The sequence below is a fragment of the Pseudophryne corroboree genome, chromosome 8 (assembly GCF_028390025.1).
Source record: "Pseudophryne corroboree isolate aPseCor3 chromosome 8, aPseCor3.hap2, whole genome shotgun sequence".
NCBI classification, from domain to species: domain Eukaryota; kingdom Metazoa; phylum Chordata; class Amphibia; order Anura; family Myobatrachidae; genus Pseudophryne; species Pseudophryne corroboree.
In genome coordinates, this window is record NC_086451.1 from 428,201,056 (window position 1) to 428,345,234 (window position 144,179).

Here is a 144,179-nt window from a genome sequence, read left to right on the forward strand (position 1 = left end):
AAGCTCCCCCTCCCCCAGACCTAGAGCTGATAGAGGTGATAATATTCCCCCAACCCCCCCCCCCCCCCCATCACTACCACCTCTTATGGGCTGTTCTGTTCAGTCACTGCTACCTGCCAATCACTTCCATAAAGTCACGGTACTGAATCCTGGCATCGGTCAGTACTCACAATGTCTCCCTGAAGTGACAATCAGCCTCCGCAGCTCCCTGCTTCACCACCACTACCCCCGTGTTCACAGCAGTGCCGGCTCCTGCTCAAGCAATGCTCAGCTTCAGCCGCCTGTGTCAGTGCCACCTTGTTGTCATGCTCCTTAGTCTCCTACAATACATTTTCCATGTTTTAGAAGCATAGACCACAAGCAAGGGCGTAGCTACCATAGGTGCAGGCAGTGCAGCTGCTATGGGGCCCAGAGATGAGAGGGGCCACCTTCCCTGTCAAAGTTACGTGTTATATACATTTTCGTGATTGGGTGGTACATAGGGGTCCTTTCAATCTTCTTCCTTGGGGCCTGCAATATATCTAGGTATGCCCCTGGACTTGCTCATTGTAGTGTGGTATAATATGAACTGGAGGGCATTTTTGTAATTTTATAATATATAAACCGGGGCACTCTATATCATAATGTGCGTTGGGGGTACTGTGCGGCATAATGTGTACTGGCAGCTCTGAAATGTGACATAGGGTGAACTTAAGCACTACTACGATTCATAAAAGAAACTAGGGCACTACTATGGGGCATAACATTAAATAAGGCTCTACCATGGTTCAGAAAATGAACTAGGGCACTATTATAGGGCATAAAATTAACAACTGCTACAGAGAAGTGTCTCTCTAGAAGCATTGGGACGGGGGCCACTTCAAAATGTTGCTATGGGGCCCACAAAGTTCTGGCTACGCCCCTGACCACAAGGTGTTACAGTATATAGATGAAGTTTTTCACATTCCTGACAGGTTCTCTTTATTAAATAACCAGGTACAGTATGCATCCAAAAGCCTGTCACAGTCCTCCGATATCACCAACAGCTGCATGATAATAATAATAATAATAAAAAATAATAATAATAATAATAATGTTTCATATTCAGATAGCTTGATTGATAAAGCATGTTCTAAATCTCTCACTTTATTCTTCCATTATCCGCTCTCAGATTGCATGAGTCACATAGACATTTAGAGATCGCTCAATCATGCAGCACAGTTTATGCCTGTAATTTATGACTGCATGCCTCTGCCCTAATGCACGTCACCCCACCTAAAAGCATATATAGAGCAGTCAATAAAAATAAAAATATGTTGGTGATTCCATTCTGACTTCACAATGTCAACAAATGTTTTATAGTCCTTAGTGACTGGGTTATGTAGGAACTCTGCAACAGAATTATAAATAACATATTTATAGGTGCGTGCAAGTGTATGTAATACGATCAGATTGATTTATATGAAGAGGCAGTTCTATTTGTAGAGGGCAAATCTGTATTATTGCAATAAGTATTATCATTATCATTATATTTAGGGACAGTATATTCCAAAGCACCGCCAGCCCTATTTATTGTACTTCAGGATGCTGGGTACACACTTGGCTGACAGATCCGCAGTCTGGCCAACCCGCCGACCAATAATGATTGGTAAAGTTAACGCAAAAACAATCTAGTAAATACTAGAGATGAGCGCCTGAAATTTTTCGGGTTTTGTGTTTTGGTTTTGGGTTCGGTTCCGCGGCCGTGTTTTGGGTTCGAACGCGTTTTGGCAAAACCTCACCGAATTTTTTTTGTCGGATTCGGGTGTGTTTTGGATTCGGGTGTTTTTTTCAAAAAACACTAAAAAACAGCTTAAATCATAGAATTTGGGGGTCATTTTGATCCCAAAGTATTATTAACCTCAAAAACCATAATTTACACTCATTTTCAGTCTATTCTGAATACCTCACACCTCACAATATTATTTTTAGTCCTAAAATTTGCACCGAGGTCGCTGTGTGAGTAAGATAAGCGACCCTAGTGGCCGACACAAACACCGGGCCCATCTAGGAGTGGCACTGCAGTGTCACGCAGGATGTCCCTTCCAAAAAACCCTCCCCAAACAGCACATGACGCAAAGAAAAAAAGAGGCGCAATGAGGTAGCTGTGTGAGTAAGATTAGCGACCCTAGTGGCCGACACAAACACCGGGCCCATCTAGGAGTGGCACTGCAGTGTCACGCAGGATGTCCCTTCCAAAAAACCCTCCCCAAACAGCACATGACGCAAAGAAAAAAAGAGGCGCAATGAGGTAGCTGTGTGAGTAAGATTAGCGACCCTAGTGGCCGACACAAACACCGGGCCCATCTAGGAGTGGCACTGCAGTGTCACGCAGGATGTCCCTTCCAAAAAACCCTCCCCAAACAGCACATGACGCAAAGAAAAAAAGAGGCGCAATGAGGTAGCTGACTGTGTGAGTAAGATTAGCGACCCTAGTGGCCGACACAAACACCGGGCCCATTTAGGAGTGGCACTGCAGTGTCACGCAGGATGTCCCTTCCAAAAAACCCTCCCCAATCAGCACATGATGCAAAGAAAAAGAAAAGAAAAAAGAGGTGCAAGATGGAATTGTCCTTGGGCCCTCCCACCCACCCTTATGTTGTATAAACAAAACAGGACATGCACACTTTAACCAACCCATCATTTCAGTGACAGGGTCTGCCACACGACTGTGACTGATATGACGGGTTGGTTTGGACCCCCCCCAAAAAAGAAGCAATTAATCTCTCCTTGCACAAACTGGCTCTACAGAGGCAAGATGTCCACCTCATCTTCACCCTCCGATATATCACCGTGTACATCCCCCTCCTCACAGATTATCAATTCGTCCCCACTGGAATCCACCATCTCAGCTCCCTGTGTACTTTGTGGAGGCAATTGCTGCTGGTCAATGTCTCCGCGGAGGAATTGATTATAATTCATTTTAATGAACATCATCTTCTCCACATTTTCTGGATGTAACCTCGTACGCCGATTGCTGACAAGGTGAGCGGCGGCACTAAACACTCTTTCGGAGTACACACTTGTGGGAGGGCAACTTAGGTAGAATAAAGCCAGTTTGTGCAAGGGCCTCCAAATTGCCTCTTTTTCCTGCCAGTATAAGTACGGACTGTGTGACGTGCCTACTTGGATGCGGTCACTCATATAATCCTCCACCATTCTATCAATGTTGAGAGAATCATATGCAGTGACAGTAGACGACATGTCCGTAATCGTTGTCAGGTCCTTCAGTCCGGACCAGATGTCAGCATCAGCAGTCGCTCCAGACTGCCCTGCATCACCGCCAGCGGGTGGGCTCGGAATTCTGAGCCTTTTCCTCGCACCCCCAGTTGCGGGAGAATGTGAAGGAGGAGATGTTGACAGGTCGCGTTCCGCTTGACTTGACAATTTTGTCACCAGCAGGTCTTTCAACCCCAGCAGACTTGTGTCTGCCGGAAAGAGAGATCCAAGGTAGGCTTTAAATATAGGATCGAGCACGGTGGCCAAAATGTAGTGCTCTGATTTCAACAGATTGACCACCCGTGAATCCTTGTTAAGCGAATTAAGGGCTGCATCCACAAGTCCCACATGCCTAGCGGAATCGCTCCCTTTTAGCTCCTTCTTCAATGCCTCCAGCTTCTTCTGCAAAAGCCTGATGAGGGGAATGACCTGACTCAGGCTGGCAGTGTCTGAACTGACTTCACGTGTGGCAAGTTCAAAGGGCATCAGAACCTTGCACAACGTTGAAATCATTCTCCACTGCACTTGAGACAGGTGCATTCCACCTCCTATATCGTGCTCAATTGTATAGGCTTGAATGGCCTTTTGCTGCTCCTCCAACCTCTGAAGCATATAGAGGGTTGAATTCCACCTCGTTACCACTTCTTGCTTCAGATGATGGCAGGGCAGGTTCAGTAGTTTTTGGTGGTGCTCCAGTCTTCTGTACGTGGTGCCTGTACGCCGAAAGTGTCCCGCAATTCTTCTGGCCACCGACAGCATCTCTTGCACGCCCCTGTCGTTTTTTTAAAAATTCTGCACCACCAAATTCAAGGTATGTGCAAAACATGGGACGTGCTGGAATTTGCCCATATTTAATGCACACACAATATTGCTGGCGTTGTCCGATGCCACAAATCCACAGGAGAGTCCAATTGGGGTAAGCCATTCCGCGATGATCTTCCTCAGTTGCCGTAAGAGGTTTTCAGCTGTGTGCGTATTCTGGAAAGCGGTGATACAAAGCGTAGCCTGCCTAGGAAAGAGTTGGCGTTTGCGAGATGCTGCTACTGGTGCCGCCGCTGCTGTTCTTGCGGCGGGAGTCCATACATCTACCCAGTGGGCTGTCACAGTCATATAGTCCTGACCCTGCCCTGCTCCACTTGTCCACATGTCCGTGGTTAAGTGGACATTGGGTACAACTGCATTTTTTAGGACACTGGTGAGTCTTTATCTGACGTCTGTGTACATTCTTGGTATCGCCTGCCTAGAGAAGTGGAACCTAGATGGTATTTGGTAACGGGGGCACACTGCCTCAATAAATTGTCTAGTTCCCTGTGAACTAACGGCGGATACCGGACGCACGTCTAACACCAACATAGTTGTCAAGGCCTCAGTTATCCGCTTTGCAGCAGGATGACTGCTGTGATATTTCATCTTCCTCGCAAAGGACTGTTGAACAGTCAATTGCTTACTGGAAGTAGTACAAGTGGGCTTACGACTTCCCCTCTGGGATGACCATCGACTCCCAGCAGCAACAACAGCAGCGCCAGCAGCAGTAGGCGTTACACGCAAGGATGCATCGGAGGAATCCCAGGCAGGAGAGGAATCGTCAGAATTGCCAGTGACATGGCCTGCAGGACTATTGGCATTCCTGGGGAAGGAGGAAATTGACACTGAGGGAGTTGGTGGGGTGGTTTGCGTGAGCTTGGTTACAAGAGGAAGGGATTTACTGGTCAGTGGACTGCTTCCGCTGTCACCCAAAGTTTTTGAACTTGTCACTGACTTATTATGAATGCGCTGCAGGTGACGTATAAGGGAGGATGTTCCGAGGTGGTTAACGTCCTTACCCCTACTTATTACAGCTTGACAAAGGGAACACACGGCTTGACACCTGTTGTCCGCATTTCTGGTGAAATACCTCCACACCGAAGAGCTGATTTTTTTGGTATTTTCACCTGGCATGTCAACGGCCATATTCCTCCCACGGACAACAGGTGTCTCCCCGGGTGCCTGACTTAAACAAACCACCTCACCATCAGAATCCTCCTGGTCAATTTCCTCCCCAGCGCCAGCAACACCCATATCCTCCTCATCCTGGTGTACTTCAACACTGACATCTTCAATCTGACTATCAGGAACTGGACTGCGGGTGCTCCTTCCAGCACTTGCAGGGGGCGTGCAAATGGTGGAAGGCGCATGCTCTTCACGTCCAGTGTTGGGAAGGTCAGGCATCGCAACCGACACAATTGGACTCTCCTTGTGGATTTGGGATTTCGAAGAATGCACAGTTCTTTGCTGTGCTGCTTTTGCCAGCTTGAGTCTTTTCATTTTTCTAGCGAGAGGCTGAGTGCTTCCATCCTCATGTGAAGCTGAACCACTAGCCATGAACATAGGCCAGGGCCTCAGCCGTTCCTTGCCACTCCGTGTCGTAAATGGCATATTGGCAAGTTTACGCTTCTCCTCCGACAATTTTATTTTAGGTTTTGGAGTCCTTTTTTTTCTGATATTTGGTGTTTTGGATTTGACATGCTCTGTACTATGACATTGGGCATCGGCCTTGGCAGACGACGTTGCTGGCATTTCATCGTCTCGGCCATGACTAGTGGCAGCAGCTTCAGCACGAGGTGGAAGTGGATCTTGATCTTTCCCTAATTTTGGAACCTCAACATTTTTGTTCTCCATATTTTAATAGGCACAACTAAAAGGCACCTCAGGTAAACAATGGAGATGGATACTAGTATACAATTATGGACTGCCTGCCGAGTGCAGACACAGAGGTAGCCACAGCCGTGAACTACCGCACTGTACTGTGTCTGCTGCTAATATATAGACTGGTTGATAAAGAGATAGTATACTCGTAACTAGTATGTATGTATAAAGAAAGAAAAAAAAACCACGGTTAGGTGGTATATACAATTATGGACGGGCTGCCGAGTGCCGACACAGAGGTAGCCACAGCCGTGAACTACCGCACTGTACTGTGTCTGCTGCTAATATAGACTGGTTGATAAAGAGATAGTATACTCGTAACTAGTATGTATGTATAAAGAAAGAAAAAAAAACCACGGTTAGGTGGTATATACAATTATGGACGGGCTGCCGAGTGCCGACACAGAGGTAGCCACAGCCGTGAACTACCGCACTGTACTGTGTCTGCTGCTAATATATAGACTGGTTGATAAAGAGATAGTATACTCGTAACTAGTATGTATGTATAAAGAAAGAAAAAAAAACCACGGTTAGGTGGTATATACAATTATGGACGGGCTGCCGAGTGCCGACACAGAGGTAGCCACAGCCGTGAACTACCGCACTGTACTGTGTCTGCTGCTAATATATAGACTGGTTGATAAAGAGATAGTATACTCGTAACTAGTATGTATGTATAAAGAAAGAAAAAAAAACCACGGTTAGGTGGTATATACAATTATGGACGGGCTGCCGAGTGCCGACACAGAGGTAGCCACAGCCGTGAACTACCGCACTGTACTGTGTCTGCTGCTAATATATAGACTGGTTGATAAAGAGATAGTATACTCGTAACTAGTATGTATGTATAAAGAAAGAAAGAAAAACCACGGTTAGGTGGTATATACAATTATGGACGGGCTGCCGAGTGCCGACACAGAGGTAGCCACAGCCGTGAACTACCGCACTGTACTGTGTCTGCTGCTAATATAGACTGGTTGATAAAGAGATAGTATACTCGTAACTAGTATGTATGTATAAAGAAAGAAAAAAAAACCACGGTTAGGTGGTATATACAATTATGGACGGGCTGCCGAGTGCCGACACAGAGGTAGCCACAGCCGTGAACTACCGCACTGTACTGTGTCTGCTGCTAATATATAGACTGGTTGATAAAGAGATAGTATACTCGTAACTAGTATGTATGTATAAAGAAAGAAAGAAAAACCACGGTTAGGTGGTATATACAATTATGGACGGGCTGCCGAGTGCCGACACAGAGGTAGCCACAGCCGTGAACTACCGCACTGTACTGTGTCTGCTGCTAATATATAGACTGGTTGATAAAGAGATAGTATACTCGTAACTAGTATGTATGTATAAAGAAAGAAAGAAAAACCACGGTTAGGTGGTATATACAATTATGGACGGGCTGCCGAGTGCCGACACAGAGGTAGCCACAGCCGTGAACTACCGCACTGTACTGTGTCTGCTGCTAATATAGACTGGTTGATAAAGAGATAGTATACTCGTAACTAGTATGTATGTATAAAGAAAGAAAAAAAAACCACGGTTAGGTGGTATATACAATTATGGACGGGCTGCCGAGTGCCGACACAGAGGTAGCCACAGCCGTGAACTACCGCACTGTACTGTGTCTGCTGCTAATATAGACTGGTTGATAAAGAGATAGTATACTCGTAACTAGTATGTATGTATAAAGAAAGAAAAAAAAACCACGGTTAGGTGGTATATACAATTATGGACGGGCTGCCGAGTGCCGACACAGAGGTAGCCACAGCCGTGAACTACCGCACTGTACTGTGTCTGCTGCTAATATAGACTGGTTGATAAAGAGATAGTATACTCGTAACTAGTATGACTATAAAGAAAGAAAAAAAAACCACGGTTAGGTGGTATATACAATTATGGACGGGCTGCCGAGTGCCGACACAGAGGTAACCACAGCCGTGAACTACCGCACTGTACTGTGTCTGCTGCTAATATAGACTGGTTGATAAAGAGATAGTATACTACTAATATTATATATACTGGTGGTCAGGTCACTGGTCACTAGTCACACTGGCAGTGGCACTCCTGCAGCAAAAGTGTGCACTGTTTAATTTTAATATAATATTATGTACTCCTGGCTCCTGCTATAACCTATAACTGGCACTGCAGTGCTCCCCAGTCTCCCCCACAATTATAAGCTGTGTGAGCTGAGCACAGTCAGATATATATATACATTGATGCAGCACACTGGGCTGAGCAGTGCACACAGATATGGTATGTGACTGAGTCACTGTGTGTATCGTTTTTTTCAGGCAGAGAACGGATACAAACAACTGCACTGTCTGGTGGTCACTGTGGTCGTCAGTCACTAAACTCTGCACTCTCTTCTACAGTATCACAGCCTCAGGTCAATCTCTCTCTCTCTCTCTCAACCCTAATCTAAATGGAGAGGACGCCAGCCACGTCCTCTCCCTATCAATCTCAATGCATGTGTGAAAATGGCGGCGACGCGCGGCTCCTTATATAGAATCCGAGTCTCGCGAGAATCCGACAGCGTCATGATGACGTTCGGGCGCGCTCGGGTTAACCGAGCAAGGCGGGAGGATCCGAGTCTGCTCGGACCCGTGAAAAAAACATGAAGTTCGTGCGGGTTCGGATTCAGAGAAACCGAACCCGCTCATCTCTAGTAAATACACACTTACCAATCACCCACCCGATATGTCTGGCCAGCAGACTCATTTGAATATGCCCTCCCATTTGTGATGTCATATCCAATGGATTCTGCTGCTAATATGTCATTCAGTAGGTGTGTCGCCTGTGCACACAGGCAGATGTACCGATATATCTGCATGATATATCGTCATCACCCATGCTACAGGATGTACAGGTTGTACACACCAGCAAATGGTCCAGTCGATATATCGGAGGGCAGGTTGGGAGAGCCTGTGATCACTGAATAGATGCAGTGCGCATGTTCATCTAACAGTGCGAGGAGGTGAGCTGGGGGCTGTCCAGCTGCTCAGAGAGCGCTGAGCATGCTCCCTAAATGATGAAAACGGGAGTCAGGCAGCGAGTCCCCGCCCCTCCACCCAAGGCCCCACCCCCACCACTTGAGGCCCAACACCCTTTTCGGTAGCGGAAGCGCCTCCACAGCGCCAGGTCCCGACTTCACAGCTTCAGAAGTTGGGAGATATGTGGCTGTACAAACAATATATCGACAAGTGTGTACCCAGCTTTAGGGTCACACAACAAGCCTCTGGCACCTCAGTATATTGCACACTCCAAACTTCCAATGTCAATCTGGCTTGTTTTGTTGCTCCCTGTTTCTGGGGCTAGTCTCAGTTTTGTCCTTGTGGCATATCTCTTATCTCTGTGTGCCAGCCAACCGGCTGCAGCGAAGACCAAACTTACGTCTGGGGATAATCGTTGTAATCAATTAGATTCTGTGCCCGTTACTGGTTGCACAATTCTCAGTTAACAGATCAGGAATCCAATATTCACAGTGATCTATGACAGAATGTAGAGAACAGCGGATAAGCATGTACAGTAAAGGGGATTGAGCACACTGCCTAAGTGACAGTGTCTGTATCCTTCGTATACAAGCTTTTATGATTTTAATATTGGCTTCAAGCAAATACAGATGGGCAGTACGGATGGTGTAATGGTTAGCATTACTGCCTCTCAGCACTGAGGTCATGAGTTTGATTCCCACATTGGCCCTAACTGTGCGGAGTTTGTATATTCTCCCCGTACTTGCGTGGGTTTCCTCTGGGTACTCCGGTTTCCTCCCACAATCCCAAAAATATACTGGTAGGTCAATTGGCTCCCAACAAAAAATTAACCCTAGTGTGAATGTGTCTGTGTGTACATGAGGTAGGGAATATAGATTGTAAGCTCCACTGGGGCAGGGACTGATGTGAATGGGCAAATACTGTATTCTCTGTAAAGCGCTGCGGAATATGTGTGCGCTATATAAATAACTGGTAATAAATAAATAATAATAATAATAATAATAATAATAATAAATATATACAATGTAACAAAATATATATTTTATCCAAATAGTTAAATGCTGAACAGTTGATAAAAGTATTTTATGAAAACTAATATTTTTAGATATAAATGGACCATTCAATGGATGCTGTTTGGATTTATGAACTGAAATGTTATCTCTAGTCAAATATACAGAAAGTTTACTAAGGGGTGTAGTATGTGTTGCCGGCGGTCGGGCTCCCGGCGACCAGCATACCGGCTCCAGAATCCCAACCGCCGGCATACCGACAGCTGGGCGAGCACAAATGAGCCCCTTGCAGGCTCAATGTGCTCACCACACTGCGGGCACGGTGGCGCTGTCTATTCTCTCTCCAGGGGGGTCGTGGACCCCCAAGAGGGAGAAAATCTGTCGGTATGGCAGCGGTCGGGATTCCGGCGCCGGTATGGTGGTCGTCGATAGCCTGGCCGCCGGCAACCTGAAGACCACCCTTACTAAGTTCCTTTTTCTAGAAAAAAAAGAATTTTTTTTGTGTAAATACAAAATAAAACCTTGACTTTTCAATTATTATCATAACGCCGCCATGAATTAATAAAATGATGGTTGAAGTTTTGTTTAAAGACATCATTATGTTCAAATTTTACTAATTGATACTGAAATAATTCATTTAAGTAAGAAACTGAAATTTTAACCATGATAGTCTCAAAGTACAGTATATCCCCCTTTCAGCTTTCCATCTGTGACTTCCGCATGTCGATGACTGAATTTGATAAGATCCAAAAGTTCTGATTGTCTGTATAAATGAACTCGTTGTAAAAGGAAATGTTCTTCCTGTATAGAAATAGACTCAAGCGTTAACCTTGGGAATCAGAAAAAGTCTTGTTTGCAACCTGTAGAAAAATTGGGTGAGGATCATTAGATCTACACTAAAAAGGGCTACAGTCGGAATACATATGATATCCCGGCAGACGGGATGCCTGCTGTTACTATACTAACAGCGGCATCGCATCTGTCGGAGTCCCGGCAGCGAGTCCCCTCGCGGGCTCATTGCGCTCACCATGCATTGAGCTTGGTGGCTCGCTTTGCTTGTCACAGGTTCCATTCTCAGTCGGTTGGTGGCATGGACCCACCAAACAAGTGAGAATACTGAGTGTTTGTCAGTATTCCAGGCGTCTGTATATTACCGGTTGTTGGGATTCTGGCGTTGGTCTCCTGAACGCCAGGGTCCTGATACTGTATCTGGTAAATTAACTGTATCCCCTACAGTCAATGGGTGAACCATTAATGGTAGACATGCATTAGGTCAACAGTATCAAAAGGTCAACATGAAACTTGCCGACACAAAAAAGTTTTGTGTGTGTGTGTTTTGTCACTTTTTTGGCCCAACCCCCCCATACACTGTAAGTGTACCGCGCCCCCTCTCATGGCGAGCGAATGTGCCTCACGTTACTATTCCCAATCTTAGTCCACATGGATGGTAAAGTATGAAAAAGGCGAGAACAACAAACAAAAACAAAACAACTTGTGTCGATCATTTGTGTGTCGACCATTGCAATGTCGACCCTTTGAACCTGTCTACCTTTTGAACTTTCTAACTTTTACATGTCGACCTTTTGACCCTGTCTACCTAATGTATGTCGACCATTAGTGGTTGACCTATTGACTGTAGACTTTTTTAGTATCGATCTATAGACCGGATATCAGAAAAATAACTCTGTATGACTGTCTTTATCCTACTGTACCTGCAAAAATGGCTCACTTGTATTGCTCTGTGATCTTTTTCTGTCTACCTCTGTGATCCTTCTAAATAAAAAAAGAAAAAGAAAATGACTCTGTATGCTGGAGAAGATTGATATTATTCATAAATACAGAAGTTAAATAGTCAAAACCAAGTAGGGCCAGAATGACGTCAAAATTATAAAGATAAATAACTGAATGGGATGAAAAATACTTGTAAAACTATTTCATGTGTATTTATAACCACACCTTCAAAGACCTGTTGTACAAAGGTGATGACACATTATACATGATGCAGGAACATTATTATAACAGGAATTATACCTAGTGTGATTTTGGACTATTTTTGATTATTATACCTAGTGTGAGTATGTACTGTAGTATAATATGTACTCATTTATTTTAAGAATATCCCCCTTATAAAAGCCTTCACTGATAAAATGTTTCCTTATCAGATTTTATTTTACTGGCCTTATAATATGATTTCCTTCATGTAATCTATGATATAAACCAATTGTTTCTCAACGACAATCTGCCGGAAATTCTATGATTTTTAAAGAAAAGTTGTAGTTTCTGATCTCTAAAGTCAATGGGGTATATTTACTAAGATTCTCATTTCTGCCAATTTCAGCCTAAATCAATCTCAGCTGACATCGGCAGTGTGAGAATGCAACTTTTTGAGAAAAACACATGGTAATTTACTAAACTACTGTGTTTCTTCAATTTGAATTCACCAATGTCAGTGTAATTTGTATTGCCGGCAGTGAGATCTGTGCAGGGCTTCATTGTGTACAGTATAGAAAGAGTTAAAAAAAAAATAAAAAAATTGCTTAGGGTCCCCCTCCTAAGCATAACCAGCCCCGGGCTTTTTGAGTGGTTCTGGTTGTTTAAATACTGGGAAAAAAATTGATTAGGGCTCCCTGTATTTAGACAACCAGCACCGGCTCTTGGGCTGGTCCTGGTTCCAAAAATATGGGGGACAAAAGACATAGGGGTCCCCCATTGTTTTAAAACCAGCACCGGGCTCCACTAGCCAGGGAGGTGATGCCGCAGCCGGGGGACACTTTTATATAGGTCCCTTTGGCCAAAGCATCACTCCCCCAACTAGTCACCACTGGCAGGGTTCCCTGGGGTAGTGGGGACCCTTTAAATCAAGGGGTCCCCCCCTCCAGGCACCCAAGGGCCAGGGGTGAAGCCAGAGTCTGTCCACCCCATCCCTGGGCAGTGGATGGGGGGGATGATAGCCAAAATTGTGTAAAAATAAAGAAATATTGTCTTTTGTTGTGGAACTACAAGTCCCAGCAAGCCTCTCCTGCTTGCTGATACTTGGAGAACCACAAGTACCAGCATGCGGGGAAATAATGGGCCTGCTGGGACCTGTAGTGCCACAACAAAATAAATACCCAAATAAAAATAAAACACACACACCGTGAAAGTAGAAGTTTAATTTCACATACATGCACACTTACACACTCACATATACTTACCTAGTGTCCCACGGAGCCCATTGGTCAAATTGTCACCGTAGAATCCCTAGGGGTACCTGTAGAAAACCCCCTAAATACTCACTTATTATCCAGTGAAGATCAGTCCTCTTCAGTCCAAGTAGGCATCCACACGGTTAAAAAAAAATAAAAAAACAAAAAACTCCGTCCACGCCACTAAAGAGGTTCAATCTTTACACAGGGAACCTCTTTTCCTGAATGTTGGGACCCCCCGTGACTCCTGTCACTAGAGGACCCAGCAGCCAATCAGGGAGCACCATGTCATAGCACTCACCTGTCAGTCAGGCACACTGGCTATAATGGAGGATCGCGGTCCTCCATTATAGTCAGTGGTGGGAAAATTGCGGTCTGCGCTAACTGTGAGGTTAATTGACGCCACCCACAAGAGTGACCTCAATTAACCTCAGATTCTACTTCTCATTTTTTCTAGCACCTTCTAGAAGATAATACCTGGAATCTGATTGGTTACTATGAGCAAAATCCCATCTTAAATAGAACTCCCATGTTAGTAAATTTACCCCACATCTCAAGACTGATTTCCATCCACCCCCCTCCCATTCTCTCTTTCCTGCGAACGACCACAGCCCCATTTGCCATCTAATTGGCTCTTCTCACTCCCATCTCCAAGACTTCGCTTTTGAAATCACTTCCATGCCCAATCAGACCATCCATCAGCAACCACAGCTTCAAAAAAATTCACCCTTTCATAAAAGCCTACAAATCTCTTCCTAACCCACTACCACCATCTCAACAGTACTCTCCCGAGTCTTACCCAATGACAACCTCTCTGTTGAACCTTGCTCTACTTTTGGTTGTTTGCACTCACAAGCAAGGTTCTCGTCCCTTGTGACCTCCTCTACTAACTATTCATGTCACCAGTACAACCATGTCCACAATTTTTTCCCTGGGCTAAGCCCCTGGTCTTTTAAGCTCCTTGGTCTCCTGTCCTCCATTAATGGCTCTGGTCTTACTTGCTTCACCCAAGTTCCTGGGCCCAGGTTTAACTTACACTGATTCTCTCCCTGCTGTTTCCATTCACTTCTCCTGCTTGTCTCTTGAAGTTATAATAAGATGCTCTGCTCAGTATTGCACCCTATTTATCTTTCTTGTGCTACTGTACAGATGTAGCCATGCTAATTTTTGCTGTGATGCTGCATGCTGAAACTCGGCTTGCTGCAAGGCATGCCGGGCTGCGACTTTTCGCAGCCGGCAATCACTCCATTAGTTCCTAATAGATCACAAAGATAATCACAATCGACCATTTGCTCCCAATCACCAGAACACAGACAAAAATGGTGTTTTGGATAAATTGGTTTAATCAACTGGATTTAACCAATTTGTCGGAATTACCATTTTTGTCTGTTTTCCAGTGTTTGGGTGCAAATTGTTGATTGTCATTTGCTCCATAAACATTACCATAGTTTTGTTCCCACCAGCCAGATTGGACAGATAATTTTAAGGTGTGTACCCACCTATAGGCAAGAGTCAATATTGGACTCCAAAAATTACAAGACCCATGTACTTTATGGGCGGTTGTCAATTCTTTTCATCCCCTTCCACACCCATTCTGTTTCTGCTGACGTGTGTGGTATCATCATTTCAGCTTGCTATCCCCGGGAGTAGCGTTGCGCCCAACCCTTTATGCAGCTAAACCTGATTACTATGGGTGCAAAATGCGCGATAATAGGGATTACTTTAGAAAGGAGATTGGGCGTGATATATCATTTGAATACCACCCTATGTGGATGTGTTCAGGCACGTAGGCATATTCCCTATGGATTGTAAGCGTGCAAGAAGGGCCTTCCTACATTTATGTCTGTCTGTTATTATCCAGTTTTGTCCTGTTACTGTTGTTCCAATTGTAAAGTGCAACGGAATATGCTGCACTATAAAAGAAACTGATAATAAATAATAAAATATTAGTTTCTGTCATCAATCCATCAGAGCAGAAGGAAAAAAAATCAATTGGTTTCTGACTACTTCCTGGACCTTGTAGCAAAAGAATCAGAGTTCTAATAACCGGAACGGTGTGCTCTTCATTGTCTATATAGACCAACATAGACTGTTATTATTGTTTATTTATAATGTACCAAAGTTATTATTATTATTATTATTATTATCCTTTATTTATATGGCGCCACAAGGGTTCCGCAGCACCCAATTACAGAGTACATAAACAAATAATCAAGCAGGAAAACAGCAACTTACAGTTGACAATATTGGACAAGTACAGTGTAAATAAACATTGCTACATCAGCAGATGACACTGGAATAAGTATCAGCTGGCAGAAGACTGCTGGATTTGGTGCAGTTGAATATTATTAAAGTAAGAAAAGGATAAGCACATGAGGGAAGAGAGCCCTGCTCGTGAGAGCTTACATTCTAATGGGGATGGTAGACAGACAGGGGTGAGACAGATGGGGTACATAGAGAGCGTGGAACAGAAGTTTAGGATGAGATTTGGCTGGGTTTGGTGAAGAAGTGGGTCTTGAGAGCCCGTTTGAAGTTTTGTAGAGAGGTGGAGAGTCTGAGGGGGAGAGGTAGGGAATTCCAGAGAAGTGGTGCAGCACGTGAGAAATCTTGGAGGTAGGAGTGGGAGAAGTAATCCGTAGGCAGGAGAGTCGACGTGCATTAGCAGAGCGAAGAGGACGGGTGGGAGTGTAAAGGGAGATAAGGTCAGAGATGTAGATGGGAGAGGAGTGGGTGAGGGCTTTGTAAGCAAGTGTGAGAAGCTTGAAATTGATTCTGAAAGGGAAGGGGAGCCAGTGAAGGTCTAGTAAGAGAGGAGATGTGGACGTAGTGCGTTTGGTGAAGAAGATGATCCGGGCAGCAGCATTGAGTATAGATTGGAGTGGAGAGAGGTATTTGTCAGGAATGCCAGTTAGGAGGAGATTACAGTAGTCCAGTCTGGAGATGACCAGTGAGTGGATAAGAGTCTTAGTAGCATCCTGGGTCAGAAAGGGTCTGATCCTGGAAATATTTTTTTGATGAAAACGGCAGGTTTGTGAGAGGTGCTGAATGTGGGGTTTGAAGGAGAGGGAGGAGTCAAGGATTACTCCAAGACAGCGCACTTGGGGGCTAGAGGAGATAGTAGTGCCATCAATAGATAATGAGATTGTAGGAGGTGAGGTTATGCAGGAGGGAAGATGATCAGCTCGGTCTTAGACATGTTAAGTTTAAGAAAGCGCTGGGACATCCAGGAAGAGGTATCAGAGAGACAGTTGGAGATACGAGTGAGGAGAGCAGGGGGGAGGTCTGGAGAGGAAAGATAGATTTGAGTGTCATCAGCATAGAGATGATATTGGAAACCAAAAGAACTAATGAGCTTACCTAGTGAGGACGTGTAGAGAGAGAAGATAAAAGGACCAAGGACAGAACTTTGGGGTACCCCTACAGTTAGTGGAAGTGAGGGGGAGGTAGAGTCATAAGAGGAGACAGAGAATGAACGGTCAGAAAGGTAGGAGGACAGCCAAGAAAGGGCAGTGTCACGCAGACCAATGGAGTGAAGGATTTGCAGTAGGAGAGGATGGTCCACAGTGTCAAAAGCAGCAGAGATATCCAGTAGAATAAGTAGAGAGTAGTGTCCCTTAGATTTAGCAGCATGGAGGTCATTGCGTACTTTTGTAAGGGCAGTTTCAGTGGAGTGGAGAGGACAGAAGCCAGACTGGAATGTGTCAAGCAGTGAGTGTGAGGAAAGAAAGGAAGTAAGGCGGTTGTAGACAATACGCTCAAGGAGTTTGGAGGCAAAAGGGAGGAGAGAGATGGGTCGGTAGTTGGAGAGAGTGTTTGGATCAAGGGTAGGTTTTTTAAGAATAGGAGAGATGAGTACATGCTTGAAGGCAGAGGGCACAGTGCCTGATGAGAGGGAGAGATTGAGAAGGTGGGAAAGATGGGAACAAGCAGAAGGAGAGAGGTAGCGGAGGAGGCGGGAGGGGATAGGGTCAAATGGGGAGGTGGTGAGGGGACAGGAACGAATGAGGGCCATGACTTCCTCTCCAGATGCATGGGAGAAAGATGTCAGAGTTGGTGCGATGGGGAGGGTTGGTAAGGGATGGGAGAAGGCTGGTTACTGATGGTCTGGTGTGATGTGATGTCCTGACGTATGGAGTCAATTTTGGATGTGAAGTAAGTGGCAAAGTCAAGAGCATAGAGTGAGAAAGGGAGACGAGGTGGAGGTGGGAAGAGGAGTGAGTTGAGAGTGGTAAAGAGGCGTCGGGGGTTGGAAGACTGGGAGATGAGGTTCTTGAAGTATGACTGTTTAGCAAGAGAAAGGGCAGCACTGAAGGATGAGAGCATAAGTTTGAAATGGAGAAAGTCTGCCTTAGAGCGTGGTTTCCTCCAGTGTCGCTCAGCAGTACGTGAGCATTTTTGCAGATATCTGGTGCATTTGGTGTTCCAGGGTTAAGGTGTTAATTTGCGAGGGTGAATAGTGGTTGGTGGAGCAACAGAGTCAAGAGCAGAAGTAAGGGATGCATTGTATGTGGAAGTGGCTTGTTCAGGGCACGAGAGAGAGAGAGAGAATAGTAGAGAGAAGTGAGTCAAACAAGGAGGAAAGGAATGTGGTGTCAATAGCTTCAATGTTACGCTTAGTGATGGTAGCCTTAGGAGGTTGAGATGGGGAAGTCGAGAGAGATAGGTTAAAGGAGAGCAAGTGGTGGTCAGAGAGGGGAAATGGGGGAGTTGGAAAAATCAGAAATATCACAGCGGTGAGTGAAGACTAGATCCAGTGAGCTCCCATTCACATGGGCGGGTGAGGAGGTACACTGGGAGAGACCAAGTGAAGAGGTGAGGTTTAAGTTCTCCACAATACAAGAGAAAACAGGACATACATAAAACAGAGATATGAAAGATAGAATAAATGTAGAAAACAAAGAGTAGAGAGGGCCCTGCTTATAAGAGAACTTACATTTTAATTGTAAGGGGGGCTCAGCTGAAATAAAGGGGGTGAGCGTAGTTCAGAGTTGAGCTTGAGAAAGATGTTAGGATACATTAGAGTGGTTAATATAAGTAGGAGTAGGGAAAGCTCTAATAAAGAGATACGTTTTTCAGAAACCATTTAAAGATTTGAATTATGTGGGACAGTCTGATCTGGCATGGTACAAAATTCCATAAGTGGATGGCCTCACAAGAGAAGTATTGTAGGCAGGAGTTGGAGTTCAGTAACTGAGAGAATGGACAAGTCAGAAATACATCTGAGAGAGCAAGTTCAAGAGTATTTATCAATGAGATATATATGACGTGATGATGTTGAAGGATTTGTAGCTGAGTACAGTAAGTTGTTGCTTTATTTGAATTTGATTCCAAAGAGGGAAGCCAGTGGAGTGATTTGAAGAGTGGTGCAACTAGATAGTGTTAAGTAGAATCTGATTGATTGCTTTGATTGCTATGAGCAACATCATCAGTTCTAAAAAAAAACTCCCACCTTAGTAAGTTTATCCCTAAGGATCATTGTACTCATGTAACAATGCACATACATGGACTACAGTACGTGAAAGCCACATACTGTATGGCAGATTGCAATTTAGTCCATTATGTTCCATTTTCATATAAATAATGAATAGACTATGTTTATGTTCCATTTAAATATGCATAATAAATAGACCATCGGCGGAATGTAATGGAGTCCAAGATCACCGGCTGTGCGGGATGCCGGCCAATCTCGGACATTATTTTAAAGGGTCAATCACTTACAAGGCAAAACCATGTCTTGTAAGTAATTGCGCCTTTAAAAAAAAGTCAGAGATCAGCAGACAAACCACACCTCCGGCGATCTCGGACTCCATTACAATCCGCCGCATGTTTCTGATCTGTAACTACCATATATACTCGAGTATAAGTCGACTTTTTCAGCACTTTTTTTTGTGCTGAAAAAGCCCCCTCGGCTTCTACTCGAGTCAGTGTGAAGGAGGGACATGGAGGGCACAGCGCGCGCCTCTCCTGTGTCCCTCCTGCATCTCCGGCGGCAGCGGTGGGTCTATTAAATGAAGTACCCATTCGTGAGCTCTGATTGGCTCACGAACCGACACTTCATTTAACAGACCCGCCGCGGCCACCGGAGACGCAGGAGGGACACAGGAGAGGCGCGCGCCGTGCCCTCCGTGTCCCTCCTTCACAAGACAGCGCGGTAGCGGCGGAGGGTAAGTAATACCTGGCACTGGGGGAGCATATTTGGCACTTGGGGGTGGATATGTGGCACTGAGGGGGCATATCTGGCACTATGAGGGCATATCTGGCACTGTGGGGGCATATCTGGCACTATGAGGGCATATCTGGCACTGTGGGGGAATATCTGGCAGTATGAGGGCATATCTGGCACTGTGGGGGCATATCTGGCAGTGTGAGGGCATATCTGGCCCTGTGGGGGCATATCTGGCACTATGAGGGCATATCTGGCACTGTGGGGGCATATCTGGCAGTGTGAGGGCATATCTGGCACTGTGGGGGCATATCTGGCACTATGAGAGCATATCTGGCACTATGAGGGCATATCTGGCACTGTGGGGGCATATCTGGCAGTATGAGGGCATATCTGGCACTGTGGGGGAATATCTGGCAGTATGAGGGCATATCTGGCACTGTGGGGCATATCTGGCAGTGTGAGGGCATATCTGGCACTGTGGGGCATATCTGGCACTATGAGGGCATATCTGGCACTGTGGGGGCATATCTGGCAGTGTGAGGGCATATCTGGCACTGTGGGGGCATATCTGGCACTATGAGGGCATATCTGGCACTGTGGGGGCATATATGGCACTATGAGGGATATCTGGCACTGTGGGGGCATATCTGGCAGTGTGAGGGCATATTTGGCACTGTGGGGGCATATCTGGCACTATGAGGGCATATCTGGCACTGTGGGGGCATATCTGGCAGTATGAGGGCATATCTGGCACTGTGGGGGCATATCTGGCAGTGTGAGGACATATCTGGCACTGTGGGGGCATATATGGCACTGTGGGGGAATATCTGGCAGTATGAGGGCATATCTGGCACTGTGGGGGCATATCTGGCACTGTGGGGGCATATCTGGCACTGTGGGGGCATATCTGGCACTATGAGGGCATATCTGGCACTGTGGGGACATATCTGGCTTTATGAGGGCATATCTGGCAGTATAAGGGCTGTGTACGGCTAGAGCTGCATTTCCCACCCTAGGCTTATACTCGAGTCAATACGTTTTCCCAGGTTTTTGTGGTAAAATTAGGTGCCTCAGCTTATATTCGGGTCGACTTATACTCGAGTATATACGGTAATTACGGTTTGATACTAATTATTTACATACTATAAATGGTTAACCATGCTCCTTATGTTCACATTTAATTAATACGGCTGAAAATGTATGTTTTTATTTATAACATCTGGACTGAAATTATTGATAAATGGGCCATATGTGCTCGATGAAAAACGGGTTTGCACAAGGGAAGGACTATGTAGCAGTATTTGCATCAAGTCACAGATGGGCAATCACCAAAAGATGCAGAAGTGGGCAGGGTCGGACTGGCCCACAGGGGAACAGGGGAAACCACCGTTGGGCCCCACTGCTGTGGGCCCTCCTCCTCCTCCTCTGGGGATCAGGTTCCAGACTTTATCCAGGTGCACTTGAGTTATGCATTATACATATGTTACATTGTACTTCACAAGAATATGGTTTATTATATATTTATCAAGGGACACAGAACATGTACCCTGTAATGGTTAGCCAAACCTCTGTGGTGGCTGGCCACACCCCCACTGGAGCCTGGCCACACCCTTAAGTATGGGCCTCTACAACAGCATTCCCCGGTGGGCCCTTTATGCCCCAGTCCGACACTGGAAGTGGGTGTGGCTCAGTCCACCCATAGATTAGGCCCAAAGAGTGAGAACTACAAACATGCTCCCATTTTGGTTATCTCATTTGCTTTTTTTTACATTCTGAATTCAAATCAGTTCATGTTTCATTGGAACAATAATTAAGGGGAACACAGAAATTCAATGGCACTCACATGAATACCATGCCTTACGCACAGTCCCTGCGGGATCATAATCACTCTAAAGAATAATGGGGGTAATTCCAAGTTGATCGCAGCAGGAATTTTTTTAGCAATTGGGCAAAACCATGGCCCTCATTCCGAGTTGATCGGTCGCAAGGCGAATTTAGCAGAGTTACACACGCTAAGCCTACGCCTACTGGGAGTGTATCTTAGCATCTTAAAATTGCGACCGATGTATTCGCAATATTGCGATCACAAACTACTTAGCAGTTTTAGAGTAGCTCCACACTTACTCTGCCAGTGCGATCAGTTCAGTGCTTGTCGTTCCTGGTTTGACGTCACAAACACACCCAGCGTTCGCCCAACCACTCCCCCGTTTCTCCGGCCACTCCTGCGTTTTTTCCGGAAACGGTAGCGTTTTCAGCCACACGCCCATAAAACGCCGTGTTTCCGCCCAGTAACACCCATTTCCTGTCAATCACATTACGATCGCCGGAGCGAGGAAAAAGCCGTGAGTAAAAATACTATCTTCATAGCAAAGATACTTGGCGCAGTCGCAGTGCGAATATTGCGCATGCGCACTATGCGGAATTTCACTGCGATGCGATGAAAAATACCGAGCGAACGACTCGGAATGAGGGCCTATGTGCACTGCAGGGGAAGCAGATATAATATGTGCAGAAAGAGTTAGATTTGGGTGGGTTATTTTATTTCTGTGCAGGGTAAATACTGGCTGCTTTATTTTTACACTGCAATTTAGATTTCAGATTGAACACACCACACCCAAATCTAACTCTCTCTGCACATGTTATATCTGCCTAAACTGCAGTGCACATGGTTTTGCCCAACTGCTAAAAAAATTCCTGCTGCGATCAACTTGGAATTACCCCCAATGTCTGGTCTTTGCTTATCACCACTGATCAAAGAGTGGGGCAGATGTATTAAGCCCAGAGAAGTGATAAAGCAGTGACGAAGAAGTGATAAGTGGAAGGTGATAATGCACCAGCCAATCATTACAGGTTTGACAAATGACAGGAGCTGATTGGTGCGTTTTCACCGTACACTTATCACTTCTATATGACTGCTTTATCACTTCTCCAGGCTTAATACATTTGCCCCAGTGTTTTTGATGAATTACTATCTGGATGAATGTCACCATTATGCAATTTCTGACTTTAGATCAAGGTGGTCATTCCGAGTTGTTCGCTCGCAAGCTGCTTTTAGCAGCATTGCACACGCTAAGCCGCCGCCTACTGGGAGTGAATCTTAGCTTATCAAAATTGCGAACGAAAGATTAGCAGAATTGCGAATAGACACTTCTTAGCAGTTTCTGAGTAGCTCCACACTTACTCGGCAACTGCGATCAGTTCAGTCAGTTTTGTTCCTGGTTTGACGTCACAAACACACCCAGCGTTCGCCCAGACACTCCCCCGGTTTCTTCAGACACTCCCGCATTTTTCCCAGAAACGGCAGCGTTTTTTCACACACACCCATAAAACGGCCAGTTTCCGCCCAGAAACACCCACTTCCTGTCAATCACATTCCGATCACCAGAACGAAGAAAAAACCTCGTAATGCCGTGAGTAAAATACCAAACTTCTTAGCAAATTTACTTGGCGCAGTCGCACTGCGGACATTGCGCATGCGCATTAGCGACTAATCGCTCCGTTGCGAAAAAAAAATAACGAGCGAACAACTCGGAATGACCACCCAAGACGGCTGATACGGGTATGGGTCATTAGGTTGAACACACTTAGGTCGACAGTCATTTGGTCGAGCACTATCGGTCAACAGTGATTATGTCGACACAGTCATTAGGTCGACATGAACGGGGTCGACATGGAAAAAGGTCGACGTGAGGGTGTGTTTTTTTGTGTCGTTTTCTTCGTACAGTGACGGGGAACCCCAATTTGTGCACCATGTTCCCTCGCATTGCTCGCTTCACTCACCATGCTTTGGGCAAGGTTACTATTCCCAATCGTAGTCCACGTAGATCATAGAGTATATTGACATACTATGTGTCAACCTAGTGACCACGTCGACCTAATGCATGTCGACCAACAGTGGTCGACCTAATGACCGTGTCCTGCTGATGCTGTAACATTTCCACCGCAACTCATTGCCAATGTAAATCTTTTCTTAAACAATTTTAAAAAAGAGTTTAAATAACTTTTGAAGCAAGATTATTTATTTTCAAACATATGCTATGGAAAATAAGGTGTGGTTCATCAAATCGACAGTGTCTAGGTCGACAATGTTTAGGTCGACCACCATAGGTCGACAGTCACTAGGTCGACATGGATGGAAGGTCGACAGGGTTTCTAGGTTGACATGTGCTAGGTCGACAGGTCTAAAGGTCGACATGATGATTTTTTTTTTTTGTCGTTTTCTTCGTAGAGTGACCGGGATCCCAAATTAGTGCACCGCGTCCCCTCGCTTCGCTCGCCATTCTTCGGGCATGGTGCCTTCGCTCCGCTACCGCTTCACTCGGCACACTTTACCATTCCAATCGTAGTCCACGTGGATCGTTAAGTATGAAAAAAATTTTAAAAAGAAAAAAAATTTGAAAAACTCATGTCGACCTTTAGACCTGTCGACCTAGCACATGTCAACCTAGAAACCCTGTCGACCTTCCATCCATGTCGACCTAGTGACTGTCGACCTATAGTGGTCGACCTAAACATTGTCGACCTAGACACTGTCGATCTTCAGACCGGATCCCGGAAAATAAACCCTAGCATAGGAAATAATGGTAGAAAATAAATCTAGGTGTGAAGTTTGTGTTGAAAGCATTACACGTAAACAGCATACAGTACAGAAGCGTAGAAAAATCTTTCAAACCATTAAAATCAGTCACACGTCTGTATAATTATTTTTAATCCAGCAAATCCCTACAGTCATAGGCCTGAGACTGGTAACGTAATGGTCATACAGGTTTGGGTGTCTCATCTTTTTTACAAAGCGTAGTGACTGTCCTGTCGTCAGGCCGTATATAAAGGCTTCGGTTTACAGTGGATGCATTATCAAAGCTTCCAGAATCCTCCTGACATTCACAGATCCAACTGGACTTAGCTCCCTCTCTCTGAACATGGCTGGGGAACATATCCTGTGCAAAGCTGGACTCTGCATGCTTGCAGTCTGTATGATGATGAATCTGCAAGTTACAGGTAAGAGAGGAGTATATGGGGGGCATGTACTAAGCCTTGAAAAGTGATACATTTAACGGTGATAAAGGACCAGCCAATCAGCTCCTAACTGCCATGTCACAGGCTGGGTTTGAAAAATGACAGTTAGGAGCTGGTTGGTTGGTACTTTATCACCGTGCTATTTATTACTCTCCGTGGCTTGGTAGATCTGGCCCTATATCTATTATTACAGCTTTCTATGTATACATGGTAGGCCCCTTTACCTTCTTACCATTAATTCTTTATACCTATAGCCATAAAATGAGGTTTACTTGTCAAAAAATAACATGTTACTATATATTGTACTTTACTAAATGTCCTTCATAGTTACATAGTAACATAGTTAATAAGGTTGAAAAAAGACAAGTTTCCATCGAGTTCAACCTTTACAATCTTTTTAAATGCTACATCCTTGGATATTTTTTTCAGCTAGAAATTTATCCAACCCATTCTTAAATGTAATGGCTGAGACTGCCATTATGACATTCCCTGGTAAAGAATTCCAGATCCGTACTGCCCTTACTGTGAAGAACCCCTTCCATCTTTGACCAGTTTTCTAAACTAGGGTCACTTCCCGTGTGTCACTTCCCATTGCCCTCCAGTATGAAATCCAACAATATTGCTACTGTATCTGAATAGACTCAGTTTAATAGAATTCACATGCCTGGTATACTGTACCTTCATCAGAGTACCTAGTGGGAATCCACGCCTACCATATAACATTGTGCTGCATGGTACAGTATACCTTCATCAGAGTGCCTAGTGGGAATCCACACCTACCATATAACATTGTGCTGCATGGTACAGTATACCTTCATCAGAGTGCCTAGTGGGAATCCACACCTACCATATAACATTGTGCTGCATGGTACAGTATACCTTCATCAGAGTACCTAGTGGGAATCCACACCTACCATATAACATTGTGCTGCATGGTACAGTATACCTTCATCAGAGTGCCTAGTGGGAATCCACACCTACCATATAACATTGTGCTGCATGGTACAGTATACCTTCATCAGAGTGCCTAGTGGGAATCCACACCTACCATATAACATTGTGCTGCATGGTACAGTATACATTCATCAGAGTGCCTAGTGGGAATCCACACCTACCATATAACATTGTGCTGCATGGTACAGTATACCTTCATCAGAGTGCCTAGTGGGAATCCACACCTAACATATAACATTGTGCTGCATGGTACAGTATACCTTCATCAGAGTGCCTAGTGGGAATCCACACCTACCATATAACATTGTGCTGCATGGTACAGTATACCTTCATCAGAGTGCCTAGTGGGAATCCACACCTACCATATAACATTGTGCTGCATGGTACAGTATACCTTAATCAGAGTACCTAGTGGGAATCCACACCTGCCATATAACATTGTGCTGCATGGTACAGTATACCTTAATCAGAGTACCTAGTGGGAATCCACACCTGCCATATAACATTGTGCTGCATGGTACAGTATACCTTAATCAGAGTACCTAGTGGGAATCCACACCTGCCATATAACATTGTGCTGCATGGTACAGTATACCTTAATCAGAGTACCTAGTGGGAATTCACACCTACAATAAAACATTGTGCTGCACATGACTTCCAAAAGGAAAGGATTGGATTACTTTTATGCGCTGAGCACAATTAGGGGATATTTGATTGATCTGTAGGCACCTCATTCCTACACTATCATTGCTGTATTCTTTTCTTCTATATCTGCTCTCTGCTTGTGTTTTTTTATGTGTCGTTCTCTATTACCAATTACCTATTTCATTCTTTCTGAGCCACCCATGCTTTCTTTATGATGAATTATAATGATCCCCTGGATGTTATCCTATGATATTTATAATATTGTGTCTATCATTCTATTTATTATTCTGCAAAGATATATATTATTTTTAAAATACAATATGAAAAGGGGAGGCTATACACTACTCCTGCTGCGGTAGTGATCTGAGATGTGACCTAGAACACAGCACCGGATCACTCACTCACCATCGGGCAGCTTGCAGCACCCATGCAGAGGCCAGGGAATGTACATTCAACCACGGAGATCCCTGGCCTCTTCCCTCCACCTGAAACAGCCCCGTACTCGCCCCCCCAAATGGCAGCAGCAGACTGCCATTCACTGCTGATCACCATCCACGTCGCAGGACACATTCGCGCACAGCAAAATGGGTCCTACGCATGTGCAAAGTACCGATAATAGGTACTTTGCGCATCAGGAAGCAACTGGAACGACATTGGACTAAGCCTGTATTTGCGGAGAATAATCTGAAACCTTCAAAAGAGCTGGGATGGAATTTGCCACATTTTTAAGGTAGTATTTTTGATCTGTATAACATCGATTTCCTTTAGAGGAGATTAACTTCTCTGAAGCAGCTATAAAATACATTTCAGCAGTATATTTTAAGATCATGGGGTTGATATATCTAGGTGTGGAAGGAGTGAAATTGTGCACCAGTGGAGAAGTTGCCCATAGCAACCAATCAGCTTCTACCTATTATTTTATAGACTGTACTTGATAAATGCTACCTCAAAGCTGATTGGTTGCTACTATATGGCCCACTTCTCCACTCTTCAAAATCAAACTACCACCTGCAGAGGATTCGTTTTTTTCAATACATGATCACTGATATCACAGGGGAGCACCCCATGTGATTATTGTAATTAAACATTTTCTATTCCTTTGTTTCACTTTTCTTTTAATATTTCAGTCATCCACAAAAATAGAAAATGCATTGCAGAAATAAAACCAGACTACAGTATAGTTTTAAAATGTAACTAGTAAATAAAAGTACTTTGTAGTCATATGTAGACACTAGGTTGAAACTATTAACCATTATCATTATTTATCACCCATTACAGCTTATCCCCTGTAGAGATGCATCTGAACTGTGAATTAATATGCATTTGTGTATGTATTTCTCTCTTCTAATATAACCTATATTATCTCGTACCCACAGAGGCTCAGACAAACTATACTGGAGGTAAGTATGAAACAGACTGGCTGCTAACACACAAAATGAAATAAATATTGTTAGATAAAATAGAAGGGTGGTGATTGTACCTCATGTAAGCGCTAGGTTTTCTCCTGGTGAGGCTAAATAGTGACACAGAAATCAGGGTCTATGAGTAGGCCCCTCCCATTGCAGGGTAACATAGTGGCACAGAGTAACAGGAACTGTGGATATGCCCCTCCCACTATAGGGTGACATAGTGACACAGGCAGATGTGAACTATGAATATGCATCTGCCACTGCAGGGTGGTGACAGTGACATAGACAGAGGAGAACTACGAATATGCCCCTCCCACTAGTGGGTGATATAGTAACACAGGCAGATGACAACTATGAATATGCCACTCCCACTGCAGGGTGACATAGTGGCACAGACAGCTGGGAAATATGAAGGATCCTCTCCCACTTCAGGGTGACACAGTGAGTAGGCTTAGACTGGCCCAGAGGGGTACGGGGGAAACCACCGGTGGGCACCACTGCCTGGGGGCCCACCTCCTGCTCTAAGGATCAGTTCCCAGACTGTGCACTTAAATTATACATTATACATATTACCTTATACTGGACTATGGTGTATTTTCTACAGTGCATTGCTGTTACTAATCTGTTATTAATCTGGTACATTATCATGCATGCAGCAGCTGAATTTACTGTATATATTTATGAAGTGGCCTATATGTTTCACTCTCTAATGGTTTGTCAAACCAATGAGGTGGCAGGCCACACCCCTTCTGCAGACTGGCCACACCCCTAACATGGGCCCCTACCACTGCATTCACCCAGTGGGGCCCTGCATACCCCAGTCCGAGACTGACAGGGAGAGTAACTAAGCTGCACTCTGGGGGAAAGATCGTACTGTTTATTGCTTTCAAGGTAGAACAGTGACACAAACAGCTCATTGGCCCATGTAATACAACAACACAGTAATGACTAATATGTAATAATGTGCTTAATACTTTTACACATATGTAATGATACAACTTACAGCCAGACTAGGACCCCCCACCCTTACTCAAGCCTGTAGACTGACACCTTATCCTCTCCTTACAGGTGTGCCCGGTTGGGCTGTTGCACTGTTGGTGTTAACGTCTCTGATCCTGGCCTCACTGCTGTGTAGCTTGTGCTGTGTGGTGAGTCTATGACTATGCAGAGCTGCTTATTTGGATTTTATAGCAGCTTTGATGCTGTTTATGCGACAGGACAATTATAGGTTCCAAGTTGCTATTATCTGCAGGATTGGGAGTAATGTAGAGAAGTGCCCTGGATTTTTAAGAACATTACTGGATTCATCATCTATGAATTGCAGGAACTGAGATTTACAACTTACAGAAAAATTGTTAAGCACTTTCCTGTCAACTTTATATATGTATAATGCCTAGGAAATATTACTGTTTTAAACTTTTGATTATTTTCTTTAATTAAGCCAAGCTAGGACAAGAGTCATTAACACATATATAGCTATTAAATATGGCTTATCCAGCATTTAAAAATGTCCTCTTATACCTGGTGCAAAATGTTTTTCTCCAGATCATTCTAATTAATGTACTATTACAGTTATCTGTGCTGAATAAATTCAGTGATGGGAAGGGTGATGTAATAAAAAAATATCTAAATATATTTATAGTATACTGTATTACAAAACTTTCGCCATGAACATTTTTTGAAAATGTATTATTATTATTATTATTATTATTATTATTAATAATACTAATAATAATACTAATAATAGAAGTAGTAGGAAAAGGAGGAGGAAAGAAGAAGAAGGAGGAGGAGGAGTTTTAAATGCAAAACATAGTTTATCAATATTAGCAATTAATATATTTATTGTTCCGTTTGCAGCCTTTGTTATGTAAGAGTCACGGAGGAGACAGCCACTGTGGATTTTCACTTGGAAAATAACCCTGGAAACGAGAACATGACAGTATTATCTTCTATTCCTGACCTTGTATTGCAGCCGATGACTTATAAAAAGTCTTCATAGCGCTTAATCTGTCTGTAGCCTGTTACTTGGAACATCAATATGTTCCAACCTGACTTCCAAATGTTCCCTGAAGCTGAACATGGAATCTATGTTTCCTCCTCTGATCTCTAATCTTAATTTATTTGCTGTAAAAGATTTTTTTTTTTAAACAGAATCCAATTCTGGCTCATGTACCGTTAATTTCAAGGTGAATGCTATGAATTGTTGTAATGTGTAAAGATATATATATAAAAAAAAGAATAAAAAATGTGTTTAACTCCATCTGTTAGCATGTGTGGCTTTATAAAGTGATGTTCTAAAACTACAGTAAACTGAACAAATATTCTAATACAGTCGTCCAATTCCACTGTGTCAGCACTAGGCAATACCAAAGCCAATACTGCCGGTTATATATGGTTGACGTCATTAACTACCTCTTACAGCTAGGTTTAATCTTTTTATGTCTTTTTAACCACTTAACTGGTTAATTTTTCACCAAAAAAACACTCTGAAATTGTAATTTTTTGAAAATTTACTTACACTTAGCATGCATTTAAAAAAAAATCTCTACAAGGCTTAGTACATAAATACCAAAGTACCAGCCAATCATCCCCTAACTGTCATGTTACAGGCTGTGTTTGAAAAATGACAGTTGATAGTTTGGTACTTTATCTCCATCCATTTTATCTCTCTCCAAGGCATAGTACATAGACCCCTTAATCTCTCTCCAAGCTTTGATAAATGTCCCTATACTGTATGTTACTAATCTTACTTAAGGCGGGATGTACTAAGCATCGCATTCGCAATGTGGTACATCCCGCCAAACATCCCGTACATACCTTACAGGTATGTACTTACAAATGGGATGTAATTCATAAAGGACGGCCCTTCCGATGAAAGCTGTCCTTTCCAATAGAAGGACTTCTGGGTTTAGGACCCGGGAGCCCTTCTCAGCATGTGCATAGAGAACCTGCAGCCGTAAGGGGTGCTGGGAGGGATCCAATTGCATGCCTTTCAGGGCAGAATTGTGAAAGAAGCTCATAGACTTCTATGGGATCCCCAGAATGCATCAGATTCCGGAACGTGGTACATGCTGGCCAAAGTAAAATAAAAAATTAAGTTTCAAATTTTAGCCCAGATTTTCCCTTCAGTAAATCCTGGCCATAGAATGCTATACATTACTATAAGGGACTGATCAGTACTAGAGTTCATTAGATCATTCACAGGCAGTATAGACGGGTGTGGTATTGGAAGTCGACAGTAACTAGGTCGACAATGTCTAGGTCGACCACTATTGGTCGACAGTAACTAGGTCGACAGGGTCTTTAGGTCGCCATGTTCTAGGTGGACAGGTCAAAAGGTCGACATGAGTTTTTAATGTTATTTTGGTGTCGTTTTCTTCGTAGAGTGACCGGGAACCCCAATTAGTGCACCGCGTCTCCTCGCATGGCTCGCTTCGCTCGCCATGCTTCGGGCATGGTGCCTTCGCTCAGCTACCGCTTCGCTCGGCACAGATTACCGTTCCAATCGTAGTCCACGTGGATCGTTAAGTATCAAAAAGTTCAAAAAAAGACTAAAATTGTGAAAAACTCATGTCGACCTTTTGACCTATCAACCTAGAACATGTCAACCTAAAGACCCTGTCGACCTAGACACCCTGTCGACCTAGTTACTGTCGACCAATAGTGGTCGACCTAGACATTGTCGACCTAGTTACTGTCGACTTTCAGTCCGGATCCCGTATAGACAATGGTAGACAAACCAAAAGTGAGGAACAATTGATACTTGGGGAACTGCTATTTTTAGAGGTAACCGCTGATGACTACAATAATTAAAATAAAATAAAAATTATACTGTGTACAGATATCATAATATTTCCCTTTTGTTTACATGAGCTCCATATAACTTTGTATGCCTTAGGCCTAGATTTATCAAGCTTTGCACAGTGATAAATTGCACTGTGATAAAATACCAGCCAACCAGCTCCTGTCATTTTTCAAACACAGCCTGTAACATGGCAGTTAGGAGCTGATCGGTTGCTACTGTATCACTGTGCTACTTATCACTCTCCAAGGCTTGATAAATAGGGGCCTTATTTGTTTATCTGAACATTCTACTGTAAACACACTTCCTCCCAGCATCAGAAGATATCCAGTTCTAGTATCCAGTATATTTATATAAACATAACCTTGTGGTACATTTTCATTTCACTTCTCACCATAAGGAATGCTGTTAATAGATAAAACCACATGCATGATTCTCTAGGTAGGAGCTGAAGTGGGTGAGTCACAAAGACTTATGAATATCCTCATGAAAACGACAATTAAAAAGCTTAATAAAATGTTGCAAAGCTAAACTATATGTATATTACGAAGCAAGAGCTGTCATCAAGAGTTGTCATCAAGAGCTGTCGTCAGGCAATTACCAACACACGTATCTCTCTGTCTTTCATAAAAAACTCCCATAATGCATTGCTCATAGAGCTATTAAATGTTAATGTATGAGGCACTGTAGAAATCTATTATAATGGACCAGACACAGGTGGTCATTCCGAGTTGTTTGCTCGCTAGCTGCTTTTAGCAGCCGTGCAAACGCTAGGCCGCTAGTACCTTAGCTTAGCAGAAGTGCGGACGAAAGGATCGCAGAGCGACTGCAAAATAATTTTGAGCAGTTTCAGAGTAGCTCCAAACCTACTCCCAGCTTGCGATCACTTCAGACTGTTCAGTTCCTGTTTTGACGTCACAAAAACGCCCTGCGTTCGGCCAGCCACGCCTGCTTTTTTCCTGGCACGCCTGCGTTGAAAACAGTCAGTTGACACCCAGAAATGCCCACTTCATGTCAATCCCTCTGCGGCCAGCAGTGCGACTGAAAAGCTTCACTAGACCCTGTGTGAAACTACTTTGGCTGTTGTGAAAGCACGTGTGCATTGCGCCGCATACGCATGCGCAGAAGTGCCGCTTTTTTGCCTGAATGCTGCGCTGTAACCAAAAACAGCTAGCAAACAACTTGGAATGACCCCCACAGATCCTTCTACCTCTAGATATTGATCCATGCTAGTACATTATAAGAATCAAGTAAACGTTCTCTTGAATCAATTCAGAAAATGTTTGAAGAAACATTTTAAAGATTTAAAAAGTTTAAAAAAAAGAATAATCATCCAATTGGTTAATTGTGTTTGACTTCGCATGTTTATAAAATTTGCTGGCCAAAAATGTAAGCATAACATTTTTTTTTTCTCCAAATTATCATTTTAAAGACAATTTTTTTCAGCCCTGTAGTTTAGCATCTTCAAACATTATTCTACCATGTCCTTGTTTACACTTTAATATTAATGAGAACTTTGTGGTCTATTCAGACCTGAACACAGCCGCATGTTCCTACGGCACGCACTACGGCAAGTGCTTGTCCGCAGATGGCCCGAATGCAGCCACTGTGGGGCACGTGCGCAACCCTTTACACTAGGGCTGCATCCTTGAAGGATGAGGCTGCAGTATGATTGACAGTTCAGGCCGTTTGGGGGGGCGGGTGGGAGAGGTAACCAAGCGTTGCCTGAGAGGTCCGCACAAAACTGGGGCGAGTCGGGACCATTTTTTGGGTGGCTGCATGTCATCACATGCAGCCCCTCCCCAAAAACTGGCTGCTGACCGCCTGGCTGAGCTGCCAGGGGTCAACCCTAGTTCCGATGCATCAGGACGCATCGGGAGGCAGCCCCACACATGTTGGGTGGCCTTGCCCTGTGCTATGTGGCCCTCAGCATGTTCAGAGATGAACGCAGAGCTGGCTGCGTTCTCATTGATCTGCGTTCATCTCTGAATAACTCCCATTTTCTGGTAATAGAGTCACTCAGCAGTTTCAATTATAAAATAATAATTATTATTATTATTATAATATACAATATATTTATTGTCCTTTTGTTATCATCATCAACAGCCCAAAAATACAGGAGAGGACCAGTTTACAGAAGATACAGTAGTGTAGAGCGTTCCAGTTGGTACCTTGTCTACGAATGCCCACTCATACCGTACTTAGTAGAGGGAGTAGGAGGTGGTGGTAAAATTGACTTAGAGGCAACATGACTCCAAATTATGAGTCCCCATCTCCTAACTCCCCCGCCCCATTAACACCATCCTGCACTTGGTTGTATAATGTTGTTATAGTCATTATACTAATATATTAGTGTTCAATTTGACTGATAATGCCTACACAGTGCTGTGGATACCTTCTGGAACCATATACAAAAAAGATAATAAGATATTCTAGAGATTACCACTACTATCATCTCCAATTTGGAACAAAGACAGTGGTGGTAAACTGGATATGAAAGTGATGTTAGTTTTATAGACAATGGTGGTCCTTCCGAGTTGTTTGCTCATTGCTGATTTTCGCTATGCTGCAATTTGTTGCTAAATGTGCATGTGCATGGTACGCAGAGCACATGCGCTAAGTTATTTTACACAAAGCTTAGTAGATTTGCAGGTGTTCGTGCCGCGCTTTTCAGTCGCACTGCTGATCGGTGAATGATTGACAGGAAAGGGGTGTTTCTGGGTGGTAACTGAGCATTTTCCGGGAGTGTGCTAAAAAATGCAGGCGTGTCAGGGAAAAACGCAGGAGGGTCTGGAGAAACGGGGAAGTGGCTGACCGAACGCAGGGCGTGTTTGTGACGTCAAACCAGCAAGTAAACGGACAGAGCTGATCGCAATCTGTGAGTAGGTCTGGAGTTACTCAGAAACTGCAAGGAATTATTTATTATTATTATTATTATTATTATCCTTTATTTATATGGCGCCACAAGGGTTCCGCAGCACCCAATTACAGAGTACATAAATAATCAAACAGGAAAACAGCAACTTACAGTTGATGACAGTATAGGACAAGTACAGGGTAAATAAACATAGTTACATCAGCAGATGACACTGGAATAAGTATCAGGTGGCAGAAGACTGCTGGATGTGGTACAGCTGAAGATTATTAAAGTAAGACAAAGGATAAGCACATGAGGGAAAAGGGCCCTGCTCATGAGAGCCTACATTCTAAAGGGGAGGGGTAGACAGACAGGGGTGACACAGATGGGGTACATAGAGAATGTGGAACAGAGGCTTAGGATGAGATTTGGCTGGGTTTGGTGAAGAAGTGGGTCTTAAGAGCCCGTTTGAAGTTTTGTAGAGAGGTGGAGAGTCTGAGGGGGAGAGGTAGGGAATTCCAGAGAAGTGGTGCAGCACGTGAAAAATCTTGGAGGTAGGAGTGGGAGGAAGTAATCCGTAGGCAGGAGAGTCGTCGTACATTAGTAGAACGAAGAGGACGGGTGGGAGTGTAAAGGGAGATAAGGTCAGAGGTGTAGGTGGGAGAGGAGTGGGTGAGGGCTTTGTAAGCGAGTGTGAGAAGCTTGAAATGGATTCTGAAAGGGAAGGGGAGCCAGTGAAGGTCTAGTAGGAGAGGAGAGGTAGACGTAGTGTGTTTGGTGAGGAAAATGAGCCGGGCAGCAGCATTGAGGATAGATTGGAGTGGAGAGAGGTGTTTGTCAGGAATGCCAGTCAGGAGGAGATTACAGTAGTCCAGTCTGGAGATGACCAGTGAGTGGATAAGAGTCTTAGTAGCATCCTGGGTCAGAAAGGGTCTGATCCAGGAAATATTTTTTACATGAAAATGGCAGGCTTGTGAGAGGTGCTAAATGTGTGGTTTGAAGGAGAGGGAGGAGTCAAGCATTACTCCAAGACAGCGCACTTGGGGGCTAGAGGAGATAGTAGTGCCATTAACAGATAATGAGATTGAAGGAGGTGAGGTTATCCGGGAGGGAGGAAAAATGATCAGCTCTGTCTTAGACATGTTAAGTTTAAGAAAGCGCTGGGACATCCAGGAAGAGATAGCAGAGAGACAGTTGGAGATACGAGTGAGGAGAGCAGGTGAGAGGTCTGGATAGGAAAGATAGATCTGGGTGTCATCAGCATAGAGATGATATTGGAAGCCAAAAGAACTAATGAGCTTACCTAGTGAGGATGTATAGAGAGAGAAGAGAAGAGGACCAAGGACAGAACCATGGGGTACACCTACAGTTAGGGGCAGTGAGGCGAAGGTGGAGTTATGAGAGGAGACAGAGAATGAACAGTTCTGCTAATCTTTCGTCTGCTATTCTCCTAAGCTAAGATACACTCCCAGAGGACGGCGGCCTAGCATGTGCAATGCTGCTAAAAGCAGCTAACGAGCGAACAACTCGGAATGAGGGCCAATACGAGAGTAACTTATTTATAAAGGCAGTTTACATCCAGCTTTTTCATTATCCCTGTGTACAGTATGTAGAATTTCAAGTATTGCAGTTTGTGAATAAAAGAGCTAGTTGAATCTTGTATTTTTAGCACCATCCATCTTAAAAGATCAGCTCTTAGTAGTCAAATGGCAATAACTCTACATAATAATGACAACCCCAGGCATGAGAGATGTCTTAATAAATATACTTTAACTTGTACATGTGGCATGCTTTTATTTCTCTACATTCTCCTTTACACAAAGTTTTTCAATAAGTCTGGGTTGGTGGCAGCCGGTGTCGGACTGGGGCATGAAGGGCCCACCGGGGGAATGCAGTTATTGGTGCCCATACATAGGGGTGTGGCCTTCCTACAAAGGGGCTGGCCTCCACAGAGGCTTAAAATACACAGTTATCTTGTGCAGTGTATTGCAACATATCTACCATCAGGGCCGGTGCTAGGGTGATCGGCGCCCCCCTGCAAACTATAAATTTGTGCCCTCCCATATTCCTTTGGCGCGCACTGGGAAAAGGGGTGTGGTCTCACAAGTAAGGGGCATGGCCACACAGTAGTACCCCCATTTAAAATTACGCCACAATGTAGCACAATCTTATTCATCTTATACGTAATGCCCCACCTGTAGTAGTAGCGTTCCTTATACGTAATGCCTCACCCGTAGTAGTAGCGTCCTTATACATAATGCCCCCCCCAGTAGTAGTAGCATCCTTATACATAATGCCCCCCCAGTAGTAGTAGCATCCTTATACATAATGCCCCCCCAGTAGTAGTAGCATCCTTATACATAATGCCCCCCCAGTAGTAGTAGCATCCTTATACATAATGCCCCCCCAATAGTAGTAGTGTCCTTATACATAATGCCCCCCCAGTAGTAGTAGTGTCCTTATACATAATGCCCCCCCAGTAGTAGTAGCATCCTTATACATAATGCCCCTCAGTAGTAGTAGCGTCCTTATACATAATGCCCCCCCAGTAGTAGTAGTGTCCTTATACATAATGCCACCCCAGTAGTAGTAGTAGCATCCTTATACATAATGCACCCCCCCAGTAGTAGTAGCGTCCTTATACGTAATACCCCCCAGTAGTAGTAGCGTCCTTATGCACAGTGCACCCCCAGTAGTATTAGCATCCTTATACATAATGCCCCCCCAGTAGTAGTAGCGTCCTTATACGTAGTGCACCCCCAGTAGTAGAAGCGTCCTTATACGTAATGCCCCCCCCAGTAGTAGTAGCGTCCTTATACACAGTGCACCCCCAGTAGTATTAGCATCATTATACGTAATGCCCCCCCCAGTAGTAGTAGCGTCCTTATACGTAGTGCACCTCAGTAGTTGTATCGTCCTTATACGTAATGCCGCCCAGTAGTAGTAGCGTCCTTATACATAGTGCACCCCCCAGTAGTAGTATCGTCCTTATACGTAATGCCCCCCAGTAGTAGCGTCCTTATACGTAATGCCCCCCAGTAGTAGTAGCGTCCTTATACGTAGTGCACCCCCCAATAGTAGTATCGTCCTTATACGTAATGCCCCCCAGTAGTAGTAGCGTTCTTATACGTAGTGCACCCCAGTAGTAGTATCGTCCTTATACGTAATGCCCCCCCAGTAGTGGTAGCGTCCTTATACGTAGTGCACCCCAGTACTAGTATCGTTCTTATACATAATGCACCCACATTAGTAGTAGCGTCCTTATACGTAGTGCACCCCCCAGTAGTAGTAGCGTCCTTATACGTAATGCCCCCCGGTAGTAGTATCGTCCTTATAAGTAATGCGCCCCAGTAGTAGTAGCGTCCTTATACGTAATGGCCCCCAGTAGTAGTAGCGTCCTTATACATAATGCCCCCCAGTAGTAGTAGCGTTCTTATACGTAATGCCCCCCAGTAGTAATAACGTCCTTATACGTAATGCCCCCCAGTAGTAGTAGCGTTCTTATACGTAGTGCACCCCAGTAGTAGTATCGTCCTTATACGTAATGCCCCCCCAGTATTAGTAGCGTCCTTACACGTAATGGCCCCCCCAATAGTAGCGTTGTTACACGTAATGCCCCTCTGTAGTAATAGCGTCCTTATACGTAATGCCCCCCCAGTAGTGGCGTCCATAGAGCGCGCACACAGACATACATCACACACACACACACACACACACACACACACACACACACACACACACACACACACACACACATATATACACACATATATACACACATATACACACCCACCATACACACACACACACACACACACACACACTTCTCTCTCACCCTCCACTTACCTAATCCAGTCTCCTTCTGTACAGCAGCCAGGTCCGTGTAGCTCCGCCCCCTTATGGCCCGATTAGCCACGCCCCTTCCATCCCGTGTAGCTCCGCCTCCTTCTATCCCGTACTCGGCGCTCTCACAGTCACAGATGAGATGAGGTGAGGGAGGAGGCGTTTCATGCTGCAGGTGCCCGCTGCCAGTGACAGACACAGCAGTGGCAGCAGCAGCAGGGGGGACAGGACGGCGCAGCAGGGAAGGAATGCAGAGCAGGGGAAGCGCCTCTCCGTCCCAGCGCCTCCCTGCACTGCATCCCTTCGCTGAGCGGGTAGCGCCGGGCCTGTCTACCATGTATAATACAAGTGCACAGTCTGGAACCTGATCCCTAGAGGAAGGAGTGGACCCTCAGGCAGTGAGGCCTACTGGTGGTTTCCACTGTACTCCTGGAGGCCAGTCCAACTTTGGTGGCAGTTATAAAGGGGTCTATTAGGAAGATGTACAAAGCAGTGATAAGAGTGGAGAAGTGAGCAAGTAGAGAAGTTGCCCATGGCAACAAATCAGCATTGACGTAACATTTATAATTTGAATACTATAAAAGTATAAAGAGCAGCCGATTGGTTGCCATGAGTAACTTCTCCGCTGGCTCACTTCTCCATTTTTATCACTGCTTAGTACATCACCCCCTAATTACTAAGCCTTGGAGAGAGATAAAGTACCAACTAACCAGCTCCTAACTGACATTTTTCAAACACAGCCTGTAACTCGGTAGTTAGGAGGGATTGTCTGGTTCTTTATCTCTCTCCATTTTATCTCTCTATAAGGCTTGAGGGCGGTAACCAGATTGCTTAGAAGTTAAGCACGGATCTCTCCGTGTGTATACCCCACAGCGATAGCGATGCGCGGCCCTGCGCGTCGCTATCACTGACTGTGTATAGATCTGGCCAAATCTAGTAGATCACTCACTTCACTGCTGTGTGCTGAGCGGGGGGAGAGATGTGTGCTGAGCGGTCTGTGCTAGATCACTCAGCACACATCTCCCCCGTGTGTACAGGGCTTTAGTAAATAGACCCCATAGTTGTTTAAACTCACATTTAAAAATCTATTATCAGTGGTTATCTGTGTTGCTGTGTCACAAAGGAGTACCTGTTCCAGCAAGTTTTATGCCACAGCCTGGAGCTTTAATATTCAGCTAGAACCAAAGAAATTTAGTGAAATAAATAAAATGTGCATTATAATACTACTGCTACTACTACTAATATTATTATTATTATTATTATTGTTATTATTGCTATTATTTATTTTTATTTATAGGGAACCACAAGTGATATACAATAATAACAAAATAATAAACTATTTTCAAAAATACAAAGAATAACTACAGTATTATAACAAATAAACCAACCATGGTAGGGGTGCAGAGGGAAGATGGAGGGACTCATTAAGGATTGAAAAATCAAGCAGTGATGGGTCACACAATTGAGTAATAGGCCTTACACACTGGCCGATTTGTTTGAAAGATATGAACGATCTCGTTCATAAATGAACGAGAACTTGTTCATATCTTTCAGTGTGGAGGCTCCAGCGATGAACGATGTGCGGCCCCGCGCTCGTTCATCGCTGGTCCCCCGTCAGCTGTGCATGCAGGCCAATATGGACGATCTCGTCCATATTTGCCTGCACTTCAATGGAGCCGCGTGACGGGGGGAGAGAAGAAACTTCACTCCCCCCGTCACTGCCCCCCCCCCCGCCGTATCGGCCGTTGGGCACCTCGGTGGCGGATCGGCATGTCTGTAGGGCCCATAAGGAGCAAAGAGCAATCAATGAGCCGGTACTTACAAAGTGGGTGTACAGAATCAGAGGGAAGATTGAAGACATGGGAACAGATGAGCACTGTAGAAATCTTGTATGAGGGAATGAGAAGAGGTGAAGAGCAATTGATAACCTACTGTATTGTTATTTATTATTCTCTATAGAGTTTACTTCTCCTAATTAAATGTTATATTTATTTGAACCACTTGAGCCATAGACAATTGATTGTTCCTTCATGGCCTATAATAAGTGACAGCTGTCTTCTCATTTTCTTAGCAAATAGTGTAATTTGTGATAACAATTAAATTAAATTCTGCTGCATCCTGGCTGCAGTAAGTCATGCAATCCCCAGCCATAGTATCACTATATGCCATTTAGAGACCAAGGGGTATATATTATTTACTAAACTCCCGATTTTGACCGAGATGGTGTTTTTTCTTCAAAGTGTCATCTCGGGAATTTACTAAACTGAAATCACGGCAGTGATGAGGGCATTCGTATTTTTTTGGACGTCCAATAAAAAAAATACGAATGAATACACCATCGGTCAAACGCGGCTGTTAAGGTATGGAACACCCTCATTTACTAAACATTCTTATTTGAAATCTCTACCGTGAAAATGCATGTGCGGCCATGAAAAAATACTAATCGTACAAAAAGCTGACCGCGGGTGACCTCACCGCTAACCGCAAAGCTCCCACCATTGAATATAATGGAGGGAGCTGTGCTATGCGCTGTCTGAGCTCAGACGCGCATAGCCAATCAGCAGAGTGCAAGGACGTTGCACTCGCTGATTGGCTGAAGAGACCTTTCTGTGACAGCTGTCATGGAGAGGTCTCTGCATTCGGGGAAAGGGGTCCCATGTGTAAACATGGGACCCCTTTCAGTCCGTGGTTCGGGTTAATGCGGTTTGTTTTTTTGCCAAGTACGTGGATTATAATCTGGACACTGGATCAGATGAGTATAATTTTTTCACAGGTACCCCGGATTCTTCAGTGACGAGGGAGACGTGGCTGTCAACAGGACAACATATGTAAGTATGTGTGTGTCGGCAGGTGTGAAATAAAGTTTTACTGTCACGGTGTGTGTCTCCTGTTTTTATTTGGGTATTTTTTTCCCAGTAGTACTACAGGTACCAGCTGGCCCGTTTTTCACCCGCATGCTGGTACTTGTGGTTCTCCAAGTACCAGCTTGCGGGGGAGGATTGCTGGGACTTGTAGTACTACAGGAAAAAACAATATTCTGGACATTTTCACAAGGCTATCAGCCCCCCATCCGCAGCCCTTGGATGGGGAGGACAGCCTCGGGCTTCACCCCTGGCCCTTGGGTGGCTGGGGAGGGGAACCCCTTGATTGAAGGGGTCCCCACTCCCCCAGGGTACCCCGGCCAGGGGTGACTAGTTGGATATTTAATGCCACGGCCGCAGGGCGCTGTATAAAAGTGACCCCCGGCTGTGGCATTATCTGTCCAGCTAGTGAAGCCCGATGCTGGTGTAAAAAATACGGGGGACCCCTACTCTTTTTGTCCCCCGTATTTTTTGCACCAGCACCAGGCGCAGAGCCCGGTGCTGGTTTTAAAATACGGTGGATCCCCTGTCCATTTTCCCCCCGGATTTTTAGAACCAGGACCGGCTCGAAGAGCCCGAGGCTGGTTATGCTTTGGAGGGGGGACCCCACGCCATTTTTTCCTGGGATTTTACCATTCCATCTTAAAAAAAAAAATCTATATATATATATTTTTAAAAATATATAAATAATACTTGTGCCTCCAAAAAAGACAAACCAAGTACCTAATCCCTTCTAATATAAATAGATATGCTATTACCAATAAAAAAAACACCAAAAAAAACATGTTTTAAAATGTTTTTATTAGTTTCACCCACCAAAGTGTGGCAGATTGAAAATGACGAATTTACTGTCTAAAAGCACTGTTGTCGAATTTCCAAACTTCAATTGAATATACTTTTGTGGAATTGTCGCATTTGTATCATTGCAGAAAAGTCGAATTTGACAAAAGTCGGATTTCAAAAAGTCGAATTTCGAAATTCCGTTTTTTTGACGGAAAGTACTGAATTGCATTGTCGATTTTTTTTTTTGGGCGAAAAAGTCCAGTTTTTCGACAATTTCGGGAATTCAACCGCAATTGCATATACCCCATAGTGTTCTAAAATATACACATTAACAATGGTAGAAAAAGTATTACGGTGCACTATGTTTAGAAGTGGTGTTGTTGGCCATGCAAAACAATTGAATGAGGCTTAACATTTATATTGTTTTTTAACGCCAAAAATTCTGTGTGAAAAATGTGTTGATATGGCCAACATCACATCTGACAATTATCCATCTAAAAATACCTTCACACCATCTGATTGTTGTTGTTCATTATTGCAAGGATGACTGGTCATTAGTTTTATTATATTTTCTATGTACTAACAGTGAGCCAGATGTCTAAACATGGAGAAGGCATAAGGAAGTGAAAAAGCAGTGATATGTGCAAAGTGATAAAGGCACAAGGCAAACAGATCCAATATGTACATTAACAGTTGTGTTTATTTTGTACTGCTGCCTTTATCACCTTGCACATATCAGTTTTTTTCCAAATCCTTATGCCTTCTCCAGGTTAATAAATTGACAACACTGTTTGTTTACTTATTTACACGTAATTGTTATGTTTACTCACCAGACAACTGAGGGGATTGTGGATCCTCACTTTGGGGGCTGGCCAATAGAACTAGTGGTAGCACGGCCAACACTGTGGAGATGCAGTGTTGGGGTGGTGATGCTGGTGCCGAAGCCTCAAGACGGCGTCTCTTGGGTGGCCTTGTTGCCACACTAACCGAGCCCTGTGATGGGCGCCTTAGTGTAGGTGGATTTGCCGAAGAAGAACCTGTGTAATAAGATAATCATTAACATTTTGTGTTTCTATGTGTTTGCAGAATATGTGTATACAGTTAAATCTTACCGGCATTGCCACCATCTGCATCTCTCTGCAGTGTTGGCTGTGGCCTGGCTGTGCTGCTTCTCTGGAGTACTGTAGAAATATGAAGAATGTCCTTATGAACATACTATTTTGGTGAAATTTTTTCCCAAATTCCTTAATGTGATGTTAACATATGTGGTACCTGATGAGAATTAAACTAAACGAAGCTTATGCTTTTCTGCCTGACGTCATTGGGTGCGTATTTTTTAAACTTGCATAAATTATTACAAAAATACAACACACAAAGGCGCATAATGCAAACAATTATACTACTTAAAAACAAAACATCGTAGCTTGACACAACCATAATATTGCACGCTAAGGTCTCAATTTTACACAATAATAATAAAACACTAGTCAAAAATATCTTTGAAAAAATGGAAACATCACAACCAAATATGCATTCAAAAACACATCAAGCACACAAAGGGCAACCCATAACAACACACAATAATCATAAATTATATGAAATGTATTTACAAAAAACTTTTGTTTCAAAAATTAAACTATAAAAGCATGAAAACATTTACTTTTGACTTACAACACCAGAAAAACTCCAAGGCAAGCAGTAAGATTTTTATAATAATAATAAAAAAATAAAAAGTACATCAGGCCTGGCCAAACTCTGGCTCTCCAGATGTAGTGAAACTACACATCCCGGCATGCCCTGCCACAGTTTTAGCATTCCCTAATAGCAAAACTGTGGCAAGGCATGATGGGACTTGTAGTTTCACAACAGCTGGAGAGCCACAGGTTGGCCAGACCTGCACTACATCCCCAACACATTAGAAGAATGAACAAACCGACAACTACAATTAGCTAGAAGACATTTCAGACAACTAAGGACAAAGCACACATGCTTAAATTGTTTATAAGTAAACATAAATAACTCACCATCCTGCCTTGGCCGATCTGAATCCCGGACATGAGTGGCACCAACCACTTCTTGCGGAATGAGTGCACGCACAAGCTCCTCCCAATCTCGGTAAGATGCACGGAAGGGGTGTCCACCCCCCGGTTTGGCAGGCCGATTTAGCCTCCTTGGCCATCTTCGCCTTGACACAGCGCTTAATGTTGTAAAAACGCTGACGGGACGTGTCCTCGGTCCGCCTCACCACACCCACACTATTCACAGCCGCAATGACCTTCCCCCACAGAACACTCTTCCTGCGTGACGACACCTTTGCAGCATCATGGCCAAACAACTGCCAATGATGCCTCATCAGCTCCCGCACCAAAGCCATATTTTCAGCATAGCTAAATTTGACATTGCGGCCAGTCTTTGTAGTGGTGCGTGGCTGCGGAGCCACAATACCATCACTATCACTGGAGGCCGCAGCAGCAGCCACCCCCTCCTCCTCACTAACCTCCTCCACCTCACTAACCTCCTCCCTCTCACTCACCTCCACCCTCTCACTCACCTCCTCCACCTCACTCACCTCCTCCACCTCACTCATCTCTGACTGGGACGTAATCAGGACAAACAACAAATAACACTGAGAAAAAAAAACAGTTTACACACTGCTCCACTACTACTACACACCACATACAACACACACACACACACACACACACACACACACACACACACACACACACACACACACACACACACACACTCACTCACAAACAATGACAATAGACGTTAAATAAAAAACAATGACAAAAAAGTAAACAAACTTTTAAATAACTACACAACAAGTATGACAAGACTACTTACACACACAGTACAGCACTCAACAATCGCAAATAACCTCCTCAAATCCTCCACAAACTCCAAACAACGCTCCAACTCCTAATAGAGATGAGCGGGTTCGGTTCCTCGGAAACCGAACCCCCCCGAACTTTAGCCTTTTTTGCACGGGTCCGAGCAGACTCGGATCCTCCCGCCTTGCTCGGTTAACCCGAGCGCGCCCGAACGTCAACATCCCGCTGTCGGATTCTCGCGAGACTCGGATTCTATATAAGGAGCCGCGCGTCGCCGCCAATTTTTCACACGTGCATTGAGATTGATAGGGAGAGGACGTGGCTGGCGTCCTCTCCGTTTAGTTAGTTAGTTGATCTGATTGCTATTTGCTACTGCTTAGCTTATTGTGGGGAGGATTGGGGAGCAGCTGTTAGGAGGAGTACAGTCAGTGCAGAGTTTTGCTAGTTTTTTTTTATCCGTTCTCTGCCTGAAAAAAACGCTCCATACCATATCTGACTGTGCTCAGCCTCAGTGTGCTGCATGATATATTTATCTATCTATGTATATCTGACTGTGCTGAGTGCTCACTGCTCACACAGCTTAATTGTGGGGGAGACTGGGGAGCAGTTATAGCAGGAGTACAGTGCACACTTTTGCTGCCAGTGTGACCACCAGTATATTGTCTGCCTGAAAAAGTTAAACACTCCTGTGGATTTTTTTATTTTTTATATTCTATAAACGCATTCTGCTGACAGTGTCCAGCAGGTCCGTCATTCATTATATTATATAAATATTTACCTACAGTAGTGTTATATATATATTTTTCATCTCTATCATCTTTATCATCTCTATATTAGCAGACGCAGTACGGTAGTCCACGTCTGTAGCTAGTGCTACCTCTGTGTCGTGACTACTAGTGCTCGGCCAATATTGTAAATAATATACCTCTACCTGTGTGGTGTTTTCTTTTTTCTATCTTCATTCATACTAGTCTAGTACTAGTTAGTTTAGCAGTCTGCTGACAGTGTCCAGCAGGTCCGTCATTATATTATATAACTACAGTAGTAATATATTTATTATATTATCTATACAAGCAGACGCAGTACGGTAGTCCACGGCTGTAGCTACCTCTGTGTCGTCAGTGCTCGTCCATAATTGTATACCTACCTGTGGTGGTTTTTTTTTTCTATCTTCTTCATACTAGTAGTTTAGCAGTCTGCTGACAGTGTCCACCAGGTCCGTCATTATATTATATATACCTACAGTAGTTATATATATATATTTTTTTAATATCATTAATTATCATCTCTATACTAGCAGACGCAGTACGGTAGTCCACGGCTGTAGCTACCTCTGTGTCGTCAGTCACTCATCATCCATAAGTATACTAGTATCCATCCATCTCCATTGTTTACCTGAGGTGCCTTTTAGTTGTGCCTATTAAAATATGGAGAACAAAAATGTTGAGGTTCCAAAAATAGGGAAAGATCAAGATCCACTTCCACCTCATGGCCGAGACGATGAAATTCCATCAACGTCGTCTGCCAAGGCCGATGCCCAATGTCATAGTACAGAGCATGTAAAATCCAAAACACAAAAGATCAGTAAAAAAAGGACTCAAAAATCTAAATTAAAATCGTCGGAGGAGAAGCGTAAACTTGCCAATATGCCATTTACCACACGGAGTGGCAAGGAACTGCTGAGGCCCTGGCCTATGTTCATGGCTAGTGGTTCAGCTTCACATGAGGATGGAAGCACTCAGCCTCTCGTTAGAAAAATGAAAAGACTTAAGCTGGCAAAAGCACAGCAAAGAACTGTGCGTTCTTCGAAATCACAAATCCACAAGGAGAGTCCAATTGTGTCGTTTGCGATGCCTGACCTTCCCAACACTGGACGTGAAGAGCATGCGCCTTCCACCATTTGCACGCCCCCTGCAAGTGCTGGAAGGAGCACCCGCAGTCCAGTTCCTGATAGTCCGATTGAAGATGTCAGTGTTGAAGTACACCAGGATGGGGAGGATATGGGTGTTGCTGGTGCTGGGGAGGAAATTGACAAGGAGGATTCTGATGGTGAGGTGGTTTGTTTAAGTCAGGCACCCGGGGAGACACCTGTTGTCCGTGGGAGGAATATGGCCATTGACATGCCTGCTGAAAATACCAAAAAAATCAGCTATTCGGTGTGGAAGTATTTCAACAGAAATGCGGACAACAGGTGTCAAGCCGTGTGTTGCCTTTGTCAAGCTGTAATAACTAGGGGTAAGGATGTTAACCACCTCGGAACATCCTCCCTTATACGTCACCTGCAGCGCATTCATCATAAGTCAGTGACAAGTTCAAAAACTTTGGGCGACAGCGGAAGCAGTCCACTGACCAGTAAATCCCTTCCTCTTGTAACCAAGCTCACGCAAACCACCCCACCAACTCCCTCAGTGTCAATTTCCTCCTTCCCCAGGAATGCCAATAGTCCTGAAGGCCATGTCACTGGCAATTCTGCCGAGTCCTCTCCTGCCTGGGATTCCTCCGATGCATCCTTGAGTGTAATGCCTACTGCTGCTGGTGCTGCTGTTGTTGCTGCTGGGAGTCGATGGTCATCCCAGAGGGGAAGTCGTAAGACCACTTTTACTACTTCCACCAAGCAATTGACTGTCCAACAGTCCTTTGCGAGGAAGATGAAATATCACAGCAGTCATCCTGCTGCAAAGCGGATAACTGAGGCCTTGGCATCCTGGGCGGTGAGAAACGTGGTTCCGGTATCCATCATTACTTCAGAGCCAACTATAGACTTGATTGAGGTACTGTGGTTCCATTTCTCTAGGCAGATGATACCGAAAATGTACACAGAAAAAGACTCAACAGTGTCCTAAAAAATGCAGTTGTACCCAATGTCCACTTAACCACGGACATGTGGACAAGTGGAGCAGGGCAGACTCAGGACTACATGACTGTGACAGCCCACTGGGTAGATGTATTGACTCCCGCCGCAAGAACTGCAGCGGCGGCACCAGTAGCAGCATCTCACAAACGCCAAGTCTTTCCTAGGCAGGCTACACTTTGTATCACCGCTTTCCAGAATACGCAAACAGCTGAAAATCTCTTACGGCAACTGAGGAAGATCATCGCAGAGTGGCTTAGCCCAGTTGGACTTGTGGCATCGGACAACGCCAGCAATATTGTGCGTGCATTACATCTGGGCAAATTCCAGCACGTCCCATGTTTTGCACAAAGCTTGAATTTGGTGGTGCAGAATTATTTAAAAAACGACAGGGGCGTGCAAGAGATGCTGTCGGTGGCCAGAAGAATTGCGGGACACTTTTGGCGTACAGGCACCAGGTACAGAAGACTGGAGCAACACCAAAAACGCCTGAACCTGCCCTGCCATCATCTGAAGCAAGAAGTTGTAACGAGGTGGAATTCAACCCTCTATATGCTTCAGAGGATGGTGGAGCAGCAAAAGGCCATTCAAGCCTATACATCTGACCACGATATAGGCAAAGGAGGTGGAATGCACCTGTCTCAATAGCAGTGGAGAATGATTTCAACGTTGTGCAAGGTTCTGCAACCTTTTGAACTTGCCACACGTGAAGTCAGTTCAGACACTGCCAGCCTGAGTCAGGTCATTCCCCTCATCAGGCTTTTGCAGAAGAAGCTGGAAACATCGAAGGAGGAGCTAAGACAGAGCGATTCCGCTAGGCATGTGGGACTTGTGGATGGAGCCCTTCATTCGCTTAACCAGGATTCACGGGTGGTCAATCTGTTGAAATCAGAGCACTACATTTTGGCCACCGTGCTCGATCCTAGATTTAAAACCTACGTTGTATCTCTCTTTCCGGCAGACACAAGTCTGCAGGGGTTCAAAGACCTGCTGGTGAGAAAATTATCAAGTCAAGTGGAACTTGATCGGTCAACAGCTCCTCCTTCACATTCTCCCGCAATTGGGGGTGCGAGGAAAAGGCTCAGAATTCCGAGCCCACCCGCTGGCGGTGATGCAGGGCAGTATGGGGCGAGTGCTGACATCTGGTCCGGACTGAAGGACCTGCCAACGATTATGGACATGTCGTCTACTGTCACTGCATATGATTCTCTAACCATTGAAAGAATGGTGGAAGATTATATGAGTGACCGCATCCAAGTAGGCACGTCAGACAGTCCGTACGTATACTGGCAGGAAAAAGAGGCAATTTGGAGGCCCTTGCACAAACTGGCTTTATTCTACCTAAGTTGCCCTCCAACAAGTGTGTACTCCGAAAGAGTGTTTAGTGCCGCCGCTCACCTTGTCAGCAATCGGCGTACGAGGTTACTTCCAGAAAATGTGGAGAAGATGATGTTCATTAAAATGGATTATAATCAATTCCTCCGTGGAGACATTCACCAGCAGCAATTGCCTCCAGAAAGTACACAGGGAGCTGAGATGGTGGATTCCAGTGGGGACGAATTGATAATCTGTGAGGAGGGGGATGTACACGGTGATGAATCGGAGGATGATGATGAGGTGGACATCTTGTCTCTGTAGAGCCAGTTTGTGCAAGGAGAGATTAATTGCTTCTTTTTTGGTGGGGGTCCAAATCAACCCATCATTTCAGTCACAGTCGTGTGGCAGACCCTGTCACTGAAATGATGGGTTGGTTAAAGTGTGCATGTCCTGTTTATACAACATAAGGGTGGGTGGGAGGGCCCAAGGATAATTCCATCTTGCACCTCTTTTTTCTTTAATTTTTCTTTGCGTCATGTGCTGTTTGGGGAGTATTTTTTGGAAGGGCCATCCTGCGTGACACTGCAGTGCCACTCCTAGATGGGCCAGGTGTTTGTATCGGCCACTTGGGTCGCTGAGCTTAGTCACACAGCTACCTCATTGCGCCTCTTTTTTTCTTTGCGTCATGTGCTTTTTGGGGAGTGTTTTTTGGAAGGGCCATCCTGCGTGACACTGCAGTGCCACTCCTAGATGGGCCAGGTGTTTGTGTCGGCCACTTGGGTCACTGAGCTTAGTCACACAGCTACCTCATTGCGCCTCTTTTTTTCTTTGCATCATGTGCTGTTTGGGGAGTGTTTTGGAAGGGCCATCCTGCGTGACACTGTGTTAGGGTCTCCTGCCCTGTGCTGCCCAAGTGCTAGCGGAGTCACCTGAGCGCAGCTGATACTCCGGTTCGGGTCTTTTGCTGTGCAGTGGTTACAGGCAGGGGATCCGGTGCTGGTTTTTGTGCTCACAGTCTGTGAGGTCTGAGTGGGGCGTGGACAGCACCTGCTTTATAAGGCCTCTTCTCAGGTTAAGCAGATGCTGCTGAATCTTTGTTGGTTAGTCAGTTCCTGAAAGTTAGCCAGTACTGTGTAGCTTTGTATTTGTTGTTGCTTACTGCAAATAGGCCTGGGGATTTGGTACTACACTCTGCCAATCCAGACCTAGCAGTAAGACTGGAGTCAGTCGTTTAGCCTGCTGAGGTTCTTTTGCTATTCTGTGAACCCAGCAGGTTTGTGGCTGTACTTTCAGACCTGCATGCTTAATCCTCTCTCACTGTGCAGGGCATCCATGTGTCAGTTTAGTGGCAGTAAGCTGAACCTGTGCCCTGCAAGTGAGAATTAGGATTGTGGAGACTCTCCTTGTGTCTATTATTCCATCTCTGACCAAGAAGTTTACTGCCACACCCGTTGGTAACCCTTTAGGGTTTTGCTGTTGCCCTTAGCAACAGCATTTCGGGTTCTCTACGTATTAAAACACAACATCTTGCTTTTTCCATCTGAGCATTTCTAATACTAGGGAGACACCCAGTTTCTTAGCCTCTGGGCTTCTCTGTTCACTTTGTGTTGGTTTTGTTACCCTATCACCTTCTGTGTACGTAATGTCATATTTCCCAGTCTGTCTGTGAGTTCATTTGTTTTGCATCCCTCTCTGTTCAGACACCAGTACATTCCTGCAGGCACTGGTGTGCATAACAGTTCAAATACCAGTACATTCCTGCAGGCACTGGTGTGCATAACATATTCAGCAGCCCAATACTCCTGTTGAAATTTTGTGGGAATATGGAGCATACCCCTCAAAATACGTTGCAACAGGTGGTCGATCAGGTGCAGGTCCTGACTCGACAATTTAATGATTTGTCCATTAAAATGCACACCTCCCAGGCCGCTGGCGGAGCTCCCGCAGCAGCAGCACCTTCAGGGGTTAAGGAGCCGAAAGTAAATCTTCCGGATCGTTTTTCTGGAGATCGCTCGCAGTTCTTTTGTTTCAAGGAGAGCTGCAAGCTATATTTCCAGCTTAGGCCTCAGTCTTCTGGGTCAGAGATTCAGCGGGTGTACATAGTGATTTCCTTGCTACAAGGAGACAAACAGGTCTGGGCATATGGGTTGCAGCCTGACTGTCCGTCGCTTAAAAGTGTTGATGCTTTTTTTACGGCAGTGGGCATGTTGTATGATGACCCTGACAAGACGGCCTCAGCCGAGGCTCAGAGTTCGATCCTTAAGCAAGGGCGAAGGCCAGTTGAGGTTTACTGTACGGAGTTTCGGAGGTTAGCCCATGATACCCAGTGGAATGACCCAGCCCTGAGACACCAGTACCGAAGAGGTCTTTTTAACCAGATAAAAGACCAACTGGTACAATATCCCTTGCCTGATAGCTTAGATCAGCTCATGCAGTTATCCATCCGGGTGGATAGACGGCTGAGAGAGCGTAGGCTTGAAAGGGAGACCGAGGTTTCCTTCTTTCCCAAGGGAACCTCAGACTCTGAGGAATTTTCCGAGGAGCCTATGCAGATTGGGGCTACCCGCCTCTCCTCGCATGAGAAGACGCAGAGGAGACAGCAGGGGTTGTGTTTGTACTGTGGGAATAAGGGTCATGTGGTAGTATCATGCCCAGAAAAGCCGGAAAACTTCAGGGCCTGAGGGTGATGGGAAATATCCTGTCAGGCCAGAAGTCAGAATTTCCCAAGAAGAATTTTATCATTCCGGTGACCTTGAAGATCCTCGGTCAAACTGTCAAGACTGAGGCCTTTGTGGACAGTGGGGCCGACGGGGTTTTTATGGACCGCCAATTCACCCTGAAACACTCTGTTTCCTTAGTACCCTTGGCGTCGGAAATTGAGATTCGTGGGTTAAACGGGGAACCATTATCCCAGGGTAAAATTACCTCTTGCACTAGCCAGATTTCTTTGTTTATTGGAGCCACACACTCTGAAAAATTGTCCTTTTATGTGACTGTCTGTACTTTTGCCCCATTGGTGTTGGGGTTACCCTGGTTAAGGGCCCACAATCCTCAATTTGACTGGGTCTATGGGGAGATTCTTAGTTGGGGTACTGATTGTTTCTGGAGCTGCTTGAGCCTTCTAGTCAGGCTCTCGCAGCTAAGTTTGCCAGGATTGCCAGGGTGTTATGCAGATTTTGCGGACGTGTTCTCCAAAAAAGTTGCAGAGGTACTACCTCCCCATTGCCCCTATGACTGTGCCATTAATTTGTTGCCGAATGCTAAGCTTCCCAAAAGCAGGTTGTACTCCCTGTCACGTCCTGAGACTCAGGCTATGGCAGAGTACATTCAGGAGAACTTGGCTAAAGGATTTATCAGACCTTCACAGTCTCCAGTTGGGTCGGGGTTCTTCTTCGTGGGTAAAATGGACGGTTCATTGCGACCCTGCATCGACTTCAGGGAATTGAACCGTATCATGATTAAAAACTCATACCCACTGCCTCTCATTTCGGTCTTGTTTGACCAGCTTCGTACTGCCACCATTTTTTCTAAGATTGACCTACGCGGGACAATCTAATCCGAATAAGAGAGGGGGATGAATGGTATACTCAGGGCATTATGAATATTTGGTGATGCCTTTTGGGCTCTGTAATGCCCCGGCAGTCTTCCAGGATTTCATGAACGATGTGCTCAGGGAATATTTGGATAGATTCTTAGTCATATACTTAGATGACATCCTAATCTTCTCCCATTCCCTGGAGGAACATCGGAAGCATGTACGCTTAGTCCTCCAGAAACTCAGAGACCACCGGCTTGGGGCGAAGCTGGAGAAGTGCGAATTTGAAGTTCAGCAAATCGCATTTCTAGGATATATTATCTCCCCAGAAGGTTTCCAAATGGAGGGTTCCAAGGTACAGGCAGTCCTGGATTGGGTGCAGCCCACTAGTTTGAAGGCGCTTCAGCGTTTCCTGGGCTTTGCAAATTTTTATAGACGATTTATCGCTGGATTTTCGTCTATAGTGGCGCCCTTGGTGGCACTCACTAAGAAAGGGGCGGATGTTGCTCACTGGTCTCGTGAGGCCAAAGCGGCTTTTGCCCGTCTCAAAAGGGCATTTGTCTCGGCCAAGGTGCTGCGACACCCAGATCCAGAGCGTCCTTTTGTGGTGGAGGTGGATGCCTCTGAGATGGGTATTGGGGCAGTGCTCTCTCAGATGGAAGTGTCCGATAATCGCCTTCATCCCTGTGCTTACTTTTCCCGTAAATTTTCGCCTGCCGAGATGAATTATGACGTGGGTAACCGGGAATTGTTGGCTATTAAGGATGCACTCGAGGAGTGGAGACACTGGCTTGAGGGGGCTAAGTTTGTGGTCTCAATTCTCACCGACCATAAGAATTTGGCATATTTAGAGTCAGCGAAGCGTCTCAATGCCAGGCAGGCACGATGGGCTTTGTTTTTTGCTCGCTTTCATTTTTTGATAACATATCGCCCTGGGTCAAAAAACATCAAGGCTGATGCGCTCTCGCAGAGTTTTGCTCCAATCCAGGAGACCACCGAGTGTCACGAACCGGTCTCTCACCTTTGCGGGTTCTGGGGTTCATCCGTTGCCAGTGCGGTTGCTCGCGGTGCTGTGCGCCCGTGTGGGGACACGGCGTGATCAATGGCACAGGTAATGCAGAGTCTGGGAACTGTGAGTGCGGGGACCAAATGGCCTAAGGCACTGCGGTGTGTCTGCTGTATAGGAGGTGGCCATGTTGGAGACCAAATAGCTAATACTGAGCACTTGTGAAAACACCTGTGAGCAGGTGTAAGCCAATCCCGTGCTTGTGCTGCCTTTAAGTAGGCTGGGATTATGTCACTCTGGGCCAGTGCTTTGTTGTATCAAAGCTGTGCTCTAGCTCTGAACTCTCTCCGTGCATTCCTGTGTGATTCCCGTGGTCCAGATATCGCCTCCGTTCCCAGAGGTCCGTTTGCAGCCTTCACTGCCAAAGATTCACCGGCTCTCCATTGTGCTATCAGTCAATTGCACACCTATTGGAAATACTTGGATTCCCAGTGTCCTGCATGAGGTTACCTTGTCTGTCTGCCTTTCATACAAAGTCTGGAGGATTCCAATTCCCTCAGCTGTTCGTTTGTTCAACTCTGCATTTAACCCATTCATCACCTTGCCATCTACTACAGTTTCACAGTGATCTCCGGAACCCGCAAGTAACCCAATTCAGTACTTTTATTTTCTATGTTGTCATTACAAGGATAATTCTTCACAGTCTCTCAGTTAACTCTTAAAGCTCCATTGCAAATTCTTACAGTTGATTCTCCATGTCAGCATTAACCAGTTAAACTCAATCTGCAGCTCAGCATCAAAGCTTGTTTATATTTGGACAATTCAACATTTATTCTTCAGCTTGTTTTTGCATATGTTTCCATGAACATTTCTTTTATTTATTTCTGAGTTTTCTCTTGCATATTATTTCTGCCATTCCTGCAATACTTCAGTATAATGATGATTAACAACTAGTCATTTAACTCCTTACTGAATTGTTACTTTAATAAATGTATGAAACGGAACTTCCTTCGTCCTCCCTGTTTTCTTCATACCCCAGCACCTACACCTGTGGTTGGTTCCAGGTTAACGGATTCACAAAAACACCCGGACCTGACAGTAAGCACTGGCCACATGGATCCGTCAAGTGACCAATTCGCAGGAGGCGGTGCTACATCAGATATCCTTTCCCGTCTGGAAAACCAGGAGTCTATACAGACACAAATAGTGCAGTTTATGCAAACTATGGCAGACCGTTTAGAGATTCTTCAAACAGCTATTAAAACGTCTCTAGTCCAGATTCCAACTCCAGTTGTCCCAGTTACCACTACAGTTTCTCCTGAGACGCTACCTACGTCCTGTTTGCAGTTACCCTCTCCAAGTAAGTTTGACGGAACCCCAAAACTTTGCAGAGGATTCCTGAATCAATGCGAGATCCAGTTTGAACTGTTGTCCGCCAGTTTCCCATCAGCTCGTTCTAAGGTTGCATATATTATTGCCCTCCTCTCCGGTCAGGCGCTGGAGTGGGCATCTCCATTATGGGAAAGAGGTGATCCTATCCTCTCTAATTACAAGGAGTTCGTATCATCCTTCCGGAGAATCTTTGACGAACCAGGCAGAACCACCTCAGCATCTTTAGAGATTCTCCGTCTGCGTCAAGGTTTACGTCCTGTCAGTCAATATATTATTCAGTTTCGTACGTTGTCTTCAGAGTTAAATTGGAATGAGGAGGCCCTGATCGCCGCGTTTTGGAATGGACTTTCAGAGAAAATCAAGGATGATTTAACCATCCGGGATGTGCCTACTACACTGGATGAATTGATTTCTCTCTGTAACAAACTTGATCTACGCTACAGAGAGCGATGTTTAGAGAAATCCAGGACAGAGCGATCTAGTCCACGTTATCATCCTAGGCCTCGACAAGATTCTTCATCACAGTCGCCGGTAACAACAGAAGAACCTATGCAGATTAGGCGCTCTCGCCTCACAGAGGAGGAACGACTTCATCGTCGACAGGGTAACCTCTGCATGTACTGTGGGTCCTCCGAACATTTAGTTAAATCCTGCAAACTCCGGCCTGGAAAACTCTCGCTCCTAGCTTATTCAAGGGAGCTTAAGCTAGGAGTTACTTTAGAACCACGTTCTGGGAAAGAGCCGACCTTGTCTATTCAATTAGAAGTTCCAAGTTCTACAGTGAAAGTTTCAGCCCTCCTAGATTCCGGGGCAGCCGAGAACTTCATCTCCTCAGCCTTTGTCTTACGGTCCAAAGTTCAAACCATGCCTCTGGAAGCAGCAGTTGCTGTTACAGCAGTGGATGGAAGTCGAATTCCAGATGGTATAATTACTCATCGAACCGTATGTCTCAAGATGAAAGTTGGTGTGCTCCATTCCGAATACCTCTCCTTCTACGTGATTCCCAAAGCCTCTCAAGATGTGATACTTGGTTTACCTTGGCTGCAGAAACATAACCCTCAACTCAATTGGCAAACCATGGAAGTCCTTTCGTGGGGTAAATCTTGTACCAAGGACTGTTTAGCCTCAATTGTACCTCTCCGGTCAATTAGCCTTCCCGACCTACCTCCGGTGTATCAATCTTTTGCAGATGTTTTCAGTAAACAAGCAGCAGACTCTCTACCTCCTCACCGCGAATGGGACTGCCCAATCGTCCTGGTTCCAGGCAAAACCCCTCCTAGGGGACGAATTTATCCGCTATCCATCCCAGAGACGCAAGCTATGTCTGACTATATACAGGAAAATCTAATCAAAGGATTTATCAGACCATCTTCTTCACCTGCAGGAGCCGGATTCTTTTTCGTTAAGAAGAAGGACGGTGGGTTACGACCATGCATAGATTACCGTGGACTCAATGAGATCACTGTGAAAAACAAGTATCCATTACCCTTAATTCCAGAATTATTTGACCGGGTAAAGGGAGCTACTGTGTTTACAAAACTGGATCTCCGAGGGGCCTACAATTTAATCCGCATCCGTGCAGGGGACGAGTGGAAGACTGCTTTTAATACCCGGGATGGGCATTACGAATACCTCGTAATGCCCTTTGGCCTTTGTAATGCACCTGCAGTTTTTCAAAGCTATGTGAATGAACTTTTTCGTGATCTTCTCTACAAGTGTCTAGTAGTGTACCTGGATGATATCCTAATATTCTCTAAGGATCTAAAGTCTCACCGTCACCAAGTTAAAGAGGTACTGACACGTCTGAGGAAAAATCAACTTTATTGTAAGTTAGAGAAGTGCACTTTTGAAGTATCTTCCATACCGTTCCTTGGTTACATCATTTCTGGATCAGAGCTATGTATGGATCCAGGTAAGGTACAAGCTATCCGAGATTGGTCCACTCCTTCAACTCTCAAGGGGATTCAGCGATTTCTTGGCTTTGCGAATTTCTATAGGAGATTCATCAAGAATTATTCTACGTTAGCTGCTCCCATCACAGCCCTAACTCGCAAGGGAGCAAATCCTACGAACTGGTCTTCTGAAGCAATCAAAGCCTTCTCTGATTTAAAGCAAGCCTTTGTGTCAGCCCCCATTCTTTGACAGCCTGATTTGAATCGTCCCTTTCTACTAGAGGTGGATGCATCTACAGAAGCAGTAGGAGCTGTGTTGTCACAAGTCTTTGAAGATAAAAAGGTCCATCCCTGTGGATATTTCTCCCGTAAGTTCCTCCCGGCAGAACGTAATTATGCAATCGGTGAGCAAGAGTTACTTGCCATCAAGTTGGCATTTGAGGAGTGGAGATACCTTCTAGAAGGAGCTCAACATCGCATTACAGTTTATACTGATCATAAGAATCTTCTGTATCTGCAGTCAGCTCAGTGTCTGAATCCACGACAAGCTCGATGGGCGCTTTTCTTCTCACGATTTGATTTCAAACTCACCTATCGTCCAGGGTCTCAGAACAAAAAGGCAGATGCCCTTTCCCGGTCCTTTGCTTCTTCTGAATTAAATGATGCTACCACGAATCAAGCCATTGTGAATCCTACGTCCTTTTTAATGACTCGAACCTCTCCAGTTCCTCCGCTTGGCAAGACCTTTGTCGCCACAAGTCTTCGAAAACGGCTGCTTACCTGGGCTCACGCCTCTTCCTTCATGGGTCATCCTGGGGTTCTAAAGACTCTCAAATTTATTCAACAGTCTTATTGGTGGCCACGTCTCAAAGCCGATGTCCAAGAGTTTATAGCAGCATGTCCTAAATGTGCCCAACATAAGAGTCCAAGAAGATCTCCACCAGGTCTACTACATCCACTATCCATACCCAAACAACCATGGACTCATATCTCAATGGATTTCGTGACCGATCTACCTCCATCAAAAGGGCGAAATACCATTTGGGTGATAGTGGATCGATTTTCGAAAATGGCACATTTCATTTCATTAACTGGGTTACCATCAGCCTCTTTACTAGCCAGATTGTTCGTCTCTGAAATCTTCAAGTTGCATGGCCTTCCTCGAGAAATTATCTCTGATCGGGGAACACAGTTTGTGGCCAAGTTTTGGAGGTCGCTTTGTTCATCTTTAAATGTCAAGTTGAACTTTTCTTCTGCATATCATCCTCAGACAGATGGACAAACTGAGAGAGTCAACCAAGACCTTGAAACATTTCTCCGGCTATATATATCGTCCTCACAGGATGACTGGGTTGACTACCTTCCATTGGCAGAATTTGCTCATAATAATCTCTTCCATTCATCTTCAGAATCTACGCCCTTTTATATTAACTTCGGCTTTCATCCTCGTGTACCAGAGTTTCATCCATTGCCAGCCCTAGAGGTCCCAGCGGCAGATCAAGAGCTTCAACGTCTATCTAGCATCTGGAGTTGTGTACGTAAGTCCTTGGTCAAAACTTCCGCTCGTTATAAATCTTTTGCAGATAGAAAACGTAAAGCTGTACCGAATTACAAAGTGGGAGACCAAGTTTGGATTTCTACGCGCAATCTCAAGTTCAAAGTTCCTTCTAAGAAATTTGCTCCCAGGTTTATTGGTCCATTTCCCATTGTAAAGGTACTCAACCCTGTGTCATACAAAGTCAAGCTGCCACCGTCTTTGAGAATTCCTAACGCCTTTCATACATCTTTACTGAAGCCTTTGATTCTCAATAAGTTCCGTACTACCCAGTCCAAATCTCCTAAAGTTCACTCTTTGCAGAATGAGGAATTTGAAGTTAAAGAGATTGTGGACTCACGTTCCCGATATGGACGTTTACAGTTTCTGGTCGACTGGAAGGGTTACGGTCCGGAGGAGAGATCCTGGGTTTTCTCTGAAGATGTTCATGCTCCAAGACTGGTACAGAAATACTTCTCTAAAAATCCTGACAAGGTTCAAAGGTGTTCGGAGACCACCCGTAGAAGAGGGGGTACTGTCACGAACCGGTCTCTCACCTTTGCGGGTTCTGGGGTTCATCCGTTGCCAGTGCGGTTGCTCGCGGTGCTGTGCGCCCGTGTGGGGACACGGCGTGATCAATGGCACAGGTAATGCAGAGTCTGGGAACTGTGAGTGCGGGGACCAAATGGCCTAAGGCACTGCGGTGTGTCTGCTGTATAGGAGGTGGCCATGTTGGAGACCAAATAGCTAATACTGAGCACTTGTGAAAACACCTGTGAGCAGGTGTAAGCCAATCCCGTGCTTGTGCTGCCTTTAAGTAGGCTGGGATTATGTCACTCTGGGCCAGTGCTTTGTTGTATCAAAGCTGTGCTCTAGCTCTGAACTCTCTCCGTGCATTCCTGTGTGATTCCCGTGGTCCAGATATCGCCTCCGTTCCCAGAGGTCCGTTTGCAGCCTTCACTGCCAAAGATTCACCGGCTCTCCATTGTGCTATCAGTCAATTGCACACCTATTGGAAATACTTGGATTCCCAGTGTCCTGCATGAGGTTACCTTGTCTGTCTGCCTTTCATACAAAGTCTGGAGGATTCCAATTCCCTCAGCTGTTCGTTTGTTCAACTCTGCATTTAACCCATTCATCACCTTGCCATCTACTACAGTTTCACAGTGATCTCCGGAACCCGCAAGTAACCCAATTCAGTACTTTTATTTTCTATGTTGTCATTACAAGGATAATTCTTCACAGTCTCTCAGTTAACTCTTAAAGCTCCATTGCAAATTCTTACAGTTGATTCTCCATGTCAGCATTAACCAGTTAAACTCAATCTGCAGCTCAGCATCAAAGCTTGTTTATATTTGGACAATTCAACATTTATTCTTCAGCTTGTTTTTGCATATGTTTCCATGAACATTTCTTTTATTTATTTCTGAGTTTTCTCTTGCATATTATTTCTGCCATTCCTGCAATACTTCAGTATAATGATGATTAACAACTAGTCATTTAACTCCTTACTGAATTGTTACTTTAATAAATGTATGAAACGGAACTTCCTTCGTCCTCCCTGTTTTCTTCATACCCCAGCACCTACACCTGTGGTTGGTTCCAGGTTAACGGATTCACAAAAACACCCGGACCTGACACCGAGGAGCCGTTGCCCATTGTGTCCCCATCATGTATTAAAGTGGGCTTTACCCAGGACCTCTTGTCATTAGTCCTTAGAGCACAGGAGCAGGCTCCTCCAGACCTTCCGGTAGGTCTTTTGTTTGTGCCTCCTAGGTTAAGACAGCGAGTGTTCCTGGAATTCCATGCCAAGAAGTCGGCAGGTCACCCGGGTATTGCCAGAACTCGGGAGTTGCTATCTAGGGCGGTGTGGTGGCCCTCGGTGGCTAAGGATGTGGATCAGTGGGTTCGGGCATGTGACATCTGTGCCCGAAATAAGACTCCTAGAGGGGTTCCTGTTGGCCCATTACATCCACTCTCTATTCCATCTAAACCATGGACCCACATTTCAATGGATTTTGTGGTGGACTTGCCCAAATCCTCGGGGATGACAGCCATCTGGGTTGTCGTTGACAGGTTTTCGAAGATGGCGCACTTCGTTCCACTGGTTGGGCTGCCATCGGCCAGACGCCTGTCTGAATTATTTATGCTGCATGTTGTGCGTCTCCACGGGTTGCCACTTGATGTGGTCTCTGACCGCGGATCCCAGTTTGTGGCCAAATTCTGGAGGGCATTTTGTTCCGATCTCCAGATTTCTGTCAGCTTGTCGTCAGGCTACCATCCGCAGTCTAATGGGCAGACTGTAAGGGTGAACCAGTCCTTGGAGCAGTTCCTCAGGTGTTATGTCTCCAAGTGTCAGACTGACTGGGTTGCTCATCTGTCCATGGCGGAGTTTGCCTATAACAACGCGGCTCACTCTGCTACAGGGATATCTCCCTTCCTTTGTGTGTATGGGCATCATCCTAAGGCCAATTCTTTTGACCCCCTGGACTCCACGCCTGGTGGTTCCTCTGTCGTTTCGGTCCTTAGAGGTATTTGGAGGAAAGTGAAGAAAGCCCTTGTGTCTGTGTCATTAGTGACCAAAAGGGTTTTTGATAAGCGGAAAAGACCCTGCAGCTTCAAATTAGGAGACTTCGTGACTTCGTCTGGTTGTCTACCAAGAATTTGAAGTTGAGACAGCCATCTCATAAGTTAGGCCCGCGGTTCATCGGCCCTTATAAGATCACCAGGGTTATCAATCCGGTGGCATTTCTGTTAGATCTGCCCCGTTCTTTGGGTATCAATAAAACATTTCATTGTTCCCTTTTAAAACGGGCGATTAGTAATCCTTCTTCCAGAGGAAGACCTTCCCCTCTTCTGATACGTGGCCAGAGGGAGTTTGTTGTTGAAAGGATTCTTGACTCCAAGATGGTTCGGGGTCGGCTGTCATTTTTGGTGCACTGGAAGGTGTATTGCCCGGAGGAGCGGTCGTGGGTGCGCAGTTGTGATCTTCATGCCCCCAGACTGATACGCTCTTTCTTCTCGCAGTTCCCCGATAAACCCGGTGGTAGGGGTTCTTTGACCCCTCATCAGAGGGGGGGTACTGTTAGGGTCTCCTGCCCTGTGCTGCCACGTCGTCATGGCAACCGGGAGACAAGTGCTAGCGGAGTAACCTGAGCGCAGCTGATACTCCGGTTCGGGTCTTTTGCTGTGCAGTGGTTACAGGCAGGGGATCCGGTGCTGGTTTTTGTGCTCACAGTCTGTGAGGTCTGAGTGGGGCGTGGACAGCACCTGCTTTATAAGGCCTCTTCTCAGGTTAAGCAGATGCCGCTGAATCTTTGTTGGTTAGTCAGTTCCTGAAAGTTAGCCAGTACTGTGTAGCTTTGTATTTGTTGTTGCTTACTGCAAATAGGCCTGGGGATTTGGTACTACACTCTGCCAATCCAGACCTAGCAGTAAGACTGGAGTCAGTCGTTTAGCCTGCTGAGGTTCTTTTGCTATTCTGTGAACCCAGCAGGTTTGTGGCTGTACTTTCAGACCTGCATGCTTAATCCTCTCTCACTGTGCAGGGCGTCCATGTGTCAGTTTAGTGGCAGTAAGCTGAACCTGTGCCCTGCAAGTGAGAATTAGGATTGTGGAGACTCTCCTTGTGTCTATTATTCCATCTCTGACCAAGGAGTTTACTGCCACACCCGTTGGTAACCCTTTAGGGTTTTGCTGTTGCCCTTAGCAACAGCATTTCGGGTTCTCTACGTATTAAAACACAACATCTTGCTTTTTCCATCTGAGCATTTCTAATACTAGGGAGACACCCAGTTTCTTAGCCTCTGGGCTTCTCTGTTCACTTTGTGTTGGTTTTGTTACCCTATCACCTTCTGTGTACGTAATGTCATATTTCCCAGTCTGTCTGTGAGTTCATTTGTTTTGCATCCCTCTCTGTTCAGACACCAGTACATTCCTGCAGGCACTGGTGTGCATAACAGTTCAAATACCACTACATTCCTGCAGGCACTGGTGTGCATAACACACTGCAGTGCCACTCCTAGATGGGCCAGGTGTTTGTGTCGGCCACTTGGGTATCTGAGCTTAGTCACACAGCTACCTCATTGCGCCTCTTTTTTTCTTTGCGTCATGTGCTGTTTGGGAGTGTTTTTTGGAAGGGCCATCCTGCGTGACACTGCAGTGCCACTCCTAGATGGGCCAGGTGTTTGTGTCGGCCACTTGGGTCGCTGAGCTTAGTCACACAGCTACCTCATTGCGCCTCTTTTTTTCTTTGCATCATGTGCTGTTTGGGGAGTGTTTTTTGGAAGGGCCATCCTGCGTGACACTGCAGTGCCACTCCTAGATGGGCCAGGTGTTTGTGTCGGCCACTTGGGTCGCTGAGCTTAGTCATCCAGCGACCTCGGTGCAAATTTTAGGACTAAAAATAATATTATGAGGTTTGAGGTGTTCAGAATAGACTGAAAATTAGTGGAAATTATGGTTATTGAGGTTAATAATACTTTGGGATCAAAATGACCCCCAAATTCTATGATTTAAGCAGTTTTTTAGGGTTTTTTGAAAAAAACACCCGAATCCAAAACACACCCGAATCCGACAAAAAAAAATTCGGTGAGGTTTTGCCAAAACGCGTTCAAACCCAAAACACGGCCGCGGAACCGAATCCAAAACCAAAACACAAAACCCGAAAAATTTCCGGTGCACATCTCTAACTCCTAATACACCTTCCTCTCACCTCTCCACTAGCTAAACCCACGAGGTGCTGATGGTTTGGGGTGTTTTTATAGTAATGTGCACAGACACTCCTCCATCACGAATCAAACCAATCACGGACGAGTGACAAAAACGAAACTTAGTAAAAAAAAACGCGTCCATGAACGGACAAACACTGCCGTAACCAAAATGTGACGCAGTCGTAAAAAAACCTCATAACACGGCCGCAAAACCACTAAATCGGCCGCATTCTACCTTACAAAACTACGAATGACATCGACATCTGAAAACTCGAAAAAAAAAAAAATACGACAGCTTAGTAAATTAGTCGGAATAAATTCAAAAAGTTGCACAATTACACATTCTATGTCATTCATGATGAATCTCCCTCCAAATCGGTACAAGTACGAATTTTAGTAAATATACCCCCTAGAGGGTAATTCCAAGTTGATCGCAGTAGGAATTTAGTTAGCAATTTGGCAAAACCATGGGGGTCATTCCGAGTTGTTCGCTCGCAAGGCGATTTTAGCAGAGTTGCTCACGCTAAGCCGCCGCCTACTGGGAGTGAATCTTAGCATCTTAAAATTGCGAACGACGTATTCGCAATATTGCGATTACACACCTCGTAGCAGTTTCTGAGTAGCTTCAGACTTACTCGGCATCTGCGATCAGTTCAGTGCTTGTCGTTCCTGGTTTGACGTCACAAACACACCCAGCGTTCGCCCAGACACTCCCCCATTTCTCCGGCCACTCCTGCGTTTTTTCCGGAAACGGTAGCGGTTTTTCCCACACGCCCATAAAAGGCCTGTTTCCGCCCAGAAACACCCATTTCCTATCAATCACATTACGATCGCCAGAGCGAACAAAAAGCCGTGAGTAAAAATCCTAACTTCTTAGCAAATTTACTTGGCACAGTCGCAGTGCGAACATTGCGCATGCGCACTAAGCGGAAAATCGCTGCGATGCGAAGATTTTTACCAAGCGAACGACTCGGAATGACCCCCCCATGTGCACTGCAGGGGAGGCAGATATAACATGTGCAGAGAGAGTTAGATTTGGGTGTGGTGTGTTCAATCTGCAATCTAATTTGCAGTGTAAAAATAAAGCAGCCAGTATTTACCCTGCACATAAATAAAATAACCCACCCAAATCTAACTCTCTCTGCACATGTTATATCTGCCTCCCCTGCAGTGCCCATGGTTTTGCCCAATTGCTAAAAAATTTCCTGCTGCGATCAACTTGGAATTACCCCCCTAGTGTGGGTAAGTCTTCTTGAGTAAGCAAATGAAAATTATATTTATGAATTTATAAGAATTTGTGAGATTTGACCAAGGGGTCTATTTACTAAAAGCCTTGGACAGAGATAAAGTACCAGCCAATCAGTTGCTAACTGTCATTTTTCAAAACCAGCCTGTGACATGTCAGTTAGACACTGATTGGCTGGGACTTTAACTCCATCCACTTTATCTCCATCCAAGGCTTAGTAACTAGACCGCTAAATCTGTGTTTTCAATATTTCACATCTGGGACTCGTTCTGTACATCGTCACTGACTGGAGTTTATAAAGTTTATCCTGGGGTTAAAGAAAACTTTTAACTTTATCCTCATAGCAGGCAGACTGGATACTATATTCCATGTCAGTCTACACTATGGGGTAAAATGATCAAATCTTGGAGTGAAATAGTACCATCAAATCAGCTTCCAGCTGTCCCTTTACAGGGTGTGCTACAAAAATGATGGAAGCTGATTGATACTGGTACTTCATCTCTCTCTACTTTATCTCGCTCCAAGATTTGATAAATCTCCCCCTATGTCTTGTCTTATTTACTTATATTAATAAGGTTCATCCATCATGAGGAAAATGAGGATCTCAGCATCTAAACAGGAAAAAGGAAGGGAAGTAGATCTCCTAAGTAATTTCTCTCATTTTCTCTTCTCATTCATTTCACACTGCGTTATCCTTGGCGATATTTAACATTTATTTATTTATGTTATCTAGAAGATTGGGTGGTCTTCTTAATTGTCTCTAGATTGGCTGCATAGTATGCAGGAGCATTCATTATCCCTTATGCTATGTACACAGTGGCCCTCATTCCGAGTTGTTTGTTCGGTAGCTGCTTTTAGCAGCATTGCACACGCTAGGCCGCCGCCCTCTGGGAGTGTATCTTAGCTTAGCAGAAGTGCGAACGAAAGATTAGCAGAATTGCTACTAAATAATTCCCTGAAGTTTCTGAGTAGCTCCAGACCTACTTCTAGAGTGCGATCACCTCAGTCCGTTTAGTTCCTGGTTTGACGTCACACACACGCCCTGCGTTCGGCCAGCCACTCCCCCGTTTCTCCAGCCACTCCTGCGTTTTTACCTGGCATGCCTGCGTTTTATGACACACTCCCAGAAAACGGCCAGTTTCCGTCCAGAAACTAGAGATGAGCGGGTTCGGTTTCTTTGAATCCGAACCCGCACGAACTTCACTTTTTTTTTCACGGGTCCGAGCGACTCGGATCTTCCCGCCTTGCTCGGTTAACCCGAGCGCGCCCGAACGTCATCATGACGCTGTCGGATTCTCGCGAGACTCGGATTCTATATAAGGAGCCGCGCGTCGCCGCCATTTTCACACGTGCATTGAGATTGATAGGGAGAGGACGTGGCTGGCGTCCTCTCCATTTAGATTAGATTTAGAAGAGAGAGAGAGAGAGAGATTGCTGTGATACTGTAGATTAGAAGAGAGTGCAGAGTGCAGACAGAGTTTAGTGACTGACGACCACAGTGACCAGTGACCACCAGAGACAGTGCAGTTGTTTGTTTTATTTAATATATCCGTTCTCTGCCTGAAAAAAACGATACACAGTCACACAGTGACTCAGTCTGTGTGCACTGCTCAGCCCAGTGTGCTGCACATCAATGTATTGTATATAAAGCTTATAATTGTGGGGGAGACTGGGGAGCACTGCAGGTTGTTATAGCAGGAGCCAGGAGTACATGATAAATAATATTATATTAAAATTAAACAGTGCACACTTTTGCTGCAGGAGTGCCACTGCCAGTGTGACTAGTGGTGACCAGTGCCTGACCACCAGTATATTAGTAGTATTGTATACTATCTCTTTATCAACCAGTCTATATTAGCAGCAGACACAGTACAGTGCGGTAGTTCACGGCTGTGGCTACCTCTGTGTCGGCACTCGGCAGGCAGTCCGTCCATCCATAATTGTATTATATACCACCTAACCGTGGTTTTTTTTTTCTTTCTTTATACCGTCGTCATAGTCATACTAGTTGTTACGAGTATACTACTATCTCTTTATCAACCAGTGTACAGTGCGGTAGTTCACGGCTGTGGCTACCTCTGTGTCGGAACTCGGCAGGCAGTCCGTCCATCCATAATTGTATTATAATATATACCACCTAACCGTGGTTTTTTTTTCGTTCTTTATACCGTCGTCATACTAGTTGTTACGAGTATACTACTATCTCTTTATCAACCAGTGTACAGTGCGGTAGTTCACGGCTGTGGCTACCTCTGTGTCGGAACTCGGCAGGCAGTCCGTCCATCCATAATTGTATTATAATATATACCACCTAACCGTGGTTTTTTTTTCGTTCTTTATACCGTCGTCATACTAGTTGTTACGAGTATACTACTATCTCTTTATCAACCAGTGTACAGTGCGGTAGTTCACGGCTGTGGCTACCTCTGTGTCGGCACTCGGCAGGCAGTCCGTCCAACCATAATTGTATTATATACCACCTAACCGTGGTTTTTTTTCCATTCTTTATACCGTCGTCATACTAGTTGTTACGAGTATACTACTATCTCTTTATCAACCAGTGTACAGTGCGGTAGTTCACGGCTGTGGCTACCTCTGTGTCGGCACTCGGCAGGCAGTCCGTCCAACCATAATTGTATTATATACCACCTAACCGTGGTTTTTTTTTCATTCTTTATACCGTCGTCATACTAGTTGTTACGAGTATACTACTATCTCTTTATAAACCAGTGTACAGTGCGGTAGTTCACGGCTGTGGCTACCTCTGTGTCGGCACTCGGCAGCCCGTCCATAATTGTATATACCAGTGACCTAACCGTGGTTTTTTTTTCTTTCTTTATACATACATACTAGTTACGAGTATACTATCTCTTTATCAACCAGTCTATATATTAGCAGCAGACACAGTACAGTGCGGTAGTTCACGGCTGTGGCTACCTCTGTGTCGGCACTCGGCAGCCCGTCCATAATTGTATATACCAGTGACCTAACCGTGGTTTTTTTTTCTTTCTTTATACATACATACTAGTTACGAGTATACTATCTCTTTATCAACCAGTCTATATATTAGCAGCAGACACAGTACAGTGCGGTAGTTCACGGCTGTGGCTACCTCTGTGTCGGCACTCCGCAGCCCGTCCATAATTGTATATACCAGTGACCTAACCGTGGTTTTTTTTTCTTTCTTTATACATACATACTAGTTACGAGTATACTATCTCTTTATCAACCAGTCTATATATTAGCAGCAGACACAGTACAGTGCGGTAGTTCACGGCTGTGGCTACCTCTGTGTCGGCACTCGGCAGCCCGTCCATAATTGTATATACCAGTGACCTAACCGTGGTTTTTTTTTCTTTCTTTATACATACATACTAGTTACGAGTATACTATCTCTTTATCAACCAGTCTATATATTAGCAGCAGACACAGTACAGTGCGGTAGTTCACGGCTGTGGCTACCTCTGTGTCGGCACTCGGCAGCCCGTCCATAATTGTATATACCAGTGACATAACCGTGGTTTTTTTTTCTTTCTTTATACATACATACTAGTTACGAGTATACTATCTCTTTATCAACCAGTCTATATATTAGCAGCAGACACAGTACAGTGCGGTAGTTCACGGCTGTGGCTACCTCTGTGTCGGCACTCGGCAGCCCGTCCATAATTGTATATACCAGTGACCTAACCGTGGTTTTTTTTTCTTTCTTTATACATACATACTAGTTACGAGTATACTATCTCTTTATCAACCAGTCTATATATTAGCAGCAGACACAGTACAGTGCGGTAGTTCACGGCTGTGGCTACCTCTGTGTCGGCACTCGGCAGCCCGTCCATAATTGTATATACCAGTGACCTAACCGTGGTTTTTTTTTCTTTCTTTATACATACATACTAGTTACGAGTATACTATCTCTTTATCAACCAGTCTATATATTAGCAGCAGACACAGTACAGTGCGGTAGTTCACGGCTGTGGCTACCTCTGTGTCGGCACTCGGCAGCCCGTCCATAATTGTATACTAGTATCCAATCCATCCATCTGCATTGTTTACCTGAGGTGCCTTTTAGTTGTGCCTATTAAAATATGGAGAACAAAAATGTTGAGGTTCCAAAATTAGGGAAAGATCAAGATCCACTTCCACCTCGTGCTGAAGCTGCTGCCACTAGTCATGGCCGAGACGATGAAATGCCAGCAACGTTGTCTGCCAAGGCCGATGCCCAATGGCATAGTACAGAGCATGTCAAAACCAAAACACCAAATATCAGTAAAAAAAGGACTCCAAAACCTAAAATAAAATTGTCGGAGGAGAAGCGTAAACTTGCCAATATGCCATTTACCACACGGAGTGGCAAGGAACGGCTGAGGCCCTGGCCTATGTTCATGGCTAGTGGTTCAGCTTCACATGAGGATGGAAGCACTCAGCCTCTCGCTAGAAAACTGAAAAGACTCAAGCTGGCAAAAGCACCGCAAAGAACTGTGCGTTCTTTGAAATCCCAAATCCACAAGGAGAGTCCAATTGTGTCGGTTGCGATGCCTGACCTTCCCAACACTGGACGTGAAGAGCATGCGCCTTCCACCATTTGCACGCCCCCTGCAAGTGCTGGAAGGAGCACCCGCAGTCCAGTTCCTGATAGTCAGATTGAAGATGTCAGTGTTGAAGTACACCAGGATGAGGAGGATATGGGTGTTGCTGGCGCTGGGGAGGAAATTGACCAGGAGGATTCTGATGGTGAGGTGGTTTGTTTAAGTCAGGCACCCGGGGAGACACCTGTTGTCCGTGGGAGGAATATGGCCGTTGACATGCCAGGTGAAAATACCAAAAAAATCAGCTCTTCGGTGTGGAGGTATTTCACCAGAAATGCGGACAACAGGTGTCAAGCCGTGTGTTCCCTTTGTCAAGCTGTAATAAGTAGGGGTAAGGACGTTAACCACCTCGGAACATCCTCCCTTATACGTCACCTGCAGCGCATTCATAATAAGTCAGTGACAAGTTCAAAAACTTTGGGTGACAGCGGAAGCAGTCCACTGACCAGTAAATCCCTTCCTCTTGTAACCAAGCTCACGCAAACCACCCCACCAACTCCCTCAGTGTCAATTTCCTCCTTCCCCAGGAATGCCAATAGTCCTGCAGGCCATGTCACTGGCAAGTCTGACGAGTCCTCTCCTGCCTGGGATTCCTCCAATGCATCCTTGCGTGTAACGCCTACTGCTGCTGGCGCTGCTGTTGTTGCCGCTGGGAGTCGATGGTCATCCCAGAGGGGAAGTCGTAAGCCCACTTGTACTACTTCCAGTAAGCAATTGACTGTTCAACAGTCCTTTGCGAGGAAGATGAAATATCACAGCAGTCATCCTACTGCAAAGCGGATAACTGAGTCCTTGACAACTATGTTGGTGTTAGACGTGCGTCCGGTATCCGCCGTTAGTTCACAGGGAACTAGACAATTTATTGAGGCAGTGTGCCCACGTTACCAAATACCATCTAGGTTCCACTTCTCTAGGCAGGCGATACCGAGAATGTACACGGACGTCAGAAAAAGACTCACCAGTCTCCTAAAAAATGCAGTTGTACCCAATGTCCACTTAACCACGGACATGTGGACAAGTGGAGCAGGGCAGGGTCAGGACTATATGACTGTGACAGCCCACTGGGTAGATGTATGGACTCCCGCCGCAAGAACAGCAGCGGCGGCACCAGTAGCAGCATCTCGCAAACGCCAACTCTTTCCTAGGCAGGCTACGCTTTGTATCACCGCTTTCCAGAATACGCACACAGCTGAAAACCTCTTACGGCAACTGAGGAAGATCATCGCGGAATGGCTTACCCCAATTGGACTCTCCTGTGGATTTGTGGCATCGGACAACGCCAGCAATATTGTGTGTGCATTAAATATGGGCAAATTCCAGCACGTCCCATGTTTTGCACATACCTTGAATTTGGTGGTGCAGAATTTTTTTAAAAACGACAGGGGCGTCCAAGAGATGCTGTCGGTGGCCAGAAAAATTGCGGGACACTTTCGGCGTACAGGCACCACGTACAGAAGACTGGAGCACCACCAAAAACTACTGAACCTGCCCTGCCATCATCTGAAGCAAGAAGTGGTAACGAGGTGGAATTCAACCCTCTATATGCTTCAGAGGTTGGAGGAGCAGCAAAAGGCCATTCAAGCCTATACAATTGAGCACGATATAGGAGATGGAATGCACCTGTCTCAAGTGCAGTGGAGAATGATTTCAACGTTGTGCAAGGTTCTGATGCCCTTTGAACTTGCCACACGTGAAGTCAGTTCAGACACTGCCAGCCTGAGTCAGGTCATTCCCCTCATCAGGCTTTTGCAGAAGAAGCTGGAGGCATTGAAGAAGGAGCTAAAAGGGAGCGATTCCGCTAGGCATGTGGGACTTGTGGATGCAGCCCTTAATTCGCTTAACAAGGATTCACGGGTGGTCAATCTGTTGAAATCAGAGCACTACATTTTGGCCACCGTGCTCGATCCTAGATTTAAAGCCTACCTTGGATCTCTCTTTCCGGCAGACACAGGTCTGCTGGGGTTGAAAGACCTGCTGGTGACAAAATTGTCAAGTCAAGCGGAACGCGACCTGTCAACATCTCCTCCTTCACATTCTCCCGCAACTGGGGGTGCGAGGAAAAGGCTCAGAATTCCGAGCCCACCCGCTGGCGGTGATGCAGGGCAGTCTGGAGCGACTGCTGATGCTGACATCTGGTCCGGACTGAAGGACCTGACAACGATTACGGACATGTCGTCTACTGTCACTGCATATGATTCTCTCAACATTGATAGAATGGTGGAGGATTATATGAGTGACCGCATCCAAGTAGGCACGTCACACAGTCCGTACTTATACTGGCAGGAAAAAGAGGCAATTTGGAGGCCCTTGCACAAACTGGCTTTATTCTACCTAAGTTGCCCTCCCACAAGTGTGTACTCCGAAAGAGTGTTTAGTGCCGCCGCTCACCTTGTCAGCAATCGGCGTACGAGGTTACATCCAGAAAATGTGGAGAAGATGATGTTCATTAAAATGAATTATAATCAATTCCTCCGCGGAGACATTGACCAGCAGCAATTGCCTCCACAAAGTACACAGGGAGCTGAGATGGTGGATTCCAGTGGGGACGAATTGATAATCTGTGAGGAGGGGGATGTACACGGTGATATATCGGAGGGTGAAGATGAGGTGGACATCTTGCCTCTGTAGAGCCAGTTTGTGCAAGGAGAGATTAATTGCTTCTTTTTTGGGGGGGGTCCAAACCAACCCGTCATATCAGTCACAGTCGTGTGGCAGACCCTGTCACTGAAATGATGGGTTGGTTAAAGTGTGCATGTCCTGTTTTGTTTATACAACATAAGGGTGGGTGGGAGGGCCCAAGGATAATTCCATCTTGCACCTCTTTTTTTCTTTTCTTTTTCTTTGCATCATGTGCTGATTGGGGAGGGTTTTTTGGAAGGGACATCCTGCGTGACACTGCAGTGCCACTCCTAAATGGGCCCGGTGTTTGTGTCGGCCACTAGGGTCGCTAATCTTACTCACACAGTCAGCTACCTCATTGCGCCTCTTTTTTTCTTTGCGTCATGTGCTGTTTGGGGAGGGTTTTTTGGAAGGGACATCCTGCGTGACACTGCAGTGCCACTCCTAGATGGGCCCGGTGTTTGTGTCGGCCACTAGGGTCGCTAATCTTACTCACACAGTCAGCTACCTCATTGCGCCTCTTTTTTTCTTTGCGTCATGTGCTGTTTGGGGAGGGTTTTTTGGAAGGGACATCCTGCGTGACACTGCAGTGCCACTCCTAGATGGGCCCGGTGTTTGTGTCGGCCACTAGGGTCGCTAATCTTACTCACACAGTCAGCTACCTCATTGCGCCTCTTTTTTTCTTTGCGTCATGTGCTGTTTGGGGAGGGTTTTTTGGAAGGGACATCCTGCGTGACACTGCAGTGCCACTCCTAGATGGGCCCGGTGTTTGTGTCGGCCACTAGGGTCGCTAATCTTACTCACACAGCTACCTCATTGCGCCTCTTTTTTTCTTTGCGTCATGTGCTGTTTGGGGAGGGTTTTTTGGAAGGGACATCCTGCGTGACACTGCAGTGCCACTCCTAGATGGGCCCGGTGTTTGTGACGGCCACTAGGGTCGCTTATCTTACTCACACAGCGACCTCGGTGCAAATTTTAGGACTAAAAATAATATTGTGAGGTGTGAGGTATTCAGAATAGACTGAAAATGAGTGTAAATTATGGTTTTTGAGGTTAATAATACTTTGGGATCAAAATGACCCCCAAATTCTATGATTTAAGCTGTTTTTTAGTGTTTTTGGAAAAAAACACCCGAATCCAAAACACACCCGAATCCGACAAAAATAATTCGGTGAGGTTTTGCCAAAACGCGTTCGAACCCAAAACACGGCCGCGGAACCGAACCCAAAACCAAAACACAAAACCCGAAAAATTTCAGGCGCTCATCTCTACCAGAAACACCCACTTCCTGTCAATCACACTACGATCACTCAAGCGATGAAAAAACGTTGCTCGAGCATGTGTAAATCTACAAAGTTTTGTGTGAAAGTACTTAGCGCATGCGCGCTGCGTACCATGCACATGCGCATTTTTGCCTTTTTTCCCCCTTAATTGCTGCACTGCGAAAATCGGCAGGGAGCGAACAACTCGGAATGACCACCATTATGCTATCCCATATGATACGATATCGTATGGTATCAGATCGGATCGTGTGTACACACTGCAAACGATGTCAAACGATGTCTAGAAACAAAGTCATCACTGGAGTACAAAAGCACACAATATCACCTCATCAAGACTGCATGCAGTCCGACGTCATAGGCGTGCGCAGGGGCGATGCCTGGTGCGCACAGGCACCCCCTAATGTCTGTAACCCCCTCACACACACCTGCTGCTGCTGCAGTATCGGCGATCGCTGTGTGTGCTCATTTCTGTCCTCCCGCCCATTGCGCCCGCCACCCCCTCCGCTCAGTCTGGCTGTCATTTATTTTTATGGTGCAGCATCACTGACATAATCCTACTCCCAGTTCCTCTAACCTGTGGGATGTGTCGTGATGACGTCATGCAGCGTGCATGCCCGCTCATGCTCCTACCCATGCTCTCTCTCTCCTCATCATGTGCCAACGCCACAGAATACAGCGTTCCTCTTGGAGGAGGACAAGTTCAAATTCAATATCAATATAAATTTCTAGAGGTTAGGTATACCTCCCAACATAACCCTCTCCAGGAGGGACAGAATGCTCTGCTCCTGGACTTCCCTCTTCATTTATGATTACCAGCACCTGTGCTGAAACACCTTTCTTATCCATAAATCTGTTCAAAACAGGTGCCGGCAATCATACATTAAGAGAAAACTCCAGAAGCAGAACAGTATGTCCCTCCTGGAGAGGGTCATGTTGGGAGGTATGAGATTAGGCTATAATCCATGGTAATAAAATATACAAATTGAACATACAGTACATTAAACAGATTTTATATATCTATATCTCTCTCTCTCTCTATATATTTATATATATATATATATATATATATATATATCTGTGCATCAATTCTCTATATTATTTAGTTTGCATTGAGTGCCAATATGTGGTGGTAGACACGCCTGATAGGTGGTGCTAGACACGCTCATTAGGTGGTGTTAGACATGCCCAATAGGCGGTGCTAAACACGCCCTTCTGATCGTGCACCCCCTAATAAAATGTCCTGCGCACGCCTATGTCCGACGTACAACGTCGCTGGCGACCCGCGGGGCTGTGCATCGTACGTCGGATGCTGCGTACACATTGGTCTTCATTCCGAATTGATCGCACCACGCAACTTTTTGCTGCTGGTGCGATCAACTAATCTCTATGGGGAGTGTAGTTTAGAATAGCAGGGCTGCGAACACTCGTGCCACCCTGCTATGCTGCAAAAGATGACCAGCCCTGGACTTACTTACCCTGTGGAAAGGATCCAGCGATGATGGGCTCGGCTTTGACGTCAGACATCCGCCCTCCGTTCGCCTGGACACGTACCACTTAGAGATGAGCGCCGGAAATTTTTCGGGTTTTGTGTTTTGGTTTTGGGTTCGGTTCCGCGGCCGTGTTTTGGGTTCGACCGCGTTTTGGCAAAACCTCACCGAATTTTTTTTTGTCGGATTCGGGTGTGTTTTGGATTCGGGTGTTTTTTTCAAAAAACCCTAAAAAACAGCTTAAATCATAGAATTTGGGGGTCATTTTGATCCCAAAGTATTATTAACCTCAAAAACCATAATTTCCACTCATTTTCAGTCTATTCTGAATACCTCACACCTCACAATATTGGGGGTAATTCCAAGTTGATCGCAGCAGGATTTTTGATAGCAATTGGGCAAAACCATGTGCACTGCAGGGGAAGCAGATATAACATGTGCAGAGAGAGTTAGATTTGGGTGGGTTATTTTGTTTCTGTGCAGGGTAAATACTGGCTGCTTTATTTTTACACTGCAAATTAGATTGCAGATTGAACACACCACACCCAAATCTAACTCTCTCTGCACATGTTATATCTACCCCTCCTGCAGTGCTCATGGTTTTGCCCAATTGCTAACTTTCTTGCTGCTGCGATCAACTCAGAATGAGGGCCATTATTTTTAGTCCTAAAATTTGCACCGAGGTCGCTGTGTGAGTAAGATAAGCGACCCTTGTGGCCGACACAAACACCGGGCCCATCTAGGAGTGGCACTGCAGTGTCACGCAGGATGTCCCTTCCAAAAAACCCTCCCCAAACAGCACATGACGCAAAGAAAAAAAGAGGCGCAATGAGGTAGCTGACTGTGTGAGTAAGATAAGCGACCCTAGTGGCCGACACAAACACCGGGCCCATCTAGGAGTGGCACTGCAGTGTCACGCAGGATATCCCTTCCAAAAAACCCTCCCCAAACAGCACATGACGCAAAGAAAAAAAGAGGCGCAATGAGGTAGCTGACTGTGTGAGTAAGATAAGCGACCCTAGTGGCCGACACAAACACCGGGCACATCTAGGAGTGGCACTGCAGTGTCACGCAGGATGTCCCTTCCAAAAAACCCTCCCCAAACAGCACATGACGCAAAGAAAAAAAGAGGCGCAATGAGGTAGCTGACTGTGTGAGTAAGATAAGCGACCCTAGTGGCCGACACAAACACCGGGCCCATCTAGGAGTGGCACTGCAGTGTCACGCAGGATGGCCCTTCCAAAAAACCCTCCCCAAACAGCACATGACGCAAAGAAAAAAAGAGGCGCAATGAGGTAGCTGACTGTGTGAGTAAGATAAGCGACCCTAGTGGCCGACACAAACACCGAGCCCATCTAGGAGTGGCACTGCAGTGTCACGCAGGATGGCCTTTCCAAAAAACCCTCCCCAAACAGCACATGACGCAAAGAAAAAAAGAGGCGCAATGAGGTAGCTGACTGTGTGAGTAAGATAAGCGACCCTAGTGGCCGACACAAACACCGGGTCCATCTAGGAGTGGCACTGCAGTGTCACGCAGGATGGCCCTTCCAAAAAACCCTCCCCAAACAGCACATGACGCAAAGAAAAAGAAAGAAAAAAGAGGGGCAAGATGGAATTGTCCTTGGGCCCTCCAACCCATCATTTCAGTAACAGGGTCTGCCACACGACTGTGACTGATATGACGGGTTGGTTTGGACCCCCCCCAAAAAAGAAGCAATTAATCTCTCCTTGCACAAACTAGCTCTACAGAGGCAAGATGTCCACCTCATCATCATCCTCCGATATATCACCGTGTACATCCCCCTCCTCACAGATTATCAATTTGTCCCCACTGGAATCCACCATCTCAGCTCCCTGTGTACTTTGTGGAGGCAATTGCTGCTGGTCAATGTCTCCGCGGAGGAATTGATTATAATTCATTTTAATGAACATCATCTTCTCCACATTTTCTGGATGTAACCTCGTACGCCGATTGCTGACAAGGTGAGCGGCGGCACTAAACACTCTTTCGGAGTACACACTTGTGGGAGGGCAACTTAGGTAGAATAAAGCCAGTTTGTGCAAGGGCCTCCAAATTGCCTCTTTTTCCTGCCAGTATAAGTACGGACTGTGTGACGTGCCTACTTGGATGCGGTCACTCATATAATCCTCCACCATTCTTTCAATGTTGAGAGAATCATATGCAGTGACAGTAGACGACATGTCCGTAATCGTTGTCAGGTCCTTCAGTCCGGACCAGATGTCAGCATCAGCAGTCGCTCCAGACTGCCCTGCATCACCGCCAGCGGGTGGGCTCGGAATTCTGAGCCTTTTCCTCGCACCCCCAGTTGCGGGAGAATGTGAAGGAGGAGATGTTGACAGGTCGCGTTCCGCTTGACTTGACAATTTTCTCACCAGCAGGTCTTTCAACCCCAGCAGACTTGTGTCTGCCGGAAAGAGAGATCCAAGGTAGGCTTTAAATCTAGGATCGAGCACGGTGGCCAAAATGTAGTGCTCTGATTTCAACAGATTGACCACCCGTGAATCCTTGTTAAGCGAATTAAGGGCTCCATCCACAAGTCCCACATGCCTAGCGGAATCGCTCCGTGTTAGCTCCTCCTTCAATATCTCCAGCTTCTTCTGCAAAAGCCTGATGAGGGGAATGACCTGACTCAGGCTGGCAGTGTCTGAACTGACTTCACGTGTGGCAAGTTCAAAGGGCATCAGAACCTTGCACAACGTTGAAATCATTCTCCACTGCGCTTGAGACAGGTGCATTCCACCTCCTATATCGTGCACAATTGTATAGGCCTGAATGGCCTTTTGCTGCTCCTCCAACCTCTGAAGCATATAGAGGGTTGAATTCCACCTCGTTACCACTTCTTGCTTCAGATGATGGCAGGGCAGGTTCAGTAGTTTTTGGTGGTGCTCCAGTCTTCTGTACGTGGTGCCTGTACGCCGAAAGTGTCCCGCAATTCTTCTGGCCACCGACAGCATCTCTTGCACGCCCCTGTCGTTTTTTAAAAAATTCTGCACCACCAAATTCAAGGTATGTGCAAAACATGGGACGTGCTGGAATTTGCCCATATTTAATGCACACACAATATTGCTGGCGTTGTCCGATGCCACAAATCCACAGGAGAGTCCAATTGGGGTAAGCCATTCCGCGATGATCTTCCTCAGTTGCCGTAAGAGGTTTTCAGCTGTGTGCGTATTCTGGAAACCGGTGATACAAAGCGTAGCTGCCTAGGAAAGAGTTGGCGTTTGCGAGATGCTGCTACTGGTGCCGCCGCTGCTGTTCTTGCGGCGGGAGTCCATACATCTACCCAGTGGGCTGTCACAGTCATATAGTCCTGACCCTGCCCTGCTCCACTTGTCCACATGTCCGTGGTTAAGTGGACATTGGGTACAGCTGCATTTTTTAGGACACTGGTGACTCTTTTTCTGAGGTCTGTGTACATTTTCGGTATCGCCTGCCTAGAGAAATGGAACCTAGATGGTATTTGGTACCGGGGACACAGTACCTCCAACAAGTCTCTAGTTGGCTCTGCAGTAATGATGGATACCGGAACCACGTTTCTCACCACCCAGGATGCCAAGGCCTCAGTTATCCGCTTTGCAGTAGGATGACTGCTGTGATATTTCATCTTCCTCGCAAAGGACTGTTGGACAGTCAATTGCTTGGTGGAAGTAGTAAAAGTGGTCTTACGACTTCCCCTCTGGGATGACCATCGACTCCCAGCAGCAACAACAGCAGCGCCAGCAGCAGTAGGCGTTAAACGCAAGGATGCATCGGAGGAATCCCAGGCAGGAGAGGAATCGTCAGAATTGCCAGTGACATGGCCTGCAGGACTATTGGCATTCCTGGGGAAGGAGGAAATTGACACTGAGGGAGTTGGTGGGGTGGTTTGCGTGAGCTTGGTTGCAAGAGGAAGGGATTTACTGGTCAGTGGACTGCTTCCGCTGTCACCCAAAGTTTTTGAACTTGTCACTGACTTATTATGAATGCGCTGCAGGTGACGTATAAGGGAGGATGTTCCGAGGTGGTTAACGTCCTTACCCCTACTTATTACAGCTTGACAAAGGGAACACACGGCTTGACACCTGTTGTCCGCATTTCTGTTGAAATAGTTCCACACCGAAGAGCTGATTTTTTTGGTATTTTCACCAGGCATGTCAACGGCCATATTCCTCCCACGGACAACAGGTGTCTCCCCGGGTGCCTGACTTAAACATACCACCTCACCATCAGAATCCTCCTGGTCAATTTCCTCCCCAGCGCCAGCAACACCCATATCCTCCTCATCCTGGTGTACTTCAACACTGACATCTTCAATCTGACTATCAGGAACTGGACTGCGGGTGCTCCTTCCAGCACTTGCAGGGGGCGTGCAAATGGTGGAAGGCGCATGCTCTTCACGTCCAGTGTTGGGAAGGTCAGGCATCGCAACCGACACAATTGGACTCTCCTTGTGGATTTGGGATTTCGAAGAATGCACAGTTCTTTGCTGTGCTGCTTTTGCCAGCTTGAGTCTTTTCATTTTTCTAGCGAGAGGCTGAGTGCTTCCATCCTCATGTGAAGCTGAACCACTAGCCATGAACATAGGCCAGGGCCTCAGCCGTTCCTTGCCACTCCGTGTGGTAAATGGCATATTGGCAAGTTTACGATTCTCCTCCGACAATTTTATTTTAGGTTTTGGAGTCCTTTTTTTACTGATATTTGGTGTTTTGGATTTGACATGCTCTGTACTATGACATTGGGCATCGGCCTTGGCAGACGACGTTGCTGGCATTTCATCGTCTCGGCCATGACTAGTGGCAGCAGCTTCAGCACGAGGTGGAAGTGGATCTTGATCTTTCCCTAATTTTGGAACCTCAACATTTTTGTTCTCCATATTTTAATAGGCACAACTAAAAGGCACCTCAGGTAAACAATGGAAATGGATGGATACTAGTATACAATTATGGATGGACTGCCGAGTGCCGACACAGAGGTAGCTACAGCCGTGGACTACCGTACTGTGTCTGCTGCTAATATAGACTGGATGATAATGAGATGTAGTATGTATAAAGAAGAAAGAAAAAAAAACCACGGGTAGGTGGTATACAATTATGGATGGACTGCCGAGTGCCGACACAGAGGTAGCTACAGCCGTGGACTACCGTACTGTGTCTGCTGCTAATATAGACTGGTTGATAAAGAGATGTAGTATGTATGTATAAAGAAGAAAGAAAAAAAAACCACGGGTAGGTGGTATACAATTATGGATGGACTGCCGAGTGCCGACACAGAGGTAGCTACAGCCGTGGACTACCATACTGTGTCTGCTGCTAATATAGACTGGTTGATAAAGAGATGTAGTATGTATGTATAAAGAAGAAAGAAAAAAAAAACACGGGTAGGTGGTATACAATTATGGATGGACTGCCGAGTGCCGACACAGAGGTAGCTACAGCCGTGGACTACCGTACTGTGTCTGCTGCTAATATAGACTGGTTGATAAAGAGATGTAGTATGTATGTATAAAGAAGAAAGAAAAAAAAACCACGGGTAGGTGGTATACAATTATGGATGGACTGCCGAGTGCCGACACAGAGGTAGCTACAGCCGTGGACTACCGTACTGTGTCTGCTGCTAATATAGACTGGATGATAATGAGATGTAGTATGTATAAAGAAGAAAGAAAAAAAAAACCACGGGTAGGTGGTATACAATTATGGACGGACTGCCGAGTGCCGACACAGAGGTAGCTACAGCCGTGGACTACCGTACTGTGTCTGCTGCTAATATAGACTGGATGATAATGAGATGTAGTATGTATAAAGAAGAAAGAAAAAAAAAACCACGGGTAGGTGGTATACAATTATGGACGGACTGCCGAGTGCCGACACAGAGGTAGCTACAGCCGTGGACTACCGTACTGTGTCTGCTGCTAATATAGACTGGTTGATAATGAGATGTAGTATGTATGTATAAAGAAGAAAGAAAAAAAAACCACGTGTAGGTGGTATACAATTATGGATGGACTGCCGAGTGCCGACACAGAGGTAGCTACAGCCGTGAACTACCGTACTGTGTCTGCTGCGACTGGATGATAAATAATGATATAAAAAATATATATATATATCACTACTGCAGCCGGACAGGTATATATTATATAATGACGGACCTGCTGGACACTGTTTGTCAGCAGAATGAGTTTTTTATTTTATAGAATAAAAAAACACCACACAAGTCACACGACGTGTGTTTAACTTTTACAGGCAGACAAACAATCACAATACAATATAGTATACTATACTGGTGGTCAGGTCACTGGTCAGTCACACTGGCAGTGGCACTCCTGCAGCAAAAGTGTGCACTGTTTAATTTTAATATGTACTCCTGGCTCCTGCTATAACCTAACTGCTCCCCGGTCTCCCCCACAATTAAGCTGTGTGAGCACAGTCAGATATTATACATAGATGATGCAGCACACTGGGCTGAGCACAGATATGGTATGTGACTGAGTCACTGTGTATCGTTTTTTCAGGCAGAGAACGGATTATATTAAATAATATAAAACTGCACTGGTGGTCACTGGTCAGTCACTAGTATAACTAACTAATACTATCAGCAAAATTCTGCACTCTCTGTCTGAGTACTTCTCCTAAGCTCCAGTAAATGAAGTGTCACTGTCTCACTCTGTCACTAGTATAACTAACTAATACTATCAGCAAAATTCTGCACTCTCTGTCTGAGTACTCCTCCTAAGCTCCAGTAAATGAAGTGTCACTGTCTCACTCTCACTCTCCTATCTATTTCTTCTCTAAACGGAGAGGACGCCAGCCACGTCCTCTCACTATCAATCTCAATGCACGTGTAAAATGGCGGCGACGCGCGGCTCCTTATATAGAATCCGAGTCTCGCGATAGAATCCGAGCCTCGCGAGAATCCGACAGCGTCATGATGACGTTCGGGCGCGCTCGGGTTAACCGAGCAAGGCGGGAAGATCCGAGTCGCTCGGACCCGTGGAAAAAAATATGAAGTTCGGGCGGGTTCGGATTCCGAGGAACCGAACCCGCTCATCTCTAGTACCACTCCCGAAAAACAGGCTCCACCGTTCAGTTGACGCCCCGGAACGCCTTCCTGCAGTCAATCTTCTTGCGATCGCCACTGCGAACGCTTTTTCCACTGTCAGCATCGTTGCCCACACGCAATGACGCGCATGCGCATTACGGCCCCCGCGCGTGCACAGTAGTGACCTGATCGCAGCTGTACGAATGAAAGCATGCTGCGATCGGGTCGGAATGACCCCCATTATACAATATTATTCAGAAACTAACAATATCGTTCAAATTGTAAATGACATTGTATAGTGTGTATAAGCCATTACCCTATTTATATTGTTCATCGAAACTAGGTAGTAGTTAATAATCCACTTTTCTCTTACGTCCTAGAGGATGCTGGGGTCTACATTAGTACCATGGGGTATAGATGGGTCCTTTGAAAGCCATGGGCACTTTAAGAGTTTAATAGTGTGGGCTGGCTCCTCCCTCTTTGCCCCTCCTACCAGACTTAGTTTAGAAAATGTGCCCGGTGGAGCCGGTCACAGTTAGGGGAGCTCCTAGGAGTTTTTCTAGTTTTATTGTTTTTTTAAAAGAGTTAGGTACAGGGAGGCTGCTGGCAACAGCCTCCCTGCTTCGTGGGACTTGGGGGGGGGGGGGGGGGCGCGTTGGAACCAACCCTAGAGGTTAATGGCTCTCTGTCTCCGCTGACAGGACACTGAGCTCCTGAGGGTGCTGATCGCAAGCACACGAGGCGACCACTCACTCCCGCAGCACGGCCGCCACCCCCTAACAGAGCCAGAAGATGGAGTGGTGAGTATGACGCGAGTGCCCGGTAAGTGGGTCACCGGCGGGAAATGGCGGCACAAGGGTAGGAGCGCAGCTCTGACAGGCTGCGCTCTGGAGGGCTCAGCGGTAGATGTAGTGCGGCGCTGTGAGGGGTGCCCTGGGCCAGCGCACATACCCTACACTGGTCACAGATGCTAACGGGCTAATCCCACTGTTAGCAGCCAAATCACCTCAGTCCAGTATAAACACTGAAAGCGGGAAGACACATCGTTACAGGGGGCGGGGCTTCTTCATCATTGCGGATCCAGCACTCACCAGCGCCATTTTCTCCCTGCAGATCACACTGAAGAGATGCTGACAGGGAGCGCTGCCCTCCACATAACTCCAGCATACCTCTGCGGTCCCAGGGTGTTATAGACAGGGGGGGGGGGAGAGTGAGATATTAGCTGTTTAATCTATTAAGGTTATTCAGGAAGCACCGACTGTTTACTGTATAAACTTCCTACTGGGGCGCTGTGTGGCTGGCTCCTTATACTCTGTGTCTCTCTGAAGGTACTCTGGGGGGAAACTGTGTCTGCATTTTCCTGTGAATTTTTTTTAGCAGTTGGGCAAAACCATGTGCATTGCAGGTGTGGCAGATATAACGTGTGCAGAAAGAGTTAGATTTGGGTGGGTAATTTTATTTCTGTGCAGGGTAAATACTGGCTGCTTTATTTTTACACTGCAAATTAGATTGCAGATTGAACACACCCCACCCAAATCTAACTCTCTCTGCACATGTTATATCTGCCCCCCCTGCAGTGCACATGGTTTTGCCCAATTGCTAACAGAATTCCTGCTGCGATCAACTTGGAATTACCCCCTCTGTATCCTGTGCTGCAGAGTGTGTATCTTCTCCAGAAGAGTCTATTCCTTGTACTCAGGACTGTAATATACTGTCTCAGCCTTCTGAATCCGAACCCCCATGGGTGGATTCTATTAGGTAAGTGATATCCCAGATTTCATCTCGGATAGCTCAAAATGAGACTGAAACACAGGTTTTGAGAAAGTCTGCTGAGGTTTTGTCTTGCCCAGATAATGCAAATTGACACGGATACCAACTCTGATTCAGGGGACAATTATGGGGATATACAGGGGGGAGATGCATCCCTTGCTAAAGGGGTGCAACTCATGATTGAGGCTATTAGGGACATTTTACACATTACTGATAAGGTAGCTGAGCCAGCAGAGGAGTCTTACTTTACTGATAATAAGAAATCCTCTATTACATTCCCTGCATCTAAGGAATAAAATGCATTGTTTGAAAAATCCTGGGAAAACGCCGAGAAAAAAATTCCAGATCCCAGAAAGGGTTCTCATTGCTTTTCCTTTCCCTGAGGAGGACAGGAAAAAGTGGGAAATCCCGCCTGTAGTAAACGCTTCTGTGTCTAGGTTGTCTAAAAAAGTGGTTTTACCTGTCCCAGGGTCCACCGCTTTGAAAGAGCTGGCTGACCGTAAGATTGAGACCACTCAAATCATTATACACAGCTACTGGCGTATATTTAAGGCCTACTATTGCTTGTGCTTGGATTTCTAAAGCTATAGCAAAGTGGTCAGGCACATTACTAGAGAAATTAGATTCTATGGATAGAAGTGACATTGAATTGTTCTTACGTCACATGCAGGACTCTGCAGGTTTCATGGTGGAGGCCATGAAGGACCTTGGCCATCTCAATGTGAGGGCTTCTTCCATGGCTGTCTCGGCACGCAGGGGACTCTGGCTGCGCCAATGGTCTGCGGATGCGAAATCCAAAAAGAGTGTGGAGAACCTACCCTTCACAGGTCAGGCTCTGTTTGGGGAAGCGTTATATGCGTGGTAGATGCGTAAGTCAACATTCCTTCCCTCAGCTACACCACCTACTAGGAAATCTTATCCTACATCTACAATGCAGTCCTTTCAGACCATGAAAGTTAAAAAGTCCAAACCTCCTTCCACTTTCTTTAGAGGAAGTTGGGGGAAATCCAGAAATCCTGCACCAACAGGTTCCCATGAACAGAAACCTAGTTCTGCTTCATCAAAATCCTCGGCCTGACGTTGGATCTCCCCAGCCTGGAGATCGGGCAGGTCAAAGCAAGATTAAGAAATTTCAGTCATGTCTGGGCATCATCAGGCCTAGACCCCTGGGTACAAGATATTGTTACCCAGGGGTACATACTGGAGTTTCAAGAACTCCCGCCTCACAGATTCTTCAAATCAGGCTTACCAGCTTTGCTGACAGAAAGTGCTATCCTAGAGGAAGCCATTCAAAAAATGCTAAAGTCAAATGTTATTGTTCCAATTCCACCTCACTTAACAAACAAGGGTTATTCCTCAAACCTGCTTGTAGTACCGAAACCGGATGGTTCGGTCAGGCCAATATTGAATCTAAAGTCATTGAACCCTTATTTGAGGGAATTCAAATTCAAGATGGAGTCTCTGAGAGCGGTGATCTTAGGTCTGGAGGAAGGAGAATTTCTAGTATCACTGGATATCAAGAATGCGTACCTTCACATTCCGATCTGGCCGCCTCACCAGGCTTATCTCAGATTTGCACTGTTGGACTGCCACTATCAGTACCAGGCACTGCCGTTTGAACTCTCCACGGCACTGAGGGTGTTCACCAAGTTCATGGCGGAGATGATGCTGCTCCGCAAGCAGGGTGTGAACATAATTCCTTATCTGGATGATCTGCTGATAAAAGTGTCTTCCAGGGAGAAGTTGTTACAGAGCATTGTTCTCTCAACTCAACTACTCCAGGATAATGGATGGATCTTGAATCTTCCAAAGTCGCATATGGAGCCGACAAAGAGACTGACCTTCCTGGGGATGAACCTCGACACGGATGTACAGAGGGTGTTTCTGCCGGAGTAAAAAGCGTTGGTGATACAAGCAATGGTCCTGAAGCCTTCCCAGGTATCAGTTCATCAGTGCATTCACCTTCTGGGAATGATGGTTGCCTCCTACGAGGCTCTACAGTACGGAAGATTTCATGCATGGTCTTTCCAACTGGATCTCCTTGACAAATGGTCGGGATCTCATCTTCACATGCACCAGAGGATACGTCTGTCACCGAAAGCCAGAATATCGCTCCTCTGGTGGCTGCAAGCTTCTCACCTATTAGAGGGCCGCAGGTTCAGGTTCAGAATTGGATCCTCCTAACCATGGATGCAAGTCTCAGAGGTTGGGGAGCAGTCACCCAAGGGGAAAACTTCCAAGGAAGGTGGTCAAGTCTGGAATCCATCCTTTCCGATAAACATTCTGGAACTATGGGCCGTGTACAACGGTCTTCTGCAAGCGTCACATCTTTTGAAAGATCAGGCCATTCAGGTTCAGTCGGACAATGTAATGAAAGTGGCCTACATAAACCGACAAGGTGGAACGAAGAGCAGAGCTGCAATGTCAGAGGTATCAAGAATCATCCTCTGGGCGAAAAAGCACGCAGTGGCGCTGTCAGCAATCTTCATTCCGGGTGTGGATAACTGGGAAGTGGACTCCCTCAGCAGACACGATCTCCATCCAGGAGAGTGGGGCCTCCACCCAGAAGTGTTCGCAGAGGTGGCAAGTCTTTGGGGCGTACCTCAAATAGACATGATGGCCTCCTGAATCAACAAGGAGCTTCGGAGGTACTGTTCCAGGTCAAGGGATGCACAGGCAGTGGCGGTGGATGCCCTGGTGACTCCGTGGGTGTTCAAGTCAGTGTATGTGTTCCCTCCACTTCCACTCATCCTAAGGATTCTCAAAATAACCAAAAGAACAAGAGTTCATGCGATCCTCATTGCTCCGGAATGGCCATAAAGGGCTTGATATGCGGATCTTCTGGAGTTACTGCTGGAAGTTCCGAGGCCTCTTACTCTTCGAGAGGACCTTCTGCAACAGGGGCCGTTTGCTTATCAAGACTTACCACGGCTACGTTTGATGGCATGGAGGTTGAACGCCAGATCTTAGCTCGGAAGGACATTCTGAAAAAGGTTATTCCTACCATGATACAGGCTAGGAAAGGAGTAACGTCTAAACACTACCATCGAATTTGGAAAAAGTACGTCTTGTGTGAATCCAAGAAGTTTCCTACGGTGGAATTTCAACTGGGGCGGTTTCTCCTCTTTCTGCAAGCAGGTGTGGATATGGGCCTACGTTTGGGCTCCATAAAAGTCCATATTTCAGCCTTGTCCATGTTACGTTCTTTGTGCTCCGAACAAAAGGAAAAGAGTGGTAAGTTCCGAGCACAAGAACGTGACGCTGAAATAATGACAAGGTATAAAAATAACCCCTAGCAACCTAACTCCGTAGTTTCACCCACGTGGTCAGTCTACGCCTGCGAGACTGTGTGTTCTTGGGCCCACGGCAGCCGCGTTTGAAGGGTGGATTAGGTCTGCCTAACTCTGATGCCCCCCAGTCTTAGTATGAGACAAGGCATAAATGGAGACAGGATGATAAGGGGACCTCTAACTAAACACAGAACTGAGCTAGGTGCTACTTCTGAAGTACAAACTAATCGTATGTGCGGCACGGCCGCCAAAGGAAAAGGAAACCAAGGTACACTATCCAAACCCTACACGGCACCGCCGTATACCAGGTAGGACAGCTATGGTGGAACACCTCCACAAAAACACCAAAAAACAAGAATAAAAGGAATTCCACGGCCAAGGCTGCAAGGCGAGGCTGAAGGCCACTACTCACAACACCAGGAACAACCGTAAGTGAACTGGAATCTTCGGATCTCTAACGCAGGTGACAACCGACAGGAAGGCAGGGAGAAGTACAAGGATAGGCTTCCGACACCAAGAGTCAGGACCACAGGAACAAGATGACAGGACTACAGAACACCGGACAGGGAATTTTCTCCAGAGCGGGAACAGCTCACAGGAAGCTATCACCGCCGTCTGTGTAATGCACTGAGACAGAATATAACAGAGAGCCCTCCAATAGCTGCAGAGAACCTAATCAGTGATGTCGTGCAGCTGCCTTGCTGCACGACTCATTTAGACTGGTGTTAATTATGATTTACATGGCAACGGGGAACTCGGTCCGCCTGTGGCGTCCCCGTTGCCATGGACCTGGCGGCTTGGTGCGCACGGCGTCCTGGCGTTGCCAGGGACCCGACGTCTCGGCACGCACGGTGTCCTGGCGTTGCCAGGGACCCGGCGGCTCAGCACGCACGGCGTCCTGGCGTTGCTAGGTGCCGTGCGGGGGAACAGGGAGGCGCGGCAGCCGTGACCGTTGCTCAGCAACGGTCGGGCGCTGGCGAGTGCCGCCGCGCCTAACAGTCCATTTACTTCCAGAAACAATTGGCTGTCCTCCCTGAGGTTCAGACTTTTTGAAAGGGGTTCTGCACATCCAGCCTCCCTTTGTGCCTCCTACGGCACTTTGTGATCTTAATGTGGTTCTGCAGTTCCTGCAATCAGATTGGTTTGAGCATTTGCAGGTCGTGGACGTCAAATTTCTTACTTGGAAAGCAGTCATACTGTTGGCTTTGGCGTCTACTAGACGTGTGTCGGAATTGGGGGCATTGTCCTGCAAAAGCCCCTACTTGATTTTCCATGAAGATAGAGATGAGCTCAGGACGCGTCAGCAATTTCTTCCAAAGGTTGTGTTGGCTTTTCATATCAAACAACCTATTGTGGTGCCAGTGGCTACTGACTCCTCAATTACTTCAAAGTCCTTGCATGTTGTGAGGGCTTTGAAGATTTATGTGAAGAGAACTTCTCGTCACAGAAAGTCGGACGCTCTGTTTGTCCTTTATGATCCCAACAGGGTTGGGTGTCCTGCTTCGGAGCAGACAATTTCTCACTGGATCAGGTGTACTATCCAGCATGCTTATTCTACGGCAGGCTTGCCGTGTCCAAAATCTGTTAAGGCCCACTGGGTTCTTCCTGGGCGGCTGCCCAGGGTGTCTCAGCTTTACAACTTTGCCGAGCGGCTACTTGGTCAGGATCTAACATGTTTGCTAAGTTCTACAAGTTCGATACTTTGGCCTCTGAGGACCTAAAGTTTGGTCAATCGGTTCTGCAGGAGCCTCCGCGCTCTCCCTCCCGTACTGGGAGCTTTGGTACATCCCCATGGTACTAATGTGGACCCCAGCATCCTCTAGGACGTAAGATAAATTAGGATTTTAATTACCTACCGGTAAATCCTTTTCTCGTAGTCCATAGAGGATGCTGGGCCCCTGCCCAGTGCTTCATTTTCCTGCAGTTGTTACTTAGTTAAGTACTGATTTGTTACTTGGTTAAGTACTGCATTGTTACTTGGTTAAGTACTGTTGTTCAGCCGTTGCTGAATTGTTTCAAGCTGGTTAGCTTGGATTTCTGTTGTTATGTGTGAGCTGGTGTGAATCTCGCCACTATCTGTATATTTCCTTCTCTCGAAGTATGTCCGTCTCTTTGGGCACAGTTTCTAGACTGAGTCTGGTAGGAGGGGCATAGAGGGAGGAGCTAGCCCACACTATTAAAATCTTAAAGTGCCTATGTCTCCCAAGTGACCCATCTATACCCCATGGTAGTAATGTGGACCCCAGCATCCTCTACGGATTATGAGAAAAGGATTTACCGGTAGGTAATTAAAATCCTATTTACTGTTTATGCAGGATATTTTTAATCTAGTTAATGTATCTGACCTCACTATCATTGTCATGTCTGATAACCCACAAAGATGGATAATCAGTATCACTCTGAAAGACAGAATCCTCCAAATTCACCAATACACCTTATTTGATTGTAATCTATGTAGCAGCATCCTCTGACCCTTGATATCTGCAGTAGCTGTATCCTGACTCCCTGTGGGAGACCTGCACTTTATTATTCAATTTGCCAATTTGTTATATTGGCTTATGCTTTAGTAATACTGCTTTAAGATTGCAATGCCGGGTCACACATGGGATTTTGAAACAGGTCCTATCGCATAATGGTCCACCTGATTGTAAAGGTTCTTGGTTGGCTGTATGGTACGGTCACAAACAGGGCCGGATTAAACTTTCGGGGAGCCCAGGGCACCCAAGACAGGTGGGCTCCCTAACCCGCCAACCACCAGCACCCCCCGGGTGCACCTGCTGCTCGCCTACCCCTCCCAACAAGGCAGGCCACCGGCAATGGGAGCCACGCTGCAGCAGGGAGAGAAGACACCGAGGAAGGGGGGATCTACGCTGCTGGGGTAGGAGTGCAGCTGTGCATGTGGCTCTCTCCCTCCTCCTCCCAGGCAGCAAGTCGGGGTCTGAGTCATGAAATCTCCAGCCTCCGCTGCTGCCAAGAGAGCTGCTGCTGGTCACGGTGGCTGTAGAGTGGCAACAGAGCGGTGCAAAGCTCTGGCTGGGGGGGCCACTTAAGACGGGTTATTGACCCCTGGCAACACCCCCCCATCCCCTCTTAATCTGGCTCTGGTTACAAAGCAATGTTGGCCTGGGGTCCGGAGGATGGGAAAGTGAAGAAAGAGAAAATATTTGAGTACATTAGTGGTCTGTACAGTAGGGATGCAATTTAATAGCAAAGTCTATGAAGGTTATGTGGGCAGTTTCGGAATTTGATAACCTTGCCTGGAGAAGTTAGGTTTTAGGGGACACTTGAAGGTTTGGAGACTAGAGGAAAGTCTTATTGTGCGTAGGAGGGCATTCCACAGACTGGGTGCAGCCCAAAGAAAGTCCTGCAATTGTGTATAGGAGGGAATAATGAATGTGGATGAGAGATGTAGAGCTTGTGAAGAGCAAGAAGGTTGGTTTGGTTTTGATATAAGCAATGAGATGTATGTTGGTGAAATTTGGTTAATGTCCTTCTGTGTGAAGAAAAGTATTTTCTTTTGAATATGGTAGAATACATGTAACCAATAGAGGGACTGACAGAGTGGATCCGCAGACAAAGAATGTCTAAAACTAATACACATAAAAACAAATTCTGCATTGCACTGATTGTTTTCATGGTTGCAGCTTACTGAGGAATATTAATCCTTCGTCAAATGGCAGCAGTAGGGCTCTTCAGAGTTTTCTGTAGGTTAGTTCAGGCAGAAGTCCTATTAAAATATTAGGAAATTAAGCTTTATAATAATTATTGCAATAAGACAACATTCCTTTCACTGGAGTTACCATTTAAGTTAGGAATGACTTTGGGGCCATGGGCAGTCTCTATGTTGCCATCCCCTCTCATTGGCACAGTTGCGGAGTAGACTCCTTGTGTCTACTCCATGTGCGCAGATCTTTGGAAAAATGGCAGCAGTGGCATTTTCCCTGTGATTTCAGTGGCGCCGATGTTGGAGATGTACAGATGTACATATATACAGCAAACTATGGCAGATTATGGTCATACTTTCTTTACTCAGTCCATATACACCTCTATATATTATCTTCTCTTTTATAGCTTTGATAATGTGCAAATGTTGTTTTCAAGACTAGGAGTAAAACTTGATGTGATATTAAGATATAGGCCCTCATTCCGAGTTGATCGCTCGGTAATTTTCTTCGCATCGCAGTGAAATTCCGCTTAGTACGCATGCGCAATATTCGCACTGCGACTGCGCCAAGTAATTTTACAATGAAGATAGTATTTTTACTCACGGCTTTTTCTTCGCTCTGGCGAACGTAGTGTGATTGACAGGAAATGGGTGTTACTGGGCGGAAACACAGCGTTTTCGGGGCGTGTGGATAAAAACGCTACCGTTTCCGGAAAAAACGCAGGAGTGGCCGGAGAAACGGGGGAGTGTCTGGGCGAACGCTGGGTGTGTTTATGACGTCAAACCAGGAACGACAAGCACTGAACTGAACGCAGATGCCGAGTAAGTCTGAAGCTACTCTGAAACTGCTAAGTAGTTTGTAATCGCAATATTGCGAATACATCGGTCGCAATTTTAAGAAGCTAAGATACACTCCCAGTAGGCGTAGGCTTAGCGTGAGCAACTCTGCTAAATTCGCCTTGCGAGCGATCAACTCGGAATGAGGGCCATTGTTCAAAAACACTGGCTAAACAAGTAAGAGGAACCTACAGAGGAACCAAGGATTATGAATGGTTTCCACACTTCCAGTTGGTATCATTATCCACTGTGCGTCTTGCTAACATCATCTGCTCTTAACAGGGATTACAAATCAGTGGTATGGCAGGTTAGGTAGGAAACATAGTCTATGGATATGAATAAAACACATCTCTTTATAACTTTTTACAAGCTTTCAGTTGCATTCTTTTCCTGCTCGATCACACATTCTCCAGAATCTTGGCTGGGCTCTACAAATTAGTTTTCTGCATGACGAGACAACACAACTCCTGTCTCTGCCCCATCAAAACAAACATTTCATTGCAACAAAGACAAAGAGCATTCTAAGCATGTTAACCTTAATCAAATTTCAGGCATCAGTGCTTCTTCTTACTTTAGACCTGAAAGAAAAATAGAATGATGCCCAACATCTTTTTGCCCTAGGTTATAAAAGTTGACATGTCCTATGTCAGATTGTTGTGAAACACAAAATCAAGAAATGCAGGGGATTCTATTTTTATAGTGGAATAATATTGCGCACAATGATAGGGTCATGCAAGCACTATAAGTACAATTGAATTGGTAGCAATACTACCTTAAAAAGGTCAAGTCTGAGAACCATTAGTAACAAAGCGCTTGCTATGGGTTGGGTATGATATGATCAAAATGTAAACATTCAATATGCATACATGTTCGAAATATCAAGAGATGACATAATGTTGACATTTTCAGGATGTCAGCACTCAGAATGTTGACAATGCTATTTTAGTTTAAAACTAACCCTACCCCTAATTTTTGGCTAATCCTAACTGCATCATAATCCTAATAATTATCCTAATCGCAGCCTAATCCTACCCCTAATTGTTGCCTAACACTAACTGCAGCCTAATCCTAATTCTGACCAAAATTGTAGCCTTATTAGTATAGAACTAGCCTGTGAGCCAATCAGAGCTCACAGACCGGCACCCAATCAGGAGCTGTGTCCCTCTGTGGCTGCCTGCTGGTGTGCAACTGGCCCGATTCTGTATCCACACTGCTGCCACCTGGGGCCCCTCTCAATGGTAAGCTTAGGGGGAGCAGAAGGAGATGCTGGAGGCAGGTGTGTGTGTGTATGGGACTGTGTGTTTGTCTATGGGGCAGTGTGTATGTGTGTGTCTATGGGACTGTGTGCTTTGTGTGTCTATGGGTCAGTGTGTGTCTATGGGTCAGTGTGTGGGTAGCTATGGGTCAGTGTATGGAACAGTGTGCAGTGAGGGGACCCTGCCTACTTTGTCAGTCCTAGGCAGGGTTGGACTGGCCCACAAGGGTACAGGGGAAACCACCGGTGGGCCCTACTGCCTGGGGGCCCACCCCCACCTCTAGGGATTAGGTTCCAGACTGTACTGTTACTAATCTAGTACATTATCATGCATGTACTACAGTATTTACTGTATATATTTATCTAGGAGACCAACAATTGCAAAATGGTTAGGCAAACCATTTAGAGACTGGCCCTCTAGAGACTGGCCACACCCCTAAACATGGGCCCCTACAACTGTATTCTCCCGGAGGGCCATATATGCCCCACTCCGACAGAACTGGCCCCAGGCATAGGCAAACTAGGCAAATGCCTAGGGCATTTGGAATACTTAGGGGTACAAAAATGATATGCAGCATGCCTATATTCTGTGTGTGATTGCGGCTGTATCTCCATAAGAAATGCTATGTTACAGTGTATTCCTGGAAATCACTGTAACATAGCATTTCGTATGCAGATACAGCCACAGTTGCACACAGAATATAGGTATGCCACATATCATTTAATCAGCAGATGCTGCTTGTGCATCCTTGCCACATAGTAATGCAGATAAGCATAATAATGTGTCATATGTGTAAGGGGCATTATGTGTATGAGGGCATTAATAAAGTTTGGCATAATGTGTAAGGCGCATTATGTTTATAAGGACATTAAAAATGTGTGTCATATGTGTAAGGGGCATTACTGTGTGGTATTATGTACATAAAGGCATTACTAATGTGTGGCATTATGTGTATAAGATGCTGTACTATGTGGTGTAACATATAGAAAGTTCACTACTGTGTGGTCTCATGTGAATAAAGAGCAATATGGTATGGTATTAGTGAATAAGGAGCAATTCAGTGTGATGTAATGTGAATAAGGGGCACTTCTGTGAGGAGTAACGTTTATAAGGTACAGTGGTACTACTGTGTGATGTAATGTGAATAAGGGACACTATCACATGATAAAATGTAAATAAAGATGCACTACTGTGTGGCGTAATTTGAATTGGGGGTACTATTGTGTGGCCATGCCCCTTGCCAGCAAGAACACGCCCCTTTTTGGGCTGTGCACTGAATGTGCACACTGTTCCTATTTAAAATGTAGGTGGTAGGAGCACCAAAATGATGACTGCTATGAGTGAGGGGTGATGGTGCAGCAAGAACACGCCCCGTTTTTGGCTGTGCGCCGAATGTGTGCACTGTGCCTAATTAAAATATAGGGGGGTTGGAGGACCAAAATGCAGACTGCTATGGGTGAGGGGTGATGGTGCTGGAAAAGGGGTGCAGGGTCAGAGGTGGAACTAGCGGTGGTGCTATGGGGCACCAACACTGGTCCTAGGCCACATCATCTCTAAAAATGAAGTTTGATGCAGGTACAGACCAACAGACACAAAGTGTAACTAATTATTTGCTTTAGAACACATCATTTTGTTCTTATTTATTGTTATGACATATGCCATAGTTAGGGATCCTTACAGATGATAAAGGTACTTTAGAATTGCGTTATTAATATTCCTAGGTTCATTCCCTCTTAAGAGTAACCTAATTAGAGAGATGCCCCTTAATCTGTGTCTTAATTTTGTCCAGATTAAGGGCATCTCTCTAATTAGGTTACTCTTAAGAGGGAATGAACCTAAGAATATTAATAACACAATTCTAAAGTACCTTTATCATCTCTAAGGATCCCTCCAATCAGGACACACAGTGGGGTTTATAAAGACCTCACCACACACACACCACACACCTTGACAAAGGCCCTCAAAGGGCAGAAACGCGTTGGTGACTGATTGGAGGTACATGCAGGAGCCAGAGGTAATATGCTGATTGTTGCTGCAAATCCCGGGGAGCAATATTGAAAGCGTTTTTGGGTGGACCACTGTGACACCCCACAAACTCTGGTACGTGGGTTCACTAATCTGTGGTGGATTTCAGCTTTTATGAATTTTTTGCAAATTTGCACTTTGTTGCCTCACCCCACCGCATGTCACTGGTAAAGACGCCTACTGTTTTATGTTGCACTTTAAAATAAATCACTTTTTGCACTTTAATACAAGCAGTACTTCACTATATATTGCTATTTCCGCCTATTTCCGGGCATCTTTAATCTGAACGGAGTGGTGAAGAGGAGGAGAAATTGGGAGAAAAATTGCTATTAAAGTCTGCGAAGTAAAGGGAGTGATATTACAAGCGTATTTGGGTGGGCGTTATCGACACCCCACAAATTCTGGTACGTAGGTCTGCCAAATCAAGGTGGACTTCAGTCTTTTAATCAGCATTTCACATTCACTATATATGTGACCAATTCTTAATGTGAGCATATTTGAGCCCTACGGTACTTCACTATATACCATTCTCTCTTTCTTTTTTGGGGACACCATTTAAAATTGGAACGAGGGAGTGCTGCTGAATAGAAAACTCGTCTGTAGATGTGAACTCTTTTCGGATTGAGAACATTACCCATAGTGACCCAGGGAGCACACCACAGCAAAACTTTAGAATCTAAATTTAACTTTTCTTGGGACATTGGTGACCATCCCGGCGGGTGGATTGCAGCACCTTTGAATTGAGGCGCCATCTGTACACTTCTTTGTTTGTGGTATAATAACATGTTCAAAGGAATTCATTTTAGTTTAAATACTTCTAAATTCTCTGTCGGTTGATGTCAGATTACATTCATGCACAGGTTAGTATAACGTATCTAAAAAAAAGACATTGAGACTTATTGGCAAGGAAAAGGGTCATCTTTATTTATTTGTTTATAGGTGAAAGGGTATAATGGAATAATAAGAACAACCCTAATTACAGTGCACCATGTGTTCCAAACAAGAGAGTCTTAAAAAGAGGGCCACCTGCAAGTCCATTGCAAATAGTACACAAAGCCTGGATGAAGCCAACTGCCAGCCCTTCACCAAATTCAGTTACCAGATGGGGGCCAACTGCCAGCTCATCATCTAACTCAACTCCTATAAGAGGGCCAGCTGCCCACTCATCATCTATAAATAAAGGATAATAATAATAATAATAATAATAATAATAACTGCTATATAGGTGCCAGCGGCTAGCTCATCACCAAACTCAACACCTATAAGAGATAAACTTTTTTGGCTGTGCGCCGAATGTGTGCACTGTGCCTAATTAAAATATAGGGGGGTTGGAGGACCAAAATGCAGACTGCTATGGGTGAGGGGTGATGGTGCTGGAAAAGGGGTGCAGGGTCAGAGGTGGAACTAGCGGTGGTGCTATGGGGCACCGACACTGGTCCTAGGCCACATCATCTCTGAAAATGAAGTTTGATGCAGGTACAGACCAACAGACACAAAGTGTAACTAATTATTTGCTTTAGAACACATCATTTTGTTCTTATTTATTGTTATGACATATGCCATAGTTAGGGATCCTTACAGATGATAAAGGTACTTTAGAATTGCGTTATTAATATTCCTAGGTTCATTCCCTCTTAAGAGTAACCTAATTAGAGAGATGCCCCTTAATCTGTGTCTTCATTTTGTCCAGATTAAGGGGCATCTCTCTAATTAGGTTACTCTTAAGAGGGAATGAACCTAGGAATATTAATAACACAATTCTAAAGTACCTTTATCATCTCTAAGGATCCCTCCAATCAGGACACACAGTGGGGTTTATAAAGACCTCACCACACACACACACACACACACACACACACACACACACACACCACACACCTTGACAAAGGCCCTCAAATGGCAGAAACGCGTTGGTGACTGATTGGAGGTACCTGCAAGAGCCAGAGGTAATACGCTGATTGTTGCTGCAAATCCCGGGGAGCAATATTGTAAGCGTTTTTGGGTGGACCACTGTGACACCCCACAAACTCTGGTACGTGGGTTCACTAATCTGTGGTGGATTTCAGCTTTTATGAATTTTTTGCAAATTTGCACTTTGTTGCCTCACCCCACCGCACGTCACTGGTAAAGACGCCTACTGTTTTATGTTGCACTTTAAAATAAATCACTTTTTGCACTTTAATACAAGCAGTACTTCACTATATATTGCTATTTCCGCCTATTTCCGGGCATCTTTAATCTGAACGGAGTGGTGAAGAGGTGGAGAAATTGGGAGAAAAATTGCTATTAAAGTCTGCGAAGTAAAGGGAGTGATATTACAAGCGTATTTGGGTGGGCGTTATCGACACCCCACAAATTCTGGTACGTAGGTCTGCCAAATCAAGGTGGACTTCAGTCTTTTAATCAGCATTTCACATTCACTATATATGTGACCAATTCTTAATGTGAGCATATTTGAGCCCTACGGTACTTCACTATATACCATTCTCTCTTTCTTTTTTGGGGTCACCATTTAAAATTGGAACGAGGGAGTGCTGCTGAATAGAAAACTCGTCTGTAGATGTGAACTCTTTTCGGATTGAGAACATTACCCATAGTGACCCAGGGAGCGCACCACAGCAAAACTTTAGAATCTAAATTTAACTTTTCTTGGGACATTGGTGACCATCCCGGCGGGTGGATTGCAGCACCTTTGAATTGAGGCGCCATCTGTACACTTCTTTGTTTGTGGTATAATAACATGTTCAAAGGAATTCATTTTAGTTTAAATACTTCTAAATTCTCTGTCGGTTGATGTCAGATTACATTCATGCACAGGTTAGTATAACGTATCTAAAAAAAAGACATTGAGACTTATTGGCAAGGAAAAGGGTCATCTTTATTTATTTGTTTATAGGTGAAAGGGTATAATGGAATAATAAGAACAACCCTAATTACAGTGCACCATGTGTTCCAAACAAGAGAGTCTTAAAAAGAGGGCCACCTGCAAGTCCATTGCAAATAGTACACAAAGCCTGGATGACGCCAACTGCCAGCCCTTCACCAAATTCAGTTACCAGATGGGGGCCAACTGCCAGCTCATCATCTAACTCAACTCCTATAAGAGGGCCAGCTGCCCACTCATCATCTATAAATAAAGGATAATAATAATAATAATAATAATAATAATAATAATAACTGCTATATAGGTGCCAGCGGCTAGCTCATCACCAAACTCAACACCTATAAGAGATAAACTTCCAGCTTATCACATAACTTAACTCCTATAAGAGGGCCAAATGTCAGCTCTTCACCTAACACAACTCCTATATAAGGGTCAATTGCCAGCACATCACCTAACTCATCTATTATATCGAGTCAACTGCAAGTCCCTCAAAAAAGAACTCAAACAGTCCAACTTCCCTCCCAATAACACACAAGAAGCCCATCTGGACTGGTGGTGGTTCTGACCCCAATAGGGTAGAATAAGCCTAACTCGTGTATTGGCAGGGAGAGCACCTCAAAACCTTTAAAAGACAGCCACTGCTACCATTCTTTAACACACAAAAGCCAACATCTAAACAAACCAACATAAGAGAGGGTGGCCAGGATCTCTGAGGAAGCCAGAGACCTCCCCAGCCATGGAAAAAATTATAGGAAACACTTGACAACAACCACGACATACTGTACACAAAATACTCCTGATAGGCCCAATCACAGACTAATGCTATAATAGTCCAAACCCACTAACAACTTAACCCCTACTGCTAAATGTTTGCTGAAACATCCTATTGGTTTAAATTGCGATAGGCATATCAAATCCCTCTTTCTGTCTCCCTTCTATTACTTACATATGAATTATTCTTTGTAATGAATGGTGAGCCATTACAGAAAATACTCTTTATGTTCATTATTATTTATAAATATTTTATCGATTTAGTTTCTCAAGCTAAACTACAGTAGTTAGAGCCTAGTCGCAAGACAGCATGGATTTTCCACTTAACCCTTAGTACATAGGCCCTCATTCCCAGTTGATCGCTCGCTAGCTGCTTTTAGCAGCTGTGCAAATGCTAAGCCGCCGCCCACTGGGAGTGTATCTTAGCTTAGCAGAAGTGCGAACGAAAGGATCGCAGAGCGGCTACAAAATAATTTTGTGCAGCTTCAGAGTAGCTCCAGACCTACTCCTAGTTTGCGATCACTGCAGACTATTTTGTTCCTGTTTTGATGTCACAAACACGCCCTGCGTTTGGCCAGCCACTCCTACGTTTCACCAGCCACTCCTGCTTTTTTATCTGGCACGCCTGCGATTTTTCACTCACTCCCTGAAAACGGTCAGTTGACACCCAGAAACACCCACTTCCTGTCAATCACTCTGCGGTCAGCAGTGCGACTGAAAAGCTTCGCTAGACCTTGTGTGAAACTACATTGTTCGTTGTAAGAGTACGACGTGCATGCGCATTGCGCCGCATACGCAGAACTGCCGTTTTTTTGCCTGATCGCTGCGCTGCGAACAAAAGCAGTTAGCGATCAACTCGGAATGAGGGCCATTGCTCCATTCACTGATATTAATTGTGCACCATCTGTATAAGACCCAGACAATAATAAAATAAACATCTGAAAATGTTTCAATAGGACAAAAAAAAATTGTCAGTCAGTATTAAGAAATGAGGAAATTGGAAATGACAATTGCCAGAGGCAACTCTTTAGAGTTGATGGCAGTTGGAAACTAATCTTAAAATGTTGGCAAGCAAAGTGTTTTCAATGAGGTGGTGGTGGTGGTGGGGGGATTGCAACATTGCTCTTCAGCAAAAATATCACACTGTATGGTTAGACTACAAGGCGATTCAGTTTTTCGCCCCTGAGCTTTTGGTTTAAGCTGCTAATACATACAATAGTTTGGATGGATAATTTGTTTTTTTTAGCCAAAACAATCCTCCAATATAATTGTCAGTCCCATCGAGTACTCGTGCAGAATCTTTTAAACGTTTGCACCCATCTGACTTGGTAAACCATGTGACATGAATTTGGTTTCTCTTTGCTCAGACTAAGGGACTAGACCTTTTTTACCTCTCTATTAGCCATACTTGCCTACCTGACCCTCTCCATGAGGGAGAAAATGCTCTGTTCCTGGACTTTCCTGGTAATGTACGTTTGCCGTCACCTGTGGTGAGCTAGTTAATTGATAAGAAAGGTGTTTCACCACAGGTGATGGCAATCATACATTACCAGGAAAGGCCAGGAACAGAGCATTTTCTCCCTCATGGAGGGGGTCAGGTAGGCAAGTATGCTATTAGCAGATGTGTCTTGGGCAAAGAAGACACTGTGGCATGTTTTCCATGTGACCTCTAGCTGTAATAACTGTATGTTTTTTTGTAGGAGAGGTCCATTTTTCAGGTACTGTCCTGCCATTCCACGCAGAGGAAGCATGTCCTGTGGAGGGGGCATGAAGTTTGGGTAGCACGCATAACAGCTGCCCTGTATAGAATGGACATCGCATCTACAGAGTGTGAGGTAATCCTGGGGTCCGCTTGTGTAGCAATTGGCATGCCCCCCCTGAGTGATGGAAATGGGGGTATGCCATGAGGCCACGCCCCCTTACATGCGGCCACGTCCCCTTTTCAAGTACATCCCTATTGCCTATTCCCAAATATTGGGAGGTATGATACTTTTAAGTAAAGCTTCTAAAACAGACAAGTGATGGTGTTGGCCATAGCAACCAATCAGATTGTCCAGTAGTTATCATTACTCTATTACATGCTAGAAAATGATAGAATCTGATTGGTTGCTATTGGCAACATCACAGCTTGGCTGTTTAGAAGCTTTAGTAAATCTACCCCAAAGTCTTTGAACGGCTGTAAGCTAATAAAAAGTAAAATAAAATCGGTAAGAATTTGCATGCAGCAATAGTTGTATTGTAGTATACAAATTCCTGTACACAATGCAATATGTTTAATACATTTAAAAAAAAACATGCCATTTCCCAATGGGATTGCCATTCCAGGAACATGCAGTTGATCTTTTATTGCATTCTGCTCGTGTCTGGTTTAGCAGCAATGTTTATAATAGAGATAATTACTGACCTTAATTTTAAATGCATCTGAATGGAGAATGTGACGTTCTTACCAATAAAAACTAAAAAAGTTCCAGTCAGCTTCACTCTATAATTATTCAATCACACATACATTTGGGAATGTCTTAGATGCGCAGATTGGTGCACTGTGTCATTGTTCTGTGCCAGTAGGGTATATAAAGGAGATGTCTCAGGATGTTTAACATCAGAAACCTAGGACACTACCTTCAGCTTTAAGCACTGCTCTGGAGTAAATTAGGAATCACCATGGCAGCTGCACGTTCCCTGGGAAAATCACCACTGTGGGCTCTTGCTCTATGCGTAATCCTGAGTCTGCAGGGCGCAGGTAAGAGTTGTGCTTATTAATCTGTTGGGGGTCTACATAGAGTTTATATTCAATTATACTAGAAGCTAGGGAAACAAACATAAGTATATGGTGTAGGTTTTAGTTTGTCTCAACAAACTCAAACCATGGGGGAGATTTATCCAAGCTTGACATGAGATAAAGTGGAGAAAGCTGAAGTACCAATCAAATCAGCTGCTGTCATTTTTTTAAACACAGCTTGCATAGTGACAGTTAGAAGAAGACTGGTTGGTACCAAAGAGGTCTATTTACTAAGCCTTGGGTGGAAATAAACTGGACAGAGATAAAGTACCAGTCAATCAGCTCCTAACTGCCATGTCACAGGCTGGGTTTGAGAAATGACAGTTGGAAGCTGATTGGCTGGTACTTAGGGGGACATTTACTAAGCAGTGATAAGAGCGGAGAAGTGAGCCAGTGGAGAAGTTGCCCCATCAACCATTCAGCAGCTCTGCATAATTTTATAGTATGCAAATTATAGTGCTGATTGGTTGCCATGGGCACTTCTCCACTGGCTCACTTCTCCGCTATTACCACTGCTTAGTAAATGTCCCCCTTTATCTCCATCCACTTTATCTCCACCCAAGGCTTAGTAAATAGACCAGTTTATCTCTCTCCACTTTATCCATCTCAAAGCTTTGATAAATGTCAACCAATGTACCAACCAATCAGCTTCTGCTATGTTACAGGCTGTGTTTGAAAAATGTCAGTTAGGAGCTGATTGGTTGGTACCTTACCTATCTTCACGTTATCTCTTTCCAAGGCTTGATAACTATCCCCCTACAGAATATATGGAAGTGATTATTACCATATTAACTAAATGGCCACAGCAAAAGTTTTATTTCTAATAAACCAGGAATACAGCAATAGTGTGTTCTTTTCTATTTAAAAAAAAAAAAATTAAATTGAATATTCGGACAAATTCTGGATTGTGTCAATGTTATTTAGACTTATTGTAGATACATTTTCCTTTTCTTAAGTAAAGGAAAAAAGGAGTACCTGTGTTTGATTTCTAATATAAAAATAATCTTACATAAAGTGACTGAATAAGTAAACCAGGGCTGAGCTCTGGGGCACTTTTCAAGTAGTTGCAGAATATAGTTTTACCTTTAAGGCAGCATTTTGGTTCCATATATGGGATACGGCAGTCTGGATGCTGGCAGTCAGGTGACTGACATTGGAATCCTGACCACCAACATCCTGAAGGTAAGTACTGAGGTGCCGGTTAGGCCCGGGGGGTTTAGGATTAGGCACTACGGGGGGCGGGGGTAGCTGTAGACGCCACCCCTACCAAGTCTTAGCCCTAGCCGCCACCCCTTGTGATTAACCATAGCCGCCACCCTCACTATCTTAGCCCTTGCTGCCACTCCAGGCGGGTTAGGGATAGTGTAGGGGGCAGAAAGGGGTAAATTAATGACCCATCCTCTGTTGGCATTCTAAAAGTCAGGATGCCACGGTCGTTCATGTGACCGCCAGCATCCCGATAGCGATTTTCTATAACACCCTGTATATAACAACTCAATAACAATAAACATTTCAGTTTTTTCATTCCTAGTGCATGTTGGAGTATTTAGATTGTTACACTATTTTATAAAAATAAAAAATTAAAAAAATAAAGCAGATAGAAGTTCTAGATCGTATTTGAGTCAGAAGTTATGGATCTAATTTACTTCTGTTTATAATGCTAATAACATGCTTGGATCTGTTTTTGTTACAGAGGCACAGAATTGCACCTATGATCGTAAGTACATTATATATTAGGGCATAAATATGTATTTTCTTTCAAAATGTAGAAATAAAGGTTTTATTAAAATATTTAATTAGCCATTAGAAATATTGGGGCGATGTATCATAGAAGTACTGTGACACAACACATAGGCCCTCATTCCGAGTTGTTCGCTCGCAAGCTGCTTTTAGCAGCATTGCACACGCTAAGCCGTCGCCTACTGGGAGTGAATCTTAGCTTAGCAAAATTGCGAACGAAAGATACGCAATATTGCGAAAAGATTTGTGTGCAGTTTCTGAGTAGCTTGAGACTTACTCTTCCAGTGCGATCAGTTCAGTGCTTGTCGTTCCTGGTTTGACGTCACAAACACACCCAGCGTTCGCCCAGACGCTCCCCCGTTTCTCCAGCCACTCCCGCGTTTTTCCCAGAAACGGTAGCGTTTTTTCACACACTGCTATAAAACGGGCAGTTTCCGCCCAGAAACACCCACTTCCTGTCAATCACATTACGATCACCAGAATGAAGAAAAAAACCTCGTAATGCCACAAGTTAAATACCAAACTTCTTATTAAATTTACTTGGCGCAGTCGCAGTGCGAACATTGCGCATGCGCGATTAGCGGAAAATCGCTGCAATGCGAAGAAAATTACAGAGCGAACAACTCGGAATGACCACCATAATCCCCATCTCCACTATGAAATGTATGGCGGCATTAAGAGTAGGTGGAGAGTATACACGCTGTGCCATGAACATTACTGTATGTAATAATGAATGTCCTTCACGTGTTTCCTTCTCTTACGCAGATGATTATGTACCTCGCTGGGGAATTGCAATCATTGTGATGGTAGCTATACTTCTGCTGGCATGTTTGTTGAGTGCTTGCATTGGGGTAAGATTTTACTCTTAAATAACACTTTTAAAGCAGGATTTGTATTACTTTGTGTCTGGGATCCCAGTTGGCCTCATACCCCCCCTTAGTTTGTTACATATATCAGGTTGGACTGGCCCACAGGGGTAAAGGGGAAACCCCCCCAGTGGGCCACACTGCCTGAGGGCCCAGCCCCTCCTCTAGTGATCAGGTTCCAGACTGTGCACTTGAATTATACACTATACATATGTTACCTTATACTGCACAGGGCTGTGGTGTATTTTCTGCAGTGCGTTGCTGTTATTAGTTGGTACATTATAATGCATGCACTAGCAGTATTTACTATATTTATTTATTTATCTATCAAGGGGCCCAGACCATGCACTATCTAATGGTTAGCCAGACCTTTGTGGTGGTTTGGCCACACCCCCTCTTAAGTCTGACCACACCTCTAAGCATGGGGCCCTACCACTGCTTCCCCCCGGTGGGCCATTCATGCCCCTGTACATATACTGTACATGACACTGTACATATAGCATGATAGGTATGGGGAAGGGGGGGGGGGGGCGGGTACAGCATTAGCGCCCTTTAAAGTTTGGGCCCCACTCTCTCTCTGTCAATTATATAATAAAGCCACAGTCAGGTAATGGAAGCTGAATTCCCATTTTGTCTCTGAAACATTAACTTTCCCAGCAAAAGTCATGGACACTAAAGTAAACAAAAAGAATATGTGATTTCTTGCTATGAGTGATTTATTTGTAATAATTTCCATTGTATAAAATTTTTTAAAGAGACAATCACTTACAAGGCATGGTTTTGCATTGCAAAATGATTGCCTCTTTAAAAAAAACCATAAGAAATTGGCCAGCATCTTGCACCTCCGGAAATCTCAAGCGTCTTTACATCCGGCCTCATACAGGTATGCCTCAAACTCAGAGGTTGATGCATCAAGCAGTGAAGAGAATGTAGAAGTTGAGCAGCGGAGGAATCGTTAATCAAGTATATTCTATAAAATAGTAGGCAGAAGTTGATCGGTTGCTATGGTGAACTTCTCCACTGGTCTACTACTCCACTGTCTTCACTGCTTCATCAACCCCTCAGTCCTCAGGAACCCGCACAGTGTATGTTTTCCAGGTCTCCTCACAGAATTACAAGTTAAATAATTTGCTCCACCAGTGGATCTCTTGTGTCTGTGAATAATGACCTGTGCCCCTGCTAGATGACCTAGAACATCTGAATTGCTTGGAGTCCAGAGGACCAAGTTTGAGGACCACTGACTTAAACCATTATTGTGTTTAATTACCCAGTAACAGAAGCAGGATTCTTTCTATTTGCTTATACCTAATGGTTACTTTTCCATTTGTTTCCAGCCCTTACTGTGCAGGAACAGAGATAGCTGTCAGAGTGGATTTTCCATGGGAAAGTGACCTGAATAAACTAGTATCTCCGACTCCGACTCCACATGCTGCACATCTAATCCAGCTTGCTGCCTCTTTCTGAATCTTCGGTGCCTTCTAGCCTCTCCATCCTGGACCTTCAGCGTGTGAGCCTCTCCACTGGAGGTTGAAGCTGAAGATAATCAATGTTACTCATGCACTGAAAGATGTAATAATGACTACTGCATAGCTTTCTACCTCTTTTATATTTATTTAAATACGTGTTTATTTGAGACCTGCTATGCCTGAAACTTCTATCATAAATCCTATTTTACCAGTAGCATATGTTAAAAATGTTTATATATTTATTAAATAAACTGTATTTTAAAATAATACATATTTTTAATGACTATTTAATTACCAAAAGTATTGAACATTGATCATATTTTTCAGTAGTGAGGGCAAACATACTATTTAACATTTATGATTATGTGGCCCTCAGGGGCCACTGTTCCAGTGCATGCTGTGATAAACCCCAATCAATAAACTAATGGGCCCTACACACTTGCCGATAACAATGATCGATATGAATGTTATCGTTTAAAAATGAAATATATATCGGTCAGTGTGTATGTATCAACGATGAACGATGCTCTGCCCCATGATCGTTTATCATTGATCTATCCTCTTTTATACATGCAAGTCAATTTGGTCGATATAGATGTATGTACTCTCATATCGTCTAAATTGGCCATCGCTATCGTCCAGTGTGTAGGCAAAAAACGTTGGTGGAAAGATCGAACATAGATAATATCGTTGGTCAATAAAATCGCTAACATCGCCCAGTGTGTATGGCCCATTAGGGTGTGAAGAGGGCCATCTTAACAGCACTGCAGGCCCTTTGTAAAGTAATGCACTTGGGCCACTACTGGCCCATTCATGGGAATACATAAAAGAACATCATAATTTACCTCTCCTGCAGTCCCGCTCCTTCACGTCACATGCTTCCACACAGTGAATGGCTGTCAGCAAAATGATAGCTCCAGCCATCCACCAATCAACATGCTGACTGCCATTCGCTGTCTGGCTGCAGGCTGGGAGGCAGGCATTGAATGCTGCCTGGCTGTTCTGATTGCAGAAACATCCTATTGGTTTAAATTACAATAGGCATATTAAATCCCTCTTTCTGTCTCCCTTCTATTACTTACATATGAATTATTCTTTGTAATGAATGGCGAGCCATTACAGAGAATACTCTTTATGTTCGTTATTATTTATCGATTTAGTTTCTCAAGCTAAACTACAGTAACTAGAGCCTTGTCGCAAGAGAGCATGGATTTTCCACATAACCCTTAGTACATTGCTCCATTCACTGATATTAATTGTGCACCATCTGTATAAGACCCAGACAATAATAAAATAAATCTGAAAATGTTTCAATAGGACAAAATAAAATTGTCAGTCAGTATTAAGAAACTAGGTGCTTCATCGCGCCCTACGGGCGCTCTTCACACCGTCGCAAGGGGCTACGCCCCCTTAACCCTTGCATGACTTTCTGGGGTTCAATATTTGTATTATATGGAGTATTACTTGCATTCCTTTGCTAGTGGTTAAATATTGCACAATGAAAGGGCGTGCAATGGTGAAGGAGGTGCAGCCCCTTGCGACGGCGTGAACATCACCTGCAGGGCACGATGTACAGAATATAGCAGGTGCGGGGGGGACTGTGGATGGGGGAGGTTGTCTGTAGATGCTGCGGGTGGAGGGGGGCGGATGCGGGGGGGGGGCTCAGATGGGGAATGGTCGGGAGGTGGTGGGGGAGGGGCAGAGGAGTGGGGGCTGCAGATGAGGGAGGGGTCCGGAGGCACTGCAAGTGGGGGAGGTGCAGGGGTGTCACGGGTGGGAGAGGGGCAGGTGCGGGGATGTTGCGGATGTGTGAGGGTTCCGGAGGTGCTGTGGGATAGGAAGGGGTGGGGGTGCGGTTCTGGCAGCAGAGCCGGATTAAGGGGGGGGGGGCAGGGGGTACGTGCCATGGGCCCCACAGTTTTAGGGGACCTCCCGGCTGGAGTAGCTCTGTCCCAGCTCTGAAGCTCCCCGTCCTGCCAGCAACAGCAGCAGCATTGTGCTACAGTCAGCACGCGCTGCTGCGTGTTGGCAGGTCTGTGGTGTTGCAAGGAGGCAGCAGCCTCCCTGTTTTCTTCTGCCTGTGCAGGTGTGTAGGGGGGAACGACCACCCCCTCTGGATTTACCCCTAGCTGAGGGGCCAAAATCCCATAAAAAAAAAAAATCCTGGAATTTGCATAAACGGGCGTGGCCACGTGTCCCGCGATTAGGTCACGCCCCCATACTTACAGCAGGCACAGCAATGAGTTAGGGCCCCCCTGTCTCAAGTGCCCTGGGCCCCCCACACTCATAATCCTCCCCTGGGGGCATGCCAGCAGCTCACAGAGCGCTGGGCATGCCCCCTCACTGACGAAAATGGGGGCCCTAACATGAAGCCACACCCCTTTTGTTGGCCATGCCCCCTTTTTACTGCGCGTTTGTCCCTCCTTCTGCCTGAAGAAAGCTGGGAGGTATGCACCCCTGCCTGTGACATGCCCATACCATCTGCTTCTGCTCCTAGTCTCCTATAGGTTTTCCCAGATCTGTGACTCATTTGACTAACTCCGCCCAGTGTTGTGACTCCACCCAGCGTTAGCAAATGAGTCACAAAGTCACAGATCTGGGCTATTATATAGGAGATGAGGATATTGGAAATGACAATTTCCAGGGGCAACTTTTTATTAACTGGCAATGGCCCTCATTCCGAGTTGATCGCTCGCTAGCTGCTTTTAGCAGCAGTGCACACGCTAGGCCGCCGCCCTCTGGGAGTGTATCTTAGCTTAGCAGAAGTGCTTGCAAAAATTTCCATGCCGTTTCAGAGTAGCTCCAAACCTACTCCTTCCTTGCGATCATTTCAGTCAGTTTAGTTCCTGCTTTGACGTCACAAACACGCCCAGCGTTCGGCCAGCCACTCCCCGTTTCCCCAGGCACGCCTGCGTTTTTACCTGACACGCCTGCGTTTTTTAGCACACTCCCGGAAAACGCTCAGTTACCTCCCAGAAATGCCCCTTTCCTGTCAATCACTCCCCGATCAGCTGTGCGACTGAAAAGCGCCGCTATACCTTGTGTAAAACTGCATAGTTTTGTGTGAAATAACTTTGCGCGGGCGTACTGCGGCCCGATCGCATGCACAGAAATGCCGCTCTTTTACCTAATCACTGCGCTGCGACCGAAAGCTGCTAGCGATCAACTCGGAATGAGGGCCAATGTCTTGAGAATTTGATGACAGTTGGAAACTAATCCTAAAATGTTGGCAAGCAAAATGTTTTGAATGGGGGGGGGGGGATTGCAACATTGCCCTTCAGCAAAATATCACATTGTATGGTTAGCCTACAAGGTGATTCAGTTTTTCCACCCTGAGCTTGTGCTTTAAGCTGCTAATACATACAATAGTTTGGATGGATAATTTGGGTTTTTTAGCCAAAACAATCCTCCAATATAATTGTCAGTCCCATCCAGCACTCCAGCAGAATCTATTAAATGTTTGCACCCATCTGACTTGGTAACCCATGTGATATGAATTTGGTTTCTCTTTGCTCAGACTAATGGGCCCTACACATTTAAAGATCCGCCGCCGTGCTGCCCGATGGCGTATACCAACCAATCAGCTTCTGCAATGTTACAGGCTGTGTTTGAAAAATGTCAGTTAGGAGCTGATTGGCTGGGGCCGCGCATCGTTCATTGCTGGTGCCTCCACACTCAAAGATATGAACGGTATCTCGTTCAATAATGAACGAGATCGTTCATATCTTTGAGGATTATCGGCCAGTGTGTAGGGCCTATCAGGGACTAGACCTTTTTTACCTCTCTATTAGCAGATGTGCCTTGGGCAAAGAAGACCCTGTGGCATGTTTTCCATGTGACCTCTAGCTGCAATAACTCTATGTTTTTGGTAGGAGAGGACTATTTTACAGGCAATATCCTGCCAAACCACCCAGAGGAAGCATGTCCATTGGAGGGGGCGTGAAGTTTGGGGAGCACTCGTCACTGTTGCCCTGTATAGAATGGACATGACATCTACAGAGTGTGGGGTAATCCTGGGGGCCGCTTGTGTAGAGATTAGCATGCCCCCGAGTGATAGAAATGGGGGTATACCATGACGCCATGCTCCCTTATATGCGGCCACGTTCCCTTTTCAAGTACATCCCTATTGCCTATTCCCAAATGTTGGGAGGTATGATACTTTTAAGTAAAGCTTCTAAAACAGACAAGTGGTGATGATGCAGTAAAAAAGTAAAAATGGAAAGTGTATCTTATCCTGCTCTTGTTTTTGTTTCCATTGACAGTAATCAGATGCTCAATGCAGATTTTGTTGAAACATAAAAAAATTAAAAAGAGTGGATATAGTGAAGCACAATTTAATACATAAAAAATTCATATGACATACTTATAAAATCCAAACATATAATCATAGCAGCAAAGATTAAGTTAAAATATATTGCACAGAAATCCTCATGAGCAAACAAGACTGGTGGATAATTACCAATGTGTACAGAACTGTGAAAACAGTTCTAAACCAGCATGCGGGTTTTTGTTTTGGAGGATCCCGGGAATCCCCTCAGTCCTCGTATGACTGGAACAAAAAGGCAAGTCCTCCAGTATGTTGTTCCACGGCTTTTGTGCGTTCCACCGACGCGTTTCTACTATAAACAGGAGTCTTTTTCAAGGTGTAGTGTTCACAATGCTGCTGTCTCAGTACTGATATTTAAACCCTCAATTAGCCATTCAGAACGTCACCAACTCAGCTGGACCCTATACATAATTAATCCTATCAAGTCCCGTGATCCTTTGTGGTTGGTGACGTTCTGTTGTAATTCCAGACTGCATCATCCATCCGCGCCGTCTAGCGCTTGTTCGTTCCCATAGCGATGGTCACTTCCGGTATCACTTCCGGGTCGCGGTGGCGCTATAGATCTTTACCGCACGGATTTTCTCGACCTCTGCATAGCAGATAGACATATCATTCCAAAGTTCAACTGGCCGCATGTTTTGTCCTCTTATAATTATTTAAAAACGTCCATTTGATTTCGTTCCCCGGCAACCAGCGCCGCGACGTCACTTCCGGTGATGTCATCTGTCATAGATGATAAACAATAATAATGGCTTTAAAAAATATATATGTAGATAAACAGATACAGCACAGAAAATATTATCAAACAGGCCCTCCACCTATTCCTATTACAAAAACCATTTTACTTCGAAGTCACTATTTAGACCGTCAGGTTTTAATGTTCGCAATTCGTAAATAGTTTGCATTTCTGATTGGGCTAGCTGGGTTGCAATATAATTTCTTCTCCAGCTGCCTTTAATATGTTTAATACCACAGAATTGCCTGATTGCAGTGACATTACCTTGGTGGCAGGTTCTAAAGTGCTCCGAAAGTGCATGGGTGGTTAGGCCCTTTTTAATATTACGGAGGTGTTCTCCTAACCTAACTTTTAGGGGGCGTGAGGTCCATCCGATGTACCAGAGGCCGCAAGCACATTCCATGCCATACACTACATTTTTGCTGTTGCATGTCATGAAGTCTGTGATTGCAGCCCTGGTACCATTGATGGTAACTTCCGTAATCTTACTGCCTTCCCCATGTATCCCCCTACACCCTAAGCACAGCCCACAACGAAAAAAGCCCTTTGATTTTATGGTAGTCATCGGCTTTTTTGGGGGGTGTGCACTCTTTACTAGTTTGGTTTTAATATTGGGCGCTCTTCTGTATATGCATTTTGGTCTAGAGGGGAGCAAATCCCCTATTAACGGGTCTTTCTGTAAAATTTTCCAATGTCTCTTTATTGACCCTTCCAACCTTTTATGCTGACTACTAAAAGAGGTAATAAACGCCCATTCATAATTATTGTTTTTGGTATCACCTCGAATGGTCAGTTTCAGTAGTTCCTTCCTATCTATTTCAGCTACCTTATTTTTTGAGATGGTTACCCTATCGGTGTTATAACCCGATGCTTCAAACTTTTTACTTAATGTTTCCGCCTGTTCCTTATATATAGCATTATTGGTACAATTTCTTCTAAGTCGTTTAAATTGGCTTTCTGGTATTGACTCCAGCCAATTGGGGTGATGGCAACTAGAGGACTGGATGTACGCCCCTGAATCAGTTGGTTTAATAAATTTTTTGTGCTTAAGCTATTTTCTTCTATAAAAACCATTACATCTAAAAAGTTAATTATTTGCTCGTTAATATCAAACGAGAAAAAAATATTTACGTCATTAGTGTTAAGATATTTAAAAAAAACTTCCAAACTCTCAGCACCCCCCTTCCAAATAAAAAACACGTCATCTATATATCTTTTCCAGGACACCAGGTTCGCCCCATAGGGACAGTGGTTCCAGATTTTTTCATCCTCCCACTGTCCCATAAAGATATTCGCATAACTTGGAGCGAACCTGGTGCCCATAGCCATGCCAACTTGTTGTAGGTAAAATGTGTTATTAAAGGAAAAGTAATTGTTTTGTAAAATAAATTGTACCCCCTCTTTGATAAAATCTTGTAAATTTTGATCCAGAGTGCTATTGGTAAGGGCTATGGAAAGTGCTTTTTGGCTGTCTTTATGGTCTATAATGGTGTAAAGTGAGCTCACGTCTGCTGCCACCATTATAAAGCCATCCTCCCACTTGATTCCCTCCAAGGTTTGTAAAAAAATCCCTTGTATCCTTTAGATGTGAAGGATATTTCACCACAAGTGGCTGCAGATAAAATTAATATATTCAGATAGGTTTGACGTAATAGACCCAATGCCGGATACTATCGGCCTGCCTGGTGGTTTGCAAGGATCTTTATGAACCTTGGGCAGTATATAAAGTACCGGAATTGTGGGTTCTTTATTAAAAAGAAAATTTACTTCTCTTTCCTCTAAAGTTCCTGAATCACTATATTTTTTCAAGAGCGTTTCCAATTTTCCTATTATAACCTTAGTGGGGTCGGTACGTAGTTTGTTATAGGTTTGTCTATCATCTAATTGTCTCAAGACTTCTGCATTGTAGTCTTCCCTTGACATGATGACAATACCTCCCCCTTTATCTGAGGGTTTGATTACCAAATCCTCATTTTCTTTCAACCTTTTTAGGGCCTCCCGTTCTTTATAGGTCAGGTTCTTTTTCGGTAGATGCTTATCAAATCCCTTAATGTCATCTGACACTAATTTCAAGAACGTTTCCAAGAAATTACCCCACATATGAGTTGGATTAAAGATAGATTTAGGTCTAAACGGTGTTCCCTCTATCTTCTCTTCTAGCGGTTTGGGGTTATTAATAAATCATTTTTTTAAGCTCAACTTTCTGATAAACTTGTTGAGGTCGACAAAAGTTTCAAATTTGTTAAGGGGAAGGGAAGGGGCAACTTTGAGCCCCTTTTCCAGTAAGGAGATTTCCTCTTTTTACAATTCGTGTTTGCTCAGATTAAAAATGTAGATTTTTCCCTCTGTTGTATCATTAATCTCAATAGTGGGTTTTAACTGAGTCTTATTTTTAATCTTATTTCTTTTTTTCTTCATTCTATTTTTATTTTTGTTTTTCTTCCCTCCTCTTTTTCCTCTTGATCTTACCTTATATACCCCCATTGTCATTCCCTGTGAAAAAAAGGGGAGGGGCCCTCACTTGGGTGTTCTAGTGTTTCATATCTATTCCTTCTTTTGTACTGGTCCTCTCTCTTATTCTCTCTCCATACATGATTATCAACAAAGGTTTTTCTCCCTTGTTTCTCAAATATTTCCTGTCTCTGATCCCTTATATTTGCTCTATCTCGATAATGTCTTTGATATCTCCTCTGTTGCAGAGGTTTCAACTGTGGATCAGTATAATTATGGATTACCGATCGGTCATTGTATAATTTTATCCTGTCCCTCTTTTGGACCTCTATTTCTTTTTCGTGTGTTAACATATGTCCAATTATCCTGTTTAAATGGTGAGTTAATTTTCTTTGGAGAAAAATAATTTTCACTAAATTCTTCTTCTTCTTCTTCTTCTTCTTCTTCTTCCTCTTCCTCTTCCTCTTCCTCTTCCTCTTCTCTCTTCTCTCTTCCTCTTCCCTCTTCCTCTTCCTCTTCCTCTTCCTCTTCTTCCTCTTCTTCTTCTTCTTTCCCATTATTATGAGGGGTGGGGTCAGGTTCTGACTTTTTGTCCCTATTGAATTTTCTTACTTTACGTTCAATGATAATTTTTTAATTTTTCTTTAAGTTACTTTCAATCCTTTTTTCCAGATCCTTAAATTCAGCCAGACCCACAAAAGGATGAATAAGTTCCTTAAAGCTTTCTATTTCCATTTCTAGTTTGGCCAATTCCTGCTTTCTATCTAAGACAATAAGATTAATTAACTCCAAAGCACATGTATCCAACATTTTCTCCCACTCTAGCTTAAAATCCTCGTTCTGTGTAGAAAAAGATGGAGTCTTTTGTATACGTAGTCCTTTCGGTATGATTTTGTGGGAGAGGTATTTCTCTAAAGTCACCATCTCCCACCAAATCCTATTTTCCTTTAGGAGAACCTTTTCTAATTTTTTCATGGCACTCTCCAGACTCTCGTCCACCAGAGTATCCACTTCTCCGTCCTCTCTAAAAACATAATTAAATGTATTTTTACGGTTTTCTCTGATCTTAAACATTCTGCAGCTACAAACAAATCCCTTATGAAGGAAAGACAAATATATGGTAACAGCAGTCTAAGGGAAAAAAAAATTGTGTGCAGTCTAGCTGCTGGAAGAGACACACTTTCCTGAAGGATCCTTCTCTCTTCACCATAAGTGCCACAGTAAAAAAGAAAAAATGGAAAGTGTAACTTATCCTGCGCTTGTCTTTGTTTCCATTGACAGTAATCAGATGGTGATGGCCACAGCAACCAATTTGATTGTCCAGTAGTTATCATTACTCTATTACATGCTAGAAAATGATAGAATCTGATTGGTTGCTATTGGCAACATCACAGCTTGGCTGTTTAGAAGCTTTAGTAAATCTATCCTAAAGTCTTTGAACAGTTGTAAGCTCATAAAAAGTAAAATAAAATCGGTAAGAATTTGCATGCAGCAATAGTTGTATTGTAGTATACAAATTCCTGTACTCAATGCAATATGTTTAATACATTTTAAAAAACCACGCCATTTCCCAATGGGATTGCCATTCCAGGAACATGCAGTTGATCTTTTATTGCATTCTGCTCGTGTCTGGTTTAGCAGCAATGTTTATAATAGAGACAATTACTGACCTTAATTTTAAATGCATCTGAATGGAGAATGTGACGTTCTAACCAATAAAAACTAAAAAAGTTCCAGTCAGCTTCACTCTATAATTATTCAATCACTCATACATTTGGGAATGTCTTAGATGCGCAGATTGGTGCACTGTGTCATTGTTCTGTGCCAGTAGGGTATATAAAGGAGATGTCTCAGGATGTTTAACATCAGAAACCTAGGACACTACCTTCAACTTTAAGCACTGCTCCGGAGTAAATTAGGAATCACCATGGCAGCTGCACGTTCCCTGGGAAAATCACCACTGTGGGCTCTTGCGCTATGTGTGATCCTGAGTCTGCAGGGGGCAGGTAAGAGTTGTGCTTATTAATCTGTTGGGGGTCTACATAGAGTTTATATCCAAGTATACTAGAAGCTAGGGAAAGAAACATAAGTATATGGTGTAGGTTTTAGTTTGTCTCAACAAACTCGAACTATGGGGGTAATTCAAAGTTGATCGCAGCAGGATTTTTGATAGCAAATGGACAAAACCATGTGCACTGCAGGGGAGGCAGATATAACATGTGCAGAGAGAGTTAGATTTGGGTGTGGTGTGTTCAATCTGCAATCTAATTTGCAGTGTAAAAATAAAGCAGCCAGTATTAACCCTGCACAGAAATAAAATAACCCACCCACATCTAACTCTCTCTGCACATGTTATATCTGTCCCCCCTGCAGTGACCATGGTTTTGTCCAATTGCTATCAAAAATCCTGCTGCGATCAACCTGGAATTACCCCCTATGGGGGAGATTTATCAAAGCTTGAGATAAAGTGGAGAAAGCTGAAGTACCAATCAAATCAGCTGCTGTCATTTTTTTAAACACAGCTTGCATACTGACAGTTAGAAGAAGACTGGTTGGTACCAAAGGGGTCTATTTACTAAGCCTTGGGTGGAGATAAAGTGGAAAGAGATAAAGTACCAGCCAATCAGCTCCTAACTGCCATGTCACAGGATGGGTTTGAGAAGTAACAGTTGGGAGCTGATTGGCTGGTACTTAGGGGGACATTTACTAAGCAGTGATAAGAGTGGAGAAGTGAGCCAGTGGAAAAGTTGCCCCATCAACCAATCAGCAGCCCTGCATAATTTTATAGTATGCAAATTATAGTGCTGATTGGTTGTCATGGGCACTTCACCACTGGCTCACTTCTCCGCTATTACCACTGCTTAGTAAATGTCCTCCTTTATCTCCATCCACTTTATCTCCACCCAAGGCTTAGTAAATAGACCAGTTTATCTCTCTCCACTTTATCTCAAAGCTTTGATAAATGTCAACCAATGTACCAACCAATCAGCTTCTGCTATGTTACAGGCTGTGTTTAAAAAATGTCAGTTAGGAGCTGATTGGTTGGTACCTTATCTATCTTCACGTTATCTCTTTCCAAGGCTTGATAACTATCCCCCTACAGAATATATGGAAGTGATTATTACCATATTAACTAAATGGCCACAGCAAAAGTTTTATTTCTATTTTGTATTGATCAGTTCCAAGATGTTTCCCTCATGGTCCGTCAAAGGATAAACCAGGAATACAGCAATATTGTGTACTTTTCTATTTAAAAAAAATAAAAAAAAGAATTGAATATTCAGACAAATTCTGGATTGTGTCAATGTTATTTAGACTTATTGTAGATACATTTTCCTTTTCTCAAGTAAAGGAAAAAAAGGAGTACCTGTGTTTGATTTCTAATATAAAAATAATCTTACATAAAGTCACTGAATAAGTAAACCAGGGCTGAGCTCTGGGGCACTTTTCAAGTAGTTGCAGAATATAATTTTACCTTTAAGGCAGCATTTTGGTTCCATATATGGGATACGGCAGTCTGGATGCTGGCAGTCAGGTGACTGAAGCCGGAACCCTGACCGCCAACATCCTGAAGGTAAGTACGGAAGTGCCGGTTAGGCCCGGGGGATTTAGGGTTAGGCATTATGGGGGCGTGGGTAGCCGTAGCCGCCACCCCTACCGATTCTTAGCCCTAGCCACCACCCCCTGTGATTAACCGTAGCCGCCACACACACTATCTCAGCCCTTGCTGCCACTCCAGGAGGGTTAGGGTTAGGGTAGGGGGCAGGAAATGGGTAAACTAATTACCATATCCCCTTCTGGTCTTCTAAAAGTCAGGATGCCACGGTCGGTCATGTAACCACCAGCATCCCGACAACCCAATGACAATATAAATTTCAGTTTTGGAATTCCTAGTGCATATAGGAGTATTTAGATTGTTACACTATTTTATAAAAAAATATATATATAAAGCAGATAGAAGTTCTAACTCTTATTTGAGTCAGTAGTTTTGGATCTGATTTACTTCTGTTTATAATACTAATAACATGCTTGGATCTGTTTTTGTTACAGAGGCACAGAATTGCACCTATAATGGTAAGTACATTATATATTAGGGCATAAATGTGTAATTTTCTTTCAAAATGTAGAAATAAAGGTTTTATTAAAATAAGTAATTAGCCATTAGAAATATTGGGGTGATGTATCATAGAAGTACTGTGACTTTCAACACATAATCCCCATCTCCACTATGAAATGTATGGCGGCATTAAGAGTAGGTGGAGAGTATACACGCTGGGCCATGAACATTACTGTATGTAATAATTAATGTCCTTCACGTGTTTCCTTCTCTTACGCAGATGATTATGTACCGCGCTGGGGAATTGCAATCATTGTGATGGTAGCTATACTTCTGCTGGCATGCTTGTTGAGTGCTTGCATTGGGGTAAGATTTTACTCTTAAATAACACTTTTAAAGCAGGATTTGTATTACTTTGTGTCTAGGACCCCAGTTGGCCTCATACCCCATCTTTCAGTTTATTACATATATCAGGTTGGACTAGCCCACAGGGGTAAAGGGGAAACCCCCAGTGGGCCACACTGCCTGAGGGCCCAGCCCCTCCTCTAGGGATCAGGTTCCAGACTGTGCACTTGAATTATGCACTATACATATGTTACCTTATACTGCACAGGGCTGTGGTGTATTTTCTGCAGTGCGTTGCTGTTATTAGTCTGGTACATTATAATGCATGCACTAGCAGTATTTACTATATTTATCAAGGGGCCCAGACCATGCACTCTCTAATGGTTAGCCAGACCTTTGTGGTGGTTTGGCCACACCCCCTCTTAAGTCTGACCACACCTCTAAGCATGGGGCCCTACCACTGCATCCCCCCGGTGGGCCATTCATGCCCCTGTACATATACTGTACATGACACTGTACATATAGCATGATAGGTATGGGGGAAGGGGGAAGGGGGGGGTACATCAATCGTGCCCTTTAAAATTTGGGCCCCACTCTCTCTCTGTCAATTATATAATAAAGCCACAGTCCGGAAATGGAAGCTGAATTCCCATTTTGTGTCTGAGACATTGAGTTTCCCAGCAAAAGTCATGGACACTGTAAAGTAAACATAAAATGTGATTTCTTTCTATGAGTAAGAAAAAAAAGTGATTTATTTGTAATAATTTCCATTATATAAATTTTTTTAAAGGGGCAATCACTTACAAGGCATGGTTTTGCATTGCAAAATGATTGCCTCTTTAAAAAAAACATCAAAAATTGGCTGGCATCTGGCACCTCCGGCAATCTCAGGCGTATTTACATCCGGCCTTATACAGGTATGCCTCAAACTCAGAGGTTGATGCATCAAGCAGTGAAGAGAATGTAGAAGTTGAGCAGCGGAGGAATCATTGATCAAGTATATTCTATAAAATAGTAGGCAGAAGTTGATCGGTTGTTATGGTGAACTTCTCCTCTGGTCTACTACTCCACTGTCTTCACTGCTTCATCAACCCCTCAGTCCTCAGGAACCCGCACAGTGTATGTTTTCCAGGTCTCCTCACAGAATTACAAGTGAAATAATTAGCTCCACCGTTGGATCTTTTGTATTAGTGAATAATGACCTGTGCAGATGCTAGATGACCTAGAACAGGGGTGGCCAAACCAGTCCTCGAGATCTACCAACAGTACACATTTTCCAGATCACCTAGCTGGTGCACAGGTGTAGTCATTACTAATTAAGATGTGCTGCATTCATTCCTAACTGACAATTCTACAGGTCTCCAGGAGGCCTGGAAAACATGAACTGTTGGTAGATCTCGAGGACCGGTTTGGCCAGCCCTGACCTAGAACATCTGAATTGCTTGGAGTCCAGAGGACCAAGTTTGAGGACCACTGACTTAAACCATTATTGTGTGTAATTACCCAGTAACAGAAGCAGGATTCTTTCTGTTTGCTTATACCTAATGGTTACTTTTCCATTTGTTTCCAGCCCTTACTGTGCAGGAACAGAGATAGCTGTCAGAGATGATTTTCCATGGGAAAGTGACCTCAATAATCTAGTATCTCCGACTCCACGTGCTGCACATCTAATCCAGCTTGCTGCCTCTTTCTGAATCTTCGGTGTCTTCTAGCCTCTCCATCCTGGACCTTCAGCGTGTGAGCCTCTCCACTGGAGGTTGAAGCTGAAGATAATCAATGTTACTCATGCACTGAAAGATGTAATAATGACTACTTCATAGCTTTCTACCTCTTTTATATTTATTTAAATACGTGTTTATTTGAGACCTGCTATGCCTGTAACTTCTATCATAAATCCTATTTTACCAGTAGCATATGTTAAAAATGTTTATATATTTATTAAATAAACTGTATTTTAAAATAATACATATTTTTAATGACTATTTAATTCCCAAAAGTATTGAACATTGATCATGTCTTTCAGTAGTGAGGGCAAACATACTATTTAACATTTATGATTATGTGGCCCTCAGGGGCCACTGTTCCAGTGCATGTTGTGATAAACACCAATCAATAAACTAATGGGCCCTACACACTTGCCGATAACAATGATCGATATGAATGTTATCGTTTAAAAATGAACGATAAATCGTTCATATTGGTCAGTGTGTATGTATCAACGATGAACGATACTCTGCCCCATGATCGTTTATCATTGATCTATCCTCTTTTATACATGCAAGTCAATTTGGTCGATATAGATGTATGTACTCTCATATCGTCTAAATTGACAATCGATATCGTCCAGTGTGTAGGCAAAAAACGTTGGTGGAAAGATCGAACATAGATAATATCGTTTGTCGATAAAATCGCTAACATCGCCCAGTGTGTATGGCCCATTAGGGTGTGAAGAGGGCCATCTTAGCAGCACTGCAGGCCCTTTGTAAAGTAATTTACCTCTCCTGCAGTCCAGCTCCTTCACGTCACATTCTTCCACACAGTGAATGGCTGTCAGCAATGTGATAGCTCCAGCCATCCACCAATCAACATGCTGACTGCCATTCACTGTCTGTATGCAGGCTGGGAGGCAGGCATAGAATGCTGCCTGGCTGTTCTGATTGTGTGTAATTCACAATCAGAGCAGCTGGACAGGATTCTCTACATGTTTCCAGAGGTACCTGCACAAAGGCCCCTAAAGTCGTGTGACCCTGGGCAACTGCCAATTGTGCCTATATGTTAAGATGGCCCCAGGTGTGAAGGCACCATCTGTACCCACTATAGCTATGACCATGATTATCTCTAATAGCAATAGGGCACAGGTTCTCAAACTCGGTCCTCAGGACCCCACACAGGGCATGTTTTGCAGGTCTCCTCACAGAATCACAAGTGAAATAATTAGCTGCACCTGTGGACCTTTTAAAATGTGTCAGTGAGTAATTAATACATCTGTGCACTTGCTGGGTTACCTGCAAAACATGCACTGTGTGGGGTCCTGAGGACCGAGTTTGAGAAACCCCTCAATAGGGTAAAATAAAATAGGGTAATAAAATGTGTTGGCATTGCATTGGTGAACAACATGTAGCATGCTTTCCTGGACTGGATTGATTTAGATTCTATATAATTAGCATAAACCCTGACACCCGCATTCTAAATCCACAAAAACATATCTCAAGGACCTAAATATAAAGATACAAATTGGATATATTTAGAATATAACTCAAACTACACACCTAAAGCTTTCCTTGTTTTTTTAATTCTTCAAGAGACAATTAATGAATAAGTGTTTTATAACTGGGCTGGTTCTGTAATAAATAGTGAGTTCGTTTTTGCAAAACATGCGTATTCTCAAACATCCTGTTAAGAAAACGCTTCAGGATACACATGAATTGACTCAATTCATACAGCAGACCAGTTTTTTCAATAGTTTTCTTTTTCCCAATCCAATATACTGATTTGCGGACCTTACAAACAAGTGCAACTGATTCTACTTAGAATCACATTTCGGAGCTAATAGTGTCACTCCCTCTTCTCACTCATCTCTCACTCATTCATTCTTCATATCTAGTGACATACCAATCACTGAGAGGACACAGGGCCTAATTCAGACCTGATCGTAGCAAGAAATTTGTTAGCAGATGGGCAACACCATGTGCAGTGATGGGGAGGGGGGGGGGGGGTGTTTGATATAACATGTGCAGAGAGAGTTAGATTTGGGTGGAGTGTGTTTAAACTGAAATCTAAATTTCAGTGAAAAAAATAAAGCATCCAGTATTTACCCTGCACAGAAACAATATAACCCACCCAAATCTAACTCTCTCTGCATGTTATATCTGTCCGCCCTGCAGTGCACATGGGTGGTCATTCCGAGTTGATCGCTAGCTGAATTCGTTCGCTCTGCAGCGATGAGGGAAAAAAAGGCACTTCTGCGCATGCGGCGCAATGTGCACGCACGAAGTACTATTACAACAAACGATGTAGTTTCCCACAAGGTCTAGTGAAGCTTTTCGGTCGCACTGCTGGCCGCAGAGTGATTGACATGAAGTGGGTGTTTCTGGGTGTCAACTGACCGTTTTCAGGGAGTGTTCGTAAAAACGCAGGCGTGCCAAGAGAAACACAGGGAGTGTTTGTGACGTCAAAACAGGAACTGAACAGTCTGAAGTGATCGCAAGCGCTGAGTAGGTTTTGAGCTACTCTAAAACTGCACAAAAAAAGTTTGCCGCCGCTCTGCGATTCTTTCGTTCGCACTTCTGCTAAGCTAAAATATACTCCCAGTGGGTGGCGGCATAGCATTTGCACGGCTGCTAAAAACTGCTAGCAAGCAATCAACTCGGAATGACCACCATGGTTTGGCCCATTTGCTAACAAATTTACTGCTGCAATCAGATCTGAATTAGGCCCACAGTTAGAATAGCCAATAGCCAATCAGAAGTTTAGCGAATCATTATTCACTTCTATTTAACTTGATTCATGGTGTCTGTTTCCTGCTGCATACTGCATATCCTCCATCCAGTAGCAAATCTTGCCAGCAGGACTTTTGCCTGGGGCGCCGCCTTCCAGAGGGCGCCGGTACCATCCGGAGGGTGCCGCACCATGGCAACATCCGCTGCTGCTGTGGTGTCCCCCGCTGCCGCTGCCCGCTGTCCTGCTGTCCACTGTGAAGGGGCGTCTAGTTTCCATTCGTGGTCTGCCCGCTGTGAAGGGAAACTAGATGCTACGCATATAGTTTCCCTTCCTGGAGAGGACCTTAACTGTAATGATATGCGGTGCGCGATGACGTCATTGCGCAACGCACAGCAAAGGTCCTCTCCACTAAGGGAACTAGACGCTTAGCGACAGCAGTGGATGTGAGGAGACGAGCGCTCGCTTAGAAGACCTCTTGGACTTAGGCGAGCGATGGTCAGATTTTTTAGTAGTCAGAGACTGGTTCAACTTCTTTAATTGAGCAGATAAATCGTCCGCCCACAGCGGGTTAGCTGCAGGGACAACATATGGTTGTACCGGCATTGGGGGTCCCATAGGGGGTGTTAGTTTATGAACTAGCGTATGCAGAAGCGTAGAAAAAGCGGCCCACAGAGGGTCAGTATGTGCCTCCGTTGCCACAGTCCCACTGGGGGGCAAGGAGCCCCCAGAACCAGAGCCCATAGCTGCTATATATATTCACCATATGTGCCTGTGGCTTCAGCAACGCCAGCAGTGTGTTCCGCCCCAGAACCGTTACCCTCAGAAGCAGACATGATATAACTTGCCGAGGTAACATAGTACAATTATTAGCAGCACTATATCCCTAAACCCAAACCCCTGCGCAGTGTAGTCAGCCCTAGCAGAGATAAAGGAGAGATATGGTGACTAAATCACAGAGAAAAATACGTAATACAGTATATCTTTGTGAAAATCCTATATTAAATAACACGTGACATACCAAGCCTACTCAGGATATAGAATATAGGGATAGTAAGATGAGTGAAAGACACAGGATGGACACCACTCAGCTATCAATGCACACACAGATAGTCACAGTTTGTACAATGCAGAGGTTATTACTAACAATAATACTGCACTGGACTAGCTTACACAGCTATATAGTCAATAGATATAACACTACACAGTAAGAAACTGGATGTATATCACAGGGTAATTGTACTATAAACCCCTGACTAAATGCACTCTTTCTTACTAACCCTGACTAAAAAGGCAGGTAGAATACTTAAGTGTCATGTAAAGGCACAGCGCTGACAACCAGGCGGCTTTAGGAGGATTTACCCAAGCATTCCCAGGAACAGGGAGCTGAGGAGTAATGGCGCCGCAGACACTGACAGGAAGTGAGGAAAAGACAGAGATACAGCTCCAGGGCGGGAACATTTGCAGGAAATGTCGCCCTGGGGCTGGGGGAGGGGCTTCAGGTCTAAGCCTCATCCCCCTTGCTGGCAAAACCACTGGGTACTGTGGGCGATATTAAAATTGGTTTTAAGAGAAAACCTGACCTGCGCCCATGCCCTGGTGATCTAGTGGGATCGTCTGTATCCACAGGGTCCACCACCAGCGTGCGCGGCCTGCCTCCCACTGACCGCGACGGATTGCGATAAAGACCGAGTCCCGCGAGCGGGACCCACTTACCACCTCCCGAAGTGCAGCCACGCGATCCTGGAGAGCCCCAACCGTGTGTGTCTAACATGAAGAAAACCGGAGCCTCCGCTGTAGGTACCCGGCAACCAGGGCTCGGGAGTGTACAGCGCCACTGGGGAGAGCTGGAGCTGCAGCAGTGAAAGTCACAAGACATTTACCACCGCTGCTGCCCTTGAAGTCTTCACTTTTTACCTCATAAAAAGATTTTCTCACGGCTGCTTGGAGCAGCCCCCCTGTTAAGCATGGTTGCCAACTTCTGGGTTGCTCCCGTCGGCTCAGCAGGGGGGCGGAGCCTAAGGTGCCGTGACAGGGGGCGGACCAGAGGCGGAACGGGGGCGGGCCAGAGGTGGAACGAGGCGTGGCTTCCGGGCAGCGTCATTTAAACCACGCCCCCCGCTGTGTAATGCCACGATTACCGGCATTATACAGAAGGGGGCGTGGTTACGATGACGCGATTCAACAAGAATTGCGTCATCACCTGCCAGGACCGCCCACTTTACTCGTTAAGTGGGCGGCGGGCAGGGGGTGACCCCCGTAAATCGGGAGACTTGCCTGCTCTTCCGGGGGGGCGGGAGGTTCACCCGTTTTTCGGGAGCCTCCCGGCCATTCCGAGAGGGTAGGCAAGTATGCTGTTAAGTGCCTGCTTACTGCAGCACCAACTGACAAACTGAGCTCCTGTGCTGGGAGGCGGGGTGATATAGGGGGCGGCGCTGTGCATTCTGGGAACAGTCAAAGCTTTGAGCCTGTTATACCCCTTTTACACTCACACTCCCGGGTCACTCCCGGGATGCTTCCCGGGATGTGTCCCAGGATGCATTCCCGGGACTGACCCCTTTCACACTGCACTAAGACCTGGGATCGACCCGGGACAGCCCCATTTACACTGATCCCGTGATATCCCTGCAAATGCATAAGTATGTCATTAGAAAAGGCCTTGGGCTCAGAAAAGATGACATCAGCTTTTCTGAGCCCAAGAAAGCTCCAATCCGAGTCCTTTTAACAGTCCCGGGATAGTGAATCCTGGGACGGACCCTTTCACACTACCCAGCTTCCCGGGACGGTCCCGGGACCAACCCTGGTTGAGACCTGGGTTGAAATCCCGGGATGCTCGACCCGGGATATTGTCCCTGTACACTTTCACACTGACAAAATCCCGGGATGATGCGCGTTCATGTGCAAAATCCCAGGATTTTCATGCGAGTGTAAAAGGGGTATTAGTGCCTTGGATCAAGATCCTACTCTACACCCCATTGTCCAGACTTGTGGAGCCCAGTGTACCCCGCAGCAGAAATATAATTATTGTCAAGTATTGTTTATTTACTGAAAACTGTTAAATTGGACTGATAAATCTTTAGGTGTGTACCCAGCTTTACTTACCAGAGGTCTGTTGGAACTGTTACTGTTTTGCCAGTCACAGTTATTGTGTACTTGATACATTCTCTGACATTGAAAACATTTAGCCATTCACAGAAGTAACTCAATGCTTCAGCTATGCACCAAGTTCAGTTAATCATTAGTGCACATATCTTTTACTGTTAATTTCTGTGCTTTTGCACTTAATTAGGGATATGCAAATAATGCAGTTTATAAACTGTTATTTTAATACAGGTTGAGTATCCCTTATCCAAAATGCTTGGGACCAGAAGTATTTTGGATATCGGATTTTTCCGTATTTTGGAATAACTGCATTCCATAATGAGTTGGGACCTAAGTCTAAGCACAGAATGCATTTATGTTTCATATACATCTAATGGGTCTTACACACTGGCCGAGCTGCCCGACGGCGGATACGGTCGACAAGCGACAAGCGACCCGGCGGGGGGGGGGGGCCAGTGACGGGGGGTGTGAAGTTTCTTCACTCCCCCCGTCACGCGGCTCCATTGAAGTGTAGGCAAATATGGACAAGATCGTCCATATTGGCCTGCATGTACAGCCGACGGGGGACCAGCGATGAACGAGCGCGGGGCCACCCATCGTTCATCACTGGAGCCTCCACACTGAAAGATATGAACGAGTTCTCGTTCATTTATGAATGAGATCGTTCATATCTTTCAAACAAATCGGCCAGCGTGTAGGGCCTATTATACACACAGCGTGAAGGTCATTTTAGCCAATCTTTTTAATAACAGTGTGCATTAAACAAAGTGTGTGTACATTCACAAAATTAATTTATGTTTCATATATACTTTATACACACAGCCTGAAGGTCATTTAATACAATGTTTGTAATAACTTTGTGTATTAAACAAAGTTTGTATACACTGAGCCATCAGAAAACAAAGGTTTCACTATCTCACTCAAAAAATTCCATATTTCGGAATATTCCATATTTCAGAATATTTGGATATGGGATACTCAACCTGTAATTGATTTGACTCAAGAGTAGGGATGACCATTGACCATCGATGATTCAAAATCATATGTAGAATGCTTATGCCATCGATGGGGGGAAAACCACATGGTTTTCTTCCATCGATGGGAAGGCAAATTTTTTTTTTTAATGAGGCATAGCTCTGCCCCTCCACCCACACAGCCCAACCCCATGTACTGATTGCCCATAAGCCAGTCAGTAAAAGATCAGGGATGATCATCGGTTGTGGAAACCATCAATGGTCATCCACTGATAGTTGGTAACAGGGCCGGTGCTAGGGTGTTCAGTGGCTCCCTCCAAACTATAATTTTTGCACCCCTCCATATTTTACAAAGGGACATTGTGCATCAAAAAAGGGGAGTGGTCTCACAAGGAGGGGGCGTGGAAACACAATAGTACCCCCATTTAAAATTATGCCACACAGTAGCACAATCTTATTCACATTACCCCACGCATCGTAGTGCTGCTTATGAACATATTGCACCCAATAGCAGTGCCGCTTATACACATCATGGCCCTAATAGCGCCTATTACACAGATAATGCCCTTAGTAGTAGTGCTGCTTTTTCATATAATGCCCCCAGTAGTAGTGCCACTTATACACATAATGCCCATAGTAGTAGTGCCACTTATATACATAATGCCCCCAGTGGTAGTGCCACTTATGCACATCATTCACCCAGTAGTAGTGCCACTTATACACATAATGGCCATAGTAGTAGTGCCACTTATATACATAATGCCCCCAGTGGTAGTGCCACTTATATACATAATGCCCCCAGTGGTAGTGCCACTTATACAAATAATTCACCCAGTAGTAGTGCCACTTATACACATAATTCACCCAGTAGTAGTGCCACTTATACACATAATGCCCCCGGTAGTAGTGACGCTTATACACATAATGTCCCCAGTAGTTGTGCCACTTATACATAATGCCCGAAGTCAGCAGTGGATTTAGGGGTCATGCCTCCCCTAGGCACATTTTTGGCCGCCCCCTCTAAAAAAAACAAAAAACAATTATATGTTGCTTACTCTCACATCCCTTACAAAACCATAGCCTTCTCATTACCCCTTTTATAGCTCTCTCCTTGTCAGTTCCCTTCATATCTCAGTGCCCTCCCCACTTCCACAGCTCACAGTGCTTTCCTCACACCTCACTGCTCCCCACAGGTCACACTGCAACATTCACACCTCACTGCTCCCACAGTGCAATAACCCATCACAACTCACTGCACTATCACACATCAGTGCCCCCCTCCCCACACCCACACACACACACTGCCTCCCTATTACTCACACTGTACACACACTGCACACACAGAGTCACACACACAGACTCTGACATACTGCACTATTGGATGCAATGACATGTAGAAATATCTTCTTTGTATTATTCTAATCATTTCATAGTCAAATCTCTGGAAAATACTGGAGTGCGATAGGTGAGGCTCTGCCTCCCCGCCTATCTTTTCTGCACATCACTGGTCAAAACTCACCAAATTTCCAGCAATATACACTGCTACAGCTGTGAACAATGCGCACATAAACCCCAGGGTTCATATAGTGTGTGTGTGTGTGTGTGTATGTATGTGTGTGTGTTTGTGTGTGTGTGTGTGTGTGTGTGTGTGTGAAAATCTGGCTCTGATAACATCCAGTGCCTCCCCAGCCATTTACCTCACCGCGCATCACTGAACCCACCACCACCCCCTCCCCCAAATAATGAGTGTAAGGAGAACGAGCCACAACCTATTAGCCCTGTATGCAGCTGACAAGATCCTGGCATTCATAATACCGACACCAATCCCAATGAGGAGAAGACCGACATGTATAAGTGAGGGGTGTTCTCCCCTCTCCCCAAACCTCCCTCTCCACCATAAGTTAGGGGTGTTCTCCCCAACCCCCCCTCTCCCCCATAAGTGAGAACACCCCTCACTTTTACATCCCCCCATAGCCCTCCCTGGCCACAGCCTAACCTTAACCACTCCCTGGAGTTGCCTAATCCTAACTCCCCATCCCTGCTGCCTAAACCTAAATCTCCCTCCCCCGCAGCATGACCCTAACCCTCCCTGAGGCTGCCTAACTCTCCCTCCCCACTGCCTAATCATAACCTTCCCTCCCTTCCTCCCCTGCATTCTGACCCTAACCCACCTGTCTGGTGCCTAAACCTAACCCCCCTCTCCTGGCCCTAAACCTAACCTGCCATGTATACTTACGGTTGGGATGCCACCTGTTGGGATTCAGCCTCATGAATTTTATCCTTAGCCCCCAGACATGGATGTTAATAAGGTGCAGGATCTGGGCCTGAGTTGGTTATATACTATATCACCATCGATGGCAACCATCAATGATGACCACACCAATGGCCATCCCTACTCTAGAGTGCTCAATCCACTTTTTTCATTTTCTGTATATACTACACTCATCTTTGCTAATCCCTACTAAATACTTACAATATAACACTCCCATTAGTTGAAAGTAGGCTGGCCAATCCCGGGCCATTTTTTCCATCCCGGATATCGGGATTGAAAAAATGAGAGGGTGGGAAACCTCATTCAGACTTGGCGGTGCGTGATGGCAACAGCAGGGGGAGCCGGGAGGAGGCGGCGGGTGATGGCTGGCTTTAAATCGGGCTCAACGGTGGCTCACGGGCTATTGATTGCGCAGGGTGACCTCAGAGTCAGAGGTCACGCTGCGCAGGGGGAGCTCGGAGGAGGGAGCTGGGCAGTGTTGAGCGTCCTGAGGATGCTCAACGCTGCCTGGCATTAAAGGGCCGCCTCATCCCGCAATCCCCGGGATTGAATCCTGGCCAATTTTTGGCCTAAATCCCGGGATCCCGCTGATCCCGGTCCCAGGATTGGCCACCCTAGTTGAAAGGCTTTGAATTAATAGGGCATTATTTTATGGATGCCAGGTTGGGGTGAGACCGTCCTGCATCCCCCGCCTTAATTATTTTTCTATAGTGCAGGAGGTTTTGTCTGGGGATCACACCGGTTAAGAATCTCTCTGTAGGCACACATCTCTCTAGATGCCAGCTTTGGGGAGTTAGAGAGACCTATAGTCCTTCCCACTTCCCTGGCAATATATAAGGGAAAAAAACCCTTAAAATGATGTCAATACCTGAGTGCAGGTCTGGAAATGACTACACAGAAGCTTCATATTCCCTACATGTGATAAGTGCTGTTGGGAAGAAGGTAAGTTATCAGAGGGCACTTTGCTGTAGATGACAAGTGGGACTCATCATCCCTAGTTTTAAGGTATATGGGGATAATGAGCCCCGCTAGGAATGGCTGGGTACCATATGAGGACCTACGGGAAACTTCCTTGATTTGGACATGTTATTCTCTTCTCAGTAGACCTCACTTATTTCTGTCCCTTCACTTGGATGCTAAGTGTATTCCCTAGACCAGTCTCCCTGGTCCTCAAGAGCTACCAACAGCTCACATTTTCCAGCTCACCCAGCAGGCGCACAGGTATATTCATTACTCACTGACACAGATGAAACTAATTACTTTACTTATGATTCTGTGAGGATACCTGGAAAACCTTAACTGTTGGTAGCTCTCAAGGACCAGGGTTGGCTACCCCAGCCCTAGACCAAGACTTGCTGCCATTCCTGGTGACATTCCAGAAACAAACATGACAACGTAATTTCACAAAGTGCACAATACTCGTACAATCTCTCATAGGGCTGACTATGATATTGCGGCAGTCACTATCCCAACGATCAGGATGCATCCCAATGGTTAAATTTCACACAGATTCTGGTATTTTAACTCTTTACCTATGTCTAACCCTACACCTAACCCACCTGTCCTGCAGGCTAACCCTAACTGTCCCCTCCTGTAACCTAACACCCCTTCCCCCACCTATCACCCCCTCTCACATGCAGTCTATACCCCTCACAAACAATACATATCACACAAATGTATCCATGAGCCCATGTGATATCCTCTGGCAAAGGAGGAGCATTGGCACGCCAGTGACCTACAGTACTGAACTGAACCTGGTGTATGAATCTCCTGCCTACCAGAAGAATTTGGCAGTAAAATGAATCACAGTGAAAAAAATACAGTGACACAGCAGAAAGGATCTTACTCACCATATCTAGGTATCCATGTGTGGTTTATAAAGTTATAATTTATAGTATTTAAACCTCAATAAAAAGGTATATGTATGTGTACACAAAGATACATATATAAAAGTAGAAATGGGCCTTACATTATCTTGTTTCACCACGTATGACGCAACTTACGCTAATATTTTGGGTTGCGCTTATGATGTGCCACCCTGCAGGTTAGGGTTATTCTTCAGAAAGTTCAGTACAGTATTGGTGTGAAACAGTAAGGCAGAGTCTTTCCTTTAATACTAATGTATACAGTAAGCCAGAGTTTTGACTGTTTAAAGTATATAGAACATACAAAGAATATATTAGAAATATCTTTTTTGTACAGTATTTTTCTAATAATTTTTTATTGTCAACACTCTAGAGTAAAAAGTCTATGGCAGGTGGGACAGTGCCTCCCCTACCTATCTTTTTTGCACATCTCCGATCAACACTTTCCAGCAGTATATTCTGCTGCGCCTGTGTATAATGTCCACATGAACCCTTTGGGACATATATTGCATGTAAATCTGGCACTGGTACTAGCCAATGCCTCCTGAGCCATTTATCTCACCACACTGCCCTAGTGTGGTGGCATTAGCCAACCACATCCTTTAGAGAAGTGGTCAATGTTGGACTAAATGGATTAAGAGTGTATCTTTGTGCATTACAAGGGCAAGTTTCTCCATTGCTGATCATGACAGCGGCATCCTTGCACCAGACGTATCTATACACTAGAATGAAATGCATCAAGTACCATAAGCTACGTGTAACATAAGGATCCAAATGAATTTTTGTATGTACACAAGAGTAACAACTTTACACTTAACTCTGAAATCAAGTCCTGTTTCATGGGATGGAATACGGGTTGAGTATCCCTTATCCAAAATTCACAATCCCACATTTGTATTCCATCCCATGAAACTGGACTTGATTTCAGAGTAAGTGTAAAGTTGTTACTCTTGTATAGAACCTGTAGTAACATCTATAGATAGCACCTATCCTTGTGTATCCATGCCTATTTCCCTATAGATTGTAAGCTTGCGAGCAGGGCTTCCTAACTCTATGACTGTTTGTTATTACCCAGTTTTGTTATATCATTGTTATTTCCAATTGTAAAGAGCAACGGAATTTGCTTCGCTATATAAGAAACTGTTAATAAATAAATAATAAAATAACACCCAACAAGCAGGGCCATATATTTATATGGGCTTAATGGGCAGCTGCTCAAGCGCCCCAGAAATATAAGGGCCATAGGATGATAACTGAGGGTCCCCTTTTTCCAGGGGTACCATATTTTTGAAAATCGGCCTTGGGGAACCGGAAATATCTGACTGCAAACAGTGGTCCCCACCCAAGCCCATTGATTGCTCTTCCCAGCCAGATATCTTGGGTTCATTCTGACTTAGAGCTTTTCTGAGGGTATTATCCAAAATCTGTGGCTTTCCTCTTTTGGTAGACACTGGCAGTCTGTCTCTACTATGCCCAAAACCAGAGATATCAGCCGTCCAGCAGCTAGTCCCTGCTCCAGCTTCACACGCCTGGTGTGCAGTTTTATATTTTCATTGGTGGATTGCTCTGGCTCCTGAACTCTGATCCCAAGTCCCCAGGACCTCCTGGTAGGGCTCTCTAGATTTTTATCCCATTGAAAGCTAAGAAATTTATTTCCAGTAACTGGAGATATCTGAAGTCAAGCAAGCTGCCCTCCAACTGGAAAATTATGAATATTAAGCCCACTCCACTATCCACCCCTCCCCTGCATATTAAACATCCCCTACCACCACCGTGGAAGTAATTTACCGGGGCCCCTTCATTCAGCCCAATGCCCCCTTCTACAGTTTAGTGTTCTCCTCCCACCCCATCTGCCTCCATCTGTGCAGTAAAGGAGCAATTAGCAGAAATTACTGCTCCAGGTCCTACATGCTGAGCGGAACATAGAACACCCTCTACCGCACACAGGACATCAAAGCTGCCGCTGATAGCAGGGTAGTTTATGGCATAGATGGCATATAAGAACCACTAGGCCTATCTAGTTTGCCCATGTACACAATAGGGTTCTTTATATTTATGGGATCCAATTAACCTACCAATATATTTTTGGATTGTGGAAGGAAACACCGGGAGGAATCTCATACCAGAACAGAGAGAATATAAAAACTCCACACAGTTTGGGCTGTGCTGGGATTTAAACTCATGACCTCAGTAAGGCATTAATGCTAACCATTAAACCATCCGCACTGCCCTAATGCCATCTGAGTTTCACAATCCAGCAACCTCCATAGAAACCTAAGGGGGTGCTTTTGTGGTCAGAAATGGAGTGGTCACGGGCAGCAGATATCAAAGATGTCTGCTGTGTTTCTTAGTTCTTAGATCCTGGTGATACTGTTTTATGGTGATTTCTCATAAAATTACTTTTGCCTCTAAGGGGGGTATTCAATTAGTGTTGGATACTCTCCGACGGAGAGGATTCGACACTTCAGTATTCAATTTGTGGACATTTCCAACAGGTCTAGCCCGTTTCCAATAATGCCGTGACGTATTGTCGAAAATGGGCCAAAAACCAGAATCAGAAATGAATGCAAATCTGACAGAATTCGTGGATCCGTGGTTAATCCGCCATTCCACGTGTATTCCGACAAGTTGGAAAAACAGCAAATAACTTGAATAGGTTGAATCCAGATTCGACCTAAAAAAGTCGGAAAAAGCCGTTTTTCCAACTTGTCGGATTTATTGAATGTCTTATAAATTAATACATATTGAAAATGCAAAAATGTATACTTTTATCAAACTTAGATTAATAGCATAGGGGGGTTTATAATCCTTCAAGGTCCACTAAGACATTATCACGTGCAATGGGCCTAGACGCACCTGCTTAACAGGAACGTGACCCTAGAATTTATTTTAAAATGTTGCTAACGACTGTATGTTATTTGGAAAATGTATATAAAGATGTTAGTTTGCAATCTGCATGTGCCTCATAAAATGATATTTTAATTGAGGGAATTGCTATGACCTCTGTGTAAAATTTTATCTCTACTGCAATAAAATCTAAAATAAAACACCTGCCTGCTGAACGGTATAATTATTTGGTTATAATGCAGACACTCATATATTTGGGAATGTTTCGGGTACAGATATGATGGCAGTGCGTCATTGTTCTGTGGGGACTATAAAAAGGTAGAGTGTCCTGGACAAGCGCTATCAGTCCTTTTGGAATTATCTACAGATTAGTATCTGTCTCTGAAGTGACTTGGGAGTTACAATATCATGGCAGCTGCAGGCTCTCTGGGAAAATCTGGACTGTTGGTGCTGGTTCTAGGTGCAATCCTGTGTCTGCAGGGGGCAGGTAAGAGATGCGGTGTGGTTGGAGAAGACAGGGATTCCCAACCACAGTTCTCAAGGCATACTAACAGTTCTAGTTTTAAGGATAGCCATACTTTAGCACAGGTGAATTAATTAGCACCTCACTTATTTTGATGTAACTATCTGTGTTCAAGTATGAACATCATTAAATCCTGGACTGTTAGTACGCCTTGAGGACCGTGGTTGGGAAACACTGGTGTAAGGGTTAGTTTGGCTTACTGCTACAGGATCCACATACATTGACATTACTGTGTTGGGTGTGGATTATTGCATCAATAGTTTCTAGGTCTACAATGTTTGAGTCGACCACTATAGGTCTACAGGTACTAGGTCGATTGGATTGGTTTGGAAAGTCGACAGGGGTTCTAGGTCGACATGGTCTAGGTCGACAGTTCAAAAGGTCGACATTAGTTTTTCATTTTTTTTTTGGGTGTCATTTTCTTTGTACAGTGACCGGGAAGTCCAATTAGTGCACCTTGTCCCCTAATTGGACTTTGCTCGCCATGCTTTGGGCAAGGTGCCCGGCACAGATTACCGTTCCAATCGTAGTCTATGTGGATCGTTAAATATGAAACAGTAAAAAAAAAGAAAACATTTTTTAAAAAGTCATGTCGACTTTTGACCTGTCGACCTAGAACATGTCGACCTAAAAACCATGTCGACCTAGTGACTGTCAACCAATAGTGGTCAACCTAAACATTGTCGACCTAGACAGTACCGATCTTCAGACCGGATCCCAACTGTGTTATCTTCTAGACCACCAAAGACAGTGGAAGATGGCTTGGGAGTACAGCTTCCAAACTAAACAGATTTATATTGTATATATACTAATACAGATTTACCTGCTTCAAACTTAATAGTTGACTAATATTATCTTCAGTGTTGTGGTGTTATGCCTCTATTTCATTTAAGGACAGTAATCAGCACATAGGGACAGATGTATCAAGCCTGGAGAAGTGATAACGCACCAGCCAATCAGCTCCAATATGTAAATTAAATTGACCGGATCTGATTGGCTGATGCGTTATCACCTTCCACTTATCACTGCTTTATCACTTCTCCAGGCTTAATACATCTGCCCCAGTATAACATTTGCACCTCACGGCACTAAGCTGCAACTATCTGATGTGTGGCGGAAGGTGGGTGTAAAAATGTCAGGATTGTTCAGAATGTTATTTTATATTTGGTAGCAAATGTGCCCATTTCACTAGAATTTGTCCTTAAGCATTCCCAGTCCTATCTCAAAAGGATAATGGGGGCAATGTATCAAAACTTGGAGAGAGATAAAGTGAAAAGAGATAAAGTACTAACCAGGGGTGTAGTAAATGAGAAGCGGGCTTGTGTGCAGCCTCCATCCAGGCCCCCTCCTCTCTAGCCGGTATCGCACTGGATTCTGAACACTAGGGTCACTAGTAGACCCTAGGGTGTGCAGTGTGGCCCCCCCCCCCCCCCCCCCCCCCCGGGTGCACAGCACACCCAGCATCCATTAGAAATAAGCCACTGGTACTAACCAATCAGCTCCTTACTGTCAATTCTAATCACAGCTTGTTAGGAGCTGATTGGTTGATACTTTATCTCTCTATACTTTATCTATCTTCAAGGTTTGATATATCTACCCCGAAATATTGTAATGAATTCGCTGTTGTCATCCCAGCTGGACTAAATGTAAAATTGTAAATTTCCAAATACAAGTACAGTGCTGGATGGGTGTGGTTCAATAGATCTACATTGAAAAGGTCAATAGGTCAATCCCAAATGGTCAACATGTTTGACAGAGTCCAAAGGTCAACAGGAAAAAGTTAGACAATTGAATAGGTTGACTGGTCAAAAGGTCAAGATGGTCAAAACGTTGACATTGAAGTGGTCGACACAAAAGAGGTCACCACAATTCGGCGTAGGTTACTATTCCCAACTGTAAACCACGTGGATGGAAAAGGATGAAAAAGTTTAATAATAAAAATACCCCCCAAAAAATTGTGTCGACGATATATGTATCCTTTTGAACCTGACGACATTTTGTGCGGTCTACCTTTTACATGTCGACATTTTGACCATGTTGACCCTAGTGGTAGAGCGCTGGCTCTGCATCTAACTTGGCAGAAAACATCAGCTGAAAATGTGTCAGCTCTAAACCTAAACCAGAAAGCTGAATGGTGACTATTATTGAAGCGCTGAAGACGCGGGGTTCAGTCCTATTAATAGAGAAAGTGCAGCTGTATGCTGCCATTACAGTACCCCCAGACTCGCCGATTTTTGTTGGCAGCACTGCAAGGGCTGGGGTGAGATCGGGCTGCAAGGGGAGAAGAATTTGCAGTACCACTGCTGGAATTTACATGCTACTGTTCGCCCCCTTTGCGGGTGATTGGATTGACCCCACAATCTCTTAGAGCAGTGTCACTTCCTGTAGATGAATATTATAGAAGCGTCCTTCCAAAGAAAGTTCTGAGCCTTTTTTCAGGAACGATTTTTACACATCAATTTGCTTTACATGTTGAGACTTTTCTAGTTATTTTGATTTGTTTCTCTACTGGAAAAATGTAAATATTGTATTCTTCCACTTTTATAAGCCAGATGGGACAGACAGTTTACATTTGGTTTATTGGAGGCGGAGCAATATGTTTTGCAAGAATTTCTACGCTTGCCCTAGTTACACAGAAAACATCACCTTAAAGAGAGATCATTAGGCTCGCACAATAATTGGTGCATCATCCTATAAATTCCAGATGCAAATTTAATGTGAAAGGAAGTGCAAGTGGGGACCTGTTCCAAAGAAAACAAGGATACCTATTTTTGTCAGAGGCAAAATAACTCACGTGGTTCTGTATAGGTTAAGATTACATTTACTGTTTAATAAAAACTGAAGGCTTCCCTATAACATTTGCGGGTGTGGTATTGAAAGTCGACAGTAACTAGGTCGACAATGTCTAGGTCGACCACTATTGGTCGACAGTAACTAGGTCGACAGGGTCAAACGGTCGACAGTGTCAAAAAGTCGACATGTTCTAGGTCGACAGGTCAAAAGGTTGACATGAGTTTTTAATGTTATTTTGGTGTCGTTTTCTTCGTAGAGTGACTGGGAACCCCAATTAGTGCACCGTATCCCCTCGCCATGCTTCGGGCATGGTGCCTTCGCTCCGCTACCGCTTTGCTCGGCACACTTTACCATTCCAATCGTAGTCCACGTGGATCGTTAAGTATGAAAAGGTTCAAAAAAAAGAAAAAAATTGTCAAAAACTCATGTCGACCTTTTGACCTGTCGACCTAGAACATGTCGACTTTTTGACCCTGTCGACCTTTTGACCCTGTCGACCTTGTTACTGTCGACCAATAGTGGTCGACCTGGACATTGTCGACCTAGTTACTGTCGACTTTCAATCCGGATCCCAACATTTGCCTAGTCCAAAAAAGCTTTCAGGAACCCAATCACGTTACATTTTTGTGATCTACTGACAGCAGCAATTAGAAAATTAGGGGTCTATTTACTAAGCCCTGGATGGAGATAAAGTGGCCGGAGATAATGTACCAGCCAATCAGCTCCTAACTGTCATTTTTCAAACCCAGCCTGTGACATGGCAGTTAGACAATGATTGGCTGGTACTTTATTTCCCTCCACTTTATCTTCATCCAAGGATTAGTAAATAGGCCCCTATTTGTCATATTTTTATTGCATTAGCATCGTTTTTCCCAGTTTCGCAATCCTTGCAATGGCGTGACATAAAATACGGTCATGGTTTACACAGGGTGTTATTGAGCTGTATGTATAATGTAACATGGGGGGGTCTATTCAAGAAGCAGTGAAAAGTGTGGAGAAGTGAGACAGTGGAGAAGTTGCCCATGGCAGCCAATCAGCTGCTCCATACAACTGTATATTATTCAAATTCCAAATGTTACTTCAATGCTGATTGGTTGCCATGGACAACTTCTCCACTCACTTCTCCACACTTTTCACTGCTTCATGAATAGACTTGGTGTTTAAGCTGGAATTCATGGTGATCTGAACGGGGCTGCCATCAGAAACTGAGAGGGCACGGGACGGACAAAATAGACAGCTACACCGCTCCATCCCTATGTGATGTCATACATTGTGATGATACATGTAGGTGGAGCATTGTGGACCTACTGTTGCGGTTTACAGAGAGCTGATATGCAGGGAACGCTTGTTTTTAGAAGTCCTCCCTGTGCATCAGCGTTGTTTCACAGCCTGGTGCAGCTCTCCTGGTATTGGCAGTAAAAGCCTGGGGTGGGCCCACCTCTCTGTAAGGGCCCGGGACACCAGTCTCCACAGTCTCCCCCTGGTGGCTGCCCTGGGTCTGAATCCCCATCTGGTTCCCAGGCAGTGCACAAACAGCTGTGTGCTGGAAAACCTTTGGCGTAAGGTTGTGTTGTTTTGTGTTTGCACTTTGCAAAATATTTTACTGACAAACTGCATCGTTTGTGAAAAAAGTAAATTTGCACTGTTTTCCAGTGTCATATTTACTAAGGTGTGAGATTTTAGAAGTGGAGATGGTGCCCATAGCAACCAGCTAGAATGATGTAAAGGTGGAATCTGATTGGTTGCTATGGGTAACATCTCCACTTCTAAAAAAACTCAAACCTTAGTAAATATATCCCAATGTCATCAGCAAGCTGGCTATATAAACGTTTCTCATAATCTTTTATTTTACATCTATGTCCCATTTTCATATTTATCTTTTCTTTAATACATCTGTATATTTGTCCTTTCTTATAGATGCAAGGAACTGCACCCATCATGGTATGTATCACCACCACCACCACCACAGAATATCTCCTTGATGTGACAGCTGAATGAAGGATACATAGTACAGAAACAAGTTTGTCAGGTTTAGAATTACTAAGAAGCAAGTTGAGGCATTTCCCATAGCAACCAGTTTCTAGATTGTACTAGATAAATTATAAACAGAATCTTATTGGTTGCCCAAGGCAATAGCACAATGTTTGTTTTTAGACGTTTTAGTAAATCTTCCCTCAACATTAACATGAGAGGGCTGGGGAGTGGGTACTAATTGGGCTAATGGAGGGGCCCAGGTCCGCTTCCCCCTTCTCCCAAGTAACTACAGTACACTTAAGGCCGGTGCCACATTACCTGTGATATTTTCGGGAAGATGGCGCCTGCACATTGAAAAGCAAAGACTCTGGCACTGTGCCAGATTCTCTGCTCTGTAGTGCACATGTGCCATCTTTCAAAATATCACTAGGAAGATGGCGGTGACCAAGAAGGAGGGACCCGCTTCCCTCAAACAAGGTAGGAAGTGGGTGTTCCCTCCAATGCCCCACCCTGCACCCTGCATTAGAATGGCACCCCTGTGGAACGCGCGTGGGGCCCACGCTTATTAATTTTTTACATACAATTTTTTTTTAGGGGGTGTAAACATGCCCCCTTCTCAGGACATGCCGCACCGTTCATTACCAGGGCCCGACATGGCTCTCTCAGGTACTAGGAAACCTGTAGTAGAATTGAGAAAGGCAGCTGCTGTGCTGGTCCTTCTCATACCATGACTGAGTGAGGGTGTACAGTATGTATACTGTGTATGTATGTATGTATGTATGTATGTATGTATGTATGTATGTACTATTGTATATATGTGTAAGTATCTATCTATCTATACATATATATTTGCATTTACTAAATCCTAACTGTGTGATGTTTTTATACATTATCTGTGTGTGCAGAATCTGTGACTCACATCTCTTTATTAAGTTTAAACAGTAGAGAAGATTGCACATGAACAGGGACGGAATAAGGTTGGTGGGTGCCCGGGGCAACGGAGGTTGGGGGGGACCCCACCAGTAAAGTTGCTGGCAGAGCCCCGTCCCTGACACAAACACACACACTCACACACACTTACTTACTTACAGCACCCAGTGTCCAGTCTACAGTGGAGGAGCTCTTAATGAAACTACAGCTCCCAGCATCCCTTGCTTCCGACAGTAAGGACTGCTGGGACCTATAGTTTTATTTAGAGATGCTCCACCATGTAGTGCTGCCAGAAACCACCGCTACCCCAGAACACTGGCGCTAACCTCCTGTTCTGGTGGCGCTATCCCTGAAGCAGGAGGAGATAGCACCGTCAGAGCACTTACTGTCTTGTGGGATTGTGAAGCGATCCCGCAAGACTGTGCATGGAGGAGCTCCTCGGTGGCCAATGTTAATTAACAGCTCAGCTGCTGGAGGGAGACTCCTCTGAAGCAGGGTGTGGGGGCCCCTGATGTGTGGGGGACCCAGGACGGCCACCCCTGTCGCCGCTAGGTTAATCCGGCTCTGCACATGAACACTGTGTACTCTATAACACAGGGACGTGCGGTGAGATAAATAGCTCAGGAGGCACTGGCTAGCAACAGAGACAGATTTACATGCAATACATGAGCAAAAGCGTAAATCCTGACAGGAAAGGCTCTGCCTCACCTGCCTCACCCCACCAGAGGCAGAATTCTGGGAGGCAACAGAGTCATCTGCCGCTGGGCTCCTGCTCTGAAGGGGGGCACCTCTCCTCCCATTCTGTGACACCAGTGAATTACAGTAAGTTAATTGATAGCTGCAGCTATCTTTTCAGTGGCTGACTTCCTCACTGGTCCCTGCACCTTACACATCACACCCTCTTTATTATACACATTTTACAAGTGTCACACCCAGGATTAGAAACCACAACCTATTACACTGGAAGCAGACACTTTACTGATGAAGCTGTTTGCGTCTGTATAGGAAATATGAGAATTTTAACTATATGAAGTTACTTCTCTGACAATTACACTTAACTTCATATAGTTAGCATTCTCATGCTTCCTCTACAGGAGCAAATAGCTCCATCAGTAAAGTGTCTGCTGTTACACACACACACACACACACACACACACACACACACACACACACACACACACACACACACACACACACACACTTATCTTGATATAGGAAATAGGGGGGCACCAATATTTATCTTGCCTCCGGGCAACTGGGACGAACTTACGCCAATGCACCCCACCGAACGTCACTGCTATAACAGTATCTCTGCATAGTCTCCCCTAGCAATGACTCTGGCCTTTCCATGTTCTAAATGCATGCAGTGTGGAGTCACTCAGGTGTCATGCATGCAGCATATTTACATGTCTATAAACTAGCGATGAGCGAGTTTGGATTTACTCGGTTCTTAAGGCCAGAATTATCGCAAATTCTTTTTTTCTGGATTTTTCTTATTGGCTAACCAAAACATGTGACGTCCGTGAGCCAATAAGGCGATTCAGGTAAATCCGAGTAAAACCGCTCATCTCCACTGTAAACTAGCAGAGATGTCACTGTCTGGACCATTTGTGGCATCTTCTGAAACAATGGGAAGCCCTAATTTGTGTGTGAAACAAACAGAAGACAGGTCATCTGACCACTAATGACACATTGATAACATTTCCCCACGTCTCACTTGCGCAGGTACACCCGGATGGGCGATTGCTGTCCTGGTGATGCTGAGCTTACTTCTAGCCGGTCTCTTGCTCAGTTGCTGCATCGTGGTGAGTTCATAGCCAATACAAAAAAACTTGACTGCAAGTAAGTAACCTTACTGGCAAGGCGCCTTGGGAGGTTTTAATTGATCAACCAATGGAAAAGCAACATATTGCCTAAGGTTGTTATATTATAACATATACACACACTTTTGCTGCAGCACATCAGGTTGCTTATAGAGGTGGGATCAGCCACTTTGCATCATTAAGCCCCACCCCCTTGTGATGTGATGTCACAATTTGTGGATCTGTAGGAGGAGGTGGGGCCAAGATGGTGATTCTTGGAAACTGCGTCAAATTGGCTTCTGTCCCCTCTCTACAGACCCATTAACCATAGCGTGTTGTTGTGAGGGGGCAGTACTGTGAAAGAGAAAATTGTTCTGTCAGGATGGGGAGGGGTTTTGGGTATTCAGAACCCCCCAAACCCCCATCACCTGTATGTGCCAGTGAAAGATCATAATTTAAATTAAAAGATTAATTTAAATTCAGAGGATACAGTAATCAAAGAATTTGCTTATTTTTGCTTCCTGGTGGTACGCATGAAAGCGCCCATTCGAATGAGCCACTGCATACAATTTACTCTGCTGCATATATACTATATGTATGAATAGGTTTTAAATCTGTAGATGAAATCCTGATGGTGCAGCGTGCTCTATTTATCCAGTCCTCAAGTTTCTGCAGAGTTGTTCCGAGGATTCGGGAAAAGTTTCGATCAACATTGATCCATTATAGAAATGAATCCATGGGTGGAGGATTAAGGATAGAGATGTTGGCAATACATTGAGGCTCCTCCTGTTACTCACTAAAAACCACACATCAGGGGAGATTTATCAAAGCTTGGAGAGAGATGAAGTATTAACCAATCAGCTCCTGTCATTTTACAGGCTGTTTGACAAACGACAGATAGAAGCTGATTGATTGATTTCTCTTTGATCTCTCTCCAAGCTTTGATACATTTACCCCCATGGTCACTACTCACTATTAAAACATTTATTATTACTGCAATCAATTGATTTCCATTTTATTTCAATATTCTACATATTCTTTTCAGATAATAGAAATCATTTTTTGCATTTCAGATTGTCGTGTGTTTTTTTTTATTATCATGATGTTATGATTATGTAGTGTTTTAGTCGAATGTTTTTGTTTTTCTTTCATTTGCCCGTTCTCTCTGTTCCTTTATAGCCCTTATGCTGCGGAATGTGCAAGAGCCGAGATGACAGCTGCCAGGGCGGGATCTCCTTTGGAAAGTAATAGAAAGACAGCCGCCGCATATAATAAACTTGTGCCTCCTAGTGGGTTCTTTTTGTTCTAGGCATTATAATAAGCTTGTGTTCCTCTAATAGAGAGCTGATATATGAATATTATACGTAATCACTACTTATGAATTTGTCACAAACCATGCATGTGTCCCCAGTCCAAACATCTAGAAACCTCTATGCATTTAAAAAGAAATAAATATGTTTACTAAATAAATATTACTGCTGGCAAGTTTATTTCTCTCTTCCACTTTTCCCATGATTTCTCTCTTTCATTTCTCTTTCTATAACATACTGTATAGTGGAGATGATGGTGTTTTGCTTAATGTATAGTTTAAGACGTCCATGGGAGAGATTTATCAAAAGTTGGAGAGATATAAAGTGGAGAGGAATAAAGTACCAACTTATCAGCTTCTAACTGTAATTTACAGACTGCATTTTAAAAATACTGTAACAGTTATACAGTAAGTAAATATGGTTGAAGGCTGCGCTCACATTGGGGGATGGTGGCTGAGTGTGCAGCTGACCTGGAGGTGTCCCACCTCCTGTTACAATTGCGTATTTCGTGGTGGTCAGCGCGCTCTAAAGGGTGTGCGAGGGATTGGATTGATTGGAGAGGTGGATGGTGGTGTGTGAAGTGATGTGTTCTCTGTGTATCTATTTGTAGGGGATGTGGTAATGATCTCTCGATGTAAATGAAATATAGGATTTTATTTGGATGTAATAGGATTAATATTCCATAGTCAATAATGAATGTCCCAGGTTGGTTCACCACTTATCAGGTGTGTCTTGCAGACTACCCTTTCTCTGAGTATACCCTCCTATTGGTATACTGATGGAGCTACAGCTCAGGTAAATGTTAGGTATGCCCTAGGGGCCACCTTTACCATAGGTGTGGATGGTCCTATGTATCCTCTGATGCTGTGTCTATTGTTAGGTTTGTGGTTAAGTTTATGGTGTGACTAGTGCGGCGTCCCGCCTGTCAGACCCTTCCGTGTGTGGCAACGAGTGGCGTGGTCATATACTGTGTAATGAAACTTACCGCCGGGGGCAGGTGCTACCTGCCGCCGGTGACCAGTTCTTAGCCGTCCTCAAGCCTGTGTTCCTCGATGTATCCTCTCTGGGTGTCCTCCGTGTCTCAGAAGCCGCGCACCTTGTCTGTAAATGCCGGTCTCCTAAACTCCCGTCCCGTCCTCTGACTTCCTGGTTCGCGCGTCACGTGCCGGGTCACGTGAGCGCGATGTGTGCGGAAGCGTCTCCTTCTCCAGCCGGAGAGAGGAGAATGTATGTGGCAATGTCGGTAGTAAAGTCTGTGGGTCCCAACGCGTTTCAGCACTGATGCCTTTTTCTAGGGTTACCCATATGGTGTTCAGTGGCTTATTTATGCTGTGATCGCTTTCCTGATTGGTCCTTCCTCGGTGTCCCAATCTCTATTCTGATTGGGAGGCGGACATGTCAATCATCCAGATTAGGTGTCAGTGATTGGATGTGTGACTGTTTTGATTGTGTACATGAATTGGGTGTTAATCGGATATCCTTTACATAGGAAACCTTGTATTTATGTTGATGTGTGTTAACCTGCATGGTGGAAGAAGGTTGTGTACCAAAAAATGTACTGTTGGAGGGGAGATACTGAATGTTTTTTGTTGTGATATAAAGAAATTGTCACCGTTAGTGATACTGTGAATATTTTCTATATTGTGATAGAAGGAATTGTCACAGTTAATGGTACTGTGAACATGAATGGATATTTGTTAATATAATGCATGTGTGTTGTTATTGTGTGGTCGTAATTGTCACAGTTAATGGTACTGTGAACATGGTTGGATATTTGTTAATATATTGCATGTGTGTTGTTATTGTGTGGCCGTATATGTCCTTTACTGATGATTGCGGACCAGGGTGATATGGTGGTATGTGTCGATGACTGGCCCATATTGGGGAGGGAAGTGGTGCAGAAGGTCTCAAATGGGGGGATGTGGGATCAGCTTGTACTAAATGGCTGTTGCTGATTCTAGTAAATTGTTCTGGTGCGTGTATTGTATGCTGCACCAAAAGTGTCAGCAGTACCTAGCTAGATTTTGTTAATATGAACATTGAGGATGAGCGAGTGTGGGGGGGGGGGATGAAAGGGCAGGTGGGGATAGGATTGCAGGTACATTATTTTTGCTGTAGCTGTGATTTACATGGCAGTGGTCGTGTTGTACTCTATATTAAGGCCTCGTGGTGCGAGTGTCTTTAGATTGAAGATCCACCAACCAGACCACAACAGACAAAATTACACGGCACAGGGAAGAGGCAGGGATTCCATTATTGTGGATCATGTCTAGGTTGTAGAACATCCAACTCAAGATCAACTAAAGGAACCACTGAGTTCACATCGAACACCACAGGTCAGAAATACACCATTAGGGAAGAAATCTCCTGCCACACAAAAGGGGTTATATATCTGATCACATGCCCGTGCGGACTACAATATGTCGGGCGTACCATTAGAACACTTAAGATCAGGATCTCTGAACACATCCACAACATAAAGAAAGGCTATGAACAACACAGCGTCTCACAACATTTCAAGGAGACACACATGCAGGACCCATCCAAAATACAATTCATAGCAATACAACAGGTTACTAACAACTGGCGAGGGGGGGATTATGTGAAAAAAATCAATAGAGAAGAACTCAGGTGGATCTTCAATCTAAAGACACTCGCACCACGAGGCCTTAATATAGAGTACAACACGACCACTGCCATGTAAATCACAGCTACAGCAAAAATAATGTACCTGCAATCCTATCCCCACCTGCCCTTTCATCCCCCCCCCCACACTCGCTCATCCTCAATGTTCATATTAACAAAATCTAGCTAGGTACTGCTGACACTTTTGGTGCAGCATACAATACACGCACCAGAACAATTTACTAGAATCAGCAACAGCCATTTAGTACAAGCTGATCCCACATCCCCCCATTTGAGACCTTCTGCACCACTTCCCTCCCCAATATGGGCCAGTCATCGACACATACCACCATATCACCCTGGTCCGCAATCATCAGTAAAGGACATATACGGCCACACAATAACAACACACATGCAATATATTAACAAATATCCAACCATGTTCACAGTACCATTAACTGTGACAATTACGACCACACAATAACAACACACATGCATTATATTAACAAATATCCATTCATGTTCACAGTACCATTAACTGTGACAATTCCTTCTATCACAATATAGAAAATATTCACAGTATCACTAACGGTGACAATTTCTTTATATCACAACAAAAAACATTCAGTATCTCCCCTCCAACAGTACATTTTTTGGTACACAA